At 41.9% G+C, this 144,179-nt stretch overlaps 1 protein-coding gene and 2 non-coding genes across 3 annotated transcripts; all 3 read left to right on the plus strand.

The window, feature by feature from the left end:
* The first annotated feature begins 11,538 nt into the window (after window positions 1-11,538).
* On the plus strand, window positions 11,539-103,538 carry LOC139411280 (cytoskeleton-associated protein 5-like). Its single transcript, XM_071157357.1, has 43 exons — window positions 11,539-11,655; window positions 13,890-13,990; window positions 14,190-14,380; window positions 14,811-15,017; window positions 15,259-15,430; window positions 16,216-16,449; window positions 22,017-22,130; window positions 22,218-22,322; window positions 22,467-22,556; window positions 23,172-23,336; window positions 26,266-26,394; window positions 27,181-27,321; window positions 27,990-28,088; window positions 28,271-28,381; window positions 40,095-40,187; window positions 40,500-40,685; window positions 42,413-42,507; window positions 42,610-42,667; window positions 42,915-43,040; window positions 43,311-43,444; window positions 43,757-43,931; window positions 44,340-44,453; window positions 44,549-44,677; window positions 44,908-45,102; window positions 55,761-55,893; window positions 56,234-56,322; window positions 57,183-57,302; window positions 58,673-58,822; window positions 62,576-62,779; window positions 63,407-63,542; window positions 76,889-77,082; window positions 81,017-81,192; window positions 81,438-81,629; window positions 82,132-82,252; window positions 82,447-82,626; window positions 87,179-87,366; window positions 88,554-88,629; window positions 97,883-98,071; window positions 99,742-99,849; window positions 99,991-100,065; window positions 100,298-100,460; window positions 100,554-100,660; window positions 103,030-103,538. Exons 2-43 carry the CDS (start codon window positions 13,934-13,936, stop codon window positions 103,255-103,257), a joined length of 5,949 nt encoding a protein of 1,982 aa, XP_071013458.1. The 5' UTR covers window positions 11,539-11,655; window positions 13,890-13,933; the 3' UTR covers window positions 103,258-103,538.
* LOC139412519 (small nucleolar RNA SNORD67) lies at window positions 58,916-59,020 on the plus strand. The gene has a single exon (XR_011634710.1). It is a non-coding gene; the product is annotated as a small nucleolar RNA SNORD67 (small nucleolar RNA).
* LOC139412518 (small nucleolar RNA SNORD67) lies at window positions 63,023-63,131 on the plus strand. Its single transcript, XR_011634709.1, has one exon. It is a non-coding gene; the product is annotated as a small nucleolar RNA SNORD67 (small nucleolar RNA).
* Window positions 103,539-144,179: the final 40,641 nt, after the last annotated feature.

Below are 144,179 nucleotides of genomic sequence, written 5' to 3' on the forward strand. Positions count from 1 at the left end.
TTTTTTATCTCACAGATTACAATGACATCTCTCCCCACAGGAATACATTGACTGCTCCTCTAAAGTCAACCTGAAGCCTATGTGGGTTATGAATGTCTTATGAAACTGTCTTCGATGACAATCCATCAGGCCACTATGAGGTTAACCTGTGTTGATTCTAAGCTTCTTGAAACAACCGGAAGTGGTTAAAATCACCCTAAAAGTGTTTTTCCATACACAACCAGCAGTTTGTGATAAATAGTGGATTCAACCCTGTGTAAATCGATCAGTTCTTAACGTAAACACTTAAAAATCAGGATTCTGTAAAGGCATACCCCAATCAGGATATCCGGAAGTGCCTTAAAGGGTGTCATAGTGGCTGTTTCGAAGGGTTAAAAAGGTCAGATCTTTTCAAAACTTCATATGTGTGATTAGGCAACCCTCATGAACTGTAAATCAGTCATGTCTCCCATAAAATTTCCAAGAAAAAATCACACACACAGCTAGGACAGAGGGACACAGTGTGGTGCGTAGAGACAGACAGTGCCTGCAATAGTTACCTTTGTTCGAGCTAAAAAAGAACCGTCAGGCCTAGAGTTCTGAAACTTTAGAAACCTGTTCTAAACCTCAGGTCGATAGTGCGTGGTGAGTTACTTGGCTCTAGAAGGTTCTCGGACCGAGAAACAGCCTCGTACATTTGCAATGACTTCAATTAATTTTGACCATTACGAAAATGACGACATTTAGAACAGTCCCAGAGTCACAAGACTAGGTGCATTGAAACCAGCTCGGCCCATAGAGACGGACCCCAACGTTTATGTCCGATAGCTCATTCAAGGACCCCGTAGCAAGGCATGGAAAAAAGTGGATTTTCAGCACCAATTAAGGTCTTGCTCGGGCACCGAAGGACCTATCGAGCCGAATCTCGGGATTCGGGGTTGCCTCACATAGGCCTACACATAATGTCAGAACTGGACCCACAGCTAGAACGTAACTATGTGTTTTACGTTTTTATTATGTTTTAAACTGAAGGCACTATGAATTATAGGCCTGCTCTGAAATATGTGATAAATGAGTTGGAAAAAGTGGGTTTGGTGTCAGATGGTATCAGTTTGGTGTCAGAATGACATCTAATTGACTGATGGACACTGACTTGCTAGTTGACTTTTGTACATTTGCGATATGTTTAAACGGAGAGGGACCATCACCAAAATGGCATTCTGAAATCAACACTAAAAATGGCATCACCATACTCTCCAGACTGTGCCGAGTTCAACGAGACGCCCCGCTTGACCATAGCTCGCTCTAAGTGAAGCAACAATGAAATAAAGCAGGCTCAAAATGAGGCCTGGCATTAAATTTCAGGGGCCTTTGGGGGACAGCGGCGGAACCGTTAGGTTTAGAAGGACATTTTGACCACAGGAATGTTCCTAAGGTCCTCCCGATCTGTGCAAGCCTAACCTTGACCGTGTGGCATTAACCCTTAACAGTAAAACAGGGGGTTTTGATCTCACAGATTACAATGACATCTCTCCCCATAGGAATACATTGCCTGCTCCCCTAAATTCAACCTAGAGCCTATGTGGGTTAATAATGCCTTATGAACCTGTCTTCAATGACAATCCATCAGGCCACTATGAGGTCTACCTGTGTCGATTCTAAGCTTCCTGTAGCAACCGGAAGTGTCTAAATTCACCCAAAATGTATTTTGATGTACATAACCTGCAAATGTGAAAATGACTGCATTCAACCCTGTGTAGATCAGTCAATTCTTAACAGAAAGTCTTTAAACTCAGGACTCTGTAAGAGTACGCCAAACAAGATATGTGTTTACTTATAGCTTCCTGTGCCGACCGGAAGTGCCTTTAATTGGGGTCACAGTGTCTGTTTCGAAGGGTTAAGAAGTTCAGATCTTTCCAAAACGTAATATGTGTGACTAGGTAACCCTCATGAACTGTAAATCAGTCATATCTCAGATGTCAAAGAAAAACCTCTCACACGCACACACAGCAAGGATGGAGTGGCAAAGTGCGGTGCTTAAAGACACACAGAGCCTGCAATGGCATTATCAAAATCTCTAGGCTGTGCCGAGTTCAACGAGATGCCCCGCTTGACCGTAGCTCGCTCGGTCTAGGCACAGCGACCATGAGAAAAAGTAGGCCCAAAATGAAGCCTGGCCCTAAACGTCATTTGCTTTTGGGTGACAGTGAGAGAACCATTAGGGTGAGAAGCACAATTCAACCTCAGGTACGTTCCTGAGGTCCTCTCGATCTGCGCAAGCCTAACCTTGACCGTGTGGCATTAACCCTTAGCAGTTAAAATAAGGTGTCTACATCAAACAGTTTTCAATTACGTCTCTCCCCATAGGAATACATTGCCTGCACCCCTAAATTCAACCTGAAGCCTATGTGGGTTATGAATGCCTTATGAACCTGTCTTCGATGACAATCCATCAGGCCACTATGAGGTCTACCTGTGTTGATTCTAAGCTTCCTGAAGCAACCGGAAGTGGTTAAAATCACCCTAAAAGTGTTTTTCCATACCCAACCTGCAGTTTGATAGAAATAGTGCATTCAACCCTGTGTAAATCAGTCAGTTCTTAACGTAAAGACTTAAAACTTCTGTAAAAGCATACCCCAATGAGGATATGTCTTTACTTTTAGCTTCCTGTGCCAACCATAATTGGTGTCACATGGGCTGTTTCGAAGGGTTAAAAACGTCAGATCTTTCCAACACTTCATATGTAGGATTAGGCAACCCTCATGAACTGTAAATCAGTCATGTCTCCCATAACATTTCCAAGAAAAACCAAATCACACACACACACAGCTTGGAAAGAGGGACACATTGGGGTGCGTAGAGACAGACAGTACCTGTCGGACCGAGAAACAGTGAATATATTAAATGTACAGGCTACAATGTGGGGATCTCATGCATAATATCTACATGTATATATGACTTGCATCCTTGGCACAAAGTTATATTATACTCTACTCAACCATTGGTTTCATTAATGTCATTCAGACTGTTTTGAAGTTGATACAACTGGCTATGATAGCTGATGTTCATAGCTAGGTTCTGAACTAATACTGTACATGTATATATTACCATGCATGAGATCCCCACATTGTTGTCTATACATTTAATATATTCACTGATTATGTACTCTACCTTGGCAAATAAATGTGCAGTTCAGGTATGAATGTCTTTGAGATTATTTTTCAGTCATATCCAATACCAGGAGTATCAAATTCCAGTCTTGGAATTATGCTGTGTCTGCATGTATGTATTACAATTACCAATTTGGTCCTGGGACATCAATGGTTACACATTGTAACTATGCAATTGGCTAGAAACATGATTTAACTAGTTTAAGGCTAATTTGTGATTTATATATACAGAAATATAATTTAAGAAACACTACACTACACTTCCTATGCATCATGTAAATACTCTAAAACACGTTCATCTCAATATCTAATTTCCTTCATATGCATTGATGTAAGGGGTGTGTAACTGGTGGCAGTAGAGTCAGACGCAGGAGAGCAGAACTAGGTAATAGCCGGACCAGTTTAATTTCAAAACCAACGGCATAAAGAAAATACCAACATGGGTACAAAACCCGACGCGCACTAGTAACCATGTGCACAAAGATATGGGGGGATGTCACGTTCTGACCTTTATTTCCTTTGTTTTGTCATTATTTAGTATGGTCAGGGCGTGAGTTGGGGTGGGCAGTCTATGTTTGTGGTATTTCTATGTTTCGGCCTAGTATGGTTCTCAATCAGAGGCAGGTGTCATTAGTTGTCTCTGATTGAGAATTATACTTAGGTAGCCTGGGTTTCACTGTGTGTTTGTGGGTGATTGTTCCTGTCTCTGTGTTTTGCACCAGATAGGTCTGTTTTTGGTTTTCCACGTTTATTGTTTTGTAGTGTTCGTGTTTATCTTTTTTTATTAAACATGAATCAATATAGCCACGCTGCGTTTTGGTCCGCCTCTCCTTCACTACAAGAAAACCGTTACAGGGGAACAGAAAGTTAAATATGCAACACTTAATGAGGGAAATGAGAACCAGGTGTGTAGGAAAACAAAACAAATGGAAAATGAAAGTGAATCGATGATGGCTAGAAGACCGGTGACGCCGAACGCCACCCGAACAAGGAGAGGAACCAACTTCGGTGGAAGTCGTGACAATTGATCTGATAAACACAGGATAGGTGTAGTATTTCATCAAATGAGACTTAATTTCAACTAGTAGAGAATGTAAAACTTTTTATTGAAAGAAGTTCAATAGTGTTATAAATATGCGCATTATAAATATCATAATTGTAATATATTATAAATGCAAGTTCAATCTTTACTTCAATGCACAGCTGTTGTGCATTATAAAAACGGGAAGAAAGAGGTGGCGAGAGAGGTGTAAAGGACAGAAAGGGAAAGAACAGAGCAGGGAAGGCAGAATATGATTAATGAGTCACAGTGCTACCCTAATATGATCTCAGTTCATCACAGTTACATAATAATGTCTCTCATCAGCCCGAAGGTTATCTTAAGAGCGGGTAAGGTGGTGATGACAGGACTGGGGGTTGGCACCCTCTCTTATATCAAAACATTCCTGCAGACGAGAGACATATGGAGAGAGAGAGCATGTTTAAGTCTTGTGTTTAAAAAAAATGTATAACACTGTCCGTCATCATAATCAGGAGGTGAAATGCAAAACTGACCTTGGATCATTAACTCTGGGACTACTGCATTTCTGTCTGTATTTCAATGTAAAGCATTTCTTTAATAATACTTCCTGTTGGCCTGACCAAGTGATCTCTCACCTCTGATCATGCTGTGCCCTCTATGTAGCCAGTTCAGATGCGGGAGGGATTCACTGACACAGCTGATAACCTAGAGGACTTAGGGAGAAGGGGAGAGAGGGATGAAGTGAAGGAGAGAGACTGTTATTGATTTTTAAAAAAGGTAGTTAAAAAGACAGTCTTCAACAGGAATCTGTGTGTGTGGCCTCACCTGGGTTCCAATCAAAGTGACTGGAGGGTACTTTATACTGAAATACATGCACAGACACACAAGGACAAACAATATAGCATAGTTATAGAAATAATGAAGTGTTTTACTATTCTCCATGGTTGGCCCTCTCGCCTATTCTTTGAAGGTGGAAGTAGCCACAGTTATACACAATAGCCTGCTTACTGCACAACACAATCCATCAATCAGATTGATACATGAGTGTGTAGGTGTGGGTTATAGGTGTGGGTTTTGTCTAATTGTTCAATTTTTTTCAATGTGGGTGACTTAAAATAGCCTGTTTTGTTTTTGTGCAGACACCCTTACCTAAACAGCACCCTCACCTGAGAAGTAGAAATCAAAAGGGAGAGAAACTGGGAATTGAATAACTGCAGTTGACATAGCTAAGTAAATCGAAGAATACTCTAATTGCAATGTGGATGGCTCTTAAAAAAGCCTTTGGTTGTGCATAGTGTAGTCTAAGGTGTTGCCAGGAAACAGCACCCTCTTCAAAGAAATAGGAGGTGAAGATCTCACGCACACGGATTGCCTCTCTTTCTGTGTTGTTGGACCCCATCCTTGACACATCCTGCTGAGCACCAGACTTTCTCCTCTGGCACACAGCGGCGAGGTGCAGATCCCCTCCTGTTCCTCATGTCCATCCTCAGGAAGTTATGCAGGACACAAGTAGCCTTCACACGCCTGGATTCCTCCAGGAGGCAGTCCCAGATGGCCCTGGTCACCCAACCTTGCAATGCCCTACACGGTAACAGTAGCCAATCGTTTTGAAAGAATCTCCAGTTACAAGGCATCTGTAGGAATATGGAAGATAGTGTCATTATTAGACTTTTACATCACCAGGTAATTGTGGATTGCTAAAGTATAATATCCCTTATAACAAATCATGATAACATTGGATTGATAGATGCATGTGCACACACATGCATGTGTCAATAACATAATCATATCAAGGATAGCATCACAAATGAATACATAAATACCACTTGAAGCTTGATGATGAGTTGATCATTTGAGTCAGCTGTGCAGTGTTAAGGCAAAAACAAAAATGTGCACCCCTTTGAGTCCCCAGGACTGAGGACCACTGCTCTTCATTGGGACCTCTTCATCTGTAGACAGGCTTTCATATCTCTCTTTATCTGAGGACAGAAAACCTCACAAGGAACAGACTTCATTATACTCAAATTACACGGGACTGAATATTATGTTACTATTGTCTCAGTCCTCACCTCTAGGGACTGGAACTACGCACAAGTTCCTGCCCTATCCAGAATAGCCTACTCTCTCACTTTGACAGTTGGAGCTGCTAACATTATCCTTTCCCCTCCTCTATGGCTGTTAGCTAGCTACCTACAAATGCATTTGGAGTTTGTTTTTTTACAGTGATAAATATATCAATATAGCTAGCTAATATGAAGTTAGTTAGCTGGTGATATTTAACTACTTAGCCAGATATCTATACAGTAGCCAACTAGCTAGCTCATTTAGCAGCTCATTTGAGTTAGCCTGCACTGTAGCTAGTTAGCTAATATCACTTAATTTCTTTACATTTTCAAAATGTATATACTTACTTGAATAGGTTCTCCCAGCCTTGTGGACGATTGGAAACAGGGCAGCAAAGTTAGTTTGTCACCAGAGTGTTTTAGAGCATATTACTATTTACCAATTTAATAACCAGGCCTAACGTAAACTCACCCCATTCCGTACAAATGTGCGTAACCGCAACATTCAAACGAGGCTACAAAGAAAACTAATGGGACTGTAGCGACTGTGTTGACTTAAAAATCGGGGGTGTGAACTAAGTTTCTATTCAAGCGTTGATCGACATGGTAATGGCTCTATAGTATTGGAGAAAAGTTGAAAAAATGGACCCTCCGTTACATCTTGACGTGTCGTCGTAACGTACAGCACGCATAAAGCAACTATTTCTGTCTTACAATCTCTCTCCACCAGGTGTAGCACTTCTCTCATCGTTTAAAAACAAGAAATGGACAGTGACGGGGGTAAGGGAGGATACCTAATCATTTTTTTCGTCATCATTGCATGCGATCATCATTCTCAAAGCCGCTGTTCACTTCTAAGATTACCTTAGCACCGCCCTAAAAACTTTGACACAAACCTTCAAAAATTCGACACAAACCTTCAAATAGGTATGTAATGACACATTATATAAACTCTTTATAGTGTTTTATTTACATTTTAGAGGCGATAAGGTGATAAGTTGGACAGATCGAGTGAAAAAAGCAATTTTCCCACACTACATCTGTCCTTCTCACTATCACACATTAGTTTAGCTTCCCCACCCGTCATTTTTAAAAAGACCCGATGGGGCTCATTGCCTGCTTGAATTATGCAGAAACGGGCAGTGTTTAGGTCATGTAATTGATTTTGTTGGAAAGGGGAGAAATTGTGCTTTACAATGGTATTGACATTACAGTTGATGTGGAAGTATTACGTTTTTGGGATGCTAAAATAAGGGCAATTGTACGGACCAAGGCGATGTACGAGTGTCACATAGAGTAGTCCAGAAGGCTATACTGGAAAACCTAACCTCTATCAAAATAAAAAGATGGCGGAGCCGCAAAAGTTTTTCTGTGCAAAGGTGTTTATTTACAAAGTGATTCCGGAACAAAAACAACAGTACTGCCATCAAACGTATACCTTATGGGACAGCTAAAAACAATGCTACCGCATCCACAGCTCAATCCAAAATGCTTCTCCATGAACTGAAAGAGATGCTCCTTTTGTAGGGCTAGCCCCTCCCCTCAGAACAATTAACACCAATTAATTAAGCAATTACCTCGTCAAACCTACATTTTCCATTAAATACAGAGGCGAACCTGACACCTCACCAGCTGTTACCTTAGCTCTACACAACTGATTCAAATGTTCAACTCATCATCAAACTTCAAGTGGTATTTATGTATTAATTTGTGATCTGGTAATGTAAAAGTCTAGTAGTGACATTATCTTCTATTGTTTGTCCTCATGTGTCTGTTTTTCAGCATAAAGTACTCTGTGGCCACCAGGTGAGACTACACACACACAGATTCCTGTTGAACACAGTCTCTTTAACTATTTTATTTTCTCAATAACAGTCTCTCTCCTTCACTTCATCCCTCTCCTCCTTCTCCCTAAATCCTCTAGGTTACATCAGCTGTGTTGGTGAACCCCTCCCGCATCTGAACTGGCTGACACAGAAGGCACAGCATGGTCATAGGTGAGAGTATTATTAAAGAGATGCTTTACATTGAAATACAGAGAGATTGTCATGACTTCCTCCGAAGTTGGCTCCCCTGCCTGTTCGGGCGGTGCTCGGCGGTCGTCGTCGCCATCCTACTAGCCGCTACCGATCCCTTTTTAGTTTGTCTGTTGGTTTTGTCTTATTAGTTTCACCTGTGTGTATTTTGGTTTAATTAGCTTCCCTATATGTAGTAGGTTGACCCGCCCTTGTTTTGTGCGGGATTGTCTTTTTGTTACGTGTGCGCATGTTTGGTCGTGGTGTATTTTCTTTTCTTTACTTGACACCCTATGGTTTTGGGTTGTCTAGTATAGTGTCCTGCGCCCTGTATTGTGTTTGGCTTATCATTTTGGTGTGCAAAAGTAAAGCACTTTACTCCGTTACTCTCTCTCTGTGTCTGATTCCTGCACCCACCTAGTCCCGCGTGACAGATGTCATAGTCCCAGAGTTAATGATCCAAGGTCAGTTTTGCATTTCACCTCCTGATGATTATGATGACTGACAATGTTAGAATAAAAAAAACAAAGCTTAATCCTGCTCTCTCTCTATCAATCTGTCTCTCGTCTGCAGGTATGTATTGTTGTGAAAGAGGACGCCAGTCCCATCATCGCCACCTCAACTGCTCTTAAGATAACCTTCGGGCCAACTGGGAGCCCAAGTTATAATATCTATAATGCATGGATTATGTATTTATAACACCCGGATAATGAACTTTCAATAAAGCATTTCACATTCTCCACTGGTTGAAATTAAGTATGTCATTGAAATACTACACCTAAACCTATTAGATATGCATAGGAAGTGTAGTGTTTTAGAGTTTTTTTCTGTATAATGAATTACAAATCATCCTTTACTTAAATCATGTTTCTAGTATATTGCATAGTTACAATGTGCAATCATTGATGTCCCAGGAGCAGGAGTGGTAAACACTGTTGAAGTGTATAATTGTTATACATACATGCAGACACAGCATCATTCAAATAATGGAGTTTGATACACCTGGTATTGGATATGACTGAAAAAGAATGTCTCACAGAGATTCATACCTGATCCGTACCTTTCTTTGCCAAGGAAGAGTATATGATCAATGAATATATTCAATGTACAGGCTACAATGTGGGGATCTCATGCGTGGTGTTAGGTTCTAATTTTCAGAGTAAATGACTCAACGGACACTAGAAAAGCTTAACCAAGTTTAATTTTACCCAAAGGATTGACAGCTTGATTCAGATAACACATGTTTCCACCACAAGTATATATACTCCAATTTAGACACTCCTCATCTACAATCCTTATATATTTTATGGTCTTACAGGAAGACGAAGTGATAGAGTAATAAACTGTTCTGTCTTAAGGTGACCTGACCTCAACCACCCTTGATGTCTATTCCAAAGCTCTCCACCCATATCACATTTTGCACTCCCGTGACTTCCTCCCGTCCACCCAGCACATTCCAAAGCCATCTGTCTCCTACAGATAACTATTAACTTCTGATGTAACAACCATTCTCTATCGCCCCTCAGATACTATAGTATTACTTCTGGTCTATCATGTCTCTAGTATAGAAATGTTCAAAGTTTAACCCAGAATCCAACAGTGGTAATAACTACAGTACATGTACAGTTGAAGTCTGAAGTTTACATACACCTTAGCCAAATACATTTAAACTCAGTTTTTCACAATTCATGACACTTAATCCTAGTAAAAATTCCCTTTCTTAGGTTAGTTAGGATCACCACTTTATTTTAAGAATGTGAAATGTCAGAATAATAGTAGAGAGAATGATTTATTTCAGCTTTTATTTCTTTCATCACATTCAAAGTGGATCAGAGGTTTACATACATTCAATTAGTATTTGGCAACAATGCCTTTCAATTATTTAACTTGGGTCAAATGTTTTGGGTAGCCTTCCACAAGCTTCCCACAATAAGTTGTGTGAATTGTGGCCCATTCCTCCTGACAGAGCTGGTGTAACTGAGTCAGGTTTGTAGGCCTCTTTGCTCTCACACGCTTTTTCAGTTCTGCCCACACATCTTCCATGGGATTGAGGTCAGGGCTTTGTGATGGCCACTCTAATACCTTGACTTTGTTATCCTTAAGCCATTTTTCCAAAACTTTGGAAGTATGCTTGGGATCATTGTCCATTTAGAAGACCTATTTGCAACCAAGCTTTAACTTGGTGACGCTGGGTACCTCTGTGTCCCGCGGTATAAGATCACAACTTTTAAAGGAGGAACCACTGTAGTATTGGGGAAAGTACTGGAATGTGTTGTAGGGGTGTCCATGGAGCTGGAGATCAGCAATGTCCTGTGCGAGAGAGGCAGGTTGAGGTTTCCAGGGTTAGAGTAGTGCATAAGTTGTCATATGCTGAGGCAGTGAAGAAAGTAGAGGAAGATGGGTTAAGGGGGAGGAGTGGTGAGAGTAATAGAGACATACCAGTATATTGGGATAGGCCAAAAAGTTATATAAGTTGCAGTAAGATTGGATTTTTAGCATTTGTAGCAATGTTTATCAATTGTACTGCAGGGATGGATCGGAAGTCTCAGAAAATTAAGGTTGGGGTGGCAGCTGCAGAGAGGTATTTGGGTGTGCGAGACTTGACATCAGAAGAGTTACTAGGTGATGGCATGAGGTAGAGTAAATACATTTAATTAGTGGAGTAGGGTGATGTTCATTTTATTTTATATAATTTTGAAATGAGTGAGTGTAGTGTTAGATGGTAAGGTATTTATTTTGTAAATTTTTATTTTTCAAGCAAAGTATACAGTGGGGAGAACAAGTATTTGATACACTGCCGATTTTGCAGGTTTTCCTACTTACAAAAACTGTAGAGGTCTGTATTTTTTATCATAGGTACACTTCAACTGTGAGAGACGGAATATACAACAAAAATCCAGAAAATCACATTGTATGATTTTTAATTAATTAATTTGCCTCTCACAGTTGAAGTGTACCTATGATAAAAATGACAGACCTCTACATGCTTTGTAAGTTGGAAAACCTGCAAAATCGGCAGTGTTTCAAATACTTGTTCTCCCCACTGTAAGGGAGTTGTACTCCAGCCTTAGGAGGTGGCGGTAATGCAACAAATTGGATGCCAACCGCCGTTAAATTTCATAGAAGAAGAAGTACACAGGGCAATAAATAACGTGAGCCAGTGGCACTGACCCGCATAAAAGCGCGTTTAAATCATCCAATAATCGAGCGCGTTTCACGTTTGCACTTTCACAACCAATCACGGGCAAGCTTTGTGAAACTGACATTTTCAAATGAGAGAATTTGTCTGCACTGTGGTGGGTGTTCAGACAGGGTAGCTGTCGTGCAGTAAAATAATACTTTTTTTTTCTCCCCCCATTGCCTTTAATTTCGCAAACGATTAGCTACATATTGCAGAGACGAGTGAGGTAAGATTGGCATTGCTTGAATTAACGTCCCTAGTGTTAGGTTTGTGTTTCATTATGCATTTTACTAGCCTGGTAAAGTCGAGCCGATAGGTTACGTTAGCTAACAGAAGCTAGGTTATAAGACCAGTAGCTGTGAAGTGTCGTAATGTTACGAAACACAACTTGCGAGCTAGCACTACTTCTGTCTAACGTTAGTAGGTTACCTAAGTTAATTAGTTCCATATCTAACGTAACGTTAACAACAGCACAGTTACCGTTGACTAAAGTTCTTAACGCCGGTGTTGTGCCGAAAATCTCCCCCCACCTGGTCAGAATCCCCCACCCTTTCGCGTTCTGTTTTTTTCTGTTTGGCCAATTGTTTCAAGTGTATGTGGCGGTACTAGCTTGTCTGGACCCCTCCGCGCAATCGGGGGCGCCCGGTGCCGCTGCCTATGTCGCCCGTACCTAAATCCAACACGGATTTTTGTATTAATCTATAAATAAATCTCTCTGCCAAAATTCGTCATCTCTCCCATTTCTTATTCGACTAGTATTTTTGAAAGTGTAAGGATAAATTCAGCCATAGTAGTTCTGAAATGTGTATTGCATGCTAACATTTTACTCCCTCTGTTTTAATATAAAACACACACATTAATTTCGGCTGCCTATCCTGACGAAGATTGTTCTATAGAACGTATTTGACTGTGTGCCAGGAAATTAGAGGGGGATAATTCTGTCAGGGGTTTCGGCACAACACCAAGGTCCTCTACTCTGACAATTATTCCACTGATGAATTACTAGATACGACCTCTGTTTACTCTTATCTAGTCAGCATTGTAAATTAGGCTATTTTTATTAAGCAGGGCAAACCGATTGGCAGTTTTTAGCAGGGCAAACCGGTTTTGGTGTTTTTTGCTATCAAAATTAATCAATCGCAGCACGTCTTGTAATCTCTTTTTGCCTGATCAAGTACAATGCCATTGGAAATTACTCTGAACATCCATTGCATTTGGAAAGTTTACAGACTCCTTTACTTTTTAAAAATGTTTACTTTACAGTCTTGTCCTAAAATTGATTAAATTGTTTCCCCACTTCAATCTAAACACACTATCCCATAATGACAAAGCAAAAACAGGTTCAGAAAATTTAGCAAATGTACTAAACTATTTTAAATGTAAATATTTAGACCCTTTACTCAATACTTTGTTAGTACATTTGACAGCAACTACAGCCTCAAGTCTTCTTGGGTATAACACTACATTCTTGGCACACCTGTATTTCGGCAGTTTCTCCCATTCTTCTCTGCAGTTACTTTCAACTTCTGTCAGGTTGGATGTGGAGCTTTGCTGCAAAACTATTTTTCAGCTCTCTCCAGAGATGTTTGATCGGGTTCAAGTCCGGCCTCTGGCTGGGCCACTCAAGAACATTCTGAGACTTATCCCGAAGCCAAGATAACACAGGAGTGGATGTGTTCTTAAAGTCATTGTCCTGTTAAAAGGTGAACCTTTGCCCCAGTCTGAGGTCCTGAGTGCTCTGGAGCAGGTTTTCATAAGGATCTCTTTACTTCGCTCCATTAATCTTTGCCTCTATCCTGACTAGTATTCCAGTCCCTGTCGCAGAAAAGGATGCATTACAATTTCTCTCATTCACTTTTGCTTGTAAATGTCCACACTCACTGAAAATTACTTTCGGTAGCTTATAACTATGCTTGTATTAATAGCTGGGTTTGCCGGTCTTTGCATTTTGTTTGTTAACATTTAGCTAAGTGTGTGGTTTTGTTATTTAAACACTTTTATTTTTTTAATATATTTTTTGCATTATGGTAATAAAAGGCCCTATGGGATTTTCCTTAGTGCCCCCCCCTTGTGTGATATGCTGTTAATACTGTAAATCCTGGGATGCGAGAAGGATGTTATGACAATGTGAAAAGCTGCATACCACCCAAGCCTACATTCAACATTAATTTACAATGGCATTGTACTTAATCAGGTAACTGCTGAATGTCTCCAAACATGTGATTTGACTTTGATATACCAGAAATCATCAAAACGGGTTTGCCCTGCCTACAACTGTTGGCCAGTGTTCGAATCTGGTCTGTTTTTGTCAAACGACAAAATGCATGCAAACTAGTATGATACGTCTTCATACTAGCTATGTCAGAGAAATTCATATTTCTGACTAACTATTCTAGCTAAGACCCTTACAATTATTTTTGTTGCAATGAATATGTGCAAGTGTTTTCTCCTTACCAACAGTATCAACTAGGTTATCATTTTGAAGTGAATCCACACAAATCATCATGGGAGACGACAGTGACTGGATGAAGTTACCAGTCGATCAGAAATGTGAACACAAGGTGACTCTCATCAGTTATTCTTCGGCATCTTCTGCTCCTTTATGGTCCCTTTTGTGATACAGGTTGAAGGTTGGATTTCAGTTGGTTGTGGGTAATGCACCATAAAAGCAAATTCAGAACATTAACTCGGCTTTATAGCTAACGTTACTCTAGCACCGTTCCACTTTTAACCCCTTATTGTCCCTATTTGCTGTCCCAGGTATGGAAAGCCAGGCTGAATGGGTATGAAGAGGCCCTGAAGCTCTTCCAGAGGATTGATGATACGAGTCCAGAATGGGCCAAGTACCAGGGAATCATCAAGAAGTTTGTGACGGACTCAAACTCAGTGGCCCAGCTCAAAGGACTGGAGGCTGTTCTGGCTTATGTAGAGAACGCACACGTGGCTTCTAGGTAAGGGGATGAAAAAATACGAAATATTATGTAGGACTAGATTATTATGAATTAATCGTACAGAAATATCACGTTAAACATCTCCAAAGCAATTGCCCTTCTATGGTGTGGGAAGCGCTGACTCGCTGCCTTTTTCTATTATCAAGACATCTGCTGGTTACTAACTGGTTTATCAGTCGACTAGAACTCATGACAAAAGAGCCTTCATGCATAGCCTTTATTTTTACCCATAAGACTAAGGGTAAAATGCCCCTTGGGACCAATATTCTACTCGGAGATGTTTTGTGGGTACGGCCCAGGGAGTTTTTCCTGACCAACTATGGCTATGTCCTGGATTATTTCCTTCTGGTCAGGTAGAACTCCTGGATCCTAGTTCTTGCGAAATAGATTGACTATTTTTGTTTTAACCTTATCTATTGTTGCTCTACAGGACGGTGGGTGAGGTGTTGTCAGGTGTGGTGTGTAAGGTATTCAACCAGCCTAAGGCGCGGGCCAAAGAGCTGGCCTCAGACATCTGCCTCATGTACATAGAGATTGAGAAAGCCGACATTGTACAGGAGGAGCTCATCAAAGGATTAGAGAACAAGAACCCTAAAGTAGTCGTCGCTTGTGTGGAGACCATACGCAGGGCACTCTGGTGAGACATAGCACTGGAGCAGTAGAGAGAATGTGTTCTTATCCTGGATAAGCACTAAATACTGGTACTTTTAAATACTGGTGATTGAGGAAACTTGACATGTTGGATCTTTTACCAAAGACTACACATGCCCAATTTTGGGATTAAGACATGCTCATGTTTTGCATGTACCACCTGCTTTGATTAAATGTAACGCAAAACAATAATGAAACTTCATTAATGTGCTTGTCTCCTTCCTTAGTGAATTTGGATCCAAGACTGTGACCCTAAAGCCCATAATTAAAGTGTTGCCAAAGCTCTTTGAGTCCAGAGAAAAGGCAGTCCGACATGAGGCCAAACTGCTGGCTGTGGAGGTCTACAGGTGGATCAGGGACTCACTACGACCTCCTCTTCAAAACATCAACTCTGTACAGGTGAGGGTTAAGGGTTGATCCAAACATGGTATTTCATCATTACCTGAATGTGAAGAGTGGCTCAGCGTTGTTGCTGTGCATTGGAAAGTCTTCCACGAAGATGTCTTTCAACAGTGTTTTGGACAGAATCTCCCAGGACATTTTTGCTATAGGACAGGGATTCCCAAACTCAGCCCTGGGGCCCCTCCTTGGGTGCATGTAATGTTTTTTTGCCCTAGCACTACACAGCTAATTAAAATAATCATAATCAGGTTGTTATAATGCTGCTGTGTGTGTATATGTGTGTAACCTGACCAATTTCACATATAAATGTAGTTATAGATCTGCCATTCTAATTGAAAGCAAGTCTAAGAAACGGTAGATCTGTTCTGTGCACTTTCTGTTTCCCGTTCTTAAGTATAGTTTTTGATTCCTACTTTCGGTATTTTATACCAGCTGAAAATACAATATTTTTGATTATAGAAAAGAGATTTCACAGCGGTTTAGATGGTACAATGATTCTCTACACAATGACTGCTTGTTTTGTCACAAACTGAAATTAGTATTTTAGCAACCAGGAAATAGCGGTGTGATTGATGCGTATTGCACTTTTTTTTTTTTAAATTAGTTTTTGTCTTGGTTACTCACTATGCTGGGGAATTGACTGTGCAAGGCCCTTTTGCTTTTGACAAACTTGATAATTCTTGTGGTTGGTGTCTTTATATAAGAGCCCTTTTTTGTAAACAAGCATACACCACAATGCCTGTGTATATGTAAGCCTATGTCTCTCTCCCGCATGTCCCCAGTTGAAGGAGCTGGAGGAGGAGTGGGTGAAGGTGCCGTCGTCGGCCCCCAGACAAAGTCGTTTCCTACGCTCCCAGCAGGACCTGAGGACCAAGTTCGAGGAACAGCAGGCCGTGGCAGGGTCCGACGGAGACTGTGAGGACGTAGCAGACTCTGCTCATCAGGTGGACCCCTATGAGCTTCAGGACCCAGTGGAGATACTCTCCAAACTGCCCAAAGACTTCTACGTGAAGATTGTAAGCACACACCTTACTGAGCATGGCCGTTAGTTGTGCGGTATCCAGATTCTCATATCGTCATACCGTCCTTCTCATCCTGGCATTTACGGTATTATCGGTTTAGTACACATGGGTGCGCCAATGCACCAATGCACACTAGAATATACACAGCAAAGTAATTTGCTAATACAATACCTTCATGTAAGCATTTTACATCACATCCAGCAGGTAAGAGATTTGAGGCTGCTATTTTCCATCTTTCATGAGTGCTAGAACTGGCTTTATTCATACGGCAGTGGATAACTCGACATAATTACCTCCTGAAGGTATGCTAGCCATTTACTTATATGAAGGTCATGTGGTGGCAACCAGCGCCGAACAAGTTTTTATTTATCCATTTTTTGGCAGCAGTCAACCCAGCCAGCCAAACTTTTCGCTCTTTCTCATTCAGCTGCATACCTGTATAATCGTTATGCAACAGCTTAATTGGTTCTAGTGGTACAATCATGTCAGAGAATATACAACACTTTCCTCCAACTCATAATCCTCAGGACAATCCCATAGCATATGTTTGTATATGTCAAGTGAATTTAGGATACATGGGTCACAGTATGGGCTTTATGCCTGTTTTGCATTAAATAATTTTGCTGATTAAAAAATAATGGAAAGATCTGTTTTAGGCTAAGGCTCTAACATAACAATGTGGAGAAAGTCAAGGGGTCTGAATACTTTCTGAAGGCTGTGTGTGTGTATACAGCAGAATGTCATCTGCATATACAGTGGTTCTTACTTTAGAAGTTTAGACTTTATGCCACAACCATTTTTGGTAGATGGTGGCAGATTGTGGTAAATTCTGTCATTGCACCACACTATCACAAGGGGGAGTTAGAACGCTGATCTATCGGTAGTCTAATCTGGCACAAATGAACTGTCTTGTGTTTTCAGTCAGAGTTCCTCTTCTCTGGCACTAATGCCCTGAGAGTACAATGGGGGCGTTACACTTGACACGGAATGACAGTCCAGCGAGGGTTTGTCAGCATAGAACTGTGACTCATTTATAGGGATATGATATGAGAGGAACATTTTAATCAGTATAGGACAAGCAATTATATTCTGATGTTGTGTTAAAGGCTTTGGCAACCAAATGAATAATGTTGGGGATACATAGGGAATGGACTTGAGTGTATGCCATTCGTAGAATCCATCGCAACAGGGTTAGCATAACACACAAACCATATCGATAAAATTATTTCCCAAACCAAATTTCTCCAAGTACACAAGTACTGCCTGTCAAAAGCCTTCTCAGCTTCTAGAGACAGCACACTGTCCTGCTGTTTTGTTTTAATGTATTACATGCATTAATCAACTGACATTGTCAACTGCAAGGTGGTGTTTCATACATCCTGACTGGTCCATTTGAATCAACTTATCCAAACACTTTTCCATCTGTAACGCCAATACAAGATATCGGATGATAATTTGCACAATCTTTGAGCTTTCCCTTTCTCTGGCAGTAGAGGGCTCCCGAAAGGCGCAGCGGTGTTAGACTATGCATCTCAGTGCAAGAGGCGTCCCTGGTTAGAATCCAGGCTGTATCAGAGCCGTCTGGTTGGGAGTCCCATAGGGCGACGCACAATTGGCACAGCGTTAGCCGGGGTAGGCCGTCATTGTAAATAATAATTTTCTCTTAACTGACTTTAAATAAATGGAGATTAATGCAGAGTTGGTATGCTCATGAAAATAACCCAAAAGAATTGTCAATGGCCGTCTCCAATATCGTTCCTAAAATGCCCCAAAAATGTATTAACACTTCAGGTGGAATGCCATTCGTCCCAAGTGACTTACCCTTTTTCTTTTTTTTTTCACCTTTCAGTGCTGACTCCAGTTCTACGAATGAGAGAGCTCGGCTCAGATCCGCAGATTGCTTCTCATACAATACAGACAAATCAAGATTATGTAAAAACTGCTTGCATTTGTCTAGCTCCAACTGGATAGAAGATTTATATAACTCCTTGTAAAAACACTGAAATGTTGCATTAATTTCCTGTGGAACAGAAAGTAAGCCTTTTGACAGGGATTGAATAGTCTATAGAAGTACAAGATTCACTTTGTTTAAATTAAGGCTAGAAGCCTGCTTGGCTTGCTCCCATTTAAAATAATAGTTCTACCTCTATGCATGAGCTCAGCTCTCCTCTTTTTAAATCATTCAGTTCATTTAACCACCTTCAAATCATTGACATTATTTGAATAATTCCTTTTCAGGATCTTTTCAAGTGATACATTTTTTTTCTCCAATAACTTGATTCTGTGATTCCTGGTTTTGAGGTGAGATGCCAAATATTATGTAGTCTCTGATAAACGCTTTAGTTAGCCGTCCATGTAAACCTTGGGTCCTCAACCGAGTCCTTGATTTTTTTTTATTTTTAAGAATTCAACTAATTTGGCTTGAAATTCAGCCACAAACGATTCGTTTTGAGGAAGGTTTGTATTAAAACGCAAATGTTTTATTCACAAAGCTCACATCCACTTGGGTAACTAGGAGATTATGATCTGAAAGAGTCGCAGGAAATATTTCTGTTGGCATGACGCACATACTTAGAGTACGCTTGAATAGAAAACTATACATTCTACAGTATGATTTTGTGATATGCAGGAAAAACATGCCCGCATTCTAAACTCGCCACTCATCAGCAATATTGAGATGTTCCGTCATTGCGTTCAACGCTAATGATGCTGATTGTTGGGCATGTGAAAACGTTTGCGTGGATCTATCAAGCTTGAGATTGAAAACTGCATTCATATCTGCCCTTATGACCAATTCGCACTCAGTGTTAACAATTCTTTGGTAAGCCCAGGGAAAAAGCTGTCCTCAAACAGCAGGTGCATAGATACACATGCTACTTTCTTGTCCTATATAGACATGCAAATGTAAGCTAAGCGGCCTGAAGTGTCCTTGCCAGTCTTTTTGTTAACTAAAGTTAACAACGAGGTGATAAACACTAATCACCCCAAAAGCTAGCAACATCAACCCCCTACTAATCACGGTCCAACTTCAACATGCCTCCATTTCAGTGTCGTTGAAACATTAGGTTGCCCGATTTGCTACAAATCCATGAGTTCAAACAGTGAACCATATTTTTTTTTTAAAATTCGGTACTAAATTATGAAATCCAATAATCAACCAGTTGAACCAGCCTCCAGCTCCGCCAGTGAGATAATATTAAGCCTAATCTCCAATCGTGAAAGAAAGCGTCCCACAATTTTTTGGGGTGCTGGTACTAGAAGTTCTTGTCCAAAACAAAAGTTGTGTCGTCAAATAAACGTTTGCTTCATCTTTACCTCCCAGTTGTTCCCGTTTCATGGGGGGTGTAGACCTGTCGCTGGGCTGGCTTTTCTGAAATTCCTGCCCCTCTTGCCGAGATGGAGAGCTGCTCACTGTTGAAAGTAAGTCACAGGGTGGCGGGATAGATCAGAAAAGAGGGTTTGCCCTGCAACGTATGTTTCTCCTGGCATTTTGGATGGGGGCATTCTGTCTTGCTTCACTCGCTCCTTGTAGAATAGCCTTGGTGTCTGAACCTTGAAGACCATGGTCTAGGGGTTGTCCTTTGCATTTTGGTTGCTGATCCTGTGGGCCATTTCCATTTGGATCAAAGTAGTACAAAATAATGGAATCCATTTGGGAAGGATTTCTTGAGGGAAAGCAGTTGCATCACCTCCCTCCCGGTCTGTAGCAATCCCCGTGACCATCATGTTATTATGTCTGTCTTGATCCTCAAGCAATGTTATTTTGTACCGCATCTTCTCAAGTTCCAAAGTGCAGAGGTTCACATCCCTTTTTAAGCCCCTTGCCTCGGTCTGAATGTGTTTCACCTTTTCTATTAGCGCTCAAACTGATCCCATGTGGGTGTCTAACTTTTCTTGCAAGGTAGCAACTTGTTCCCTCACTCCTTGAATTGCTGCACATGTACCCACCGCCTCCATCTGGTCTTGTTCAGCTAAAGCTAGCATCAGTGGGAACTTCAGTTTTCTGGCGTATAGTTGCCATTTTGGTGTGCAAACCCATGTTTCTTGACCCTAGACTTTTCCACTGACATTTAAACTAGAAAGTATAAGAAGTTGAAGTAACCCTGAATTAAATGAGGACTTGTCGGCAGGAGCCTCAGTCTTTTGACCTTTGCGTCTGTAGGTCATGTGAGCTGGTGTACACGCTGTTTGTGGAGTCTTGAGTTGCTAGGGCAACGGGCCTGCTTGCTCTGATTGTGGAAGATGGCGGAGGAGCAGATGGGCTGACAGGCAAAAAAAACACGGACATCAAAATGCAGAACTCATCCAAAGGGCTTTGACCTCTCAAACACGGCAGAAAGCCAACGCAATATGATGCCCCATCTAATTCAGCCACTTCGATAACTACCAAGTCAAACTTAGGTTGTTATTCTGCTTATCGTGCAGGGAATTTTTTTTTACTCTTATCTTGCTGCGTTTTGTAAACTCAGATCTAAAATGCTTCATGTAATTTGTCCTTGGCATCAGAATAATTTTGTGCTTGTTGCACTTTTCCACTCGAATAAGTATTTTCGGTGTAGCCAGTCTACTTTTCTCTCGTAAATGTTAAATTAACTTTAAGAAAAACATTAGGAAATGTAGCTGACTACATTCTTTCTATGATAAACAGATATGATGGCGACGCATTTGTTTTTGAAAAAAGACCTTGTGTGCTCATTTTACGTGTCTGCCGGCCAAATAGTTGTACTTCCGTTGTCATCTGATGAAAATTCAGCTATTTTTCTGCCTAATGTGTTGTGCTAATATATTTTCTGTGAAGGGGAAACTGTAGTTGCATGTCCCTGATCACTATTGATGCAAAAAAGCACTTGGCTACCAATGTAAAATGCGACCTCTGGTCTATTTATAGCTGGACTCACCTGCTCCTGCTTTCTCCCATTGTGCTATTTACAAACACACGTGATTGTAAGCTTCATAATGTGACTGGTGAAGTGAACGCAATCTGCTTCATTTAACATATTGCAAAATTTGACTGCAGGTATTTAAAGTATGTACAAAATATTACTTTTTAGTTCTCTTCAAATATTTTTGACTGTTGGAAAAACCATCCCGTGGCTATTTTACCTAATATTCCCAAGCCTCAATGGTCGTGTCCGGATTCCCATACTTGTGGCCTAAATAGTAGGGCAAAATGTTTGCCAGGATGTTGTACGCATTTTGGCTTTTCATCTAATATGAATTCACGCCATGCTCTTGAGGAACCAAATCTTATTTTGACAACCGCTGATAATCCGATAAAGGGATGGACTGTATCAAAATGAATGCAGGACACGCAATAGCGCATTTAGGTGACACATTTGCAGTATGGGTGAGCCTAGTATGTTATTTGTTGCATACTGCATAAATGTTTACTAAACAGTACATTGTAAATAATGTAGTAGCGAGACAGATTTTGGTCATGGCCTGTCTTTTATAATCAAATCTTACCTGCGCAAAGCTTACACAAACTAAAGCTGTGGAGCCGATACTCAATTTGTCATTGTTTATTGGGCCTGTGACTGAGTCTCCCTCTGTCACTGTAGGAGGCAAAGAAATGGCAGGAGAGGAAAGAGGCCCTGGAGGCCTTGGCGATGCTGGCTAAACACACCAAACTGGATAATGGCGACTATGGCGATGTGGTTCGAGCACTCAAAAGGGTAGGCAACTCTGAGTGAGTGAAGTTGCATTATGTATACAGTGTACTGACTACCCACTTAAACTCTCAATTGTTTGTCTATTTGTAGGTCATTGGTAAAGACACCAATGTCATTCTGGTGTCGCTCGCTGCAAAATGCCTGGCTGGATTGGCCTTCGGACTCAGGAAGAACTTTGGGACGTATGCAGGCAATGTAAGAGCTCCCTTTTAGATGGTTACTGAGAAACTAGAGATGCTTAAGATATTGCTTTACGGTGTAAGACTCTTCACCGGAAACGGTTTGCTAATCTCCAATTTTGACTGATTTGGTTATTTTAAAATGTTTCTTTTCCTCAAGGTGGTGCCAACTATTTTGGACAAATTTAAGGAGAAGAAACCTGCTGTGGTCCAGTCCCTGCAAGAGGCCATCGACGCAGTCTTCCTGACGGTGAGTAGGCAGATTATTCCAACTGATTATCCTTTTGGTTCATAGCTTACTATGCACTTTAAATCGGTCAATGCTGTGTGAGCCTGTGTTATTGAAGAATCTGAACCAGTATCTCTTGGGCCATAGATCTCAACACAAAGTATAGTTGACTGTTCATGTGAAATCTGTTTATGTAGCTGGTCTCTCCGGTCCTTTGTGTAGGCCTTGTGCTAATCAACAGTAATTGTTTTCTTTCTATAGTTGTCATTTGAGAAGCAGATGTATGCTTGTCTAGATGGTCAATGCATGTGATTCTCTGTGGGCATGCACACCTATTAATAATTTAATATTAATAAACAGCAAGGAAATAATAATTTCCTTCACTTAGAATTTACTCTAGCTTTTTAATGTGAATCGATGTTTAATTAGTCAAATGTAATTAAGACTCCATTAGAGGAGCAAATCCCACCTTGATCTATGTTAATTGGTAAGAGTTAAGCTATTTGCTTTTTGCATGGGTCTGAAGTTTCCAAGATAACCAAGATAACAGACAAGCCAGCATATATTTCATATCACTTTACCCACAAATTGTTGAAGGGTAAAACAAAAAAAGTGAAATAGTAAAACTCTCTTCAGACCACTCTCCAGAACCTGAGCGAGGACATGCTGGCTGTGATGGACAACAAGAACCCCTCCATCAAGCAGCAGGCCTCTCTGTTCCTGACCAGGAGTATCCGTCTTTCTACCCCTTCCACCCTGCCCAAGAGCCTGCTCAAACCCCTCTGTGCTGCCCTGCTCAAGGTTGGTCTCACCCATCCTGTAGGTCTCTAACTGTACATGTCCACTGGGGGAAAATAGTATGTGAACATGCACGAGTTAAATGTTCAGTTACATGTTCAGAGTTAAACTTCACAAATGTTCACAAAATTAAGGTTATTGGTTGGTCGGGTGAAGTATTATACACCCCCAACATAGGGCTGGGCAATATGGCCAAAATATAATATGTATTTTATGTTTTTGAATAATACAAGTTCTAAATTTGGTTTGAGGAGTTCGTGACCCTAGGGTGGCAACACATGCATTCAATGGTCTTTCTCCATTCTGATTGATTTATACTGTTTAATTCTACTTCAACCCAAAATAATTTATCAATTCCAACACTCATTTGAGAATTCCCACACTGCTATGTAGGGCTGCATGATATGGGTGAACAATCTAGGCCTTATTTTTAGCCAAACACTTCGGTGAACTGTTGGAATCATGGAAATAGAATGATTATTCTATAGTTAGAACATAGTATTGGGGACTTTGAATACAGTGTTTTGACATGCCAATGAAAAATGCCAGGGGGAAGTTATTGTAACAGGGTACGAACCTGTGTTTCCTAGGGGACCCTATAATCTTTGGCTACATTGAATGTTTTCTCTTAGCTACTTCATGTAGCTCACATATTCATGCTTTGCCTAATCCTCTTTGATTTTAGAAGATACTCTTGCACAAACATGCAGATTTAGGTCTACAGCATCGCTGAAGTTTAAAGCCTGTATAGCTAATAACAATTGCTCTGACTCATCTAGCTAATAAACGTACTAACTAGAAATTAGCATTAGCGGCTAACACAATTTAGGTCAAATTTGCTAAGAAAAGACATACTAGCAGTTTGCAAATGTAAGAAACACGAACTAATAGTGTAATTACTGACCACTAGTGGATTTATATTAAGAAGAAATGTGAAAAGCATTGTCAACAATGTTGCATGTTCTGCATTGACCATGCACTCTGAACGCAAGTCATGTTTGCGGAACAACAAATGCACTTCTTGAGGGGTGGGGCTAGGTCTGTGTGGAAAGAGACATGTTTAGAGTGAGCGGAGCGAGATGACTCAAGGAGCGATGTAAACTATAAAAATGGACGTTACGCCGTGTATCCCATTAAACAAACCAAACATTTAAATACCGTTATGGAAGGTAATAGACCCTATGATTTTTTTCACCGCCGATACCGATTATTTGAGGACCAAAAAAGCTGATACCGATTACTCGGTCAATTAAAAAAAAAAAAAATATATATATATATATATATATATATATATATATATATATATATATATATATATATATATATATAGTTGTACATTTTATATGTAATAGTGACAATTACAACAATACTGAATGAACACTTATTTTAACTTAATATAATACATCAATAAAATTAATTTAGCCTCAAATAAATAATGAAATCAATTTGGTTTAAATAATGCAGGAACAAGTGTTGGAGAAGAAAGTAAAAGTGCAATATGTGCCATGTAAGAAAGCTAACGTTTCAGTTCCTTGCTCAGAACATGAGAACATATGAAAGCTGGTGGTTCCCTTTAACATGAGTCTTCAATATTCCCAGGTAAGAGGTTTTAGGTTGTAGGAATTATAAGACTATTTCTCTCTATACCATTTGTATTTCATTAACCTTTGCCTATTGGATGTTCTTGTAGGCACTTTAGTATTGCCAGTGTAACAGTATAGCTTCCGTCCCTCTCCTCGCTCCCACCTCTGCTCGAACCAGGAACACATCGACAACAGCCACCACATTGAAGCAGCGTTACCCTTGCAGAGCAAGGGAAACAACCACTCCAAGTCTCAGAGCGAGTGACGTCACCGATTGAAATGCTATTAGTGTGCACCCCGCTAACTAGCTAGCCATTTCACATTGGTTGCACGAGCCTAATCTCGCGAGTTGATAGGCTTGAAGTCATAAACAGCGCGATGCTTGACGCACAACGAAGAGCTGCTGGCAAAACGCATGAAAGTGCTGTTTGAATGAATGCTTACGAGCTTGCTCCTGCCTACCACCGCTCAGTCAGACTGCTCTATCAAATCATAGACTTAGTTATAGCATAATAACACACAGAAATACGAGCCTTGGGTCAAGAAATTCTGGGAAATTAAGTGGCCCAAACTGTTACATATACACTGACTCTGCGTGCAATGAACGCAAGAGAAGTGACACAATTTCACCTGGTTAATATTGCCTGCTAACCTGGATTTATTTTAGCTAAATATGCAGGTTTAAAAATATGTACTTGTGTATTGATTTTAAGAAAGGCATTGATGTTTATGGTTAGGTACACATTGGAGCAACGACGGTCCTTTTTCAGAATACGCACCGTAGTAAGAGCTAGTAATATCATCATCCATGTGTAGTTAACTAGTGATTATGATTGTTTTTCTAAGATAAGTTCAATGCTAGCTAGCAACTTACCGTGGCTTCTTACTGCATTCACGTAACAGGCAGTCTCCTCGTTGAGTGCAATGAGAGGCAGGTGGTTAGAGCGTTGGAGTAGTTAACTGTAAGGTTGCAAGATTGAATCCCCGAGCTGACAAGGTAAAAATCTGTCATTCTGCCCCTGAATGAGGCAGTTGAACCACTGTTCCTAGGCCGTCATAGAAAATAAGAATGTGTTAACTGACTTGCCTAGTTAAATAAAGATTAAATAAAGGTGTTCAATTTTTAAAAATTTTTATTTGCCTAATCGGTGTCCAAAAATACCGATTTCTGATTGTTATAACTTGAAATCGGCCCTAATTAATCGACCTCTAGTTTAAACCCAATTCCGGTATATTGTAAAATACGGGATACTGCCCAGCCCTAACCCCACACTTATTTCTATAAATCCCCATTTGAAAATGGCTCTGTCTTGATGTTTGACATATTGTGGGTTGTTTCTTCATTGCAGCAAGTGAATGACCCTGCTCCAGAGGTGAGAGATGCTGCGATCATGGCTCTAGGCACGGCCATGAAGGTGGCGGGAGAGAAAGCGGTTAACCCCTTCCTAGCAGACCTCGACAAACTCAAGGTTGACAAGGTGAGGTGTGTGTGTGTGTGTGTGTGTGTGTGTGTACATGCGTACAGTTGAAGTCTGAAGTTTACGTACACCTTAGCCAAATACATTTATACTCAGTTTTCCACAATTCCTGACATTTAATCCACGTAAAAATACCCTGTTTTAGGCCAGTCAGGATCACCACTTTATTTTAAGAATGTGAAATGTCAGAATAATCGTAGTGAGAATTATTTATTTCAGCTTTTATTTCTCTTCATCACATTCCCAGTGGGTCAGAAGTTTACATACACGCAATTAGCATTTGGTAGCATTGCCTTTAAATTGTTTAACTTCGGTCAAACATTTTGGGTAGCCTTCCACAAGCTTCCCACAATAAGTTGGGTGAATTTTGGCCCATTCCTCCTGATAGAGCTGGTGTACCTGAGTCAGGTTTGTAGGCCTCCTTTAACTTCCTGACTTAAACAAGCAGGAATGCATGATCAATATATTCTGATTTGCACCCCAAAAATATAAAGCTTTGAATTAAATGACAAACTAGAATTTGCAGCTCGCACTGACGCAATCAATTAAAAAGAATTGTGTCCCAAGTGAAGGGACGCAAAATAATCACTTCGGAGCCCTGCTTTTGGTCAACTTCAAATAAAATAGCTGTTGCAGTGTTTTCAGAGCCAGTTTGTGAAAATGTGTGTATTGTTTACATAAATCAGAGTTCTTTGTTTTAGATATGTCATTGTTATTGACCTTGGGCCATCCTGTTGCTCAGATAATATCCAAGTGTGTTCTCTTAATGCTATTTTCCTCTCAAAGATTAAAGCGATTGCGTCCAATGTGGAGCTGGCAGGAGGAAAGAAGGGAGGAGGAGCAGAGAAAGGGAAACCTGGCACCAAGGCACAGTCTGAGGCCCCAGGCAAACCCGCAGGGGCCCCCCAAAATGCCCCTTTGTATAAGGTGAGACTGCATGACCTGGCTCTTATTGTATGTTTCGTGTCTCCTTAGTGGGTTTGCATGTCACGGTGCTCCTTGTCAGGTTTGTTGCACAAAATGTTTGAAGGTGTCTTTTTTAGAAGGGTTGAATTGAACTTGAATCATTTGGACAATATAAACTACAGTAGAGGAGCTTGTTTTTCACTCTAACCAATAGAGCTTGAAAATCAGTCAAATCCATGGGAAAGATGCTAGGAGGTATTTACATTGAAGCGTTATTGTGTGATCCACTAAACCAGTGACTACTTAGTACCCAGAGCCCCAGGGACAGTTCATTTTTTGCTAAGCACAGAGCTTCAATATAAGGCTGTGGTCAAAACCATGAAAGGTGGGGGGAGTTTAATGTTGAAGCTGGACCTATGGACAACCTGCTGGTGGTAATAGTGCAATGAATACAGTGTGGGATAATGTAATCTCTGTTGACTGTGGTCATCTATGCTGTTCTATTCCACAGCAGTGGCTCCTAAATGGTGGGTTGCAGCCAGTGTTTGGTCATTGCTCAAGGATGGATTGGTTTTCCTCTTTAAATTGCTCTCAATGTACTTTTTAAATGTTTCCCTAATGTGTTATTTCCTGTTTGTAAAAATACAATTGTCTGTTTATTCTAAAATCTGGGTTGATGTGTTGTCTAGGATGTTGGCGTTGCTAAGAAAGGGAAGCCTGGGGCAGAAGGTGGAGCCAAGAGTAAGAAGCCTGCTGAAACAAAAGAGATCGTGGAGACTGAGCTCTCGGTGAGTACTCCCATCTTACTGATTTTGAAGTATCAAATAGTCCTCAATAAATTACTCAATATTAAATAGATACAAGTTGCAAATGACAGCGCCCCCCCCTATGGTGCACTAATATTTAGCTCTGGAACAGGGTGCAATTTGAAACTGGGCTCTAGTCAAAAGTACGTATTGACTGTTCTTAGGTGGAGGTGTGTGATGAGCTGGCTGCAGCGGTGCTGCCTGCCTCCTGTGTAAAGATGCTGGACAGCTCCAACTGGAAGGAGAGGCTGGCCAGCATGGAGGAATTTTACCAGGTCGGCAGCATTTATGTTTTCAAGTTCTCTTTGTTTCTCCCTATACTCTGTTACAACATTTGTTCTTGCAGTGTAAGTCTATTGAGTAGCCTTGCCCAGCCTTGGCTTGTGTGAGTAGTAATGGCTCATAGGAGCATATCTCCTGTTTCTGTATTGTGAGGCAGCTAGACGTAAGCGTACACCTCCTTGACAGGACGCTAATCTATCACCCCCAATCCATCTCCTAAATACTGAGTGCCAGGCAGACTCATCAGATCTAGGGTTGAATATTTTCCAAATATTCCTTCTTGAGAATAAATCTTTCTCCCAGGTAACCCGGTATTTCCCACCCAGACTAGAAGTGTCATTTTAAAGCATATAAATATACAGAACAAACAATTTATCCCAGAAACCCTAGACCATTCCAATTTGCATACCGCCCCAACAGATCCACAGAGGATGCAATCTCTATTGATCTCCACTCTGCCCTTTCCCAGCTGGACAAAAGGAACACCTATGCGAGAATGCTATTCTTTGACTACAGCTCAGCATTCAACACCATAGTGCTCTTAGCTCATCACTAAACTAAGATCCGTGGGACTAAGCACCTCCCTCTGCAAATGGATCCTGGACTCCCTAACGGGCTGCCCCTAGGTGGTGAGGTTAGGTAGCAACACATCCGCCACGCTCATCCTCAACACGGGTGCATGCTCAGTCCCCTCCTGTACTCCCTGTTCACTCATGACTGCACGACTCCAACACCAAGTTTGCCGATGACATACGATGAGACAGCCTATAGGGAGGAGGTCTGAGACCTGGCCGTGTGGTGCCAGGACAACCTCTTCCTCAACGTGATCAAGACTAAGGAGATTGTGAACAAGAAAAAGAGGAGCGAGCACACCCCCATTTTCATCGACGGGGCTGCAGTGGAGCAGGTTGAGAGCTTCAAGTTCCTTGGTGTACACAACACCAACAAACTAACATGGTCTAAGCACACAAGACAGTCGTGAAGAGGGCACGACAAAGCCTATTTCCCCCCCAGGAGACTGAAAAGATTTGGCATGGGTCCTCAGATCCTCAAAAGGTTCTACAGCTGCGCTATCAAGAGCATCCTGACTGGTTGTTTCACTGCCTGGTATGGCAACTGCTCGTCCTCCGACACCAAGGCACTACAGAGTGTAGTACGTACGACCCAGTTCATCACTGGAACAAAGCTTCCTGCCACCCAGGACCTCTACACCAAGTGGTGTCAGAGGAAGGCCCTAATAGACTCCAGCCACCCTAGTCATAGACTGTTCTCTCTGCTACTGCAAGGCAAGTGGTACCGGAGCGCCACGTCTAGGTCCAAGAGGCTTCTAAACGGCTTCTACCCCCACGTTAAAAGACTCCTGAACATCTAATCAAATGGCTACCTAGACTATTTGCATTGCCCCCACCCCCCCTATTTTACACAGCTGCTACTGTTATCAATGCATATTCACTTTAACTCTACCTACATGTACACTACCGTTCAAAAGTTTGCCAACACTTCTCAAATGTCCTTGATTTTGAAAGAATCGTTTTGTCCATTAAAATAACATCAAATTGATCAGAAATACAGCTTAGACATTGTTAATGTTGTAAATGACTATTGTAGCTGGAAACTGCAGGTTTTTAAATTATTTTTAACCGTCACTCCTGTGTTCTAATGGCACGTTGTTAGCTAATCCAAGTTTAATCATTTTAAAAAGCTAATTGATCATTAGGAAACCCTTTTGCAATTATGTTAGCACAAATGAAAACGGCTGATTTAAAAAAATATATATATATATATACATACAATGGACCTTTTAGACTAGTTGAGCATCAGCATTTGTGGGTTCGATTGCAGGCTCAAAATGGACAGACACATTAACTAACTTCTGAAACTCGTCAGTCTATTCTTGTTCTTAGAAATGAAGGCTATTCCATGCAGGAAATTGCCAAGAAACAACGCTGTGTACTACTCCCTTCACAGAACAGCTCAAACTGGCTCTAACCAGAATGGAAAGAGGAATGGGAGGCCCATATGCACAACTGAGTAAGAGGACAAGTACATTAGTGTAGTAGTAGTGTATATATTACCTCAACTAACCGGTACCCCCTGTACAGTGGTTGGTCCTTTAAAAGTTGCAGCGTACTTCGGCTAAGCTTGCATGTTGCCGCAGAATTCTATTGCATGTTATTTAAGTGTGAGCCACTGGTACCAGTAATGCTAGTTTGACCACCCATAGGGCATCTTTTGAGAAGTATCTGATAGCCTTCAATAATGGCTGTACTAGAGGATGTGGGCACGTTGGAGATCGGGGTTCAATTCCCCAATGGGGAGGAAGGAGTAGGCTGTCCTTGTAAATAAATAAGATAAGTTTAATGCTAGCAAGCAACTTACCTTGGCTTCTTACTGCATTCGCGTAACAGGCAGTCTCCTCGTTGAGTGCAATGAGAGGCGGGTGGTTAGAGCGTTGGACTAGTTAACTGTAAGGTTGCAAGATTGGATCCCCCGAGCTGACAAGGTGAAAATATGTAATTCTGCCCCTGAACGAGGCAGTTAACCCACCGTTCCTAGGCCGTCATTGAAAATAAGAATGTGTTCTTAACTGACTTGTCTAGTTAAATAAAGGATAATGAAGATGTAAAAAAAAAAAAAAGCCAAATTTGTGCAAAAGTACCTATTTACGATTTGTTATGCAAACTTGAAATCGGCCCTAATTAATCGGCCATTCCGATTAATCGGTCGACCTCTAGCATAAACCTAAATTTTCTGATCAGTTAAATTGGCTATTGTGTGATAATTAGCTGGCTAATAAAGTCAGACAACTAACATTGGCTGTTACATCAGGTGAGTTAACGTTAGTAACCTAACCTATTTACTATAGTATTACGACTCCCTGCTGTTCCTCAAGTTCTAATGCGTTAGTTGCTTACTGGACCCTGGCAATCTGTGTGAAATGTTAACTAGCAACAAACTATCTGAACTGTTTTTCCTCTACAGTACCTCTACAATATGTGGTTAATGAATTAATGAATAAGAGAATTAGGTCAATGAGGTGTTGCTTGTTAAACAAGTGGATTCAGGGATCAAGTGTAGCTGGAGCTGGGCCTGGCTTAGACTTAAGCTGGATGCCACTATAGATAGGCTGGACACAATTTTTAACAATGCTTTTTTTCTGATAACTAGTTCATTGCATCTGCAGTGGAGCCCATTTTCATAATATTACCATATGTCCCAGCTGCTTGCTGTAATTTTGAAGTGATCACTACTAAACAGGCCTTATTTTAGGGTGTTTTTAACCCTGCCAGCTCCTATTACATCTCTGTTGACCACCGTGGCACCAACTCGACTTCCGAACGTTCTATTCCCAGCCCAGTGTAAAACGTCACAATACCTGCTTAGCTATTGTTGGCACTGAGACCTGCCCACGTTAAACTCAGAGGCTTACCTCAGGAAATGTATTAAAAGTTCACTGCTACTTTGTGAGCCAGTTCACTGTTCGCCTGGGTACATGTTGTTGTGACCCACAAGGTTAACGATGGCTGGCGCATAGCCATCAAACGGTAAACATTTTCTGATCATGGTTAACCATATTTTCTTTCAGCAAAAGGTGTAAACCTAAACAAAACGCGAGTCCCTGTTCTTTTTCAAGATGGTTCTTAAACAGTCAGACATTCTCTTTTACTAAGAAATAACCTATTTTTTGGGGCAAGTTGTTGATTCTAAATGGCTGCTGGGTAATTTGATATGCGTTGAAATCTGTTAAGTAGGAATCGAAATGAGCGAATGCTAGCAGGCTCATGAAGTTGCAAACGAAATGGATAGGTCTAGCTCCTTGATCAAGATCTGACACATTTGCTACCTCAGCTCATAAGTGTCACAAATGAGTTATGTAGTACCCACAAGGCCACAGGGAGGAGAAAGAGCTATAAACCCATACTGTTTCTTGCCTTAAAAACCCTAAACCTTGGTATAACCTATTTTAGCCTTAACCCTGACTTGTAACACAATGCACCTATAGCTGTAATGGTCACATTTTCTAAACCTAACTTTAACCCTGATTGGCATAAAATAGCATGCAACAAAAGACTATGTACCCTTTTTCTAAAATGGTCACATTACTTTACGTGTGTACTCAGACCCTGTCTTTTAAAATATCATTTGTAAAAATACAAATAATTTCAGATCTCTGTTATAAAGGGTTTCCCATGCTTGTTCAATGAAACAAACAATTAATGAACATGCACCCGTGGAACGGTTAAGACACTAACAGCTTACTATGGCAATTAAGGTCACAGTTATGAAAACTTAGGACACTACAGAGGCCTTTCTACTGACTCAACACAAAGAAAGATGCCCAGGGTCCATGCTCATCTGCATGAATGTGCCTGAGGAATGCTGCAAGGAGGCATGAGGACTGCAGATATGGCCAGGGAAATACATTGCAATGTCCGTAGTGTGAGACACCTAAGACAGCGCTACAGGGAGACAGGACGGACAGCTGATCATCCTCGCAGTGGCAGACCACGTGTAATACCTGCACAGGACCGGTACATCCGAACATCACACCTGTGGGACAGGTTGGCAACAACTGCTTGAGTTACACCAGGAACGCACAATCCCTCCATCAGTGCTCAGACTGTTTGCAATAGGCTGGACTGAGGGCTTGTAGTCCTGTTGTAAGGCAGGTCCTCACCAGACATCACCGGCAACAACATCGCCTATGGGCACAAACCTACCGTAGCCTAACCAGACAAGGACTGGCAAAACGTGCTCTTCACTGACGAGTTGCGGTTTTGTCTCACCAGGGGTGATGGTTGGATTCGTGTTTATCATCGAAGGAATGAGCGTTACACCGAGGCCTGTACTCTGGAGCGGGATCTATTTGGAGGTGGAGGGTCCGTCACGGTCTGGGGCGGTGTCGCTGCATCATCGGACTGAGCTTGTTGTCATTGCAGGCAATCTCAACGCTGTGCGTTACAGGGAAGACATCCTCCTCCCTGACATGACCCTCCAGCATGACAATGCCACCATGCACAGAACGAGCAGTATGGCTGATTTCCTGCAAGAAAAGAATGTCAGTGGTCTGCCATGGCCAGCGGCGAGCCCAGATCTCCCATTGAGCACATCTGGGACCCCAAGAAATGTCCGGGAACTTGCAGGTGCCTTGGTGGATGAGTGGGGCAATATCTCACAGCAAGAACTGGCAAACCTGGTGCGGTCCATGAGGAGATGCACTGCAGTACTTAATGCCGCTTTTGGCCACACCAGACACTGACAGCTCATTTTGATTTTGACCCCCCCCCCCCCCCCTTTGTTAAGGGAAACATTATTCCATTTCTGTTAGTCTCATGTCTTTTAAGCTTGTTCTGTTTGTCTCAGTTGTTGAATCTTGTTATGTTCCTACATATGTACAAATGTTAAGCTTGCTGAAAATAAATGCAGTTGACAGTGAGGACGTTTCTTTTTTTGCATATAGAGTGGGGCAAAAAAGTATTTAGTCAGCCACCAATTGTGCAAGTTCTCCCACTTAAAGATGAGAGGCCTGTAATTTTCATCATAGGTACACTTCAACTATGACAGACAATGAGGAAAAGAAAATCCAGAAAATCACATTGTAGGATTTTTAATTAATTTATTTGCAAATTATGGTGGAAAATAAGTATTTGGTCAATAACAAAAGTTTCTCAATACTTTGTTACATACCCTTTGTTGGCAATGACAGAGGTCAAACGTTTTCTGTAAGTCTTCACACGGTTTTCACACACTGTTGCTGGTATTTTGGCCCATTCCTTCATGCATATCTCCTCTAGAGCAGTGCTGTTTTGGGGCTGTTGCTGGGCAACCCGGACTTTCAACACCCTCCAAAGATTTTCTATGGGGTTGAGATCTGGAGACTGGCTAGGCCACTCCAGGACCTTGAAATGCTTCTTACGAAGCCACTCCTTCATTTCCCGGGCGGTGTGTTTGGGATCATTGTCATTCTGAAAGACACAGCCACGTTTCATCTTCAATGCCCTTGCTGATGGAAGGAGGTTTTCACTCAAAATCTCACGATACATGGCCCCATTCATTCTTTCCTTTACACGGATCAGTCGTCCTGGTCCCTTTGCAGAAAAACAGCCCCAAAGCATGATGTTTCCACCCCCATGCTTCACAGTAGATATGGTGTTCTTTGGATGCAACTCAGCATTCTTTGTCCTCCAAACACGACGAGTTGAGTTTTTACCAAAAAGTTATATTTTGGTTTCATCTGACCATATGACATTCTCCGAATCTTCTTCTGGATCATCCAAATGCTCTCTAGCAAACTTCAGATGGGCCTGGACATGTGTCCACCTGCTTAAGCCAGTACGTCTGGCACTGCAGGATTTGAGTCCCTGGCGGCGTAGTGTGTTACTGATGGTAGGCTTTGTTACTTTGGTCCCAGCTCTCTGCAGGTCCTTCACTATGTCCCCCCGTGTGGTTCTGAGATTTTTGCTCACTGTTCTTGTGATCATTTTGACCCCACAGGGTGAGATCTTTCGTGGAGCCCCAGATCGAGGGAGATTATCAGTGGTCTTGTATGTCTTCCATTTCCTAATAATTGCTCCCACAGTTAATTTCTTCAAACCAAGCTGCTCACCTATTGCAGATTCAGTCTTCCCAGCCTAGTGCAGGTCTACAATTTTGTTTCTGGTGTCCTTTGACAGCTCTTTGGTCTTGGACATAATGGAGTTTGGAGTGTGACTGTTTCAGGTTGTGGACAGGTGTATTTTATACTGATGACGAGTTCAAACAGGTGCCATTAATACAGGCAACGAGTGGAGGACAGAGGAGCCTCTTCTTTAAGAGGTCTGTGAGAGCCAGAAATCTTGCTTGTTTGTTTGTGACCAAATACTTATTTTCCTCCACAATTTGCAAATAAATTCATTAAAAATCCTACAATGTGATTTTCTGGATTTTTTTTCTTCTCATTTTGTCTGTCATAGTTGAAGTGTACCTATAATGAAAATTACAGAACTTGCACAATTGGTGGCTGACTAAATACTTTTTTGCCCCACTGTACATGCACACATACTGGTGAAGTGGGCAGTTTACATATATATATATATATCTCGTGTGATGCCGGTGTTTCTTTTGGGAGGGAATGCGGTAACCTCTAGTATACATATAATATGTAATCTTAACTCATATAACAGTAATAGAAAACAGACTGCCTCAACAGCCCACAAATAAATTACATCATGCAACCCTCGCAGTTAACAAACTTACCTCCATGTGCCCTTTGTTTGCACGAGAAGGCAGGGTGATCGCTGCCGCTGACAGCACAAGCTTTTGGCAGAGCTTGTGGAGCTGGCTACTTGTGCGAGAAGGCTAGATCATGGTTGATGAATTTGACAGTGAATGTAATAGGAAAATAAGTTTCTCGACCAGAGGTGACTGAATTAATGTTCAGGATTATTGATAGTAGTTGTTGGAATAGTAATAAAGTATCATTTCAAAACATGAGCATGAAAATTATGATCTTGAATCATAGTAATTTGATCATCTGTTAATGCTGTTTCGGTCCTTCTCTTGCATTTGCAGTGTGGAAAGGGACAGGAAAGTGTGCGTCTGGAGTTTTTCTGTGAGGGTTTGGGGAAGTTGTACATGCAGGGAGAACTGATCTTAAATGTCTTTTGTGGTCTTATGCTCCTATCTATTGGGTTGATTTTAGTTACTGCAGTTCATTTGTTTAAAAAAAAAATGGATCATACTATCAAACTTTATATACCTACGGTCACTGAATAAAGTGTATATACTTACTGAAATGGTAATTCCTCAAATGCTTAATATAACATATTTGCTAGTTCATTTAATCAATTACAATCAAAATAAAACATTTACAGCATAACAATTAAACTGATGGTCCATACGCATATACAAAAACACCATAGATTTAGTTCATTATTTAAAAAGCACTTTCTTTACGTATGTACCTTTATTTGAACCCCCCCCCCCCCATTAATCTGGATAATCTCTTTCTAATTATGTAAGGCTGGGCAGTGTATCTCGTTGTCATCGATCGCTAGAAACAAAAATAGTCCTAACCTACTTCCTCCTTATGCAGACGTATGTTTACTTTCTATACAAGTATTTTTTTTCAGTTTTGTCCTTAGAACAAATTGTAGTGGTACTATAAAAAGTATACACTTTTTTTGTGCCTTTTGGGCAAAATGGATTTCTAAGCATAATTCTCGTCAAAATTGGCTATGAGAACCGTTCGATTAATTTGCTTTGGGCTCGCGCTTGTGTTCCAGTTTAGCCAACGCTCTATTGCCATTTTTTCAGCCTTTGGTGAATTTGGACTCGTTCTATTGTCCAGCCTACTATAGAGTTGAAAGAAACACCACACACTTTACCCCTTTCTCAGTTTTTCAATACAGTGGATAAAAAAGGGTATGCCAGGTGTACTCTGCCTGAATGAGATTATGCCAACAAAGGGTATCATGTTCTGCTGACACATTGTAGAACAGATGTCCACAGGCAGAAAGTGTACAATGTAATAATGTGCAGTGTAGCCCAAATATTGTTTGTGTTAACTTGACAGTAACACGTGCGAGGGCATTATTAAATGTTTTACTCGGTGAATGTTATTTTTGCACACGTATCCTTGTGCACTTGCTTGATGTCTACTATAAAAAAGCAAAAATTTAATGCCTGTTTCATTCCGTTTCTACTTAAAGATTTTTTTCCCCCAAGTGCAATATTTAGATTGTGTGTTCACAAGCATTCTATTATAAAGGCTGTCATGACTAACTGCAATATTAGTGTATTTTTTTTTGTCATTTACAGTAAAGTCTAGGTAACAAATGACATTGGATTGCTTTCTTTACATTTTGTAGCTAGCTACGAGTTAGGTCCTTCTTTGTCCTGTATGAGAAATAAATATTCCAAACATACTTTTGGAAACTTGTGGGATGCTATAGATCCCAAGTGAATACAACCAATTATCAAAACTGTAAAAGAAATGACGCTGATGCAACAGATCAGGCTGTTTTAGCTTAAAATGTTGATAAACTATTTGGCTATTTCTTCAAATAAAGTGCAGCAATGCGAGCAAACACCATTCTCAAGGGACCGCCAATGTGGTTATGCATGTAATGCTTTGTCGTTTTTTGCCTTAATGCTTACAAGCTGGGCATCATTCTCAAGTGATAGGCTAATATTGTCACACATCAGACTTTTCTTGATTTTACTCTTTACATATACTAAATGTGTGAAATCAGTTTTCATTTAGAATGGACCATTTATCATGCCGCTGTCTCTGGGCAGGGGGGAAAATGCATGTCATCTATGCACTTAAATAGTGAATGAACGCTTTTCCCGTAGTTAATTTTCATGCCGGCCAGATATGCTTTTGTCCTGTTGTAAAGAGGAGCAATGTGCTTAATATTAGGCAAGTTCAGAAATAAATGTGGTAGGCCTAGCCTATAGAAATTTGATAAGATCCTCTTAAAAATAGAAGCCAACTAAAATATTTTCTCACTCAATTGCATAGCATATAGAAATGTTGCCTAACATTAGCTCTTGGGCTCTCATGAAGTGTTTTGATTATCGATAACGTGTGTTGTCAGTGATTAGAGGGACAATGGAGTGCTGACGACCAGGCAAGTTTGGTAGGCTACTAATGACCATCAGAGCTTGGAGAGCCTAGTTACCGTGACTAAACAGTCATGTGGAATTTGACTGTAGTCAGGAGTCTTGACTGCCGGTGTGGTAGTAATACAGTCACTGTAACATCAGCCCTAGGTGGTACCAGGTTGTGTCCCACTCCTCTTCAATGGCTGTGCGACGTTGCTGAATATTGGGAGGAACTGGAACACTCCGTCGATCCAGAGCATCCCAAACATTTTCATTGGGTGACATGTCTGGTGTGTATGCAGGCCATTAAAGAACTGGGCCACTTTCATCTTCCAGTAATTGGGTACAGAGCCTTGCGACATGGGGCCATGCATTATCATGCTGAAACATGAGGTGATGGCGGCGGATGAGTGGCACGACAATGGGCCTCAGGATCTCGTCACAGTATCTCTGTGCACTCAAATTGCCATCGATGTAATGCTGTTGTGTTTGTGGTCTGTAGCTTATGACTGCCCATACCATAACCCCACTGCCACCATGGAGCACTCTTCAAATGTTGACATCTGCGAAAGTGTACGCCATACACGTTGTCTGTGGTTGTGAGGTCAGCTGGAAGTACTGCCGAGTTCTTAAAACAACATTAAATGCTATGGCTCTGGTGGACATTCCTGCAGTCAGCATGCCAATTGCACACTAACTCAACCTAAGACATCTGTAGCATTGTGTTGTGACAAAACTGCATGTTTTAGTGTCTTTTTGTCCCCAGCACAAGGTGCACCTGTGTAATGATCATGCTGTTTAATCAGCCGATACTGCGGTGGAAAGTGGCAGAGTTACAGCTCTGTTTGTCAGACCAGGAGATTTTCCGAAAATTGTCTCCTCACAAAAACTTCTGTAGCTTCAACTGGTTTGGCCTACCACAATAGGGGAGATTCTCACACACACGATCGTGTACTGCGTTTTGCTCTACGACCCCCACAAGTGTCATGGGACTTGTATGAAGGTAGTTTTATGCCAACAAAAATAAGGGGTTAAATGTGTAAAATAAATAATACTTGGGCCTAGGACAGATGCATGAATAAATGGCAAAAAAGACACTAAGGAATATGGTTTTGAAGTCTGTCCTAGGCCCAATAAGTATATATTTTTTTCCCATTTCACTTCTTCTTTTTTTTTTTTTTTTGCCATTTTTGAATGTGCTATTTAATCTGTTTCTATGGGCTACAGTAGTAGAGGCCAAATTCAATATTTTATCCCAAAACATTTTTGGGATTTGTAGAGGGGTCCTAAAATACAAAATCAAATCGCTAAATGATCTATGGTATGACCTTAAAACAATTCCATATGTCAGCTTAACTGCATCTGCACAATCCAGAAATCGCTCCGCCATTTCCTGGTTGCATAGTTCATAATTCATAGTTCACCTAATTTAAGTATGTACAATGACTACACTATACTTGCTTGTTTTGTCAATCTAAACCGATGTGAAATATTGTATTTTCAGCTGTTTTGAAGCTGGTGTACAAAACCGAAAGTAAGACACACATTTGTACTGAAATAGCACACAGAACACATCTACCCCCTCTTAGACTTGTTTTAAATGAGTGACACATCTATAACTCACATCTATATGAATTTGGTAGCATAAGCAATGCTGCAGCAAATGTAGACCTACCTGTCACAATAGTACATTTTTTGATTGTCATGAGATGCATTGTGATTAATCATGCAAATAGAGAGAAGGCTATGGAAGCCAGCATAACATTTTAAGTTCCAATTCATGTCATGATGTTCATAATTCCCCATTTATCCTGGGAAATTAGTAGGTTTGGCTGGGAGATCTCAGTAACCCGGTTCCCGCTATTTAAACCATCTTTTTACAGTATTTGCTATGACTCTGGATTGAACTCCTAACCTTCTAATATCAGGGCGGACACTACCTAGAAGGCCACTGAGTTGGTACAAGAACAGCCCTTAGCCGTGGTGTACAGTATATTGGCCATATACCACAACCCTGCTGGTCTTAATGCTTAATTGAGAGCCACACCAGGCTTACACATTCAAAGACATCCTTTATAAGTGAATGCTAACCCCTCTGTTCTGACTTCTCCCCTTCAGGTTGCGGAGCAGATGGACATCGGTGCGATGCCATGTCAGGCTCTGGTCCGCATGCTGGCCAAGAAACCTGGCTGGAAGGAGACTAACTTCCAGGTACCTAACAAACCTACCCCACTCAACTGGGGGTTGTCCATAGACAGTAGATTTTTGCCTAAAGGTTTTGGATCTCTATAATCGTTTACCGTGCCTCTTGCCAATGCAAGATGATATTTAATGGTTTAGTAATTGGCTAGTGATAAGACCCACTGCAGGTGATCAAAACTATCTATTTTATAGTAGATTCACAATATCAACTGTCCAAACATGGCAACAGGACGATTTCACCTCCATACTGGATTTAAAATTAGTTTGTTCATGTGCGCTAAAACAGGCTACAAAATGTTCAGTCTTGTGACATGCTTCCAGGTGTTGCAGCTAAAGCTCCAGGTGGTGGCAGTGGTGGCCCAGAGGGGCAGGTTCTCTAAGACGTCTGCCTCTGTGGTGCTGGATGCCCTGGTGGAGAAGATGGGAGACGTCAAGTGTGGAGGGAAGGCCAAGGATGCCCTAACGGCCATAGGAGAGGCCTGCTCTCTCTCCTGGATTGCTGAACAGGTAATAGACTGGATATACTGAACATGGCCAGGGTCATGTTCATTAGGGAACACAACAAAAAACGTTTTAACTATAAAGGAAAATGAATGTATTGTCCAGGTCTGTGAATGCCAAGTAGTTTAACTGGAACCAATGGCTTGCTTCAATGTGCTTTTGTTTTGGTCAGTGATTATTTCAAGAAAGGAGGGAAGGATTCGGGTGAACAAACTGTTACCCACTGATGCAGTTTGTCGATTGTTTTTTCTCTCACTGATATTAACTGACACCATTGATTTATTTTGAACCAAACTGCAGACAAATCCACTAACCCCTCTGACCACTCCAGGTTAGAGGTAGACCGTTTCTGATTTTTTAAACACCGACACACATTATTGGAGGACCAAAAAAAGCCGAAACCGAGCAATCGGACAATAATAAAAAATAAAAAAATGTAATTATTTTTTTGTTTAAATATGTAATGACAATTACAACAATGCTGATTGAACAATGAACACTTATTTTAACGTAATACATAAATAAAATCTTTCTGGTGTCTAAATAATGAAACCTGTTCAATTTTGTTTAAATAATGTAAAAAGTGTTGGAGAAGAAAAAGTGCAATATGTGCCATGTAAAAATAGCCAACGTTTAAGTTCCTTGCTCAGAACACGAGAACATATGAAAGCTGGTGGTTCAGTATTCCTAGTTAAGAAGTTGTAGTTTTATAGGACTATTTCTCTATACATTTGTATTTCATATACTTTTGACTATTTGGTTTTATTATAGGCACTTTAGTATTGCCAGCCTAATCTTGGGAGTTGATGGGCTTGAACTCATAAACAGAGCTTTGCATCAAGCATTGCTTAGATCTGCTGGAAAATGCAGCAAGGTGCTGTTTGAATGAATGCTTTCGAGCCTGCTGCTGCTTATCACCGCTCAGACTGCTCTATCAAATCAGACTTAATTATAATAAACACACAGAAATTACAAGCCTTTTAATATGGTCAAATCCGAAAACAAAACCTTTATTCTTTCAGTTAAATATGGAACCTTTACGTATTTTATCAAACGGGTGGCATCCCTAAGTGTAAATATTGCTGTTACATTGCACAACTTTCAATGTTATGTCATAATTATGTGAAATTCTGGGTAATTACGGTCTTTGTTAGGAAGAAATGGTCTTCACACAGTTCGCAACGAGCCAGGCGGCCCAAACTGCTGCATATTACCCGGACTCTTCTTGCACAGAATGCAAGAGAAGTGACACAATTTCCCAAGTTAATATTGCCTGCTAACATGCATTCCTTAACTAAATATGCAGGTAAAAAATATATATACTTCGGTGTATTGCTTTTAAGAAAGGCATTGTTTATGGTTAGGTACGATTGTGCTTTTTTCGAATGTGCTTTTGTTAAATCCTCACCTGTTTGGTGACGTTGAAGTAGGCTGTGACTCAATAATAAATTAGCAGGCACCGCATTGATTATATGCAACGCAGGACAAGCTAGGTAACCTAGTAATATCAACCATGTTTAGTTAACTAGTGACTGTGGTGATTGTTTTTAATAAGTAAAGTTTAATGCTAGCTAGCAACTTACCTTGGCTCCTTGCAGCCACAAGCTGCACTTGTGTAACAGGTGGTCAGCCTGCCACGCAGTTTCCTCGTGGATTGCAATGTAATCCACGTCCAAAAAGTCTTATGAACTTGAAATCGGTCCTGCCGATTAATCGCTCGACCTCTACTCCAGGTTGTGTCATTGGCCTTTGCCCAGAAGAACCCGAAAAACCAAGCTGAGACACTGAACTGGCTGGCCAATGCCATGAAGGAATTTGGCTTCACAGGGTAAGTTATCACCCAGGTCTTATATTCCATTGGAGTGTTGTCAGTGTTTTCGTGTGTCATTCATGGTATTGAATTAATCAAGCATGTCCTCTCCTTTTCCAGAATCAATGTGAAAGCTTTTATCAACCATGTCAAGACTGCTTTGGGTGCCTCCAATCCTGTGAGTGTTACTGCTGATTTCTGTTTGTTGAGTCTGTCTTGCTTTATTTGTCTGCTGCTATTTGGAAGCAGTCAGTCAGTTTGTATGGATTATGGTTCAAAACATTTTTACTTTAACATTTCCTTAGATTTACATTTTTGGGTCCTTTATTCCTTGATCTTATAGAGCTCTGGTAGATGGATTGGTTCACAATTAAGGTATTTAAAAACGGTGAAACAAATGACTGCCTTTTTAACTTGTGTCGCAGGCTATACGAGCAGCAGCCATCTCTCTGCTGGGGGTGATGTACCTGTACATGGGCGCCTCACTGCGTATGTTCTTTGAGGACGAGAAGGCAGCACTGCTCGCTCAAATCGACGCAGAGTTTGAGAAGGTAGTATTCTAGTTGACACATCTTCATAAATATCTCTAGCTTACTTGACACTTGGAGTACCTGGTATGTTTTATCTATCCTTAAATGTATCTACCAAATAATGTGCCTTTCTATCACGTACTTTTGTTATTGTGAAATTGAATTATAGCCTCTTAAATGCCTAAAATATTTTCACACTAAATATTATCAGTGCAAGAATGCCAACTTGTTTATTTTACACTGTTTCCATATGGGCTCTGTGATTGATTAATCTTGGTTCTGCTGTGTCAGATGCAGGGCCAGACTCCTCCTGCCCCCACTAGAGGCGCCATCAAAAGGACAGGGGGGCAGGAGGAGGGAGAAGAGGCCAAGGAAGAAGGGGTTGCAGGTGACATCATGGACCTCCTGCCTCGCACTGACATCAGGTTAGCACATCGATGTACTAGAGCAGTACTTCCAACCTTAACCTCGGACCACCAAACCTTTTTTGTTTTAGCCCTAAACTTGCACACCCAATTTTAATTAGCCAAGGGGTTGATCATTCGTAGACTAATTGAATCAGGTGTGCCAGTTTAAGGCTGCAACAAAAATGTGTAACATCTGATGGTCCTTGATAAGAGGGTTGGGAAACACTGTACTAAAGAATTTCTCTATCTTTGCAATAGCTGCTTCTATGAGTGCGTGAGTAGCACCATTTATTATTAATAGCTCTTCTGATATGTTCTCTTTCTCTGTAGTGATAAGATCACAGAGGACATGGTGTCGAAGGTGGGCGATAAGAACTGGACTATCCGTAAGGAGGGTTTGAATGAGGTGGCTGCAGTTCTTTCTGAGGCCAAGTTCATCAAGCCCAGCTTGGGAGACCTGCCCATCACACTGAAGGGACGCCTCAGTGACTCCAACAAGATCCTGGTGAGTGTTACATCCTGAGTGTTTCTCTAGATGGGAGTGTTTAAATGGGTTTACATTGCAGAGATGCGGGACCACAACCGTACCGTCGCTTAGGCCTACATGTGAATTAGTTTAGAGCAGTCGGACCACATGTAGTTTCCCTTCTATCTGATTCTCCAGGAGAATCTTGTTGCACAATGTGCTGTGACTTTATGTTGGTGAGTGCTGCGGATGATCATTGATCTCAATTGCATGTCAATTGCATGTCAGAAATGTGTGGGGGGGACTACTGCTGGGAGTGTCATTTCCATGTCTCCAGAATTGACGTGAATTTAAAATACATAATCAGTGCTTCGTCATTATTGCCTTGACCGGGATCATCATGTGACCAGTTAAATGATTCTGCGCGTGTGCGTCTTTCTGTTTCAGGTCCAGCAGACCCTGTCGATCATGCAGCAGATGGCCACTGCCATGGGCCCTGCCCTCAAACAGCATGTCAAGACCCTGGGCATACCAGTCATCACTGTGCTGGGGGATATTAAGGTACACACATGTCACAAACACCCCTTCTCTCTATCACAGACTGAAACGCGCACACAAGTATGGTCAAACCCACACTTCTCATTGTCTTTCCCCAGAACACAGTTCGTGCTGCGGCCATGGCCACCCTGAACTCCTGGGTGGAGCAGACTGGTATGAAGGAGTGGCTGGAAGGAGAAGAGCTGTCTGAAGAGCTGAAGAGGGAGAATCCTTTCCTCAGACAGGAGGTGAGTGTGGGGGAAGGGGGTGGGTGTTATGGATAGGGTTTGTGATTTGAAGATTTTAGTACACATCGTGTCACTACAACAGCTGTTACATTTGTTGCCCTGTATTTCTTATTTGCAGCAGGTCATTTCAAAGGGAATGGTCAGAGGCGCCCTCTAAAACAGTCTGTTAAAAAAATTGGCCAAACTCTTGAGTGACACCTGATTCAATCTCCCGCTCCTTCCTTCCTCAGGTGCTTGGCTGGCTGGCAGTGCATCTGCCCACCATGCGCTCAGTGCCCTCCGATCTCATGCTGTGTGTGCCCCCCCTGTTCGGCTGCCTGGAGGACCGCAACGTTGACGTAAGGAAGCGAGCCCAGGATGTCCTGCCTGTCTTCATGATGCACCTGGGCTTCGACAAGATGAACAAGGCCACAGGCAAACTGAAGGTAGGGGACTAAGGAGAGCAACTGTGCATGTCTAGTTTTTAGTCTACTGTATGTACAGTGCATTTGGAAAGTATTCAGACCCCTTCACTTACTTTAAATTGAATAAATTGCTTTTTACACACACTACCCCATAATGAGAAAGCGAAAACAAGTTTTTAGACATTATTGCAAATAAAATAAATACCTTATCGAAATGGAGATCAGGTGCATCCTGTTTCCATTGATCATCAATGTTTTTACATCTTGATTGGAGTCCACCTGTGCTAAATTCAATTGATTGGACATGATTTGGAAAGGCACACCTTTCTATATAGTGTCCCACAGTTGACAGTGCATGTCAGAGCAAAAACCAAGCCATTAGGTCGAAGGAATTGTCTGTAGAGCTTCGAGACTGGATATTGTCAAGTCACATATCTGGGGGAGGGTAGCAAAAATGTCTGCAACATTGAATGTCCCCAAGAATACAGTGGCCTCCATTCTTAAATGGAAGACATTTGGAACAACCAAGACTCTTCATAGAGCTGGCTGCCTGACCAAACTGAGCAATCAGGGGGAGAAGGGCCTTGTCAGGGAGGTGACCAAGAACCCGATGGTCACTGACAGCTCCAGAGTTCCTCTGTGGAGATGGGAGAACATTCCAGAATGACAAACATCTCTGCAGCACTCCACCAACCAGGCCTTTATGATAGTGGCCAGACGGCAGCCACTCTTCAGTAAAAGGCACATGAGAGCCCGCTTGGCGTTTTCCAAAAGTCACCTAAAGACTCAGATCAATGGCAACGATCCTCTCGCCTGATGAATCCAAGATTGAACTCTTTGGCCTGAATGCCAAGAAACCTGACACCATCCCTACGGTGTTGCATGGTGGTGGCAGCATTGTGCTGTGGGGATGTTTTTCAGAAGCAGGGACTGGTAGACAAGTCTGGATCGAGGGAAATATGAAAGGAGCAACGTACGGAAGTCCTTGATGAAACCGTGCTCCAGAGCGCTCAGGACCTCAGATTGGGGCAAAGGTTCACCTTCCAACAGGACAACGACCCAAATCACACAGCCACGAGAACATAGGAGTGGCTTCGGGAAATGTCTCTGAATCTCGATTTGCCGAGCCAAAGCCCGGACTTGTACCTGCTCGAACATCTCTGGAGAGACCTGAAAATAGCCGTGCAGTGACGCTCCACGTCCAACCTGACACAGCTTGAGAGGCTCTGCAGAGAAGAATGGGAGAAACTCCCCAAATGCTACAAGTTTTTTCCTCACCTGTGTCATACCCAAGAAGACTTGAGGCTGTAATCGCTGCCGAAGGTGCTTCAAACAATGTGATATTTCAGGTATCAGTAAAATAACCTATTTTTGCTTTGTTATTATGGGGTATTGTGTGTAGATTGAGAGGGGGGGAAATCATTTAAGCAATTTTAGAATAAGGCTGTAATGTAAAAATGTGGGAAACATATTGCTTTCTGATAGCACTCTACGTGGATGTGCAATACTGACCATGGATTTTGGACAATTTCTTTGGGCTCTGACATATTTTAATTACATTCAGTTCTTCTCTCCATTGGTGTGATCTGCGTTATCACTTCCTGGTTAAGGAGATTGTCAGTACAGGGATACAAAGTATGGGATGTAATTTCCTGTCATGGTTTAGGTCCACTCAACCCCTTTAGAAGGCAGTGGAAATGCCAATAAATACAGATATTGTGAGTGATCACCTTCAACTCAACCTATGGTGAATCATTTTCTATCCTGTTGGGAGGGTTCTCTTCCAGGATGAAAATGCCCCCATCTACATGGCACGAGTGTTCACTGACTGGTTTGATGAGCACACAAATGATGTATACCATATACCATGGCAGTCTCACCAGATCTTAACACAATTGTACATTCTACAGCGGCACCTGAAACGGCGTAGGGCTGGGCAATATGCACACCATTAAGACGGCGCCGGAGAAAAAGGCTGACGTTTTAAGTGTTCCTATCCAATAGTTTTTTTTTCTTTTGCGTTGAACTTTTTCAAACTTATTTTGTACATAATGTTGCTTAAAATAACTTCTCGACATCAGAAGTGCGATCACTCAGCATGATCTGGCAGAATCCTCTTTTTCCTTTAACGAGCCCGATGTGAATGACATAGTTCTTTCCCGGGAACAGGCCCAGATCCCTGTCATTTGTGTGAAGAGAAGGTGGAGAACAAGGGGCCGCAGGGGATCAAATAAATCCCTACTGCCTTCCATTGCACGTTTGCTAGCGGTATCTTTGAAAAATAAATTTGATGACCCACACGGAATTTAAAACTGTAATATCTATGCTTCACTGAGTCATGGCTGAACGACGACACTATCAACATACAGCTGGATGGTTATATGATGCACCGGCATGATAGAACATCGGCGTCTGGTAAGACGAAGGGCAGCGCAGTAGTTATTTTTCAATATAACAGCTGGTGCACAATATCTAAGAAAGTCTCCTGTTATTGCTCAGCTGGGGTAGTATCATCAGCTGTAGACCACATGATCTACCTAGTTTTCATCTGTACTTTTCATTGCTGTCTACTAGAGGTCGACCGATTTTAATTAGGGCCGATTTCGAGTTTTCATAACAATCGGAAATCTGTATTTTTGGCCACCGATTTTGCAGTTTTTGATTGATTGATTTAACTAGGCAAGTCAGTTAACACATTCTTATTTTCAATGACGGCCTAGGAACGGTGGGCTAACTGCCTCGTTCAGGGGCAGAAAGACATATTTTCACCTTGTCAGCTTGGGGGATCCAATCTTGCAACTTTACAGTTAACTAGTCCAACGCAATAACGACCTGCCTCTCTCTCGTTGCACTCCACAAGGAGACTGCCTGTTACGCAAATGCAGTAAGCCAAGGTAAGTTGCTAGCTAGCATTAAACTTATGTTGTAAAAAAACTATCAATCATAATCACTGGTTAAATACACATGGTTGATATCACTAGATATTATCTAGCGTGTCCTGTGTTGCATATAATCTGACTGAGCATACAAGTATCTAAGTATCTGACTGAGCGGTGATAGGCAGAAGCAGGCGTGTGAACATTCATTCAAACAGCACTTTCGGGCATTTTGCCAGCAGCTCTTCGTTGTGCGTCAAGCATTGTGCTGTTTCTGACTTCAAGCCTATCAACTCTCGAGATGAGGCTGGTGTTACCGAAGTGAAATGGCTGGCTAGTTAGCGGGCGCGAATAGCATTTCAAACATCACTCGCTCTGAGCCTTCTAGTAGTTGTTCCCCTTGCTCTGCATGGGTAACGCTGCTGTTGTCGTTGTGTTGCTGGTTCGAGTTCCAGGGAGGAGCGAGGAGAGGGACGGAAGCTATACTGTTACACTGGCAATACTAAAGTGTCTATAAGAACATCCAATAGTCAAAGGTATATGAAATAGAAATGGTATAGAGAGAAATAGTCTTGTAATTCCTATAATAACTACAACCTAAAACGTCTTACCTGGGAATATTGAAGACAAATGTTAAAAGGAACCACCAGCTTTCATATGTTCTCATGTTCTGAGCAAGGAACTTAAACGTTAGCTTTTTTTACATAGCACATATTGCACTTTTACTTTCTTCTCCAACACTTTGTTTCTGCATTATTTAAACCAAATTGATTTAATTTTTTATTTGAGGCTAAATTGATTTTATTGATGTATTATATTAAGTTAAAATAAGTGTTAATTCAGTATTGGTGTAATTGTCATTATTACAAATAAATACAAATCGGCCGATTTTTAATCGGTATCGGCTTTTTTGGTCCTCCAATAATCGGTATCGGTGTTGAAAAATCCTAATCGGTCGACCTCTACTTTCTATTATACCACCATAGACTGAAGCAGGCACTAAGACCACACTCAATGAGCTATATTCCACCATAAGCAAACAGTAACGCTCACCCAGAGCCGGCGCTCCTAGTGGCCGGCGACTTAAATGCAGGAACTCAAATCTGGTTTAACTAATTTCTATCAGCATGTTAAATGTGCAACCAGAGGGCAAAAGAACTCTAGACCACCTTTACTCCACTCACAGAGAAGCATACAACGCTCTCCCTTTCCCTCCATTGGGTTAATCTGACAATTTTATGCTTCCGATTCCTGCTTACAAGCAAAAATTAAAACAGGAAACACCTGTGACTCAATCAATAAAAAAAAGTGGTCAGGTGAAGCAGATGCTAAGCTATAGGACTGTTTCGCTAGCACAGACTGGAATATGTTCCGGGATTCTTCCGATGCCGTTGAGGAGTACACCACATCAGTCATTGGCTTCATCAATAAGTGCATCGATGACGTCATCCCCACAGTGACCCGTATGTACATACCCCAACCAGAAGCCATGGATTACAGGCAAAATGTGCACTGAGCTAAAGGGTAGAGCTGCCGCTTTCAAGGAGCGGGACTCTAACCTCGAAGCTTATAAGAAATCCCGCTATGTCCTACGACCCATCAAACAGGTAACGTGTCAATACAGGACTTACATGCTGACCAGACCGGACACGTCGCGTGCGCGAGCATTTCAAAATAAATTTAGAAATCCATGTTATTCAATTATTGCACCCACACTGCTTGTGCGTGCCAACGAGTGTCTGCAATGCCAAGGGCTAAAATAGAACTCCTTTCTATTTCTGATGCAGATCGCGCTGAAAGTCCTGCCTCTCCCATCTCCTCATTGGTTTATAGAAGCAGGTACTCATGTGCCATCTCTTCATTGGTTATACCCACGTGGGTGACTGAGACTAACTGTTTTGCCGGTCGTCGTAGTATTACTATTAAAGTTTAGATGCCGATCACCATATAAGTTCAAAGATGAAAAGGCCTGGAAGGATGAGAGATGACTAGAAACGATTTGGATGTCCGTTTTATGTGTGGCTTAATTGTCGGGAGTAGAGGACCTTGTGCATTTCAGGTAAAATAACAACTCATTGTTTATATCCCAGGAAAAATTACCTAGCAACAGCAAGCTAGCTAAATAGGACAAATTAGCTAGCATGTGCAAGCTAACTAGCTAAATTGCCATACATGTTTTATGCTTTTCGACCTGTCCCCAAATTAATGTCATTGGTTCAGAGTTTGTTTTGATATTTTAACCTGCGTGTTGTGATCGCGTCTGGTGTTGGGGGACAAAATCATTTTATGCACGATAGCTCACAATGGCGCACGAGCGCAGGCGGTTTGGGTTCTGTGTAAGATGGAATCGTACTACACCGGCTCTGACGCTTGTGGGATGTGGCAGGGCTTGCAAACCATTATACTACAAAGGGAAGCACAGCCGAGAGCTGCCCAGTGACACAAGCCTACCAGACGAGCTAAATTAATTCTATGCTCGCTTCGAGGCAAATAACATTGAAATGTGCGTGAGGGCACCAGCTGTTCCGGTAGACTGTGATCACGCTCTCCACAGCCGACTTAAGACCTTCGAACAGGTCAACATTCACAGGGCTGCAGGGCCAGACGGATTACCAGGACGTGTACTGTGCGCATGGGCTGACCAAATGGCAAGTGTCTTCACTGACATTTTTAACCTCTCCCTATCCGAGTCTGTAATGCCAACATAGTTCCTGTGCCCAAGAACACGAAGGTAACCTGCCTAAATTTATTTTATATATATTTTTACCTTTATTTAACCAGGTACGCGAGTTGAGAACAAGTTCTCATTTACAACTGCGACCTGGTCAAGATAAAGAAAAGCAGTTCGACACACACAACACATTGTTACACATGGAATAAACAGTCAATAATATGGTAGAAAAAGTATTTATACAGTGTGTGCAAATTAGGTAAGATAAGGGATGTAAGGCAGTAAATGGGCCATGGTGGTGAAGTAATTACAATTTACCAATTAAACACTGGCGTGATAGATGTGCAGAAGATAAATGTGCAAGTAGAGATACTGGAGTGCAAAGGAGCAAGATAAATTAATATAGTATGGGGATGAGGTAGTTGGATGGGCTATGTGCAGTGATCTGTGAGCTGGTGCTTAAAGCTAGTAAGGGAGATGTCTCCAGCTTCAGTGATTTAAAAACAATATACAGTGCCTTGCGAAAGTATTCGGCCCCCTTGAACTTTGCGACCTTTTGCCACATTTCAGGCTTCAAACATAAAGATATAAAACTGTATTTTTTTGTGAAGAATCAACAACAAGCGGGACACAATCATGAAGTGGAACGACATTTATTGGATATTTCAAACTTTAACAAATCAAAAACTGAAAAATTGGGCGTGCAAAATTATTCAGCCCCTTTACTTTCAGTGCAGCAAACTCTCTCCAGAAGTTCAGTGAGGATCTCTGAATGATCCAATGTTGACCTAAATGACTAATGATGATAAATACAATCCACCTGTGTGTAATCAAGTCTCTGTATAAATGCACCTGCACTGTGATAGTCTCAGAGGTCCGTTAAAAGCGCAGAGAGCATCATGAAGAACAAGGAACACACCAGGCAGGTCCGAGATACTGTTGTGAAGAAGTTTAAAGCCGGATTTGGATACAAAAAGATTTCCCAAGCTTTAAACATCCCAAGGAGCACTGTGCAAGCGATAATATTGAAATGGAAGGAGTATCAGACCACTGCAAATCTACCAAGACCTGGCCGTCCCTCAACTTTCAGCTCATACAAGGAGAAGACTGATCAGAGATGCAGCCAAGAGGCCCATGATCACTCTGGATGAACTGCAGAGATCTACAGCTGAGGTGGGAGACTGTCCATAGGACAACAATCAGTCGTATATTGCACAAATCTGGCCTTTATGGAAGAGTGGCAAGAAGAAAGCCATTTCTTAAAGATATCCATAAAAAGTGTTGTTTAAAGTTTGCCACAAGCCACCTGGGAGACACACCAAACATGTGGAAGAAGGTGCTCTGGTCAGATGAAACCAAAATGGAACTTTTTGGCAACAATGCAAAACGTTATGTTTGGCGTAAAAGCAACACAGCTCATCACCCTGAACACACTGTCAAACATGGTGGTGGCAGCATCATGGTTTGGGCCTGCTTTTCTTCAGCAGGGACAGGGAAGATGGTTAAAATTGATGGGAAGATGGATGGAGCCAAATACAGGACCATTCTGGAAGAAAACCTGATGGAGTCTGCAAAAGACCTGAGACTGGGACGGAGATTTGTCTTCCAACAAGACAATGATCCAAAACATAAAGCAAAATCTACAATGGAATGGTTCAAAAATAAACATATCCAGGTGTTAGAATGGCCAAGTCAAAGTCCAGACCTGAATCCAATCGAGAATCTGTGGAAAGAACTGAAAACTGCTGTTCACAAATGCTCTCCATCCAACCTCACTGAGCTCGAGCTGTTTTCCAAGGAGGAATGGGAAAAAATTTCAGTCTCTCGATGTGCAAAACTGATAGACATACCCCAAGCGACTTACAGCTGTAATCGCAGCAAAAGGTGGCGCTACAAAGTATTAACTTAAGGGTGCTGAATAATTTTGCACGCCCAATTTTTCAGTTTTTGATTTGTTTAAAAAGTTTGAAATATCCAATAAATGTCGTTCCACTTCATGATTGTGTCCCACTTGTTGTTGATTCTTCACAAAAAAATACAGTTTTATATCTTTATTTTTGAAGCCTGAAATGTGGCAAAAGGTCGCAAAGTTCAAGGGGGCCGAATACTTTCGCAAGGCACTGTATATATAAAAAATTAATTGCAGTTCGTTCTAGTCATTGGCAGCAGAAAAGTGGAAGGAAAGGCGGAATTGGCTTTGGAGGTGACCAGTGAAATATATCTGCTGGAGCGTGTGCTACTTGTGGGTGCTGCTATGGTGACCAGTGAGCTTTGGTGACCAGTGAGCTGAGAAGGCGGGGCTTTACCTAGCATATACTTGTAGATGACCTGGAGCCAGTGGGTTTGGATACGAGTATGAAGCAATGGCCAGCCAATGAGAGCGTACAGGTCACAGTAGTGGGTAGTTTTGGGGGCTTTGTTGACAAAATGGATGGCACTGTGATAGACTGCATCCAATTTGTTGAGTAGCGTGTTGGAGGCTATTTTGTAAATGACATCGCCGAAGTCGAGGATTGGTAGGATGGTCAGTTTTACGCGGGTATGTTTGGCAGCATGAGTGAAGGATGCTTTGTGACGCGTAGCACTCACGTCTAGCCATGAAGTTCTTTGAAAGGCTGTTCATGGATCACAACACTATTATCCCAGAAACCCTAGACCATTCCAATTTGCATACCGCCCAAACAAATCCACAGATGATGCAATCTCTATTTCACTCCACTTTCCCAGCTGTACAAAAGGAACACCCGTGTGAGTGTTATTCATTGACTGCAGTTCAGCGTTCTACGTCATAGTGCCCTCAAAGCTCATCACTAAGCTAAGTACCCTGGGACTAAACACCTCCCTCTGCTACTGGATCCTGGACTTCCTGACGGGCCGCCCCCCAGGTGTTAAGGGTAAGTAACCCATCCGCAACGCTCATCCTTAAAACCCGTTCTGTACTCCCTGTTCACCCGTGACTGCACGGCCAGTCACGACTCCAACACTACCATGTTTGCCGATGACACAACAGTGGTAGGCCTGATCAACGACGAGACAGCTTATTGGGAAGATGTCAGACCTGGCCGTTTGGTGCCAGGACAACCTCTCCCTCAGTGTGATCAAGACAAAGGAGATGATCGTGGACTACAGGAAAAAGAGAACCGAGCACACCCCCATTCTCCTCGACAAGGCCATCCAGGACCTCTGTACCAGGTGGTGTCAGGAAGGCCCTAAAAATTGCCAAAGACTGCAGCCACCCTAGTTATATACTGGTCTCTCTGCTACCGCATGGCAAGTGGTACCAGAGCGCCACGTCTAGGTCCAAGCTGCTTCTAAACAGCTTCTACGCCCACGCCAAAAGACTCCTGAACATCTAATCAAATGACTACCCAGACTATTTGTTGCCTCCCCCCTCTTTTACACAGCTGCTACTCTATTATCTATGCATAGTTACTTAACTACCTACATGTACATATTACCTCGACTAACCGGTGCCCTCGCACATGGACTCTGTACCGGAACCCCCCTGCATATAGTCTTGCTATTTTAAATTTACTGCTGCTCTTTAATTTCTTGTTACTTTTTATTTCTTATTCATATTTTTAAATGTTTCACTGCATTTTTGGTTAGGGGCTCATAAGTAAGCATTTCACTATGCTCTACACTTGTGTTTGGCACGTGACAAAATTTGATATTTTGAATTAATGTTTTTACGCCATATTCCAAATGCTTGTATTGCAAGGATAATTTTTATGAGCGTTTTGTCTCCTTGTTCTCATGTTATATTTTCTACATTGTACAATAATAGTGAAGACATCAACTATGAAATGACACATGGAATCATGTAGTAACCAAATAAAAAATATTATTTGTATTTGAGGTTCTTCAAAGTAGCCACCCTTGACGACTGCTTTGCACACGCTGCAGTGGATAAGTTCATTAGTTACCAGCCTCAAATTGCAGCCCAAATAAGTGTTTCACAGGGCTCAAGTAAGACAGCTCTCAACATCAACTGTTCAGAGGAGACTGTGAATCAGGCCTTCATGGTCCAATTGCTCCAAATAAATTTCTACTAAAGGACACCAGTACGAAGAGGAGACTTGCTTGGGCCAAGAAACACGAGCAATGGACATTAGACCGGTGAACAGCTGTCCTTTGGTCTGAGTCCAAATGTGAGATTTTTGGTTCCAACTGCCGTGTCTTTAAGACTTAGTTAAGTGAACGGATGATCTCCGCACGTGTGGTTCCCACTGAAGCATGGCGGTGTGATGGTGTCGGTGCTTTGCTGGTGACATTGATTTATTTAGAATTCAAGACACACTTAACCAGCATGGCTACCGCACCATTCAGTAGCGATATGCCATCCCACCTGGTTTGCGCTTAGTCCCACTATCATTTGTTTTGGACAATGACCCAACACACCTCCAGGCTGCTATTTTACCAAGGCGTGATGAAGTGCTGTATCAGATGACCTGGCCTCTACGATCACCTGATCTCGACACAATTGAGATGGTTTGGGATGAGTTGAGTGAAGGAAAAGCAGCCAACAAGTGCTCAGCATATGTGGGAACTCCTTCAAGACTGTTGGAAAAGCATTCCAGGTGAAGCTGGTTGAGAGAATGCCAAGCTTTCATCAATGCAAAAGGTGGCTACTTTGAAGAATCTCAAATAAAATATATTTAGAGAAACATTTTTTTTTTTTGGTTACTACATGATTCAATGTGTTTGTAGTTTTGTTGTCTTCACTATTCTATGTCAAAAATAGTAAACAAAAAAAAAAATATATATATATATATATATATATATATATATATATAAAGGAACCCTTGAATTATACTGTATATTCTGAATCACATAAGTTGATTAAAATATAAATGATTTTTAGGCCATATCGCTCAGTCTTAAAACAGTGTTTTCCACCATCAACAAAACACCAAATTATGGAATTTCTCATGGAGATTGACACTTGTAGAATCTAAGCCAAGGCGCATTGAAGCTGTTCTGGTGGTTTGTGGTGGCACAACACCCTATCAAGACAGTGTTGGCGTTTCCTTTATTTTTTCAGTTACCTGTATCTTTAAAACCACTCCCAATATGCTTGCAATTAACATTGTCTTGAAGTTAATTGATGATTTAATACATTTCTTGTCTAGCCTGCCTCTAAGGACCAAGTGGTTGCCATGCTGGACAAGGCCAGGGATGTGATGCCTGCTAAATCAGCTGGTCCTGCTAAAGCTGCCCCCACCAAGCCTGTATCCAGCGTCCACCCGGCCAAAGCCCTTGCAGGTGGGTTCACTTACAGCACTAAAGGTATTATATAATCCAGGGAAGGGCAAAAGGCGGACGGAATGAGGTCGTGGTGAATTACGTGACTGTTACATTTCTTTATCCTGCCTTAGTGTTTCACTTTGAAGAACTAATGTGGCCCTTGATGTTGGCCATCCCTGAGCAATAAGTAGAAATGTATTAGCTTTCTTTCCTTCAATCCAGACCTCAAATACAGCTAACACTAAAAGCAAAACAACTCAACTTCTACTGACCCATAGGCATCTCTAACAAAATTGCAATTTTTTGTGCTATCAGCCTCTTCTTTAAATCCATGTTTCTCTCCCTCGCATCCCCTTAGCTTTGAGCAAAACCCAGGCTCCCATTGAAGAATATGCAGTTGCCGACCCAAAGAAAGCCAAGCCAGGGGCACTCCCGGCCAAAGGAAAGGTGAGTGAGTCAAAGCTGTTCTCGTGTTCACCATTTTAGGAGCGTCACCAATATCCATATTTGTGTTTCATGTACTGTACCTCATGTCTGAGTTTGATCATGGTGCTAGAACATGCCAAAGTTGCACTTTAATTATTCCTTGGATGGTGGCCACCTAGGCAGTGTGCTTGTTTTATATTGATCATAGAAGTATTAATCAACAATTTATTTTTGAAGAATCAGTCACTTAACACCGTGGTCATCCAGAATGGAGGGTTTTCTTAATTAGGGCAAGCTGTAGCAAATCTAGCATTTGTTGTACTACAAGTCCAGGTACTTTTTATCAGTTATGTTCCATTTCATGCCAAATGAACACGATCCTGGTGTTTTGTGTGGCTAGTGGAGGTCTCAGGAGTTGAACTCCACCCTAAACAGCAGCAGGAGCTCCAACGGGAGCATTAACACCAGTCTGGACAAGGAACCTAGTGCCAGTCAAGCTAAAGGCTCAGCCTGGGGGAGTAACTGTAAACAGCAGGTACCTCAGGCCTCTACCTGAAAGGAAATGCTCTTGAAAGGGTACTCGTACTATCTGCTACTGTTGATGACATGCATGTTTCTTTTCGAACGGGGACATGGTTTTCTTTTTATGGCACACACACTGCCATTAACGGAATCGTGCACAAATCTCCACCACGATCATCTCTCTTTCTCTAGGCACACAGTGTTACAACTTACACAACTGTGCTTATTTGGTGCGTTCGTGCCTATTAGTCAACTGTTCTTACGCCCCCCCCCCCCCAATTCCTTTAAGGGTCAGTTTCCAGACCCCCATCGCTCTGCTTTGATGCTCCTTTGAACCTATATCCCCCACCTCTCTCCAGGCTGCTGCTGGGAAGAAGCCCTTGGGTAAGGGTAAAGAAGAGGAGGACAAGTCTGGTCCCATCTTCACCATGGTGCCCAACGGCAAGGATCTACGTGTCAAAGATGAGAAGAGCTTGAAGGTGTGTATGTCATAGGGCTGTCCCCGACCTCAAAAAAGATCTTGGTCTTTTTGATCTTGGTCAGAGTCGCCTGTTCTTTCAACCAATCGATTTGGTCAATTCTTTAAAACATTTTTCAGATTCACACCCTGTGTTTTTAATAATAAACTATATGTACTGAGCTTGTTTGAAATAATTAAGACACAAATTACTCGAGGGAGCCAAAGCGAGATACAAGAATTCGCTCTGTCATTCACAGCTTGGTTAGCCAGGGCACCAAAACAGCAGAACTTGATCATCGTGCCCACTATGCTGTTTACTTTCTGCATCTACGTCATATCGCTGAGTGCCTTTAAATGAAAGTGAATGTTGTGCATTAATGTTAATACACTGTACAAAAATATAAACGCAACATGTAAAGTCTTGGTTTCATGAGCTTATTTCTTGCATTCCATTGCCAAGATAATCCATCGACCTGACGGGTGTGGCATTTCAAGAAGCTTATTAAACAGCACTATCATTTCACAGGTGCACCTTGTGCTGGGGGGGCAATAAAAAGCCACTCTAAAATGTGCAGTTGTCTCACAACATAATGCCACAGATATTTTAAGGGAATGTGCAATTGGCATGCTGACTGCAGGGATATCCAGTGGATTGAATGTTAATTTCTCTACGCCGCCGCCTCCGTTTTTAGAAAATTTGGTAGTGCGTCCAACCTGCCTCATAACCGCAGGCCACTTGTATGGCGTTGTGTGGGCGAGCGGTTTGCTGATGTCACCATTGTGAACTGAGTGCCCTGCGGTAGGGTTTTGTTATGGGCAGGCATAAACTGTGGTCAACTAACATCTAGGGCAATTTGAATGCGGAGATACCGTGACACGATCCAGAGCTACAGTGTGATGCCCTTTTTAAAAATATTTTTTAAGTGTCTGCTACCAGATGCATATCTATATTCCCAGTTGTGAAATCCATAGATTAGACCCTTCTGAATTAATTTGAATTGACGGATTTCCTTATGAACTTAACTCTGTAGAATCTTAATGTTTGTTTATTTTTGTTCAGTATAGTAAACCATACAATTCTGAAAACACATTTATAAAATAATATACTTATTAGATTTGCACCTTTGTTCTTACATAATATAACCATATACAATTTACAAATTTACAATTTCATCCCTGCGTCTTCTGCAATGGATTATTCAGTTGGCTGAGACAGGCGCAACTCAGAATGGTGTCGTGTGCCTAAAATAAATATTTCCAATGCCTGTCAATTAAATTGGGTCAGTCCTAGTGTGTGCGCATCTATGGGCAAAAGTGCTTGGTGGTGAATATTCAGACGTGTAGTTCACATTTGCCATTTGAGTGAAATCTACCCCCTGTGTGTTGTAGACGCTAAAGTGGAACTTTGGGTCTCCTCGTGATGAGTATGTGGAGCAGCTTAAAGTTCAGATGGCTCCCTGTGTGGCCAAGTGGCTTCAGGAGGAACTCTTCCACCATGACTTCCAGCACCACATCAAGGCCATCAACTCCATGATAGAGGTGAGACCATATGCATACATAGACTTCTAGTACCAACTCTGAGCTTTCACTGCCATAACAGGTGAGCTACATACTGACCCAGATATAGTAGAATTTGTGAGTGATGCGTTGCACCCTTAGTCAGGTGGCTGGTAGCAGGGGCACAGGTGTCCCGTACCTCTGGGGACACCAATGTGCACATGGGCTGTCTGGCACACACACACACACACACACACACCACCACCAAAACACACACAGACGTACTCCAGCATCATGATAAATCAATCAATGAGTGCAATTACATGCATTGTATGCTTGTAATATACCAGGGCACACTATGCATACAACAGTATCTGGACACCCCTTCAAATTAGTGGATTTGGCTATTTCAGCCACACTCTTTGCTGACGGGTGTATAAAATCAAGCACACAGCCATACAATCTCCAAACGTTGGCAGTAGAATGGCCAATACTGAAGAGCTCAGTGAATATCAATATGCCACTGTCATAGTATGCCACCTTTCCAACAAGTCAGTTTGTCAAATTTCTTCCGCAAAGTGGTAGGCCACACAAGCTCACAGAACGGGACCGCCGAGTGCTGAAGTGCATAAAATTGCCTGTCCAAACTGCCTCTGGAAGCAACGTCAGCACCAGAGCTGTTCCTCGGGAGCTTCATGGCCATGGGTTTCCATGGCCAAGCAACCGCACACAAGCCTAAGATCACCATGCGCAATGTCAAGCGTCGGCTGGAGTGGTGAATAGCTCGCCACTATTGTACTCTGGAGCAGTGGAAACACATTCTCTAGAGCGATGAATCACAATTCACTATCTGGCAGTCTGGACGAATCTGGTTTTGGCGGATGCCAGGAGAACGCTACCTGCCCGAATGCATAGTGGCAACTGTAAAGTTTGGTGGCGGAATAATGGTCTGGGGCTGTTTTTGTGGTTCGATCACCTTTGGATGTGTCTGGCCTCACTAATGCTCTTGTGGCTGAATGGAAGCAAGTCCCCGTAGCAATGTTTCAACATATAGTGGAAGACCTTCCCAGAAGAGTGGAGGCTGTTATAGCAGCAAAGCGGGGACCAACTCCATATTAATGCCTATGATTTTGGAATGGCATGTTCGACCAACAGGTGTCCACATACTTTTGGTCATGTGTATTTCGAAATGTCAGCGATCATTTTCAATATAACGTTTAAAAACAAATGTAGTGTAACGCCACTGCTTTTAACTATGTCGAATGTATAACTAAGACATCGAAGGTGTCAAATGATATGCCGCTCCAGCTTTTCTAGGGGCTAGATGTCAAGATCATGCTTCTTGGTTACAGCTGAGTATCATCTGCATTTTAATGGATGAGAGCTTCCTACTGCCTGAGCTATGTTGATGTCAATTGAGAAGAGTCTTGGGGTACTTTTTTGGGGGGTCAAGTTTAAGTTTAGAAGGTGTGGGATATGAGGAAATGTTGGACGGGCAAGGAGGCATGGCTGAGTCAAATGGGAATCCTGACTTAAAGAAGGGGTGATTAAAGAGCTCAGCCATGTGCTTGTCAGTAACAACCACATCAACATTAAGGAACATGGGCTGTGAGGAGGATAGTTTATTCTCCATGTCCTTAAAGTAACTCACTTTGGCCTTCCGGATAGCCTGAGTGCACTTATTTCTCATTTGCCTGAACGAGAGCCAGTCAGTTTGAGTATGTGTGTGCCGAGCCTTTCGCCAAATGCAATTCTTGAGGTGGAGTTACTCTGGAAGACCATGGTCGAACCAGGGGCTGAACCCATTTTTAATTCAAATGTTCTTTATTGGGGCATGTTAAAAATATCACTGAAGACTTCAAAGAAAGGTCCAAGATTTTTCAACAGAGGGGGTCAAGCTGATTCTATACCAATTTAGAGGCCAGGTCATGAAGGAAGGCTTGGTCATTACATTTTTTTAGCAAGCTTTTGACCAATCAGGACAGGTCATTTCACTGAGCAGCCATTACGAACACAGGCTGTAAAACAGGCTGTAAAAGCAGCTCATTATAGAAAACACGACTGATACGCATCAGGGTTATTTGTAAGGATAACATCCAGGAGAGTAGCCTTTTCTGGGTGTTTGGAGTTGTACCTTGTGGGATTGGTAATAATCTGAGAGATTTAGGACTTGGTCAGGTGGTTTAAGCATGTCCCAGTTTTGGTCACCAAGCAGGACAAATTCTGACTTAGTGTAAGGGGTCAGGAGAGAGTTTAGGTAATGACCAACACATCTGGATTGGAGCTGTGAACCCACATGAAGTGGGATGTTCGCTAAAAAAGACTGGTACCCAGACTAGACATTGAATCCCCTCCTGGATCAAGATCCCTGTTGCCGACATTATGTAACAAAATAAATATGTATTTGTCTTCTAAATAGCGCCCCTTGTGTCCACTTCCGGTAATACCATATTCCCAGGTATTTTACAGAAATGGTATGAAAATCTGGATACTGCCCAAACCCTAATGCACAGTAGAAATTTGATATTACATTTATGGTAGTAGGTAGATTATGCAACACTCATGTTGACACCTTACTCTGCTTGTCTTAATCAGAGTAAAGTCGATCTAAATTAGAATACCTGGTTTTCTGAGCACTCTTTCATATTATTAGGACATAAACCTTAAACGGCATTCCAGCTGTGTATTTGATCTGCACGTATGCTAGAACCAGCCGAGTGAGCCTCCCACTTTAGCACAAGTGAAGTTAGTTCGGAACAACTGAATGTATGCGTCTTAGAAGTACTTTTCACAATCTTTATGTCCAAACTCCGAATCAGACATTGGGGTAGAACGTTTCTTTTGATTTGATTATTTTCTGCATTCATCAGTGTGCCATCAGATAGCCTGATTTCAGTGTGTCCATGTAAGTACGATGATTAGGGTAATCTTTCTTCTTGCAAAGCATGTAAACTTTTTAATCAAATTATTCTTAATCTAACTATCCACAACCACATTTTGTGCTTGTCCATCTCACCTCATACACATCAAGTACGGTTACATCTCTGGCAATAAAAGCAGAATCCCATAGCTAGCCCGTTTATTTTTTTTATTTTTTACCCAATTTCATCGTATCCAATTGGTAGTTAGTCTTGTCTCATCGCTGCTACCCCCGTACGAATTCGGGAGAGGTGACGGTTGAGAGCCGTGCGTCCTACGAAACCCAACCAAGCCGCACTGTTTCTGGACACAATGCCCGTAAACCAGCCGTACCAATGTGTCGTAGGAAACACCGTACACCTGGCAACTATGTCAGTGTGCACTGCGCCCGGCCTGCAACAGGAATCGCTAGTGCGCAATGGGACAAGGACATCCCTGCCGGCCAAATCCTCCCCTAACCCGGACGACGCTGGGCCAATTGTGCACCACCCCATGGGCCTCCCAGTCGCGGCTGCTGCGACAGAGCCTGGACTCGAACCCAGAATCTCTAATGGCAGTGCCTTAGACTACTGTGCCACTCGGGAGGCATAGCTATCCCTTCTAATACTAAAATAATTTTATCCAAAGTGACTTACAGTAGTGAGAGCATACCTTTCATACTGGTCCCCTGTGGAATCTAACTCACCACCCTGGTACAAGTGCCATGCTTTACCAACTGAGCCGCACATGATTTCCATAGTACTTGATGAATAGTGGGAAATAACCAGTATAAACATCATGGTGAACCTACCTTCATTTTGGAAGCAATCCTACATGTATGAATGAATAAAGTTAACCCTCTACCTTTTCTCTCTCCTCTCATCATCCCTTGGGCAGTGTCTGGAGGAAGAACACGAGGCAACGGTGGCCTGCCTAGACCTGGTCCTGAAGTGGTACACGCTGCGCTTCTTTGACACAAACACCAGTGTGCTGATGAAGGCCCTGGAGTACCTGAAGCTCCTTTTCCTCAGCCTCAGCAAGCACAACTACCACCTCAGTGAACAGGAGGCCAACTCCTTCATCCCCTACCTCCTCCTCAAGGTCCGTCACTGGGGTATCAAGGCTACATCCCAAATTACACCCAATACCTATATAATTCACTACTTTTACCAGAGCCCTATGGGCCCTGGTCAAAAGTAATGCGCTACAAGGCGAATAGGGTGGCGTTTGAGACTGATAACTTTTTCACGCTGAGCAGTACTGTGCTGGCCTGTGTATAGATCTGTTATATACTATAAGGGGTTGTTTATTCGCTACCAACATATGTAATTAGCTGTGGTGGGGTGTGAGCGTGATAAATTGCACTGTATCGTGGCGCTGGTTGCAGTGGCACAGGCGTCTCGTCCCGCACTTCGCTGGGGACACCATGTCCACAGGGGCCATCTGACTCACCCCCGCCACCACCCCCAAAAATATTTCAAGTTAATCAACTCTAATCTGACAAGTATTCCTACAATTGGGCGGCACACAATTGGCCCAGTGTCGTCCGGGTTTGGCCGGTGTAGACTGTCATTGTAAATAAGAATTTGTTCTTAACTGACTTGCCTAGTTAAGTAGGAGAGGAGGAAACGGTCACAGATTGCAGTTGAACTGCCCTGACTGGTCTTCAACTCTAACCCTCTTGAGTGTTTACTTATTTGTTTGCTCTGTTGCCCCCCTCCCCTTCAGGTGGGGGAGTCTAAAGATGTGGTTAGGAAGGACGTGCGAGCCATCATGGGCATGCTCTGTAAGGTCTACCCTGCCAGCAGGATGTTCCCTTTTCTCATGGAGGGAACCAAATCCAAGAACTCCAAACAGAGAGCCGGTGAGAAGACATAATACTCTGGGCATCGAATGAGAGCATTACCCCTTGTATTAGAATGTTTCTCTAGCTTTATCTGTATTTTGGTCTTGTAAGTCTTTCTAAAATGTATTAAGACACACTGGGTTAATCTGGCTTAAACCACTGGGTTAAACTTTACGGAACTTCTTTGGGCATGCGCAGTTTTATTTCCGGTTACAGGTTGTGATTGAATATCTTTAGTACCTTGCACATCATTCCGCATGCGTTCATGACCTAATTGATTGCGTCTAACAACTGGCCTGGTGGCTCACTGTGGGGAGGGTGGCTAATGGCTGCAGAATATTTTTGCAGCTTGAATCGCAAATTAGTTTTTTTTTTTTTTTACTTTCTGATGTATACTGAACAAAAATAAATGAAATATGCAACAATTTCAAATATTTTAGTGAGTTACAATTCATATTGCAGGCGAAAACCTGAGGGAAATCCAATCAGGAAATGCCTCTTATTTTGAAACCTCTCTGTTCCTATGCATGCCTATCCATTTAAAGGGATATCAACCAGATTCATTTTTTATGGTTTCCCTAAGGTGTCAACAGTCTTTAGACATAGTTTCAGGCTTTTATTTTGAATAATGAGCGTGAAAGATCACATTGCGTAAGTGGATAGGTGGGGGGGCTCAGAAAAAGTTTTGCGCTACAGAGTAACGTGGCCATTTTTCCACCCGGTGTTACTGAAAAACCTACACACCCAGTTGATATATTATATATTATCGAATATATATTTTAAAAACAACCTGAGGATTGATTATAAAAAAACGTTTGACATGTTTCTGTGGATATTATTTGGAATATACGTCTGCGTTGTCGTGACCGCTCTTTCCTGTGGATTTCTGAACATAACGCGACAAACAAACGGAGGTATTTATGGTTTAAAATAAACTTTATGGAACAAAGGTAACATTTGTTGTGTAGCTGGGAGTCTCGTGAGTGAAAACACAATTTGATTGCTTTTCTGATTTTCGTGACCTAGCTACTTAATGCTTAGTGTACATAATGTTATACTCTGCTATCGATAAATTTACACAAACGCTTGGATTGCTTTTGCTGTAAAGCATCATTTCAAAATCTGAGACGACAGGTGGATTAACAAAAGGCTAAGCTGTGTTTTGCAATATTGCGCTTGTGATTTCATGAATATTAATATTCTTTAGAAATATTATTTGACTGTGGCGCTATGCTATTCAGCGGTTGCAAATGATGACAAATGACAAATGATCCCTTTAACGGGATGGGTAGCGTCAAGAAGTTAACCCACTCTTCCTAGGCCATCATTGAAAATAAGAATTTGTTCTTAACTGACTTGCTTATTTTAACTTAATATAATACATCAATAAAATCAATTTAGCCTCAAGTAGATAATGAAACATGTTCAATTTGGTTTAAATAATGCAAAAACAAAGTGTTGGAGAAGAACGTAAAAGTGCAATATGTGCTATGTAAAGAAAGCTAACGTCTCATGTTCTGAATAAGGAACTGAAAACATATGAAAGCTGGTGGTTCCTTTTAACATGAGTCTTCAATATTCCCAGGTAAGACGTTTTAGGTTGTAGTTATTATAGGACTATTTCCCTCTATACCATTTGTATTTCATTAACCTTTGACTATTGGATGTTCTTGTAGGCACTTTAGTATTGCCAGTGTAACAGTATAGCTTCCGTCCCTCTCCTCGCTCCTCCCTGGGCTCGAACCAGCAACACAACGACAACAGCCACCACATCGAAGCAGCGTTACCCATACAGAGCAAGGGAAACAACCACCGCAAGGCTCAGAGCGTTGTTTGAAACGCTATTAGCGCGCGCTAACTAGCCAGCCATTTCACTTCGGTCACACCAGCCTCATCTCCAGAGTTGATAGGTTTGAAGTCATAAACAGCGCAATGCTTGACGCACAACGAAGAGCTGCTGGCAAAACGCATGAAAGTGCTGTTTGAATTAATGTTTAAGCGCCTGCTTCTGCCTACCACCGCTCAGTCAGATACTTGTATGCTTGTATGCTCAGTCAGATTATATGCAACACAGGACACGCTAGATAATATCTAGTAATATCATCAACCATGTGTAGTTAACTAGTGATTATGATTTATTGTTTTTTATAAGATAAGTTTAATACTAGCTAGCAACTTACCTTGGCTTACTGCATTTGCGTAACAGGCAGTCCTTGTGGAGTACAACGAGAGAGGGGCAGGTCGTTATTGCGTTGGCCTAGTTAACTGTAAAGTTTCAAGATTGAATTTCCCGAGCTGACAAGGTGAAAATATGTCTTTCTGCCCCTGAACGAGGCAGTTAACCCACCGTTCCTAGGCCGTCATAGAAAATAAGAATGTGTTCTTAACTGACTTGCCTAGTTAAAGTTGCGACGAGCAAACCCGTATCCGGGAGCGTAATCATAGCCTCAAATGCATTAGCATAACGCAACGGACATAAATACCCCTATAAACTTTTCCTATTCATGAAAATTGCAAATTAAATAAATATATTCAAACACAAGCTTAGTCTTTTGTTAACAACACTCATCTCAGATTTTCAAAATATGCGTTACAGCCAACGCTAGACAAGCATTTGTAAGTTTATCATGGCATAATGCTATGCTAGGCTCTGCTGGCAGCAGGCAACATTTTCACGAAAATAAGAAAAGCAACCAAATTAAATAATTTACCTTTGAAGAACTTCGGATGCTTTCACTCAGGAGACTCCCAGTTAGATAGCAAATGTTCCTTTTTTCCAAAAATATTATTTTTGTAGGCGAAAAAGCTCCCGTTTCTTCACCATGCTTGGCTGAGAACTATAACGGCAAACTTTTTTTCAAAATTAGCTACATAATATCGACAGAAACACGGCAAACGTTGTTTAGGATCCATCCTCAAGGTGTTTTTAACAAATATGCAATAAAATATCCGTCGAGGCAGTTGGTTTCTCATAAGAAGTGATTGGAAAAATGGCTACCTCAGTATTTTACGCTAGATTTTCTGCGGGAGACACCATGTGACCACATGCCATATGGTCCCTTACAGCCATTATTCAAGGGAAATGCCTAAAGACGTCACAATGCTGTAGACACCTTGGGGAAAACGTAAGCTCATTCGTAGCTCATTCACAGCCAGGTAAGGAGTCATTGGCATGAGGTGGTTTCAAAAAATGCTGCACTTCCTGGTTGGATTTTTATCTGGGTTTCGCCTGTAACATCAGTTTTGTGGCACTCATAGACAATATCTTTAAAGTTTTGGAAGCTTTCTTTCCAAAGCTGCCAATTATATGCATGGTCGAGCATCTTTTTTTGACAAAATATCTTGTTTATAACGGGAACGTTTTTCATCCAAAAATTAAAATCGCGCCCCCTAAATCCAACTGGTTAAATAAAGATTAAATAAAGGTGTAAAATAAAAAATAAATAAATAAAACGCCGCCCAAAAATACCGATTTCCGATTGTTATGAAAACTTGAAATCGGCCCTAATTAATCGGTCGACCTCTACTTACAATGGGCCTCAGGATCTCATGGTATCTCTGTGCATTCAAATTTCCATGTATAAAAAGTGCAATTGTGTTGTCTGTAGTTTATGCGCTGACAGACATGGCAGCTTTGCTTCTAGCTTCTAAGCAGTATTTTGTTTTTGTTTTATTACATTACTAGCCCAGGAAATGTTTTGTTATTACATACAGACGGAAAGATCTTTTGGAGATCAGTGGTGGTAACTCACCAGCATTACAACCAGGAATATGACTTTCCTTAATTGGATCCTTTGTTCGTACCCCCCGAGGCAATTGAAATTATACCAGAGGTTGCTCCAAGACGAAATCTGTGGAGAAGAGGTATTCGGAGTTGACTTCTAGTCTGACTCGAGGCATGCACACACATCCACCGCTTCCGAGTATATTACTCGCTAATGTTCAGTCTCTGCACAATAAAGTAGATGAGCTCAGGGCGAGGATCTCCTTCCAGAGAGACATCAGGGATTGTAACATACTCTTTCACTGAAACATGGCTCTCTCAGGATATACTGTCCACGTCCATAGAGCCAGCTGAGTTCTCAGTACATTGCGCAGAAAGGTAAAATAAACTCTCCAGGAAGAAGAAAGGCGGTGGTGTATGTTTAATGATTAACTACTCGTGGTGTGATTGTGATAACATACAGAAACTCAAGTCCTTTTGTTCACCCGACATAGAATACCTCACAATGAAATGCCGACCGTAATACCTCCCAAGAGAATTATCTTCGGTTATAGTCAGCCGTGTATATTCCCTCAAGCTGATACCACGACGTCCCTCAAGGAACTACACTGTACTTTGTGCAAACTGGAAACCACATAACCCGAGGCCGCATTTATTGTAGCTGGGGATTTTAAACAAAGCAAATTTGCAAAAAGCGCTATCGCTTTCTACCAACACATTGACTAGTACTTGCTCCGGGTTGACCTACAAGGCCCTCTGCTCCTCCTTTGGCAAGTCAGATCATGACTCTGTTTTGCTGCTGTCATTCTAAAGGCAGAAACTCAAAAAGGAAGTACTCGTGCTAAGGTCTATTAACCAGTTGCACTTAGCCATCACGGATCCGGGATCGTGAATACAGACTCAAGCTCATTACCATAACGCAACGTTAACTATTCATGAAAATCGCAAATGAAATAAATATGCTAGCTCTCAAGCTTAGCCTTTTGTTAACAACACTGTCATCTCAGATTTTCAAAATATGCTTCTCAACCATAGGAAAACAATAATTTGTGTAACAGTAGCTAGCTAGCGTAGCATTTAACGTTAGCATTAGCATTCAGCAGGCTTCATTTTCACAAAAACCAGAAAAGCATTCAAATAAAATCATTTACCTTTGAAGAACTTCAGATGTTTTCAATGAGGAGACTCTGTTAGATAGCAAATGTTCAGTTTTTCCTGAAAGATTATTTGTTTAGGAGAAATCGCTCCGTTTGGTGCATCACGTTTGGCTACCAAAAAAACCCGAAAATCCAGTCATCCAAACGCCAAACTTTTTCCCAAATTAACTCCATAATATCGACTGAAACATGGCAAACGTTGTTTAGAACCAATCCTCAAGGTGTTTTTCACATATCTCTTCGATGATATATCGTTCGTGGAAGTGTGCTTTCTGTCCTGAATCCCAGGAGAAAATGACCGCAACTGAAGATTACGCACCAATTTAGACAAAGGACACTGGGCGGACCCCTGGAAAATGTAGTCTCTTATGGCCAATCTTCCAATGATATGCCTACAAATACGTCACAATGCTGCAGACATCTTGAAGAAACGACAGAAAGCGCAGGCTCGTTCCTGGTGCATTCACAGCCATATAAGGAGACATTGTAAAACAGAGCTTCAGAAATTCTGCTCATTTCCTGTTTGACGTTTCATCTTGGTTTTGCCTGTAGCATGAGTTCTGTGGCACTCACAGATAATATCTTTGCAGTTTTGGAAACGTCAGACTGTTTTCTTTCCAAAGCTGTCAATTATATGCATAGTCGAGCATCTTTTCGTGACAAAATATTGCGCTTAAAACGCATGTTTTTTTATCCAATAATGAAATAGCGCCCCCATAGACTCAACAGGTTAAATGCTGGCTTGACCAATTGGAATCCATGCTTACTTTGATCACTTGGACTGCGTTATGTTCCGAGCGTCCTCGTCAATAACATTGACGTTTACACGGACATGGTGATAGAGTATATCAGGAAGTGTTGGTGGTGATGTTCCCACTGTGGCTAACACCTACCCAACCAGAAAATGTGGATAGATGGCGGCATTCACGCAAAATTGACAGCGTGAACCACCGCATTTTTCCATGGCAAGGTGACTGGGAATATGGTTAAATAGTGTGTTTTTTGCCTTGAGGAATCACAGGCAAAATGTCAGTACAGAGACAGTGGAGTCGCAATTCAGCGGCTCAGACACGAGACGGACTACAAAGGGAAAACAAGCCACGTCGCGGACACCGTTTTGCTCCCGGACAAGCTGAACACCTTCCTCCGTTTTAAGGATAACACAGTGCCACCAACGTGGCCGGTTTTCTGTGGTTCTTTGTGGCTGACGTGAGTAAGACATCACAAGGCTGCCGGCCCAGACTGCATCCCTAGCCGCGTCCTCAGAGCATGGACAGACCAGCTGGCTGGAGTATTCACGGATATATTCAATCTCTCCCTATCCAAGTCTGCTGTCCCCACTTGCTTCAAGATGTTAACCATTGTTCCCTAGACCCACTTCAGTTTGCATACCGCCCCAATAGATCCACAGACGATGCAATCGCCATCGCACTGCACACTGTCTGATCCCAATCTGACCAAGAGGAATACCTATCGAAGATTGCACTCTAGTCAATGAACAGCAGTCTTCAACACCATTCATACACTCCAAGCTTATTAAGCTCGGGGCCCTGGGTGCTGAACCCTGCCCTGTGCAAATGGGTCCTGAACTTCTCGACGGGGCCGCCCCCAAGTAGTGAAGGTAGGAAACAACAGCACCAATTCACTGATCCTCAACACGGGCCCCACAAGGGTGTGTGCTCAGCCCCCTCCTTTACTCCCTGTTCACCCATGACTTCATGGCCATGCACACCTCCAACTTGCTTGCTAACGTTGTGTATGATCTGTGTAGTAATATTCTAATCAGAAAGCCATTTGCATTGCTAATTACAGCCTAATGTTAGCTGGCTAACATTGAACCTAGTTTCTTAGCTTTAGCTACCTCCAGATTCATACTACAGCTATGACCGTTTGTATTGGTAGTATATGAGTTGGGATTATGCCGGTTTATTATTTACATGTCTAAACAAGACTCCACTTTGGCCGGATTATTACATGACCCATCAAATTAGCCACGTGTGTCAGGTGATTACGACCTATTATATTTCATGAACATGTGTACATGTCTAGACAATAATGACCCATCCACTTAGCTAGATGCGCTTATAGCATTTCCTTGCCATCACCCACCAGTTTAAACAAGTGTGTTGGTAAGCCTCATCTAATAATTATAAATATTTATGTAACCACTTGACTGTACTGTTAACATCCTTCTGTATCCTGTGCATTTGACAACCTTGGTATAGCAAATTCAAGGAGACTTGCTTTCATTCAGCTACAGGAGCATTAGTGAGGTTGGGCAATTAGGCCTGGCTCGCAGTCGTCGTTGTAATTCATCCCAAAGCTGTTCGATGGGGTTGAGATCAGAGCTCTGTGCAGGCCAGTGAAGTTCTTCCACACCGATCTCGACAAACCATTTCTGTAAATACTTTGCTTTGCATTGTGGCACTGTCATGCTGAAACAGGGAAGGGCCTTCACCAAACTGTTGGCACAAAGTTGGAAAGAAACTGAATCGTCTAGAATGTCATTACATGCGGTAGCTTTAAGATTTCCCTTCACTGGAACTAAGGGGCCTAGGCTGAACCATGAAAAACAGGCACAGACATTCCTTCTCCACCGAACTTTACAGTTGGCACTATGCATTCGAAGGTAGCGATTTCTCTGGCATCCACCAACCCCAGTGTTTGTCGGACTGCCAGATGGTGATTCATCACTCCAGAGTGCGCACTTCCACTGCTCCAGAGTCCAATGGTGGCTAGCTTTACACCACTCCAGCCGACGAAGATTGTTATTTTAGGCTTGTGCGGCTGCTTGGCCATGGAAACCCATTTCATGAAGCTCCTGACAAACAGTTTGTGTGCTCAAGTTGCTTCCAGGGGCAGATTGGAAGTCAGTAGTCAGTGTTGCAACCGAGGACAGACTATCTAAGTGCTTCAGCACTCGGCGGTCCCGTTCTGTGAGCTTGTGTGGCCTACTACTTCGCGACTGAGCCGTTGTTGCTCCTAGATGTTTCCACTATCGATGATGGTCTGCTGCTGGAAAAACATATGGTTTTGCATCCTGTGCTGTATTGTGGATAAGGAGTTAACTGTTTAACCAAACAGAGGGTGTTATTTAATGGAAGCCTCCAACATAATCTAGGTAGAATCAGGAATTCTCCAGGGCAGCTGTCTAGGCCCATTGAAGTAATCTTCACTTGCAATTTGCCGCTGGCTTTGAGTAAAGCAAGTGTCTAGTTATGTGGATGACTCAACACTATGCACTTCAGCTACTACAGCGACTGAAATGACTGCAACACTTAACTATTGTATTTGGGACAAATTCGACAAACCCTAAATCTTGTAATACATAATTTGGAAATTGAGCAAGTTGAGATGACTGTCATGGTCAAAACCTATTGATTCAACAGTAGCTAAGATGGGGTTACTCATCAGGTAGGGACTTAAGAAAATTGCATTTAACTCAGAATAGGGCAGCACGGCTGGCCCTTGGATGTACACAGAGAGCAAGCATTTATAATATGCATGGCAATCTCTCCTGGTTCAGTGGAGGAGATTGACTTCATTACTAGTATTTGTGAGGTATTGAAATGTTGAATGCACTGAGCTGTCTGTTTAAACGACTAGCACACAGCTCAGACTCCCATGCATACCCCACAAAACATGCCACCAGAGCTTTCTTCACAGTCCCTGTCCAACAGACAATGGGAGGCACACAGTTCTACATAGAGCTATGACTGCATGGAACTCTATTCCACATCCGGTAACTGATGCAAGCAGTATAATCAGATTTTTTTTAAACGGATAAAAATGCACTTTATGGAACAGCGGGGACTGAAGCAACACAGACACACATACACATGGATTGTGTTGTAGATATGTGGTAGTGGAGTAGGGGCCTGATGGCAAACACTTTGTTGTGAAATGTCTTTTTTTTTTATTATTGTATAACTGCTTTAATTTTTCCTACCCTCAGGAAGGTAGCAGCTAATTGATATCCTTATAAATACAAAAACACTTACAGTTGACCGGTGCAACTCTAGCTGGGCTGAAATTTGACCAAGTGACTTGTTGGAAAGGTGTCCTATGAAGGTGCCACATTGAAAGTCACTGAGCTCTTCAGCAAGGCCATTCTACTTCCGCGGTTTGTCTATGAAGATTGCATGGTTGTGCTCAATTTTATTCACCTGTGAGCAACAGGTGTGGCTGAAATAGACAAATCCACTAATTTGAAGGTTTGTCCACGTACTTGTGTATGCTTTGGGGGTGTATGATATTTGTGAGTCAAGTTTCTCACTCAACATTATTCATTCAACTATCAGTAATCATTGTAGTGTTCACAATGTAGAAGTGTTTAGAAACATTCTGTTCTTATTTACAGTAAGTGACTCCAAAAATGACAATTTGTATTGTGTACAAAATCTGAAACACAACAAAATCAAACAGCAAATGCATCCAACAAGTTTGTTTCACAAGCTTGTGTGCTAGGAATATGGGACCAAATACTATACCTTTGACTACTTTAATACACACATTTGTCTTAATACTTGTGCTCCCAAAGAATGGGGGGACTGGTATCAGAAGTCCACTAACTTCGTATTAATTTGTATCATTTCACGGTTCACCAAACCCATGGTTTGGTACAGTACGTATTGTGATTTTGGGGTCACGTTTCAGTTACAGTACAGCGGGAAAAGGACATGCCAACAGTTACTCTAGTTAATTTCTGTTTTATTTGGCTAAAAACACCAAATTAAAAAGCATCCTATTTGTGGCCTAAGTCCAGTTTCTGTGACGACATTCACAATGTTCCTGGCATTGTCTGTTGTGACGGATAATGTTGGGCCTTCTAAGTAGAAATCAAAAAATGTGGATCCGTTCCAAAACGGACCTTGGGCTTTCCTCCTCGAACAAATATGCATTTTTCAATATAGAGACCCATTCCAAATGGCCCAGAGGACAACCATTTCCATATACATATGGTCGGATCAGAGTGAGGGAAGCAGTTGGAAGACCATTTGTATGCTATTTTTTTATTGATCATTTTTGTTGTTGGTATTTTACCCTTTTTCTCCCCAATTTCGTGATATCCAATTGCAATCCAAAAACAATCTGGTCATCACTCTGGAGAGGCAAAGCTCGAGTCATGTGTCCTTTGAAACATGACCTGGCAAACCGCGCTCCTTAACGCACGCCCGCTTAACTAGGAAGCCAGCCACCGATGTGTCGGAGGAAACACTGTTCAACTAACGACCGGAGTCAGCCTGCAAGCACCCGGCCTCACGAGGCAATGGTATACAACGCAGCGTAGACGTAGCCTATAGGTCTAGTGTCTTATTTTATTTTTATATATATATTGTGTTGATTCGGGTTCAGTGCGGGCCGACGTCCCTGTACCGACCCAGATCGGTATGAATGCTGTACGTGTACAGGCATATTTCAAATCCAAAATGCTAGAGTATAGACAAAAAAATGTGTCACTGCCCCAATAATTATGCAGGGCACCGTATATTACATAGACAGTACAAGTCAAAAGTTTGGACACCTACTCAATCAAGGGTTTTTCTTTATTTTTACTATTTTCTATAATATGAAAACATCAACTATAAAATAACACATGGAATCATGTAGTAACCAATAGTGGTAAACCCAAAATATATTTATGATTCTTCAAAGTAGCCACCCTTTGCCTTGACAGCTTTGCACATTCTTGGAATTCTCTCAAAGCAGCTTCATGAGGAATGCTTTTCCAACAGTCTTGAAGGAGTTTCCACATATGCTGAGCACTTGGCTGCTTTTTGTTAACTGCGGTCCAACTCATCCCAAACCATTTAAATTGGGTTGAGGCAGAGTGATTGTGGAGGTCAGGTCATCTGATGCAGCACTCATCACTCTTGGTCAAATAGCCTTTACATAGCCTGGAGGTGTGTGTTGGGCCATTGTCCTGTTGAAAAACAAATGATAGTCCCAATAAGCGCAAACCAGATGGCATGGTGTGTCGCTGCAGAATGCTGTGGTAGCCATGCTGGTTAAGTGTGCCTTGAATTCTAAATAAGTCAGTGTCACCAACAAAGCACCATCTCACCACCTCCGCATGCGTGATCATCTGTTCACCTACTCTGCGTCTCACAAAGACACAGCGGTTGTAACAAACTCTCCTTTGGACTCATCAGAACAAAGGACAGATTTCCATTGCTTGTGTTTCTTGGCCCAAGCAAGTCTCTTCTTATTGTTGTCTTTTAGTAGTGGTTTCTTTGCAGCAATTTGACCATGAAGGCCTGCTTCACACAGGTTCCTCTGAACTGTCGATGTCTGTTATTTGAACTCTGAATAATTTATTTGTGCTGCTATTTCTGAGGCTGGTAACTCCTAATGAGTTTATCCTCTCCAGCTGAGGTAACTCTGGGTTTTCCCTTCCTGTGGCGGTCCTCATGAGAGTCAGTTTCATCATAGAGCATGATGGTTATTTCAACTGCACTTGAAGAAACTTTAAAAGTTCTTGAAATGTTCCGATTGACTGACCTTGTCTTAAAGTAATGATGGACTGTTTTCTCTTTGCTTATTTGAGCTCTTCTGGCCAAAACATGGACTTGGTCTTTAACCAAATAGGGATATATTCTGTATACCACCCCTACTTTGTCACAACACAACTGATTGGCTCAAATGCATTAAGAACGAAATAAATTACCCAAATTAACTTAAGTTAATATGCATTGTTATGATTTAAAATGCAAACATTTTATACAGTTTCTGACTTAACTATACAAGTAACTCAAATGCTACTCCGTTTGCTGCAAGGACTTAACAAATAGTTTCGTTGGTGGAGTTTAAACACTTGATCGATGTATGTGATTGTCTTTACGACAGCTGTTAGTCAAGACTTTCATGTTTTTAGCTTATGTAATTGTTGTACTGTTTTGTTTAATGTTAGTGTATGTATGTTTTGTCTGAAACGTTGTTCCCTCTGCTGCTATTGGACCATGTCTCTCTTGGAAAATGTTCTCAATGAGAAAAACCTGTATTTTTAAAAAGGCACACTTGTTAATTTACATTTATTCCAGGTGACTACATCATGCAGCTGGTTGAGAGAATGCCTATAGTGTGCAACGCTGTAATCAAGGCAAAGGGTGGCTACTACCAAATAATCTCAAATATATAAAATATTTGGTTACAACATGATCCCATCTGTTATTTCAGTGTTGATGTCTTCACTATTCTATGATGTAGAAAACAGTTAAAAAAAAAAAAAAAAAACCTTGCATGAGTAGGTGTCAACTTTTCACTGGTACTGTACATTAAAATGTTTAATATGCACTGTTAAGATTTACTTCGTTATGTATGCGTTATTTGAGGACCAGCAGTAGGACTTTCATTTCCCCAACTTTATTTTACCCAGGAGTGGGAATCAAACCTATACTTGATGTATCTAAATATTTACAATGCATGGTGAAATATATATGTATTTACACTTTGTATAATCATCCTACGTCCTTCTCTGTAAAATTACTCTGCTGTGATTGTAACTGGAAGAATTTGGCATTTTGTTAAGGATTCAAAGACTTGCCTTGAATTTTGTTCATGATGCATGCAAATACATTTTGTCCAGCCCTCATTTTCAGACCTGTGTAAACAAGCTAAACTTTGAATATGGAGGTTTAGCCATCTCTGTTGCGCAAGTGGGTGTACATTAAGGATTGGTTGGTGCACTATTTCTCCCCAGAAATGTGCACGTGTGACTCGTAGTAGCAAGGCTGCTACTTGTTTTCCTATGGGAAAAGCTCACAGTTGCTGCCTTACAAAAGGTATAAGCAGAGGGTTTACCCGGAGTTTGAAACTAGGGTCTCACCTTCATTTCAGTAAGTTGTTTCCATTTCTGCTATTGTCTTGTTTAGTAGACCTATGTTAATTGATCAGTTATTGTTATGTTCTCTTGCTATAGCTGTATGTCATTAGTAAGCTGCTAATAGGCTTGGGTGGTATCCAGATTGTCATACCTTCTTACAGATGTCTTACTGGGATTTTCGGTATACTAGCACTGAACACAATGGGGGTGCTGTTTTCCAAGCTAACAAGTGCATGTAGAATGCTAACGACCGCATTGTGAACATTTTATACAGTTTCTGACTTAACTATACAAGAAACTCAAATGCTACTCCGTTTGCTGCATGGACATAACAAATAGCCAGCAAGGCTATTGATCCTGGAAGGGATTCTCTACTGTCACCAAGCGAATGCTTCATTTTTGGAAGAAGCTACCACTTAGCTAGATGGCTAACTAGCTACTAAATTAGTGTTCTGTATACTCTCTGGGGGGACACCCATGTGACTCAGTCTTAAACAGGGATGTTTTTTGTCATACTATTAAAAATGACTTTAAATGCCTTAACCTACCCCAGGACTACATACCACAATGTTCATATTCAAAGGCAATGTTGGCTCATTTTATTACAAAGATTGTGTTCTCTATCAATCTAACTCCCTGGAATTGTCTCTCCCGTCCTCAGAGTGCTTGGAGGAGCTGGGTTGTCTCATTGGATTTTACGGCATGTCTGTCTGCCAGCCAACTGCCGCCAAGTCCCTGAAAGAGATTGCTGTACACATTGGAGACCGAGACACGTCCGTCCGCAACACAGCCCTCAATACCGTGGTGACGGTCTACAACGTCTGCGGCGAGCAAGTCTACAAACTCATCGGCCATGTAGGTTTCACTCCGCAGTCTCACTCTTAAACTACACCCACATTACGAGTTAGTCTATGGATGTGAGACAACACAAACATACACATTGTCACTTCCAGCAACAGATCACGTCTATAAACGGCATAAGAGTTGCGCTAGTTCTGTATGTACACGGGCCATCTGACCCGCCATCCACCATCCGATAGACTTGTCATGTTCGTGCAATGGTGTTAAAGATAAGGCCCGTGGCCACAAGTCGTTTCAATGCAGCATGTTGGTGGTTTGAGTAAAATAAATAAACAAATGTAGGTTCATCATCTATTTTCTGTCCTGCTTGCTAACGATCACCAAAATGAAAGCTAGACATTCAGGGAGCATAAAATTCCAAGAACGATGGATAGAGGATTCTTTTTGGCAACTTGACGGTGAGGAAATGTAAGCAATTTTGAAGTCCTTGCTTTGAAAATAACAGCACTCCTCCAACCTGACTTAACTGTCTCTCCCTTGTATGTGCTAACAATTACATGCCAACATTGTTAACGCTGTCCATTTTATGTTCTTGTGTTCATATTTTGTATTCCGATGAAACTGCTTGCTATTCAAATTAGGGGTGTGAATGTCAAAATGAAATCGGCATCCTTAACGTGAAGAAAATTCCCTAATGGAAAAACAATATACAGTTGAAGTCGGAAGTTTACATACACTGAACCCTCTTGTTTTTGAACCACTCCACAAATTTCTGGTTAACAAACTATAGTTTTGGCAAGTCAAACTCAAAAAAATGCTGCTCTTTGCTTGACATCATGGGAAAACCAAAGGAAATCAGCCAAGACCTCAGAAAAATAATTGTAGACCTCCAAGTCTGGTTCATCCTTGGGAGCAATTTCCAAAAGCCTGAAGGTACCACGTTCATCTGTACAAACAATAGTACGCAAGTATAAACACCATGGGACCACGCAGCCATCATACCTTCAGGATGGAAACGCGTTCTGTCTCCTTGAGATGAATGTACTTTGGTGCGAAAAGTGCAAATCAATCCCAGAAGAACAGCAAAGGATCTTGTGAAGATGCTGGAAAAAACGGGTACAAAAGTATCTATATCCACAGTAAAAATGAGTCCTATATCCACATAACCTGAAAGGCCGCTCAGCAAGGAAGAAGCCACTGCTCCAAAACCGCCATAAAAAAGCCAGACTACGGTTTGCAACTGCACATGGGGACGAAGATCGTACTTTTTGGAGAAATGTCCTCTGGTCTGTTGAAACAAAAATTCAACTGTTGGTCCATAATGACCATCATTATGTTTGGAGGAAAAAGGGGGAGGCTTGCAAGCCGAAGAACATCATCCCAACTGCGAAGCACGTGGGTGGCAGCATCATGTTGTGGGGGTGCTTTGCTGCTGGAGGGACTGGTGTACTTCACAAAATAGATGGCATCATGAGGAAAGGAAAATTGTGGATATATTGAAGCAACATCTCAAGATATCAGTCAGGAAGTTAAAGCTTGGTTGCAAATGGGTTTCCAAATGGACAATGACCCCAAGCATACTTCCAAGTTGTGGCAAAATGGCTTAAGGGCAACAAAGTCGAGGTATTAGTGGCCATCACAAAGCCCTGACCTCAATCCCATAAACTTTGTGGGCAGAACTGAAAAAGCGTGGGTGAGCAAGGAGACTTACAAACCTGACTCAGTTAAACCAGCTCTGTCAGGAGGAATGGGCCAAAAATTCACCCAACTTATTGTGGGAAGTTTGTGGAAAGCTACCCAAAATGTCCTAAGTCAAACAATTTAAAGGCAATGCTACCAAATACTAATTGAGTGTATGTAAACCTCTGACCCACTGGGAATGTGATGAAAGAAATAAAAGCTGAAATAAATCATTCTCTTTTTTTAGATTTCACATTCTTAAAATAAAGTGGTGATCCTAACTGACCGAAGACCGGGAATTTTTACATGGATTAAATGTCAGGAATTGTGAAAAACTTTAATGTATTTGGCTAAGGTGTATGTAAACTTCTGACTTCAACTGTATATATAAGAAAATTCTGTTAAAATCAGTGCAACTGGGCTTGCCTGTGCTTTCTCTTCTGTGTGAGTTCAGGCTGTTGTATGTAAAATATCTTATCCTATTCATTGTTGATAAGCCTTCCTTTACTGAAGTTGCGGGACATTCCAAGCCAAGAAATTGTTAATACAGCATTCAATTGCGAGACAGCTTTTGATTGTTTATTTAAATGAGCCCAGTGCAGGCTTCTGCCTGGTGGCTAAACTGCCTCCACATTGCCCTTGCCCTCACTATGAAAGATGCAAGTGTTCTGTGTTAGAAGTACTAATCATTTTTCTCTTGTTCCAAAAATACTGATTCTTAGTTGATTCCCAGCAGATGTTTTCTTTATACTAAATGTGTTAAGTCACAGTATTGAACTAACTTTAAAGTACTTTATTTAGGAGAGAGTGGTCTGTGCGCAAGCAGCTCAATTATTTGATTGACAATTCTGGTTGCCTAGTGATGTACGTTACTGTCGCTTTTGAAGCGGGACTTTGTCGTCATTTAAAAAGCAGCAGTGTACCCTTGCAGACAAACATGCCATAGCCAAGGCACTTTCAAGGGTATATGATTGCGGTAGATTTAATTGCCTAGCCCTGGTGGTCATATACGAAATGGGACCATTCTGCTTTATGAATTGACATGGAATTTTATGGCGGTTTAACCTCTTGATCCTACTTGAGACACAGACGTCTCAACTAGGCACCTGGAAATGCAAATGCGCTACGCTAAATGCTAAATGTACTCGTTAAAACTCAAACGTTCATTAAAATACACATGCAGGGTATTGAATTAAAGCTACACTCGTTGTGAATCTAGCCAACAAGTCAGATTTTTAAAATGCTTTTCGGCGAAAGCATGAGAAGCTATTATCTGATAGCATGCAACACCCCAATATACCTGAAGGGGACGTAAACAAAATAATTTGCGTAGCCGGCGCTACACAAAAACGCAGAAATAAAATATAAAACATTCATTACCTTTGATGATATTCTTTGTTGGCACTCCTATATGTTCCATAAACATCACAATTGGGTATTTTTCCCGATTAAATCCGTCCATGTATGCCCAAAATATCCATTTGTATAGCCTGTCTGGTTCAGGAAAAAAGCTCTCTTCCAACACGCAACGTCATTTTTTTAAAATTATATAAGTTGCCTATGTTCTTTGACAAAACACTTCAACCTACTTTTGTAACCCAACTTTAGGTATTTGTAAACGTTAATAAGCGATCAAATTGATCACTGGGTGATCTGTATTCAATAGCAGCTACTCAAGAAAACAATGTCCATTTTTCAATCTTCCAAAATCGATTGAGGTAGGCTGGATGGAATCACGGAACTATTGGTAATGTCTCAAAGGATTTTTGTCAATGAAAATGACGTTTTTGGCGACATCGTGTGGAAGCTGTAGGAATTGCATTCGTGGCACTATTTAATTTGGTGTCCTTTAAACAATACATGCAAGTGGCGCATGGATATTTTTTTAAGTTTTCAGTGACCAGTTTTTCTTGCACTTTTTGATGAAACACACGCTCTGTTATAGTCACAGCCGTGATTTAACCAGTTTTAGAAACTTCAGAGTGTTTTCTATCCACACATACTAATCATATGCATATACTATATTCCTGGCATGAGTAGCAGGACGCTGAAATGTTGTGCGATTTTTTTTTTTTACAGAATGTTCGAAAAAGGAGGGGGTAGACTTAAACCTCACGCAAAGTTGTCCATTGGTCACATCTCTAATTCAAATTATGTGCTTACAAGTGTTGGTGTCATATCCTAAGTGTTTCTGGGGATCGGTTGATGTAGGGCTCTGCACAGAGTTGTGATTTGTCAATGTTTCTGCGCAGTCCAACTGCTGTGTAGCCATTTTCGATCAGTCCGACTGCGCTTCGTCCTCCTTTAGCTGTCGGAGAAGGACATGAGCATGTTGGAGGAGAGGATCAAACGCTCAGCGAAGAAAACCCTAGCCTCCACAGCCCCTACCCCCAAACAGGGGGAAGAGAAGGCTCTGCTCACTCACCCCAATGCCAGCCTCCCACAGAAGCCCTCCAACAGAGCGCAACCCCCTATAAAACTAAGGTATGCAACCTTCCCCTCAATTAATCTGTACCGAGAATACATTACTTGTATCTCGAGCTGTATTCTCTTCACCCACCTTTTCACTTATGTTTTTTACTACCTTATTTGACTGTGTTCCTTTGACATTGAAATATTTTCACAAAAAGATGAAAGCTTTGTGGGTTAATTTAAGTAATACTGGCACAGACGTGATTTCAAATGTTTCGCTTTTTTTGTCTGCCCTTATGTTCTTCTCCCCCTTCCAGTCAGATCCGTCTGAATGCTCTGGGCCAGTCCCAGCAGGCTGAGCCCTCCCATGTTTGCCCTGTTGGGGAGTTCCATCTGGACCTGGATCTGCTGGAGCAGCTGGAGAGTGACCAAACGTCTGTTGTGCTGCCTGATCTGGTTAAACACAAACTAGGGGACTTGCTAGACCCTGTTATCATCCCAGAGCCCAAGTAAGAGTTTACTACACACCCCTTTGTCAGTTAGCTGCCTGACCTGGTGCATCAAACAGTTACACTATATATACAAAAGTATGTGGGCAGTATGTGACCTTTAAATGAGTGGATAAGGCTTTCAGCCTGTGTCCAACCTCACTAATGCTCCTGTGGCTGAATGTAAGCAAGTCCCAGCAGAAATGTTCCAACATCTAGTGGAAAGCCTTCCCAGAAGAGTGAAGGCTATTATAGCAGCAAAGAGGGGACCAACTCCATATTAATGCCCATGATTTTGGAATGAGATGTTAAATGAGCAGGTGTCTACATACTCTTGATAATGTAGTGTTGGTAATGTATCTCATAACTCAGGTCTGAGTTGACAAACGCTGCAACTCAGCAAGCAACTCTTGCCCAACTAAGTTACATACGCTCTCACCCATTCACCCACTACATGTCAGAGCCCAAGCACTGCACTACACTTGTCGTCCTGTGCCTCTGTGACGGTGTCCTTCCTCCACAGGCTTCGCCCAGTTCCCACCCACTTTGATGAGCTGCACGCAGGTCCCTCCTCCACCATCAACCTGGTTATCTCCCAGGTGGCCTCTGGTGATATTAACACTAGCATGAAGGCCCTTGCACAGGTACACACACACAATCTTTCTGCTACAAATCCAAAGGTTTAGTTTATTTGTGTACACATATGTGCTATTGTGTGTGCGTGTGCCTGGATGCGGCTATACACACATGAATGCACCCACATGCTCACCCATATCTCTTCTTTCTCTCACCCTCACTTAGTTGTATTTCAATTACCTTCTCTCCTCTCCCCCTGTAGATAGACGAGGTGCTTCGTCAGGAAAGCATTGCGGAGGTGATGGTTGGTCACACAGATCAGTTCCTCATTGCTACCTCCCTCCAGCTCCGTCTGGCCCACAGCACACACATGGCTGACACACGCCTTCCCAGGGAGGACATCTTCAAACTCTACAGCTGTGCCATTGGAAACATGCTTACAGTGAGTATGGGACGAAAGGTGTGTGTGTTAGGGCTGTCATAAAATAAATAAATGAATTATGTTAATAGCATGATTTGCTGTAATTGAGAAATTTTAAATTGAGATTGTTCATATTTGGCCCTAATTGAAGCCGTTTCAATGAACCTTTCTGCCGTTCCGCTAGCGACCCACCTCGACAACATCTGGTGAAATTGCAGAGCACCAAATTCAAATTACAGAAATATAAATATTTAACATTCATGAAAATACAGGTGTCATACATCAGAAAAAAAGCTTAACTTTTTGTTAATCCAGCCTCTGTCAGATTTCAAAAGGGCTTTACTGCAAAAGCACACCGTGCGATTATCTGAGTACAGCGCCCCACATATTTCAACCAGGCAGGTGCGCCACGAAAGTCAGAAATAGCGATAAAATAAAATGCCTTACCTTTTGAAGATCTTCTGTTGGCACTCCAAAAGGTCACAGCTACATCACAAATGGTCCTTTTGTTTGATAAAGTCCTTTATATCCCCAAAAACTCAGTTTAGCTGGCGCACTTCATTCAACAATCCACCGGTTTCCCTCCAAAATGAATCGCAAACGTTACAATAAACTTCTCCAAACAAGTCAAACAACGTTTATAATCAAACCTTAGGTACCCTAATATGTAAATAAATGGTACCATGTAACACGGAGAATCGTTGTCTTTCACGGCGATAAAGACAGTGTTTTCTATCCAAATCTACCAATTATATGCATATCCTAGCTTCTGGGCCTGAGAAACAGGCAGTTTACTTTGGGCATCCTTTTCAACCAGACGTCAAAATACTGCCCCCTAGCCCAAAGGGGTTAAACAAATATTTTATTGAGTTGTAGGTACAATATACTTTTGTGTGTATATATATATATATATATATATATATATATATATATATATATATATATATATATATATATATATATATATATATATAGCGTATGTGGAAACATCTTCAAATGGGTGAATTTGGCTATTTCAGCCACACTTGTTGGTGTATAATAGCATGGCTGTGTGCGCTATCTCCATAGTTGAACTTTGGCAGTAGAATGGCTTTACTGAAGCGCTCAGTGACTCAAGATGGCATCGCCATTAGATGCCACCATTCCATCAAGTCAGTTCATAAAATTTCTGCCCTGCTAGAGCGGAACCAGTCAATTAAGTGCTGTTATTGTGAAGTGGAAACGTCTAGGAGCAACAACTGCTCAGCCGCAAAGTGGTAGGCCACACAAGCTCACAGAACGGGACTGTCATGTGCTGAAGAGCGTAGGGCATAAAATCTGTCCTCAGTTGCAACACTCAGTACAGAATTCCAAACCGCCGCTGGAAGCAACGTCTGCACAAGAACTGTTCGTCGACAGCTGCATACAAGCCTATGATCACCATGGGCAATGACAAGCGTCGGCTGGAGTGTTGTAAAGCTTGCCGCCATTGGACTGTGGAGCAGTGGAAACGCGTTCTCTGGAGTGATGAATCACGCTTCACCATCTGGCAATCCAATGGATGACTCTGGGTTTGGCGGATGCCGTGACAACGCTACCTGCCCGACTGCATCGTACCAAATATAAAGTTTGGTGGACAAATAATTGTCTGGGGCTATTTTTACATGGTTCTTGCTAGGCCCTTTAATTCCAGTGAAGTGAAATCCTAATGTTACAGCATACAATGACATTCTAGATTCTGTGCTTCCAACTTTGTGGCAACAGTTTGGGGAAGGCCCTTCCCTGTTTCAGCATGAAAATGCACAAAGTGAGGGCCATATAGAAATGGTTTGTCAGGGCCTCCCGAGTGGTGCAGCGGTCTTAGGCAGTGCTTGAGGCAGCGCTACACATCCAGGTACGATCATGGGCTGTGGCGCAGCCGGCTGCGACCGGGAGACCATGAGGCAGCGCACAATTTGGCTCACCGTCGTCCGGGTTAGGGGAGGGTTTGGCTGGCATCGTGCTCTAGCGACTCCTGTGGCGGGCCGGGCACTTGCCAGTTTTACTGCGTTTCCTCTGACACATTGATGCGTCTGGCTCCCGGGTTAAGCGAGCTGTCTCAAGAAGCAGTGCTGCTTGGCAGGGTCTTGTTTCGGACGACGCGTGGCTCTCGAACTTCACTTCTGTATGGGAGTTGCAGCAATGGTACAAGAATATAACTACCAATTTGGATGTCACGAAAACAGTAAAATAATTGTCACTCAGTGTGGGATAACTTGACTGACCTGCAGAGCCCTAACCTCAATGACTTACAATGCTGACTGCGAGCCAGGTCTAATCGCCCAACTTCAGTCCCTGACCTCAATAAAGCTCTCGTGGCTGAATGGAAGCAAGGTCAGTCAGTCAGCAATGTTCTAACATCTAGTGGAAAGCCTTCCCAGAAGAGTGGCGGCTATTATAGCTGCAAAGAGGGGACCAACTCCAAATTAATGTCCATGCTTTTGGAATGAGATGTTCGAGCAGGTGTCCACATATCTTTGGTAATGTATTTTTATTATAGGTGAAGAAAACAAAATAAACTGTATTCTAAGACATCTCAGCCAGGTCTGATAGAAAATGTAATACAGCTATTATAGGTTATCCATTTTCTTCAACTTGTACTAATTAGAAGCTGCTACTGTCCTCCAATTGGAATCATTTGCCTAAAAGGTTGGAGTTAGAGGAGGCCTCTCCGTCTCGTTACGTGGTAGGGGAGCTCTGATTTTGCATTTTGGGGGGGATTAGGGATTTACTGAAGCCTTGCATCACTACAAGGGTCCTGGCTGCTCCCATTTATCCAGCCTTCACACGTCCACATCAGTTAGGCACACCCCATGTTTGCTTGCTATCCTGCTGTGCATTGTTGACCTAAGATAACTGAAGAGCACACTGAGTTGGAGCACTAATACCATTTTTGTAAAGCACGGTGGTGGCAGCATTTTGTAAGTAGGAAACACTGCCGATTTTGCAGGTTATCAAATACTTGTTCCCCCCACTGTAGATGGCTAGATCAATTATATTATGAAGGCTATACAACCTGTCTGTAATGGATATTGCCATTGCACAAGCAGGACCTTCCCTTCACATGGAGCATTGGAGCAAAAACAGCCAGTGTTTGTGTGGTGTCGGCTAATCTTTAGTTGCTGCCATATCGTAGCCACTAGCCAGTGATCCTGAAAAATGAACAAGCCTAGTGCTTAGCCAATGGTTGCAATGATGATAAAAAAGACATTAAACTTCATGTCTGTCTCTCTTGTTTTAGATCCTTCCTAGATGGCTGCATGTAACTCCCCACTTGAGTTCTGCGTTGTGGCAAAGAACTGTTAACAGGCCCAACTAACTGCTATTTCACTTCTCAATGAGTAGGCTACCTAGCTGTTCCACCTCTGGGCAGCCAAACATGTATCCGGAACAATAAGCAGTCTGATAATGGGCGAGTTCGTTTTGCATAGCCTTGTGCACTATTATTCACTATGTAATTTGTCAACTACTGCTTTAGACTGTGTACTATTTGATTATCTCCATAATATGCTGCCATATCGTAGTGAGTTGCTGAAAAGAGAACGAGCCAATGCTCTCAAATGATGAAAGTAACATTACATTGCTATTTTGACTGCTTGTTTGATATGCTTGCCTAAATATCTGCATATAACTCAGCAGCTAAAAAGACTGTCTGTGTCGTGCTTATGTTTGCAATACTCAGGGGTTAAAGTTCTCCGTCACTGCGATGGCTTTCCGTCATGGATTCAGGTGGTTGTTTTTGAGACCAGTGTAGATCCGCAATGAAAATCTCAAGGGTGGGGGCTGGTTTGAGGCATGTTCTACGAATTGTATTCCCAACTCCGACAGCGACGTGTAGCCTACTGTAGCTGCTGGCAAAGTCATTCAAAACTTATGCAACTTTCCAGTTCCATTGTTGCAATGTTATTAAAACAAAATCAGACAACCCTATAGTAGAATAGTTAACCTACATACCTAGTCGGCTTGTGTGTTTCATTCAAGTTGCGAGAGCCATAGGTAGGGAAACATTTATTCTGACAAGCAATCAGGGGAAGTGATTCTTAATGAAATCATGAGAACTTAAAAGCTGTTTTGGATTTTGTTAGTGGGGGGTCAGTTTTCCATTGCCGACTTATTTATTTACTCTAATTGTGCGAGTGGCATTGTTTTACAAATTCAGTTAGAACTGGAGTTTCAAGCATGGTTTAGACTTAGATATTGTAGTTAAGTGAGCAGTAGTTATGTAAAAAAATATATATATATATAAAATAAAAACTGCAGCCAGTGTTTCTCAATACATTTTTATTAAACTGTAACATAGTTGTAGCTATTTAATTAAATAATTTCCCATTCCTGTTTTTATTTTTGTTCATATTTAAGATTCGGTCTGTTTTAGATCTTTCATATAGACTTATGTGATAGAGATTGTAGTTGAATAAATTGGGCTTTGTTCAGCCACACATGAATACACTGCATTTTAAGGTGATTGAGAGTAAGACAAAAACAACATATTTGCACATTATTTCCGTCAGGGTCTACTTATAATAATAGTGTACATTATACCATCTCTCCCTAGTTGTTTGGTGTGGCGCGGCTGGCAAGGGAAGCCTCCATGGGGGTGCTTAAGGACCTTGTCCAGGGTCTGGTGACAGTTCTGCTGGACCCCCGGATAGAGGAGAGCCAGGAGGGACAGCAGCTCATCCGCTCTGTTAACATGCTGCTGAGACGACTCTTCGAGACCTCAGACCAGACCAACATACTCAGGTGTGTGTCGGGAGGAGAATTCTACTGGTTTTGAAATTAAAATAGTGAAACATTAAATGTTTCCTTTTTTTAGATAACTATACTAAATATATTAACGTCACCAAATAACTGATTAAAACACTGTTTTGCAGTGAAGCTCTACAGTAGCCTCAACAGCACCCTCTAGGGTAGCACCATGGTGTAGCCGCAGGACAACTTGTGTCTGTCCTCTGGGTACATTGACTTCAATACAAAACCTAGGCGGCTCATGGTTCTCACCCCCTTCCATCGACTTAGTGATTTTATAATGACTTCCGGGAAAAACTTAAGACAAGCAGCAGAACTTATCTAATGCAGCTAATTTGTCCGACTCAACAACCTGACTCATAAATTATATTTGTTAGCTATTAAACACTGCAACTTCCAGGTCAAGATAAGCTTCTGGTTTTATTAATTTATTGTTACCAGGGCCGGCCGGTGTAACTGCTTGCTGTACACTACTGCATGATTGTACACATGGATTGGATTGTGGGTTTACTAACGCGGTTTAAATCTAGTTTGTTGACTAAGATTAATATGGTGACAATGTAGGCTGGTTAGCCACTATGGTATGAAGGCTTGGCTTGGATAGGTTTTTGCGCCTGCTCACAGGCTGTTGTGTTGTGCACTGAAGACCAAGGGAGAAGGTGAGAAGAGGAAAGCGCATAGATGCAAGACGTAAAGTGATGCTGTATTTGGCTGCTATGGAAGTGAACTGTGTGTGCGGGTGATCACGGGTGTATTCATTCCGCCGATTCAGTTGCTAAACGGAAGGAAACAAAAACGTGGTGGGACCGACCTGAATTTGTCCAATAGAACGTGTATTTGCAACTGTTGGGAATAATGATTACACCTCAGATCAGCTAGATGCAGGCTTGTGTGCAAGGCGGTATTGCATGTGTCATTGTCAGTCACCTTAACTACTTACATTTCTCTCGACCTGTGCACCTACGTTATAACACATCCAATGTGCTGTAATAGAAATAAGGCCATGCCCCCCCCCCCCCCCCCCTGTGTGGTTTACTGCACACTGGATAAAACGGACCTGTAACAATCAAATTGTATTAGTGTATTCACTTGTAGGATGCAGAATTGAAGAAGACTGATCAGATGGTCTTCTAGCAGTTACTGTTATGTTTATTAATGTGCTGTCACCTCTTTCTCTCCAGTGCTCTTCTGGTGCTACTGCAGGACAGCCTCCTGTCCTCTGCTGGCTCCCCAAAATTCTCTGAACTCATCATGAAGGTAGAACTGTGTGTGTTCCAATTTGTGAAAAACATACAGTTTAAGTCGGAAGTTTACATGCACCTTAGCCAAATACATTTAAACTCCGTTTTCACAATTCCTGACATTTAAGCCGAGTAAAAAGTCCCTGTCTTAGGTCAGTTAGGGTCACCACTTTGTTTTAAGAATGTGAAATGTCAGAATAATCATAGAGAATGATTTATTTCAGCTTTTCTTTCATCACATTCCCAGTGGGTCAGAAGTTTACCTACACAATTAGTTTTTGGTAGCGCTGCCTTTAAATTGTTTGACTTGGGTCAAACGTTTCGGGCGGCCTTCCACAAGCTTCCCACAATAAGTTGCGTGAATTTTGGCCCATTCCTCCTGACAGAGCTGGTGTAACTGAGTCAGGTTTGTAGGCCTCCTTGCTCGCACACACTTTTTCAGTTCTGCCCACAAATGGTTTTTGATGACCACTCCAGTACCTTGACTTTGTTGTCCTTAAGCCATTTTGCCACAACTTTGGAAGTATGCTTGGGGTCATTGTCCATTTGGAAGACCCAATTGCGACCAAGCTTTAACTTCCTGACTGATGTCTTGATATTGCTTCAATATATCCACATAATTTTCCTACCTCATGATGCCATCTATTTTGAACTGCCGCACCACAACATGATGCTGCCACCACCGTGCTTCACAGTTGGGATGGTGTTCTTCTGCTTGCAAGCCTCCCCCTTTTTCCTCCAAACATAATGCTGGTCATTATGGCCTAACAGTTGTATTTTTGTTTCATCAGACCAGGGGACATTTCTTGAAAAAGTACGATCTTTAGCCCATGTGCAGTTACAAACCGTGGCTTTTTTTATGGTGGTTTTGGAGCAGTGGCTTCTTCCTTGCTGAGCGGCCTTTCAGGTTATTTGGATATACACTGCTCAAAAAAATAAAGGGAACACTAAAATAACACATCCTAGATCTGAATGAATGAAATATTCTTCTTAAATACTTTTTTCTTTACATAGTTGATTGTGCTGACAACAAAATCACACAAAAATGATCAATGGAAATAAAATTTATCAACCCATGAGGTCTGGATTTGGAGTCACACTCAAAATTAAAGTGGAAAACCTCACTACAGGCTGATCCAACTTTGATGTAATGTCCTTAAAACAAGTCAAAATGAGGCTCAGTAGTGTGTGTGGCCTCCACGTGCCTGTATGACCTCCCTACAATGCCTGGGCATGCTCCTGGTAAGGTGGCGGATGGTCTCCTGAGGGATCTCCTCCCAGACCTGGACTAAAGCATCTGCCAACTCCTGGACAGTCTGTGGCGCAAAGTGGCGTTGGTGGATGGAGCGAGACATGATGTCCCAGATGTGCTCAATTGGATTCAGGTCTGGTGAACGGGCGGGCCAGTCCATAGCCTCAATGCCTTCCTCTTGTAGGAACTGCTGACACACTCCAGCCACATGAGGTCTAGCATTGTCTTGCATTAGGAGGAACCCAGGGCCAACCGCACCAGCATATGGTCTCACAAGGGGTCTGGGGATCTCATCTCGGTACCTAATGGCAGTCAGGCTACCTCTGGCGAGCACATGGAGGGCTGTGCGGCCCCCGAAAGAAATGCCACCCCACACCATGACTGACCCACCGCCAAACCGGTCATGCTGGAGGATGTTGCAGGCAGCAGAACGTTCTCCACGGCGTATCCAGACTGTCACGTGTGCTCAGTGTGAACCTGCTTTCATCTGTGAAGAGCACAGGGCGCCAGTGGGGAATTTACCAATCTTGGTGTTCTCTGGCAAATGAAAAACGTCCTGCACGGTGTTGGGCTGTAAGCACAACCCCCACCTGTGGACGTCGGGCCCTCATACCACCCTCATGGAGTCTGTTTCTGACCGTTTGAGCAGACACATGCACATTTGTGGCCTGCTGGAGGTCATTTTGCAGGGCTCTGGCAGTGCTCCTCCTGCTCCTCTTTGCACAAAGGCGGAGGTAGCCGTCCTGCTGCTGGGTTGTTGCCCTCCTACGGCCTCCTCCACGTCTCCTGATGTACTGGCCTGTCTCCTGGTAGCGCCTCCATGCTCAGGACACTACGCTGACAGACGCAGCTAACCGCAGCTTCTTGCCACAGCTCGCATTGATGTGCCATCCTGGATGAGCTGCACTACCTGAGCCACTTGTGTGGGTTGTAGACTCCGTCTCATGCTACCACTAGAGTGAAAGCACTGCCAGCATTCAAACGTGACCAAAACATCAGCCAGGAAGCATAGGAACTGAGAAGTGGTCTGTGGTCCCCACCTGCATAACCACTCCTTTATTGGGGGTGTCTTGCTAATTGCCTATAATTTCCACCTGTTGTCTATTCCATTTGCACAACAGCATGTGAAATTTATTGTCAATCAGTCTTGCTTCCTAAGTGGACAGTTTGATTTCACAGAAGTGTGATTGACTTGGAGTTACATTGTGTTGTTTAAGTGTTCCCTTTTATTTTTTTGAGCAGTGTAGATACTTTTGTACCCGTTTCTTCCAGCATCTTCACAAGGTCCTTTGCTGTTCTGGGATTGATTTGCACTTTAAGCACCAAAGTACATTCATCTCTAGGAGACAGAACGCATCTCCTTCCTGAGCGGTATGCCGGCTGTGTGGTCCCATGGTGTTTATACTTGCGTACTATTTTTTGTACAGATGAACGTGGTACCTTCAGGCGTTTAGAAATTGCTCCCTCGGATGAACCAGACTTGTGGAGGTCTACAATTATTTTTGAGGTCTTGACTGATTTCTTTTGATTTTCCTATGATGTCAAGCAAAGAGGCACTGCGTTTGAAGGTAGGCCTTGAAATACACATCCAATTGACTCAAATGATGTCAATTAGCCTATTAGAAGCTTCTGAAGACGTGACAATTTTCTGGAATTTTCCAAGCTCTTTAAAGGCACAGTCAACTAAGTGTATGTAAACTTCTGACCCGCTGGAATTGTGATGAAATAAACAATTCTGTAAACAATTGTTGGAAAAGTTACTTGTGTCATGAACAAAGTAGATGTCCTAACTGACTTGCCAAAACTATACTTTAACAAGTCATTTGTGGAGTGGTTGAAATACAAGTTTTAATGACTCCAACGTAAGTAAGTGTATGTAATCTTCCAACTTCAACTGTACCTATTTGTCAACTTTATATTGCTTCCTTTTTCTCCACTGTCCTGTTTATTTTTTATTTTTTTAGTTGTCATGTGGACTAGTTCATTGAAATGCCTTTCTTGCTCTTTCCCAACAATGTGGTAATCACATTTCAGTACTTTTATAAAAAATAGTCTGGTAGAACAAAAACACACAAGAAATAACAATACGAGCACAAAGTAAGCTAAATACAGGGTCAGTGCCAATACAATATTTTCAATGTGCAGGCATACTGGAGTGGTAGGGTAGATATGTATAGGTGTAAAGTGACTAGGCATCAGGGTATACACTGTACAAAACATTATGAACACCTGCTCTTTCCTTGACATCGACTGACAAAGTGAATCCAGGTGAAAGCTATGATCCCTTATTGATGTCACCTGTTAAATCCACTTCAATCATTGAAGATTAAGGGAAGGAGACAGGTTTAAGAAAGATTTTTAACCCTTGAGACAATTGAGCCATGGATTGTGTGTGTGCCATTCAGAGGGTGAATGGGCAAGACAAAATATTTAAGTACCTTTGAACGGGGTGTGGTAGTAGGTTCCAGGTGCACTGGTTTGTATTTATTATGCCAAGGTAGCAGCTACTCTTCCTGGGGTCCTACAATATTAAGGTAGTTACACATTTTTTTTAAACCTAATACTTTCATAACAGAATTCACAACACATTAAGTGTGCCCCCTCAGGCCTGTGCTCCACTACCACATATCTACAACACAAAATCGATGTCTGTGGCGCAGCGGCCTAAGGCACTGCATCTCAGCGCAAGAGGCGTCACTACAGTCCCTGGTTCGAATCCAAGCTGTTTCACATCCGACCGTGATTGGGAGTCGCATATGGCAGCGCAGAATTGGCCCAGCGTCTTCTGGGGTAGGCCGTCATTGTAAATAAGAATTTGTTCTTAACTGACTTGCCTAGTTAAATAAAGGTTTGTATATTCACTAAGCAAAAAAAGAAACGGCTCTTTTTCAGGACCCTGTCTTTCAAAGATAATTCGTAAAAATCCAAATAACTTCACAGATCGTCGTTGTAAAGGGTTTCCAATGCCTGTTCAATGAACCATAAACAATTAATGAACATGCACCTGTGGAACGGCCGTTAAGACACTAACAGCTTAGACAGTAGGCAATTAAGGTCACAGTTATGAAAACTTAGGACACCAAAGAGGCCTTTCTACTGACTCTGGAAAAAACCCAAAAGAAAGATGCCCAGGATCTATCTTCGTGAACATGCCTTAGGCATGCTGCAAGGAGGCATGAGAACTGCGAAGGTGGCCAGGGCAATAAATTGCAATGTCCGTAGTGCGAGACGCCTAAGGCAGCGCTACAGGGAAACAGGATGGACCGCTGATCATCCTCGCAGTGGCAGACCACGTAACACCTGCACAGGACCGGTACATCCGAACATCACCCCTGCGGGACAGGTGCAGGATTGCAACAACTGCCCGAGTTACACCAGGAACGCACAATCCATCTATCAGTGCTCAGACTGTCCACAATAGGCTGGACTGAGGGCTTGTAGGCCTGTTGTAAAGGCAGGTCCTCACCAGACATCACCGGCAACATTGCGTATGGGCACAAACTCGCCATCGCTGGACCAGACAGGACTGGCAAAAAGTGCTCTTCATTGACGAGTCGCATTTTTATCTCACCGGGGTGGTCAGATTCGCGTTTATCATCGAAGGAATGAGCGTTACACCAAGGCCTGTACTCTGGAGCGGGATTGATTTGGAGGTGAAGGGTCCGTCATAGTCTGGGGCATTGTGTCACGGCATCATCAGACTGAGCTTGTTGTCATTGCAGGCAATCTCAACGCTGTGCGTTACAGGGAAGACATCCTCCTCCCTCATGTGGTACCCTTCCTGCAGGCTCATCCTGACATGACCCTCCAGCATGACTCCACCAGCCATACTGCTCGTTCTGTGTGTGATTTCTTGCAAGACAGGAATGACAGTGTTCTGCCATGGCCAGCGAAGAGCCCGGATCTCAATCCCATTGCGCATGTCTGGGACCTGTTGGATCGGCGGGTGAGGGCTAGGGCCATTCCCCCCTCCCCCAGAAATGTTTGGGAACTTGCAAGTGCCTTGGTGGAAGAGTGGGGTAACATCTCACAGCAAGAACTGGCAAATAGGGTTTAGTCCATGAGAAGGAGATACACTGCAGTACTTAGTACAGCTGGTGGCCACATCAGATACTGACTTACTTTTGACCCCCCCCTCCCCATTATTCAATTTCTGTTAGTCACATATCTGTGGATCTTGTTCAATCTTGTTATGGTCATACAAATATTTACACATGTTAATTTTGTTGAAAATAAACGCAGTTGACAGTGAGGATGTTTTTTTTTTTGTTGCTGAGTTTATATATTTTTTGTGTGTATGCACTTATGTTTGTTGCTTCACAGTCCCCGCTTTTCCATAAGGTTTATTTTTTACATCTGTTTCTACTGCTTGCATCAGTTATCTGATGTGGAATAGAGTTTCATGTAGTCATGGCTCTGTCGTACTGTGTACCTCCCCCCATAGTCTGTTCTGGACTTGGACTGTGAAAAGAGCTCTGGTGGCATGTCTTGTGGGCTCTGCATGGGTGTCTGAGCTGTGTGCTAGTCATTTAAACACACAGCTCGGTGCTTTTTAAGTGTTTCAATACCTCTCACAAATATAACTAGTGATCAAGTCTATCTCTCCACTTTTAGCCAGGAGAGATTGACATGCATATTATTGATAGCTTTCTGTGTACATCCAAGGGCCAGCTCTGCTATCCTGTTCTAAGCCAATTGCAATTTTCCTAAGCCTCTCTTTGTGGCACCTGACCACATGACTGAACAGTAGTCAAGGTGCCACAAAACTAGGGCCTGTAGGACCTGCCTTGTTGTTAGTACTGTTAAGGTAGAGCAGCAGTTTATTATGGACAGACTTTTCGCCATCTTAGTTACTGTTGTATCAATGGTTTGACCATGACCGTTTACAATCCAGGGTTACTCCAAGCAAGCAGTTTATTCACCTCAACGTGCTCATTTTCCACATTATTCATTACAATATTTAGTTTAAGTCTAGGGGTTTGTGAATGATTTATCTCAAATACAATCCCTTTTAGTTTTGGAAATATTTAGGACTAACTTATTCCTTGCCACACATTCTGAAACTAAGTGCAGATCTATGTAGTGTTGCAGTCATTTCAGTTGCTGTAGTAGCTGACTCGTATAGTGTTGAGTCATCTGCATACATGGTCACAATGGCTTTACTCAAAGCCAGTGGCATGTCGTTAATAAAGATTGAAAAAAGTAATCTTCCTGGATTGTTGGAGAGGCTTATTAAAGAACACCCTCTGTTTAATCGTCAATATAACAGGCTGACTACACCGCTCGTGTCGCGTGCGCGAGCGTTGAAATTGAGTAATCTATTCAATTATTGCACCCACACTGCTCGCGCGTGCCAACGAGCGTCTGCGTTGCCAAGGGCTAAAATAGTCAGTTCTATTTGTGACTCAGATCGCGCTGCAAGTCCAGCCTCTCCCATCTCCTCATTGGTTTAAAGTAGATACCCACGGGCCATCTCCTCATTGGTTATACCCACGTTGGTGACTGAAATACAAACGAGGTCAGTGGCGGTAATGCACCTAATTTATGAAAGTTGCCAATCGCAATATAAAGTCTGGAGAAAAAAGGCCTGGAAGGAGGAGAGATGACTAGAAACTATTTGGTTGACCTTTTTGTGTGGATTAATTGGTGAAGTGGAGGACCTTGTGCATTTCAGGTAAAATAACAACTCGTTGTTTATATCCCAGGACAAATTAGCTAGTGCTAGTAAGTGCAAACTAGCTAACTAAATTGCCATAAATGTTTAATGCTTTTTGACCTGTCCCCAAATTAATGTAATTGGGTGTTTGTTTTGATATTTTAACCTGCGTGTCGTGATCGCGTTTGGTGTGGGGGGGACAAAATAAATGTATGCACGATGGCGCACGCGCGAGCAGCCGGTTTGGGTTCGTAAAGCCAACACAAGTTTTTCCAGCAGCAGACGATTCTGGATAATGTCAAAAGCTGCACTGAAGTCTAACAAAACAGCCCCCACAATATTTTTATTAATTTCTCTCAACCAATCAGTCATTTGTGTAAGTGCTCTGCTTGTTGATTGTCCATCCCAATAAGCGTGATGAAAGTCTGTCAATTTGTTTACTGTAAAATATCATTGTATCTGGTCAAACACATTTTTTCCCATAACTTTACCAAGGGTTAGTAACAATCTGATTGGTCGGCTATTTGAGCCAGTAAAGGGGATTTACTATTAGGTAGCGTAGTGACTTGTGCTTCCCTCCTGGCTTGAGGGGGCACTTTCTAGTTGGCTTAAATTGAAGATATGGCAAATAGGAGTGGCAATTTTTTCCTCAGTAATTTTCCATCCAAGTTGTCAACCTGGTGGCTTGTCATTGTTGATAGACAATCATTTCTTCACCTCTATCACACTCACTTTATGGAATTCAAAATTACGGTTCTTGTCTTTTCATAATTTGGTCTGATATACTTGAATGTGTAATGTCAGCGTTTGTTGCTGCCATGCAGAATTTTGCTAATCTTGCCAATGAAAAAAAAATAATAATAATAGTTTACAATATCAGTCTGTTTTGTAATGAAGGAGCCTTCTGATTTAATGGAGCTGAGTTTGCCTTTTTTCCCAAAATGTAAGTTCTTTGTTTCATAGGGTAGTTTATTATTTATATAAAGTTTAATCACGAGTTCTCCATTTTCAGTATGTTTGCTAATGGGATGTGCAGCCAGACTTATTTACCGTTCCTTTTGCCTCATCCCTCTCAACCATAACATTTTTAAATCCCCGTGGACTTAAGTTTTTAGTCGTTTTCTTAATGGGTGCATTCTTATTAGTAACTTTTTTGCTAGGTATTGTCTAAGTGAGTTTCAGTGATGGTCAGAATATCAATAGCATTTATTACTAGCAAGTTATTGATTTCATGAACCTTGTTTCTTAAGCTATATGTGTTCACGTGGGCTATTTTGAGAACTTTTCATGGATGCTTGCTTGTTTTCATTGCTTTACTGGGAAGCTTAGCAGAAGTAGATATTCTCATGTTATTTATGTTAGTGGAAGGTGACTTGCCCTTCCTACTAGGGCACATGATTGTAGACGCATGATTGCTCCATACAATAGCTGTAGGATCAGCAGAGGCATTTAGGGAAGTTAGAGGGACATAAATTAGGTTACTTACATCGTCTACCAATGCCCCTGGTATAATACATTTGCTAAATCATTGATGACTCAGCGACACAATGGTAGGGATTAATGCAGCCTTAATGCTGTGAAAGGATCCATGAACCAAAATAATTTGGGTGGATCCCATCCTTCTAAAAGTTGCACCCATTTGAGCTGCAATTGTCACAGCCAATTGTGAAGAGAATCCTGCTAAAGCGTTCAATTCCACGATATAGGACAATCAGCTCTCAGGTTTGAGTGTTAAGAATTGCAATGCAGCTGGGTTTTATCACGCTTAACGATTTCCATGTATCAAGAATGGTCCACCCACCCAAAAGACGTCCAGCCAACTTAACTGTGGGAAGCTTTGTTGTCAACATGGGCCAGCATCGCTGTGGAATGCTTTCGACCCCTTGCAGAGTCCATGCCATGACAAATTGAGGCTTTTCTGAGGACGAAAGGGAGGGGTTGCGCAAAGCTAAATTCAATATTCGGAAGGTGTTCTTAATGTTTTTTATACTCAGTGTATGTTCGAGTAGCAGCAGCATAGATTGTGTGTAAGCAAATTACGTGTTTTTTTTTTGCTATTTAGCAGTCTTATGACTTGGGTATAGAAGCTGTTCAGGGGTCTGTTGGTGTTAGACTTGATTCTCCAGTACCGCTTGCTTTGCGGAAGTTGGGAGAACAGGCTGGCTGGAGTTTTTAACAATTTTCTGGGCCTTCCTTTCACACTGCCTGAGAGGTCCTGGATGGCAGGGAGCTCAGTCTCAGTGATGTGCTTGGGTGTCTGCACCACCAAGTACATCACTGAGTTCGAGCTCCATGCCATCAAGGACCTGTGTATGATTTTGTGTATGTAATCTAAACCCCTCTCTCTCTCTGTGTGTGTAGTGTCTATGGCGTATGATCAAGTTCCTACCAGACACCATAAGCAGTCTTACTCTGGACAAGATCCTGCTGGATGTGCACAACTTCATGAAGCTCTTCCCCAAAGACCGCCTGCGGAAGCTCAAGACTGACATGCCCCACCGCACGCTCCAAACTCTGCTACACACACTCTGCCGCCTGGCAGGGCCCACGGTTGGCACACACACTATTAGATTCCCCTTTGCATCCTCATACTTTTGTGTTTATATAGTGTATGTGGGTTCGTCTATTTCAGCCACACCTGTTGCTTAAAGGTGTATAAAATCTAGCGCACAGCCATGCAATCTCCATAGACAACCATTGGCAGCAGAATGGCCTTACTGAAGAGCTCAGTGACTTTCAATGTGGCACCGTCATAGAATGCCACCTTTCCAACAAATCAGTTCATCAAATTTCTGCCCAGCTAGAGCTGCCCTGGTCAACTAAGTGCTGCTGTTGTGAAGTGGAAACGTCTAGGTGCAACAACGGCTCAACCGCAAAGTGGCGGTCCACTCAAGCTCACAGAACAGGGACGCTGTAGTGGTAAAAATTGTCTGTCCTCGGTTGCAACACTCACTACAGAGTTCCAAACTCCCTCTGGGAAAAACGTCAGCATAAGAACTGTTCTTTGGGAGCTTCATGAAATGGGTTTCCATGGCCAAGTAGCCGCACACAGCCAAGCGCCGGCTGGAGTGGTGTGAAGGTCACCACCACTGGTCTGTGGAGCAGTGGAAACACATTCTCTGGCGTGATGAATCGTGCTTCACTATCTATCTGGCAGTCTGACAAACTAAAGTTTGATGGAGGAATAATGGTCTGGGGTTGTTTTTCATGGTTCGGGCTAGGCCCCTTAGTTCCAGTGAAGGGAAATCTTCACGCTACAGCACATTGACAGTCTAGACGAGTCTGTGCGTCCAACTTTGTGGCAACAGTTTGGGGAAGGCACTTTCCTGTTTCAGCATGAGAATGCCTCTGTGCACAAAGCAAGGTCCATACAGAAATGGTTTGTCAAGATCAGTGTCAGAGTTTGACTTCCCAGAATAGTGGAGGCTGTTATAGCAGCAAAGGGGGGACCAACTCCATATTAAAGCCCATGATTTCAGAATGATATGTTCGAGCACATACTTTTGGACATGTACAGTAATTTGCTTATTTAAACACCATTGGATTCTCCTTTTGGATCCTCATAATTTGCTTATTTAAAATTTCTCTGCCTTACACCCTAACCGCAATTTAAAGTGTACATGTTATTCATTGCATGTACATTGCTTGCACGTGTCAGCAACCACCTGTTGCAAAACACTGAAATATATCTTGGTGCTATTTGAGACACTCGGAGCACTGCAAGTCCCGCTTGTCCCATCTACTCATTGGTGTTCACGTGGATGCTTGCAAGATGAACGAGGAGATTAATCAAAGATGACTAACTAGGTTTCCCTTATGTGGCTTAATTGTTTGTAGAATTTTGACTCAGTCATACAAAAACAAAGGACCAAAAGGCATTTCAGGTAAAATAACACCACAATGTTTCTCCCAGGACACAAACTAGCTAAATGTCCATTTTAATGTTTCATGCGTGTTTCCACCTGCCCCCAAATTAATATAATTGATTCACAGTTATTTTAACCTGTCATTATCGTAGATGGACAAAATAAACATAAACGTGATGGTGCACATGCAGACAGTTTACTCAGGTTGTTGGCCTTCGTGATTGCCCAATTATGTCATGATTACATGGGTGTTCATGGACTTGGCGCGATACCTTTACAAAAATTTGATTTCAACATTTATCCCAATAGTTTTGATGTTTGTTTGTGTTGAATGTTTGTCTTTTCCATGAACAGATCCTGGATCACCTGTCACTGATTGAGGACAAGACTGAGTCTGAATTAGAGGCTCATCTGAAGAGGGTTGTCAAGTCTCCCAAGACAGACACAGAGACTGCACACATGGTACACTCCTACACATCTAGTTTGTTCACGGGCTCTCTTTCCCTCATGACAGATGGTTTTACATTTCCATCAAGGACACTCTGAATGCTGCTTGTTCCTGAGTATATAGCCTCATATCTTCTATTTGTCGTCTCTTAAAAGGTTCCCAAATCAAAGGATGCAGAGGTGTTGGGGGAGATCTTCAAAAAGATCTCTTCCAAGGAGAACAGCAAAGAGGTGAGGTTCAGATTCCCATGTAATTACTGTCAGACAATCTAACCCAATGGCAAACTAGCCAAGAACGTTATCTACAAAATATAGGCCTTAGGTTAGGGGTGATTGGTTTGGCATCAGCCGTGTGTGTGTGTGTGAGAGCGGGACTTCCTACCCAGTTTTATTGGTCTGTGTTTTTCTATGCTCTGCCATAGTGTTTCCCTGACAGCATGACTCTCTTTAATTGTGTATGTAGGGTGTGTCTAAGCTGTGGGAGTTTAAGCAGAGACACCCTGAGGTGGACCTTGCCTCCCACCTGAAGAAGCTCCCACAGACATTTCAGACCTTTGTAGAGCATAGCCTGAACACACTCTGCACAGAGAGAGGAGACAAGGCCAGGACACCATACCCCACCACAGGTACACACAACAGAGAGGGTAGGCATAGAGGATATAGCCCCTCACCACAGGTCCACACACAACCTGTTCTAACCTATTATTTATCCTCATTAGGTGTGGGTCTGGAGCCTACTCCTGGCAGAGACGAGCTCAGACCCTCAGTCTACCAGGAGCGACTCAAGATACTCCGACAGCTGCATGGCCTGGAGAACAACAACAAGGTACAGTATTTGCAAGAAGGGATGCAAATTCCGGTAAATTTTGCTGCTGACTAACCGACCCCCATTAACCTGTGAATTCTTTAGTGTAATATGGGGAGGGGGGGGGTTCTAAACTGCATATGGAATTATTTTAAGATGGTTGTACTATGGATCATTTAGCAATTTGAGTTTTGAATTGTAAGACCCCTTTAGGTATAAAAAAAAAACATTTGATGGAATATTGGTTTCAGCCTTTACTACTTAAAGCCCATAGAAATAATTTGAATAACACATTTGTAAATGGCCAAATATATTACTAATCAATTAAATAATAAGAAACAAGGTTTTGGAGTGTCTCTCCTAAATCTAGGATATATATATTTTTTAAACTCAGGAAATGTATATTTTTACACATTTGACCCCCTTTTTTGGGTAGTCATACTTAATTATTATTTTTAACTGTTATCGGTTATGTTCATACTAGTCCCGTGACACTTGTAGGAGTTGTAGATCAAAACTGAGAACACCATGTTTGTGAGAATCTCCCCTTTCCAAATTGGTCATAAGTTTTAGCTCAAACCGTTCGGACGCGACAGAAGTTTTTGCAATAAGACTTTTGCAAGAATACTTTTTTGGGATGTTTCATGGTCTGACAAACACCGCTCTAGCTCGGTCATTTTTTTTATTTTATTCAATCAACTCTAGTGGGTTAACAACCAAATAGTAAAATTACATGACCCTCAGAAAATACAAATGCGTGCGTACAAGGCACTGCCATTTTTCATTAAGAGCTGAAACTTGACAAAATCAATATCACAGTCAAGAAGCTATTATTGAACATTCAACTACTCAAATGAAATGGCCAATGTAAAACATTTTAAATTGCTCGCTTACAGTAGTAGGTTATCCCATAGAACTTTAGCCTATTGCCAAATTGTACATAATCAGCTTTTCCAACTGGATAAAATATTGTAGCATAAAACAAATGAATGTAACGGGGGTTGAGTTGTTATTTTCAGTTGTCTGTCTGATACCCCACCGTATTGCCTTTGCACTGATATGCTGACTAGAGGGTGCCCCCCTGTGGTTCCATTTTAATTTTAACCATGCCAGATAAGCTACTCAGTTCATAAAACAGTGCAATTTGCTTGATATTACGAGTTGAGAAATAAATATAGTCACAATGGAACGGGATCCCACTTTTTAAATGATAACCATCAACTGTTTTCACACTAGATTGCATTTAGAAATGTTGCACAAGGACCAGGCTTAAAGGAATGCATTTTGCTGCTCCACGCAGCTGAGGAGCTGCGAGCTCTCGCTGCCTACAGGTGATGTTCCAGTTAAATAATGCTCTGTATGCGGTGGGTGTTTGATAATTAGGATTTATAGCGAATTAACACTCTTATTTAATTTGACTACATTATTCAAAGTCACCTATCTGACAAACATGATCGATTACATGTATTCAGATGGTTTACAGTCAACAATTAACATCCCTATTTGCAAGCAACATCTGACCAATTGGTGACAGATTTTCATGTGAATAATCTATAATCCTTAAAGAAAATATCAGCATTTTCCCATCAAATGGATTTGTTGCAGATAAAAATCAGTGATGTTAGTGCACACAATGTACTTTTTTACTTAAGTTTTCAAGTACAGACTAAAAAATTTGAAGTTCAATGCATTTCCATCCCATTTTCAACTCTACCGATTAAAAAAATAAATAAACGTTTAAAGAAAAAAGAAAAAATTGTTACAAACTGTTGCGTTAAATAGCACGTGCCTACTCTGGTCTTGGCACCTGTGTTCTACCCAACGGGTAGTGTGGGTGGGCTGTGCGGATTGGCTAGTCAACATGAGATTATGGATAAGAGTGAGAATTTTATTTGTCAAGCATCGATCATGTCACCAAAATAAGACCCTCGATTTATTGGAAAGCAGCATCAAGCTCATCACTGAACTTTCACCACCCTGTGAAATGTATTTAATCATCATTTATTTAATCCTTAGCTTAATTTTAACTGCATGGTTTTCTGAGTCGTAGTGGGTGGACCATATCATCGTGTGACTCCAAATGTACCTCGATATGGTTATTTTATCAATATTTGCACATAAAGGCATTTCCACTGCCATTTCCCGCATAATACATTTTACTGACACACAGACCATGACGAACAAATACTGTCTTTTTTTAATATATTTTTTATACAAACTGCCTGTTTCCGCCCCATCTGTGATTTTATTAAAATTGTATGTACAATATCACTTCACTCACATGAACTGTGGATGGAAATGTGGTTACTAAAACATTTTCTGTTCTAGTAGTTTGTTGCTGTTATTGTAAATAGTGAGTGGATTTCTCTCCTATTCCCCCTCTCGTGTAGCCTCAGCAGAGGGAGGGTGAGGACGAGCGCGCCGCTCTTCTCTCCAAGCCCCCTGTGGCCCCCTCTATGGATGTGCTTCAGAGCAAGATGTCCCAGATCCTCCACAACCGCCAATCACAAGACCAGCGCCGCCCACAGAGCCCCACCCGGCCCGCTGACTCTGGCTCCACAGGCAACCTAGCTGACCTCATGAAGAGACTACAGAAGATCAAGGGCAACCAACAATAAACTAGCCTGAGTGCCAGTCTGTTTCTGCTCTTGCCAACTCCTTATGAAATTGTCATGCCAAACATCAAGTTTGGCTTGACAATGACAAAATAGTTCAATAAGGGTGCAATCATGATGTCTGCTCTCTTAAGGGATGCTGGTGGCGTAAAGGACAAATGCACAAATGGAGTGTTTGAGAGGTGTATGCAATCCGTCATTGCCAATGAAGGTGAGGTGTGTGGTGAATGTTTGTATGGATTATGTTTTGTGTTTTATAAATAAAGTTTGACAAATATCTTGAATTGTTCTTCATGGTCAAGGCTGAAAAAGGTAGGGGTGAAGGTCCAACCGAGTGACCGTTTACATTTTTTACTCCTTGTAGCAAGAGATCTTACATTTTCAGCCGTATTTGACCACATTCTTATAGTTCTTTAAGCCCTATCAGTGGGCAATTCCAAAATAATTCTGTGCGAAGGAATAATTATATAAATGTATACATTTTTGTTGTGAAAGGATCAACTTGGGCAATGGATAAATTATCAGCCTTTACGCAATAGTGGTGTTTGTGTATCAGTCAGGGTTTTGCTATACAGTAAGTACATTTTGGTGGTGTGCCCCTGCCCAGTAGTGATGGGAAGTTCGGCTTGTTTTACTGACTCATTCAGTCAAAAGAACAAGTCTTTAGGCTCATTTAATTAGAGTCCATAATGCGCAATGAACTGAACTTCAAATAATGTTCAAGCCTCTCGTTCACCAGAAGGGGCTTATTGGAGCAGCCGTTTGTGACACTTGTAAAGTGTGCTTTAAGACGTTTTGCTTGGCATGTAAATAAGGTCTAGTGGCTGCAACCGGACCAGATTGTACACTGAAAAATATAAATGCAACGTGAAGTGTTGGTTTCATGAGCTGAAATAAAAGATCCTAGAAATGTTCCATATGCACTAAAAGCTTATTTCTTAGATGTTGTGGATAAATGTTTACATCCCAGTTAGTGAGCCATGATAATCCATCCACCTGACAGGAGTGGCATATCAATAAACTGATTAAACGGCATGATCCTTACAGATACACTTTGTGCTGGGCACAAAATTCCACTAAAATGTGCAGTTTTGTCACAACACAATGCCACATGTTCCAAGTTGGGAGAACGTGCCATTGGCATACTGACTGCAGGAATGACAACCAGGGCCCTGTTTCAGAAAGCGGGTTTAGTGAAAACTCAGCTGACTCAGAGTTGAAGGGAACTCTGTGTTTTTGGTTTCGCAAAACCAGTTCAGCTTAACTCTGAGTCGGTTACTATGGCAACATATTCCGTGAAACTAACCTGCTCGCTGGCAGATTTTCAACTAACGCAGAGTTTCTACTCTTTAGCTATAGGCTGCAGACTGAAGGTGTCAGACATGGCGTGTCCTTTTCTTGAAGAGCCAGTTGATATTGAAGCACGAAATCACCGTCAGGAGAGAGTGATCAGACCCCGCTTGGATGTTTTATTCCCTTAATTATCTGTTTGAGCGTTTCTGTTTTTCTGCACAATCGAGTCATTCATCTGAACAATATTCTCAGCCCTCATAACGTTCATATGACACATCGTGGACATGCTCTCAATTCGGGAACAAATTCATTGTTGCACTTTTTTGGCCAGCGGGAGTTTATATAACATCGGTGACGCTAAGCATATTTCCAAGGCAACCGTCTGTTGGACTGTCAGAAAAATGACTCTAACACTGAAACATTTACTGTACATTTTTGTGGTGTTCCCAAGTCGGACAGACCCACAACAATTCCAGGTATCAGCCTAAGCAATCATTTATTTAGTATGAAGATTTGAGACTTGAAGCACTAATCAGTTAATTGTATATATTTTAGGGTTTCCAGGTGTGATTGGCTGCATAGATGGCACTCATACTCCTGTCATAGCTCCTTCAGTAAATGGAGCATTAATGTGCAGGTAGGCCTAAATAGTAGCCTTTAGCATTCCAAATGAAAGATACTAAACAATACAGCTAATTACTGTTCTGCACTGAAGATCTGTGTGATGTGATGCAGTCCACATCAGCAACATGGAAGCAATGTGGCCTGGGTCTGCATGACTCGCAAGTTTTTCGTGAGTGTACAGAGAGCTAGATTTGCCTGTGGTGAGTTTAAATAGCTATCCTATTATAATCAATTTTGTTTCCTGCTATTGCAACTCAAACTTTACACTGTATTATCATAGTTTGATGGTTACCTGCTCAGTGACCGGGTACCCCTGCCAACCCTATTTGCTGACCCCTGATCCTGAGCCCGGCCCGCAGCAACATAACTTGGCTCACTGCAGAACACAAGCCAGGGTAGCGATGACCATTGGGATGCTCAAAGCTCGGTTCCAGTGCCTTCGTAGGCTCAAGGTCACCCCAGAAAGGGCATGTGACATTGGTATGTGTGGTTCTCCACAACATTCCCACAATTGGAGAACAATGTCCTACTCAACCAGTGAATGATCCTGACCACCCCGCTGACGCACGAGATGGAAGAGCAGTCAGAGACTATGCTACCGTCATTTCTGATTGACCCATCACCTCCCCAGTGTAAAATAGACTGCCTTGCTTTTTAGGAAGTCGTCCTCATTTCCTGCAAGTATACACATGCAGTACAGTAGTTAATATTTATGTTCAAAAAAGTAAAATCATCCACCTGTGGGCACCTCACCCACCTTTTTAACTGCTGTTCCAGCAGTTCTATTTTTATCTTTTGCATCTGCAGCCTTGTGGTCAATTTCTAAATATCATTTTTCAATTTATTTATCCAAGTACACCTTGTACAGCTGTTTCACGTGGAACTATAGAAACACAGTGCCAGGTCTACTTAATTTCATCAAGTCATGGGCCGATGCTGAACAACATCCTACTGAGGTATGTTGTGCTGTGGAGGTGGGTGGACCCTCTTCCTGATTTGTAATTTCCAGCATTGCTCTGTTAGAAAAAGGTGCAAGTTTTATTATGGTACAACACTATCATCAACTGTTAGATGTTATTTTTAAGGTGTAAACCTCAATAGGACTCGATCTTCCCTCTGTGGCAGCTGACAAGGTGTCTTCATCCTCCTGTAATGAAAATTAACAATTTGTGTGTTCTACTCTAACCCATTATGAAAAATCTGGAGTATTAAGTGTACTTACAACTGCATGGAGGTCTATTATGGCAGGTTCCACCAGACAGATTACACCATCAGTAACTGGTAGATAAAGATTAGACAGATAAATGTATAACTTTACCCAGAAAGTGCCCCACCTAATTTGAATTTGGTTTTTACAAGTGTGAAGGCCTCATTTTTAAACATATATAACTGAGTCACCTTCAAATAATGTCTGAAGGACAACCTAAGAATCTGAAAAAGTAACGGCAGTCAATTACAAAGAATTGTACCGCTACAAGAAAAATCAGTGCGCTAAGTTGTGTCAAAGATGGATGGGTGGGCGTCACTGAGGTAACACTGGCAAAAGGATGAATGTACATATACAGTGGCTTGAGAAAGTATTCGCCCCCTTGGCATTTTAACCTATTTTGTTCCCTTACAACCTGGAATTAAAATTGATTTTTGGGGGGTTTATAATTTGATTTACACAACATGCCTACCACTTTGAAGATGCAAAATATATTTTATTGTGAAACAAACATGAAAGGCAAAGAACTTGAGCGTGCACATCTATTCACCTCCCCAAAGTCGATACTTTGTAGAGCCACCTTTTGCAGCAATTATAGCTGCAAGTCTCTTGGGGTATGTCTCTTTAAGCTTGGCACATCTAGCCACTGGGATTTTTGCCTATTCTTCAAGGTGAAACTGCTCCAGCTTCTTCAAGTTGGATGGGTTCCGCTGTTGTACAGCAATCTAAGTCATACCACATATTCTCAGTTGGATTAAGGTCTGGGCTTTGACAAGGCCATTCCAAGACATTTAAATGTTTCCTCTTAAACCACTCAAGTGTTGCTTTAGCAGAATGTTTAGGGTCATTGTCCTGCTGGAAGGCGAACCTCCGTCCCAGTCTAAAATCTCTGGAAGACAAACTGGTTTCCCTCAATTTTCCTGTATTTAGCGCCATCCTTCAATTCTGAACCGGTTTCCCAGTCCCTGCAGATGAAAAACATCCCCACAGCATGATGCTGCCACCACCATGCTTCACTGTGGGGATGATGTTCTCGGGGTGTTGGGTTACGCCAGACATAGCGTTTTCCTTGATGGCCAAAATGCTCTATTTTAGTCTCATCTGACCAGAGTTCCTTATTCCATATGTTTGGGGAGTCTCCCACATGCCTTTTGGTAAATACAAAACGTGTTGGCTTATTTTTTCCTTGAAGCAATGGCCTTTTTCTGGCCACTCTTGCGCTTCTTCCAGAGATGCCTTCAGCAATAGGTCGCCCACTGTTTTGACTGAGGGCCATCTCTTCAGCCTCTGTGAGTGGTGGTGGACCCCCCCCCCCCCCCCCCCCCCCCTTCTGTTTTTCAGCCCTCAGCCTTTTTTCTATTGGCTATAATGGAGGTCAAATTTGATATCCAGTAAGCACACATTTCTAGACTCACACACTATTAAACACTGGCGGTGTTGGGATGGCTGAAAATTGTACTTTTTGTGCTTGTGAAATTTTCTAAGCACAAAAAGGGAAATTTTTCTAAGTACTTAAATATATCACATGTTGAATGTAACCACGGAATGCTGTTTAATTTGGTAGGGTAGGCTAAACAACATCACCATTGCTGGTAATGAAATCATACCTTACCTGTTTGGAGTATATTTAATCTTCAGTTGCTGCCGAGTACATTTTGTGCCTGTAGGTCGCACCTGCATAAATATTAAAACGCTCATACACATACATGTTGAATAAGTGGAACACTCAAACTTTTCTTTTTTTCAATTAATACTCACGCATTGACTCGGTCAGCAAGTTAATGCCACGCCAGCTCACATTTTTTGCTGCTGGCACAGTATTGCTTTTTTTCTTAAATATATACTCATTCTGCATACACATTCTTTAATATTTCTAACTGCACTGGGGAGAAGTAGTAGTTTCGAGCCCTTTTTCTGCTGTTGCCATGATGAATCATGTTATCTGCGTTCCATTGAGGGGTTTTTATCTCCTCATGCACGTGCTTTTAAAACTTTGGTTTTAGAAGTGGGGGGGACATTATCCGACTGAAAATAAATAAGAAAAATAAACGCTCCAAACAGCCTACCTGAAAGCTTGGAGGCGTCCGCGTGGTACTAAAGCACACCGTTGCCTCATTTTGTATCACATCCCAATGATAAAACTGGGGGGGGGGACAAAAATGCTACTTCAGAATGTGGGGGTGGACATGGGACATGTGAAAGTTGTGCCACTGGTTTCTATTAATCTCCTTTAGTAGTAGTCGGTGTCTAGTCTTCTTCTGTGGACTTTATATGTTGGTTGGCAACCAACTTTAAGGTGCATTACCACCACCAACAGGACTGGAGTGTGGACCTCAGTACATCTTTCAATCACCCTCGTAACCCTCCTAAAAACCAATGAGGAGATGGGAGAGGCAGGACTTGTAGCGTGTCATGCGTCAAAAATAGGAGCAATTTGTATTTTAACGCCTGGCTAGTCAGACTCTTGTGGATGTACGAGCAGTTCAGATTAAATGATTGAATAACATGTATGTGTACATTTATTTTGCAGCGTGAGTGGTGTGGTCTGCTTGTTAGGTGAGAGAGTCTAACATAGCAGGTGTAAAATAAATGCCTGAGCATTGTTTTTCTGTTCCTGAGCATAGAAAAAAGCTGCCTGGAGGTTTTATTCTGCACTGTTCAACCACTCCAGTAAATGTGGAGGAGGAGTTAAGATGGAGTGTTGCCTTAACGTCCAAAAGCCTCAGTCGGGTCACAGGCTCTCTTTCAATTTCCCCTGAGAACTGGATACATCTGGTTAAGATTGACCCCCCTGAAGGTGGGTGAGAGATGACAGGGTTCTGGGTGATAGCTGTTTTTGATCTTGTTATAATAAGTTCAGAGTTTTGGATGGATTGACTAGTGCATGTTGGAGTGAACTTCAAAGTGTGTACGTTACTGTAGGGCTTCCCTACAACTTTCTGTGTATAATGAAAATATGTGATGCAGAAAATCCCTGTTGCCAGGCGAATTTCCTCTGTTGCGATGTCGCTCTAAGGCTCTTCTGCTAGCTTGCTAGTCCCGGCCTGCTGGCTGTCTGCATCGCCGTGTCTCCAGCCAGCCTAACTACTCACTGGACTCCTATGACCACTCGACTACACATGCCTCTCCCTAATGTCAATATGCCTTGTCCATTGCTGTTCTGGTTAGTGATTGTCTAACTTCACTGTAGAGCCTCTAGCCCTGCTCAAGATGGCTTAGCCAACCCGTTAGTTCCACCTCCCTCACATGCAGTGACATCAGCTGGTTGAAATGTTTCTAGAGATAATCTCTCTCATCACACAATGCCTAGGTTTTCCTCCAATGTATTCACATCCTGACATACCTTTGTCTGTACATTATGCATTGAATCTATTCTATTGCGCCCAGTAACCTGCTCCTTTTACTCTTTGTGCCGAACGTACTAGACGACCAGTTCTTATAGCCTTTAGCCATACCCTTATCCTACTTGTCCTCTGTTCCTCTGGTGATGTAGAGGTTAATCCAGGCCCTGCAGTGCATAGCTCCACTCCTATTCCCCGGGTGCTCTCATTTGTTGACTTCTGTAACCATAAAAGCCTTGGTTTCATGCATGTTAACATTAGAAGCCTCCTCCCTAAGTTTGTTTTATTCACTGTTTAGCACACTCTGCCAACCCGGATGTCCTCACCAGGTCTGAATTCTGGCTTAGGAAGACAACCAAAAACCCTGACATTTCCATCCCTAACTATAAGATTTTCCGACAAGATAGAACTGCCAAAAGGGGCGGAGTTGCAGAGTTCTGTCTTACTATCCAGATCTGTACCCAAACAATTCCACCTTTCCAGAAACAAGTCTCTCACTGTTGCCGCTTGCTATAGACCTCCCTCTGCCCCCAGTTGTGCCCGTGAATTGATTGCCCCCATCTATCTTCAGAGCTCATGCTGCTAGGTGTCCTAAACTGGGACATGCTTAACACCCCAGTCATCCTACAATCTAAGCTTGATGCCTTCAATCTCACACAAATGATCAATGAACCTACCAGGTACAACCCGAAATCCGTAAACACGGGCACCCTCATAGATATAATCCTAATCAACTTGCCCTCCAAATACACCTCTGCTGTTTTCAACAAGGATCTCAGCGATCACTGCCTCATTGCCTGCGTGCTTAATGGGTCTGCTGTCAAATGACCACCCCTCATTACTGTCAAACGCTGCCTAAAACACTTCAGCGAGCAGGCCATTCTAATCGACCTGGTTCGGGTATCCTGGAAGGATATTGACCTCATCCCGCCAGTAGAGGATGCCTGGTGCTCTTTAAAAGTGCTTTCCTCACCATCTTAAACAAGCATGCCCCATTCAAAAATGTAGAACTAATAACAGATATAGCCCTTGGTTCACCCCAGACTTGACTGCCCTTGACCAGCACAAAAACATCCTGTGGCGTTCTGCATTAGCATTGAATAGCCCCCGCGATATGCAACTTTTCAGTGAAGTCGGGAACCAATACACAGTCAGTTAGGAAAGCTAAGGCTAGCTTTTTCAAACAGAAATTTGCTTCCTGTAGCACTAATTCCAAAACGTTTTGGGACACTAAAGTCCATGGAGAATAAGAGCACCACCTCCCAGCTGCCCACTTCACTGAGGCTAGGAAACACTGTCACCACCTATTTCAATAAGCATTTTTCTACGGCTTGCTATGCTTTCCACCTGGCTACCCCCACCGGGCCAACAGCTCTGCAGCAACTTACTTCTCAGAGTTCAGTATGAAAAATCGGAGGGCCTGTTGTCCGGTCCTCTGGCAGTCTCTATGGGGGTGCCACAGGGTTCAATTCTCAGGCCGACTCTTTTCTCTGCATATTTCGATGATGTCGCTCTTGTGGCTGGTGATTTTCTGATCCACCTCTAGGCAGACGACACCATTCTGTATACATCTGGCCCTTCTTTGGACAGTGTTAACCCTCATGCTTGAGTTCCAAATTTCTCTATCAGTCGCCCCTGCTTGAATTTTTTTATGCACATGATGTAGGAACATTCTCTTCATTCCAGAATGGGATGGTTACGCAACGATACATTTAATTTGCGCTGCCTTCAAACCAAGGCACGCAGCCTGTTTTTATTTATAGGCTGTTTTCAATTTGTCAATTTCAAATGATTTTCTAGCAAGTTTTTTATTCTCTAATAACATTTTGAAATCAGGTGTGATCCGCCTTATTCATTTACATAAAACTAGTCATTTTTACTTTTGCGGACCAATTAATTTTTTGGACCTTTCTGACCCGGACAAAATTCCCCAAACACTTCCCAATTGTTAGTGCAGTTCAAGTCTGCAGACATTTGCTCATCTCCTGTCCTGCACACACGTGTTCACATTTTCCGTCTGTTGCCTGCATCAGTCATAGTTGTTTTCGTTACCAATAATAACTTTGGAGATGTGTGCGATTCTATCAAAGTAAGTGCCTTATTACGTTAAAATACTTTCTGCATGTCGTGTTATATAGTTTCTACTGTAGCATAACATTGTTGTGTATATTCATTATAACTGCAGACACGAGAGGTAATGCTACTCATTTCATAACCTTTATGGTGTCATACCCAATGCTTAGGTAGCTAGTTACATTCTTCTATTAGCTCTGGAAAACGATGCTAGTTGCGTCAGAGAAGTATTAGCATGTGTTGTATTTTGAAGCTACCCTGGCCTTATGACTCCCAAGTGGCACAGCGTCTCAGTGCTAAAGACGTCACTACAGACACCCATGTTCAAATCCAGACTGCGTTTCTATCAAAGTAAGTGCCTTATTACGTTATAGTTTCTGTATGTCGTGTTATACCGTTTCTACTGTAGCTCACTGTGTATGGAGCATAATATATTTGTGTATATTCCTTATAACCGCGGGCACGCGAGGTAACGTTCCTAATTTCCTAACCTTTATGGTGTTATATTCAAATGTGCTTATGTAGCTAGTTACATTCTTCTATTAGCTCTGTAAAACAATGCTAGTTGCGTTAAAGAAGTATTGGCTTGTTGCATTTTGAAGCTACCCTGGATTTTTTTTTAAATATCTTCTTATACCACTTGGTTGTTTTCTGAGTGCATTCCACAAAGCTGTTTATCATGTCCGCCTTATCCACTGCCCCCATTTTGAGGTTATAGTCAAGCATGCAGTCTGGTTTGATTTTTCTCTCTCCCGTCAGGTGGTCCACCTTATCTGTGGCCGACATAGTTGCTGTGTGGACAGTGAAGAGGACATGGACATGCATATCCTTGGTCTTGAAACAAGCTGCAAAATACTTTAAAACTGAAGGAGAGGGTATCACTTGAGTTTAAAGCTCTGATAGAGGGAAATGTTGACCATTGTGATTGTTTTTATTGTATTGTGTTGTGTTTAATGCACACACTGACTGCTTCCTGCTGACCTCTTGCCAGATCACCCTCGAAAAAGAGGTTTATAACACCAAAGATATTTTCCTGGTTAAATAAAAAAAACACACACACCACCACCAACACTCCCATGCATGCACAAACACTTACATGCACACACACACACACAACACCACCACAATATTGGATGTGTGGAAATGCCTTTAGTGATGTTGTATTGAATAGTGGAGAGCCGTGGTAGTACTCAGAGCTGTATTAATCTTCCCTGTTCTCCTCTGCCATGCTCTAGAGTACAGTCATGATGGATGACCTTCTATTCCTTGTGTGTTACACTCACACATTCCCTTGCATCTACACACACACACACACCACCACCACCACCACGTTGGTTGCCCATTAATAACTTATCCTTATAAATGGACCTAGTCGAGAACCAGGCTTCCCTAATATGAGAAAGCCTAGGGAAATTCATGGCAGAAATATAGCAAAATAGGGGTGGAGACCTAGTATTAATCTTTTTATAGTCTTTGGTGAGAATGGCCGGGAAATCGCTGATTAAAACCACATCAAAATATGTTGTTGTATGTCTAAGAAAAAAAGGTACTACAACCAAAAAGGTTTCTTCATCTGTCTTCATAGGAGAACCATTTTTGGTTCCAGGTAGATCCCTCTCCACAGAAATGTTGACCATTTTTAATGTATAGAATTGCGTTCTTGTGTTCAATGTACTCGCTGACTGCTTCCTGCTGACCTCTTGCCAGATCCCCCTCGAAAAAAGAGGTTTATAACCCCAAGGGTCTTTTCCTGGTTAAATAAGGGTTCTCCTATGGGGACAACCTCAGAACTCCTTTGGAGTGTGGAGCACACTTCTGGCAAAACATAATTATGTTTTTCCTCCAGGTTTTCTGCAATGTTGAAAACTAGCATACGGAACAACTCCGCAAAATGTGTCTTTCCCGGTCTGAAAACAGTGACAAACATAATACATAGCACCAACGGGAATGTGGGGGAGGGTTCTTGAAATGTAACATCTAATCAAAATATTTCTGCTGGGAGCCAGCGGACCATTCAAACCAATTTTGCAATACAAAATTACACATCCCTTGGAGGTCTGGAGGACAACAATGTGATTTTGGAGGTATGACAATGAGAGACTAGGACCAGTCGAATCCAGTAATGGAAACTTGCCCAACCTTATCCCCTAGAGATTGCGCAAGAGCATTATAACGTCATTATTGCTTGAAGTGTGACCCAATTTCTTTCTTCATCCTCCCTTTCATTCTCCTCCTCTTCTGTTGTCACCCAAATCCAGATGAAGTGTAGCTGAGCATATGGTGCTTTATCTGACTTTTCATCACAGGTTATCTAATCAGACTCAGCCACCTGCCTGTCACAGCCGCTCTGTCTGAGAGTGGGAAGGAATCAACAGACTGGAGGAGGGAGAGAGGAAGGAGAGAGAGAGAGAGAGAGAGAAAAGTAAAATACAGAAGGGAGAATGGGAGTCGGGAGGGAGACAGGAGTAAGGGAAGTGAGAGAGAAGATGAGAAGGGAGGTCAAGGAATGGAGACAATTGTGAGACAAAAGGATAGGGAAGGGGGAAAAATGAGAGGAAAAAGAGAGGGAGATCGGAAGAGAAGGAGACATGAAAGAGATGGTAGTGGGATGGGAGAGATAGGAGAAGCAAGGGAGGAGGGAGAACAGAGGAGAGGGAGATGGGAAGAGAAGGAGACATTCGAGAAAGACCGTAGTGAGATGGCAGACAGGGAGGGTGATATGGGAAACTGGAGGAAGATGGGATTCAGAAGGGAGACGGGCGCAAATCAAAGTGGGATCGTTCTTTGTGGGAAGAGCATGCATCGGACATCATAGAGGAATCACTTGACTTTTGGCTGGCAGCCAACACACATGCATCTAAGACACACTGGGTCGCACTCTGACAATCAGAGAGGGGGCAGAATACTGTGGGCTGACTGCACAGAGGTGCCATGGAAGAAGGTTCTCCATGGGGGAGCAGTGTGTGTGTTGAGGGGAAGGGGGTATCCAAGCTCCATTAGCCAGGTATAGACATTGAGTTATCAGATCTTCCCATCCCTGCTCTATTTTGGTGCACCTCTCAAACAGCTACAAATATTTACGCATTCACATAGCAAATCTACTCTTGAGCTGGGCTCGGGAATGGAATAAGTATTGAACAACTGAGCTTCAAATCAAATTGTATTGGTCACATACACATGGTTAGCAGATGTTAAATATATGGATGGGCCATGACCGACCGGCATAGACAGGATGCAATAGATGGTATAAAATACAGTATATACATCTGGGATGAGTAGTGCAAGACATGTAAACATCAGTATTGTGCATCTGTAGAAGTGTGTCAGAATTTTAGGTGACAAGCCACATTTCTTCAGCCTCCTGAGGTTGAAGAGGTGCTGTTCCGCCTTCTTCACCACACTGTCTGTGTGGGTGAACCATTACTTTAAACACACTATGTTTGTCTATTGTTGTGACTTTGATGACCAATTTATGCAGAAATCCAGGTAATTCCAAAGGGTTCACATACTTTTTCTTGCCACTGTACGTATCATTTAGCTATTTGATTTTAAGTTTTAGGACCGCTTTAGGAATAAAAAAAAATGCATAAAGAAATTATTTTATGAAATATTGATTTTGGCCATTACTACTAAAGCCCATAGAAACGCATTGAATAACACATGCATAAATGGCTAAAAGGACAGTAAAAAAAAAATCTATAGACACAAGGTTCTGAATTGTCTGTCCTAAATATATGAGATATAAAAAAAACGCAGGAAATATATATATTTAACCCCTTTTTTTGGGGTAGGCTCAAAACTACCTTCATATCTCCTTTTGTTAAGAAAAACTGTACTAGTTACCTTCAAACATGTCCCGTGACACTTGTGTGGGTCGTAGAGAAAAACAGAGAACATCGTGTTCATGAGAGTCTCCCCTTCGTGAGAGTGGTCATGACAGTTTGTAGGTCAAACCATTCGGACGCTACAGACATTTACATGAGAAGACGGATTTTCGTGATGACTCATGGTCTGACAAACATCACTCTAGCTCTGCCGTCTTTAACCACAGAGTGAAACAGGTACACAACACAGACAAAAAAGCTATGAATGAATGACTTTAGTCCAAGCAGGGAGTGAAATAGATGTACAGTACCAGTCAAAAGTTTGGACGTGTCTACTCATTCCAGAATACATCAAAGCTATGGAATACATATACAATACAACACATATGGAATCATATAGTAACCAAAAAAGTGTTAAACAAATCAGAATATGTTTTACATGGGAGATTCTTCAAAGTAGCCACCCTTTGCCTTTGACAGCTTTGCACACTCTTGGCATTCTCTCAACCAGCTTAACCTGGAATGCTTTTCCAACAGTCTTGAATGAGTTCCCACATATGCTGAGCATTTGTCTGCTTTTTCTTCACTCTACGGTCCAACTCTTCCCAAAACATCTCAATTAGGTTGGGTGTTTGTGGAGGCCAGGTCATCTGATGCTGCACTCCATCACGCTCCTTGGTGTCAGGACGTTGTTATCGTTAATGTGAGGACATACTATTCATCAAATAATTAGCTGTTTATAATTACGTGATTAAATTAATCATGTAACCATTAACTCAGTAAGGGGCACCACGGGAAAAGTTTGTTTAATGATTTACCATTTCCTGACTTAACTCAAAGAATATCAGAATATCGATTTCATAGCAGTCACTAATTAATTATTTTCATCAGTCTCATTCCGAGCGACGCATAATTGGTAAATCTGCACAAACCCAGGTCTCACTAAATCATTCCGTACCACACAAATTGAGTTATGTTATCATTTAGCTTGTTAGTAAATAAATAATTAAGACACATAAACAAACACACACACAGTCTAGGCTAATAATTAGGACTTAATACAATGGCAACAGGCCCCTAGCGGACCAACACAATATGACACGTGCTACACAAGATGGTGATTTAAAGAAAGAGAGAGATAAAGTGCACGAGAGAAAAGCACACTTGGATACATTTGTAAACAATTCTTTGTTTAGCCCTAACACCTTGCCCCGAACTGCCGCTCTTATGGGTCAGAATTATAATGAATGTATTTAAGAATTGAAGGTCTCCGTTGGGTATCTCTTCGTGGACTAAGTTCCGCTTAGTTGGATAGGTTTGGCTGACACCCTTTTCTTTCAATGGCCGTGTCTCCTTTGTTACCGGGTGTAAGTCTCTGATTGTCCACACAATGTCACAATGTCCTTCATCTTGGTTGTCTGTTTCCTTGCACTCGTTCTGTGAGAGTAGTCTTCTTATGAGGCTAATCAGCCGCGTCGACTCTCCCAGCTTGGGTAGGAAGGCCGTGTAGACAACCAATGATTTGAAGAGAATAACCGGTTGGACCTCCTTGAATTCACCTTCTTAGAAACATACATTTTCTTTGTCTTCAACCTCGTGTTGCGTTTTTGAGGTCATGACTAGTCGTAAACCTCGGCTGCAGCGCATGGTAAACTAAGTCTGCATGTAAATTCTTAAATCACATGTTTTATACCTTCGGGTCACAAAGGGGTGTTTCCGTCTTTATGACATGTTATCTGGGTTCCCTGGGGTGTAGCTCGTTACAAGACAAGGTATTAGAACTTACTATGATCTCGTTTAGACAACTATAATCACAGTTAATCGTTACAAAAACATTATCTTTAATCTGGATATTTTCTATACAACGCATAGTATATTAACATCATGTACATATTATGAAAACTCTTCAAGTTACAATGTTTTAGTTATAATGTCATCATTTAACTTTTAATAACATAACGAAAATTACATTAATTTTCATATTCCATGTATCATTGTTACTACCGTTTTCGCTGATGATATATAATGTCCCAATGTCCATTTATTGCATGTTACAGTTCTAAGGTAGATTCTCCATAAGGCACACACATTCCAGTCTCTCACATTAGAGACTAGGAAGGATTTGGGCTGCTGCCTTATGATTTACAATGGGTGTGAGGTCATAAACCCCTCCACCCCATCAATCCCTCTATACCTCTTCGCCACTGCGGGAGGGAGGGATATCTCTATAGAACCGCGATCCATTGTAACCTGATCCTCACAGGCCAGTCATGACATTGGTCAAATAGCCCTTACATAGCCTGGAGGTGTGTTTTGGGTCATTGTCCTGTTGAAATTACAGGACAAATTACAGTCCCACTAAGTGCCTGGTGACTCCCCAGGAGAGTCACCAGGGTGTCAACAAAACAAAGGAGCTGATCGAGGACTTCAGGAAACACCCCCCTATATACAGTGCCTTGCGAAAGTATTCGGCCCCCTTGAACTTTGCGACCTTTTGCCACATTTCAGGCTTCAAACATAAAGATACAAAACTGTATTTTTTTGTGAAGAATCAACAACAAGTGGGACACAATCATGAAGTGGAATGACATTTATTGGATATTTCAAACTTTTTTAACAAATCAAAAACTGAAAAATTGGGCGTGCAAAATTATTCAGCCCCCTTAAGTTAATACTTTGTAGCGCCACCTTTTGCTGCGATTACAGCTGTAAGTCGCTTGGGGTATGTCTCTATCAGTTTTGCACATCGAGAGACTGACATTTTTTCCCATTCCTCCTTGCAAAACAGCTCGAGCTCAGTGAGGTTGGATGGAGAGCATTTGTGAACAGCAGTTTTCAGTTCTTTCCACAGATTCTCGATTGGATTCAGGTCTGGACTTTGACTTGGCCATTCTAACACCTGGATATGTTTATTATTGAACCATTCCATTGTAGATTTTGCTTTATGTTTTGGATCATTGTCTTGTTGGAAGACAAATCTCCGTCCCAGTCTCAAGTCTTTTGCAGACTCCATCAGGTTTTCTTCCAGAATGGTCCTGTATTTGGCTCCATCCATCTTCCCATAAATTTGAACCATCTTCCCTGTCCCTGCTGAAGAAAAGCAGGCCCAAACCATGATGCTGCCACCACCATGTTTGACAGTGGGGATGGTGTGAGCTGTGTTGCTTTTACGCCAAACATAACGTTTTGCATTGCTGCCAAAAAGTTCAATTTTGGTTTCATCTGACCAGAGCACCTTCTTCCACATGTTTGGTGTGTCTCCCAGGTGGCTTGTGGCAAACTTTAAACAACACTTTTTATGGATATCTTTAAGAAATGGCTTTCTTCTTGCCACTCTTCCATAAAGGCAAGATTTGTGCAATATACGACTGATTGTTGTCCTATGGACAGAGTCTCCCACCTCAGCTGTAGATCTCTGCAGTTCATCCAGAGTGATCATGGGCCTCTTGGCTGCATCTCTGATCAGTCTTCTCCTTGTATGAGCTGAGAGTTTAGAGGGACGGCCAGGTCTTGGTAGATTTGCAGTGGTCTGATACTCCTTCCATTTCAATATTATCGCTTGCACAGTGCTCCTTGGGATGTTTAAAGCTTGGGAAATATTTTTGTATCCAAATCCGGCTTTAAACTTCTTCACAACAGTATCTCGGACCTGCCTGGTGTGTTCCTTGTTCTTCATGATGCTCTCTGCGCTTTTAACGGACCTCCGAGACTACCACAGTGCAGGTGCATTTATACGGAGACTTGATTACACACAGGTGGTTTGTATTTATCATCATTAGTCATTTAGGTCAACATTGGATCATTCAGAGATCCTCACTGAACTTCTGGAGAGAGTTTGCTGCACTGAAAGTAAAGGGGCTGAATAATTTTGCACGCCCAATTTTTCAGTTTTTGATTTGTTAAAAAAGTTTTAAATATCCAACAAATTTCGTTCCACTTCATGATTGTGTCCCACTTGTTGTTGATTCTTCACAAAAAAATACAGTTTTATATCTTTAATTTGAAGCCTGAAATGTGGCAAAAGGTCGCAAAGTTCAAGGGGGCCGAATACTTTCGCAAGGCACTGTATATATTGAAGGGTCAGCAGTGGAGAAGGTGGAAAGTTTTAAGTTCTTGGGCGTACACATTACAGACAAACTGAAATGGTCCACCCACACAGACAGTGTGGATTTCTGTATTTCTGCATAAATTGGTCATCAAAGTCACAACAATAGAAAACATAGTATGCTTAAAGTAATGGTTCACCCACACAGACAGTGTGGTGAAGATGGCGTAAACAGCACCTCTTCAACCTCAGGAGGATGAAGAAATGTGGCTTGTCACCCAAAACCCTGACAAACTTTTCCAGATGCAAAATCGAGAGCATCCTGTCGTGTTTTATCACCGCCTGGTACGGCAACTGCACCGCCATCAATCGCATGGCTCTCCAGAGGGTGGTGCGTTCTGCCCAACGCATCACCGGGGGCAAACTACCTCCCCTCCATGACACCTACAACACCCGATGTCACAGGAAGGTCAAAAAGATCATAAAGAACAACAACCACCTGAGCCACTGCTTGTTCACACCTCTATCATCCAAAAGGTGAGGTCAGTACAGGTGCATCAAAGCTGAGACTGAGAGATTGAGAAACAGCTTCTACAGTGCCTTGCGAAAGTATTCGGCCCCCTTGAACTTTGCGACCTTTTGCCACATTTCAGGCTTCAAACATAAAGATATAAAACTGTATTTTTTTGTGAAGAATCAACAACAAGTGGGACACAATCATGAAGTGGAACGACATTTATTGGATATTTCAAACCTTTTTAACAAATCAAAAACTGAAAAATTGGGCGTGCAAAATTATTCAGCCCCTTTACTTTCAGTGCAGCAAACTCTCTCCAGAAGTTCAGTGAGGATCTCTGAATGATCCAATGTTGACCTAAATGACTAATGATGATAAATACAATCCACCTGTGTGTAATCAAGTCTCCGTATAAATGCACCTGCACTGTGATAGTCTCAGAGGTCCGTTAAAAGCGCAGAGAGCATCATGAAGAACAAGGAACACACCAGGCAGGTCCGAGATACTGTTGTGAAGAAGTTTAAAGCCGGATTTGGATACAAAAAGATTTCCCAAGCTTTAAACATCCCAAGGAGCACTGTGCAAGCGATAATATTGAAATGGAAGGAGTATCAGACCACTGCAAATCTACCAAGACCTGGCCGTCCCTCTAAACTTTCAGCTCATACAAGGAGAAGACTGATCAGAGATGCAGCCAAGAGGCCCATGATCACTCTGGATGAACTGCAGAGATCTACAGCTGAGGTGGGAGACTCTGTCCATAGGACAACAATCAGTCGTATATTGCACAAATCTGGCCTTTATGGAAGAGTGGCAAGAAGAAAGCCATTTCTTAAAGATATCCATAAAAAGTGTTTAAAGTTTGCCACAAGCCACCTGGGAGACAGGTGGCTTGTGGAAGAAGGTGCTCTGGTCAGATGAAACCAAAATTGAACTTTTTGGCAACAATGCAAAACGTTATGTTTGGCGTAAAAGCAACACAGCTAAACACACCATCCCCACTGTCAAACATGGTGGTGGCAGCATCATGGTTTGGGCCTGCTTTTCTTCAGCAGGGACAGGGAAGATGGTTAAAATTGATGGGAAGATGGATGGAGCCAAATATAGGACCATTCTGGAAGAACCTGATGGAGTCTGCAAAAGACCTGAGACTGGGACGGAGATTTGTCTTCCAACAAGACAATGATCCAAAACATAAAGCAAAATCTACAATGGAATGGTTCAAAAATAAACATATCCAGGTGTTAGAATGGCCAAGACAAAGTCCAGACCTGAATCCAATCGAGAATCTGTGGAAAGAACTGAAAACTGCTGTTCACAAATGCTCTCCATCCAACCTCACTGAGCTCGAGCTGTTTTGCAAGGAGGAATGGGAAAAAATGTCAGTCTCTCGATGTGCAAAACTGATAGAGACATACCCCAAGCGACTTACAGCTGTAATCGCAGCAAAAGGTGGCGCTACAAAGTATTAACTTAAGGGGGCTGAATAATTTTGCACGCCCAATTTTTCAGCTTTTGATTTGTTAAAAAAGTTTGAAATATCCAAAAAATGTCGTTCCACTTCATGATTATGTCCCACTTGTTGTTGATTCTTCACAAAAAAAATACAGTTTTATATCTTTATGTTTGAAGCCTGAAATGTGGCAAAAGGTTGCAAAGTTCAAGGGGGCCGAATACTTTCGCAAGGCACTGTATCTCTAGGCCATCAGAATGCTAAATAGCAATCACTAACTCAGAGGGACTGCTGCCCACATTAAGAGCCGATCACTGGACACTTTAGTAAATGGATCACTAGTCACTTTTAACAATGGCACTTTAAATAATGCCACTTTAATAATGTTTACATATCTTAGTACCCATATCACATGTACAGTGGGGCAAAAAAGTATTTAGTCAGCCACCAATTGTGCAAGTTCCCCCACTTAAAAAGATGAGAGAGACCTGTAATTTTCATCATAGGTACACTTCAACTATGACAGACAAAATGAGAAAACAAAATCCAGAAAATCACATTGTAGGATTTTTATGAATTTATTTGCAAATTACGTGACAGGTGACAGGTCACCTGGCACTAATGTGATCTTAAAACACATCTTTTTAGCTTTGCTTTTCCTTAGAGTGCTTTTTAGTGGTTCAGTTTGTGTCATTCTTTAGTTTATCTTATGTTTGTTCCTCTGTCCAGTGTCTGTGTTCTTTTGCCCATCTTAATCTTTTCTTTTTATTGGCCAGTCTAAGATATGGCTTTTTCTTTGCAACTCTGCCTAAAAGGCCAGTATCCTGGAGTCACCTCTTCACTGTTGACGTTGAGACTGGTGTTTTGCGGGTACTATTTAATGAAACTGCCAGTTGAGGATTTGTGAGGCGTCTGTTTCTCAAACTAGACACTCTAATGTACTTGTCCTCTTGCTCAGTTGTGCACCGGGGCCTCCCACTCCTCTTTCTATTCTGGTTAGAGACAGTTTGCTCTGTTCTGTGAAGGGAGTAGTACACAGCGTTGTGCGAGATCTTCAGTTTCTTGGCAATTTCTCGAATGGAATAACCTTAATTTATCAGAACAAGAATATACTGACCAGTTTCAGAGTAAAGTTATTTGTTTCTGGCCATTTTGAGACTGTAATCGAACCCACAAATGCTGGTGCTATGCTAACACAAAAGGGTTTAGCTAACACAACGTGCCATTGGAACACAGGAGTGATTGTTGCTGATAATGGGCCTCTGTACGCCTTTGTAGATTTTCCATAATGAGGATATTCCTGCTACAATAGTAAAACATTAACAATGTCTACACTGTATTTCTGATCAATTTGATGTTATTTTAATGGACGAAAAAAATAGCTTTTCTTTCAAAAACAAGGACATTTCTAAGTGACCCCAAACTTTTGAAAAGTATTGTATATAAAAAATGATTTGATATAATATGGAATTTGGCCTTTACTACTATAGCCTCCCTTTTCCATTGTGGGGTCATGTTAGTTTGTAGCTCAAACGGTTCAGACGCTACAGACAGAAGTTGGCACATTAGCATAGCCAACTTCAGACGAGTCCTGTGACACTTGTGGGGGTTTTAGAGCAAAACGGAGAACACCATTGTGTTCGTGAGAGTCTCTCCTTTCCATAGACTGATAGCTTTGTTGTAATAGTTTGGTTGCAGAGTGGCCAAAACGTTCGGACCCTACAGACGTTTTCGTGAGAAGACCACTTTTCGAGATATCTCGTGGTCTGACAAACACTGTTTTAGCTCGGCCACATTATATCTCTAGACGATTTTGATGGGGATTTTTGTATTATGTGCGTCAATAGACTCGTAATATGATATATTGATTTAGTTGATGGTTTACTATGGTATTTTTCAAAAAATGAGAGGGCTACTCACACAGTGTAGGGACTTGATATCTATCTACTCACACAGTGCTAGACTTGATATCCTCAGAGGCTTGACTTCAGGACATGACAGGTTCATCATGGATGGAGGGTGTTGGAGAAGAGCTCAACTCTTCTGCTGAGGGCAGGACAGGATTTGACTGGGAACACACAAAAAAGTACACAACACAGTTAGACAAAAGAGCTATGAATTAATGACTTCAGTCCAAGCAAGGAGTAAATCTCCTTTATGTGTAGTAATGTGAATTTCACTGACTGTTCATACAGTAATGAAATAAAATTGACAGGGCTATGCACAGCTCTTGGAGAGGAAACATTCAATTCTCCAGTGCATGAGGGCATATGGGACATGGCTTCAGGTCATGTTAGGAGAGAGTTGACACTGGTAGTAGAGTGGTCATCTGTTACTGTAATTTAATTATGCCAATGTGCTTTCATCAATTGAAAACCCTTAATCTATTTTATGAGAATTTATAATATTCTTGTTTGCATAAAATAGACGCAGACCAGTCTTTCAATAATAGGTAACATAATTTATTCTCGGAGCGCGCTCACACTTAACCACGAGCAACAGTTTATATACAGATCATGACATCATTTCATTGCTTTAACAGAATCCCCTCCTCTCGACCGGGACAAAGTGAGGTGAAAAGTTCATTCTAACTTACTAACACACTCCCAGGTAACTTTTGACCCCTCAACACTATCAATCACCACTGAGGTGACAGTTCTAATTAACAGAAAACTTAGGAATGCACTCACTGTCTTATCTAAAAACCCCAGAGCTAAGTTTCTATAGGGTCAACCATAGGCTAACGACCTTATGTGTTTACACAGTCCCCAACCCATTTGTTTCTTCCTAGTTGGAATGGTGTTCATTAACTTTAATTACTCCTTGTCCGTGTCACACAATCCCTTCTTATGAACTCATATTGTTCATCAGATATAATAAAACAGAGTATAAGTTTTACTTAGTTACAGTTCCATTTAAAATGATTTGTTCAGTCATTTAATCATAATTTTCCCAACATCATCACCTCTTAATCAGGGAACATGATGGGTCTTAGCTGTGAAAACAGAAATAGCAGATGCATGGATTTACACATTAATCTGAACTGAAAATGTAATCTAGTCTACATACAGTAATGAAGAGGGCTTTTCAATTCTTCTTTTTTGCTTATGTTCTGATTGAGTGGGGGGGGGGGGGGGGCAAGACCCCCTTTGTGTAACGGGGTGAGTGACTGGTTGCCGGGAAGTCAGGCGCAGGAGAGCAGAGATGGGTGATAACAGGAGAACTTTAATATATACCCTGGCCCAAAGGCACAGGCGAGGCAGCACAAAGCACAACCACGGTAAAATGTACCGGATTAAACAAAACAAACAATCCTAGGTTTGAAACACACCTAGCGCAGGCCAGCCTGAAGCGTAACACTCTACACAAAGAACAATTCCACACAGACATGGGGGAAACAGGGGGTAATATACATTTAGTCTGATGAGGGAATGTGAACCAGGTGTGCGGGAAAACAAGACAAAACAAGTGGAAAATAAAAGGTGGAGCGGCGATGGCTAGAAGACCGGTGACGTCGACCGCCGAACGCCACCTGAACAAGGAGAGGGACCGACTTCGTCGGAAGTTGTAACAGTTTGATAAACTTTTTTTGGGAAATCCTTTTGTCCAGGTGGGAAAGGGCAGTGTGGAGTGCGATTGCGTCATCTGTGGATCTGTTGGGCCGGTATGAGAATTGGAGTGGGTCTAAGGTATCCGAGATGATGGTGTTGATGTGAGCCATGACCAGCCTTTCAAAGCACTTCAAGGCTACCAACGTGAGTGGTACAGTGCGCTAATCATTTAGGCAGGTTACCTTCGCTTCCTTGGGCACAGGGACTATGGTGGTCTGCTTGAAACATGTAAGTATTACAGACAAGACAGAAGTTGAAAATGTCAGTGAAGACACTTGCCAGTTGGTCCGCGCATGCTTTAAGTACACATCCTGGTAATCCGTCTGGCACCACGGCTTTGTGAATGTTGACCTGTTTAAAGGTCTTGCCCACATCGGCTACGGAGAGCGTGATCACACAGTCGTCCGAAACAGCTGGTGCTCTCATGCATGCTTCTGTGTTGCTTGCCTCAAAGTGAGCATTTAGCTTGTCTGGTAGGCTCGCGAACACTGGGGAGCTCGCGGCTTGGTTTCCCTTTGTAGTCCAATAGTTTTCAAGCCCTGCCACATCCGATGAACATCAGAGCCGGTGTAGTAGGATTCAATCTTAATCCTGTATTGACGCTTTGATGGTTTTTCTGAGAACATAGCAGGATTTCTTACAAGCGTCCGGATTAGTGTCTCACTCCTTGAAAGCAACAGCTCTAGCCTTTAGCTTGATGCGGATGTTGCCTGTAATCCATATCTTCTGGTTGTGATATGTACGTACGGTCACTGTGGGGTCGACTTCGTCGATGCACTTATTGATGAAGCCGGTGACTGAGGTGGTATACTCCTCAATGCCATTGAATCCCGGAACATATTCCAGCATGTGCTTGCAAAACAGTCCTTTAGTGTAGCATCCACATCATCTGACCACTTCTGTTTTGAGTGAGTCACTGGTACTTCCTGTTTTAGTTTTTGCTTGTGAGGCAGGAATCAGGAGGATATAATTATGGTCAGATTTGCCAAATGGAGGGCGGGGGAGAGCTTTGTATGCATCTCTGTGTGTGGGGTAAAGGTGGTCTTTTGTTTTTTTCCCTCTTGTTGCTCATGTGACATGCTGGTAGAAATGAGGTTAAAAGGATTTAAGTTTGCCTGCATTAAAGTCCCTGGCTACTAGGAGCACCGCTTCTGGATGAACTTTTTCTTGTTTGCTTATGGTCTTATACAGCTCGTTGAGTGCGGTTTTAGTGCCAGCATCAGTTTGTGGTGGTAAATAGACGGCTACGAATAATAAAGATTTGAACTCTCTTGGTAGTGTGGTCTATAGCTTATCATGAGGTACTCTACCTCAGGCGAGCAATACCTCGAGACTTCTTTAATATTAGACATCACGCACCAGCTATCATTGACAAAACGACCCCCCCCCCCCCCCCGCCCTCCGTGTTACCAGACGTAGCTTCTCTGTCCTGCCGATGCGCAATAAACCCAGCCAGCTCTATATTATCCGTGTCATCATTCAGCCACAACTGAAGTTTTTAATATCCCGTTGGTAGGATAGTCTTAATCGTAGATCATCCATTTTATTTTCCAATGACTGCATGTTGGGCAATAGAATGTATGGTAGTGGAGGTTTTCTCACTCACCTATGAATTCTTAGAAGGTAGCCCGACCTCCACCCCCTTTTTCTCTGTCTTTACTTCATGCAAATGACGAGGATTTGGGCTTGTTCTCGAGAAGGCAGTATATCCTTCACGTCAGACTCGTTGAAGAAAAATCATTGTCCAGTTCAAGGTGAGTAATTGCTGATCAGATGTCCAGAAGCTCTTTTCGGTCATAAGAGACTGTAGCGGCAACATTATGTACAAAATAAGTCAAAAAATAAGTTACAGACGAAGCGAAAAAACTAACAAAATAGCACAGCTGGTTAGAAGCCTGCAAAACGGCAGCCATCACTTCCGGCGCCATTATACCATCAATATTTCCACACACATACAGTATGCTGCTACTCTGTTTATTATATATTCTGATTCCCTCACTTTTACCCCTACCCACATGTACAGTGGCTCGCGAAAGTGTTCACCCCCTTGGCATTTTTCCTATTTTGTTTCCTTACAACCTGGAATTACAAAATATATTTTGGGGGTTTGTATCATTTGATTTACACAACATGCCTACCACTTTGAAAATGCTAAATATTTTTTATTGTGAAACAAACAAGAAATAAGACAAAAAAACAGAACTTGAGCGTGCATAACTATTCACCCCCCCAAAGTCAATACTTTGTAGAGCCACCTTTTGCAGCAATTACAGCTGCAAGTCTCTTGGGGTATGTCTCTATAAGCTTGACACATCTAGCCACTGGGATTTTTGCCCATTCTTCAAGGCAAACTGCTCCAGCTCCTTCAAGTTGGATGGGTTCCACTGGTGTACAGCAATCTTAAAGTCATACCACAGATTCTCAATTGGATTGAGGTCTGGGCTTTGACTAGGCCATTCCAATATGGATTTGAAACATTTATGTACATATAAGTGTCTTATATTTGCTGAAAGCTTAAATTCTTGTTAATCTAATTGCACTGTCCGATTTACAGAAGCTATTACAGTGAAAACATCCCATGCGCCATCGTTGAGTGATCCACTCGTTCAACATGCAGAGAAAGGAATCCGAAAATCTACCCCTAAAATTTGTTTCAAGAAGTCAAAATACATTTCTATTTACTCCTCAGACACCGTAAATGTAATCAAACTATAAGATTTCTTACAAAAAGAAGCATGTTCAATAGGAAACCGATTTTAGCAGGTGTGTAAAATCTTCAGGGCGCACGCATTCACACATTTCCAAGACTGTGTCCTTCTTCTAAAACTCATATTTATTATTAATTTTTCATGTTCCAAGTCTGAAACCTTGAACATAGATTGCTGACACCATGTGGAAGCCATAGGAATTGCATACAGGGAGCTAATTTTCAAAATTAACTTTTACTTGCATTTCTAAGAGGATGGTCTCTCTCTCCAAAAAAATAATTATTTGGATTTTCTCCTACCATATCTATTGTGTTATATTCTCCTACATTATTTCAAAACTTCTACAAACTTCAAAGGGTTTTCTTTATAAGTGTACCAATTATATGCATATCCTGGCTTCAGGGCCTGAGCTACTGGCAGTTTACTTTGGGCACATCATTCAGACAGGAAGTGGAGAAAAAGGGGCCTAGCCCTAAGAAGTTTGAATTACAGGTTGTAATGCAACTAAATAGTAAAAACACCAAAGGGGATGAATACTTTTGCAAGGCACTGTACATACTCTATTACCTCAATTACCCCGTACCCTGCACATTGACTTGGTATTGGTACTTTTTTATTGTGTTACTATTACCTTTTTATATAGCAAATATTTGGCATTTTTGGGACTGGTAAGTAAGCATTTCACTGTAAAGTCTACACCTGTTGTATTTGGCACATGACCATTATTTGATGATTTAAATTTTTTACCCAATTTCAAACATTTTGAGTAATATAATATATTTTAGGGAAAAATTATTAAACACCAACAAAACAACTATTAACACATCTCAGTGCAGACTCCACACTACAGCGTGTGACATCTATAATAATACATTATTTTGACCAACAGGTGCCGCTAGTGTACCATGTCTTGATCAAAGCCTTGAGTAATGGACCTATTTCCCACACAATTGGCTGGAAAGCTTCCAAGCTTCATTTCACCATCATTATTTTGCAACCCTGCCTGCAAATCATATTATGCTGGCTTGCAAAGTGATGCTTAGATTCAATTGGAATCCAGACAGATATAGGATATCTAAGAGTTGGAATTTGTATTAACTTGCAATCTGCATTCATAACGACTACCAGAACATTGTGAGGACAACCATTGCAGCAACGGGTGCGGGAAAAAAAAATAACTAATTGTATTATTATAGAAAAATGTATGCAATTTATCCTTGAGTAGCATAACATTAATCAATCAATTACAGATATTAAAAACAATCCTAAAAAAATATAATAATGATGGGTGGGAACATTTGAATCTCCACCGAGTAAAATTGACACAATCACACTCTCAACACTGGTTGTTAAAACTTCTTATGGCTGAGATCCCGCTAACAGGATCGATATGACAACAGCCATTGAAAGTGCAGGGCGCCAAATTCAAAACAACAGAAATCCCATAATTAAAATTCCTCAAATATAGAAGTATTTCACACCATTTTAAAGATACACTTCTTGTTAATCCCACCACAGTGTCCGATTTCAAATAGGCTTTACAGCGAAAGCACCACAAACGATTATGTTAGGTCAGAGTCAAGTCACAGAAAAACCCGGCCATTTTTCCAGCCAAGGAGAGGAGTCACAAAAAGCAGAAACAGAGATAAATTAATCACTAACCTTTGATTATCTTCATCAGATGACACTCATAGGACTTCATGTTACACAATACATGTATGTTTTGTTCGATAAAGTTCATATTTATATTAAAAAATCTCAGTATACATTGCCGCGTTATGTTCAGTAGTTCCAAAAACATCCGGTGATTTTGCAGAGAGCCACATCAATTTACAGAAATACTCATAATAAATGTTGATGAAAATACAAGCGTTATGCATGGAACTTTAGATACACTTCTCCTTAATGCAACCCCTGTGTCAGATTTCAAAAAGCTTTACGGAAAAAGCAAACCATGCAAACCAGCCAAAAAGATATCAGCCATATTGTGCAGTCAACAGAAGTCAGAAATAACATTATAAATATTCACTTACCTTTGATGATCTTCATAAGAATGCACTCCCAGGAATCCCAGTTCCACAATAAATGTTTGTTTTGTTTGATAATGTCCATTATTTATGTCCAAATAGCTACTTTTGTTAGCGCGTTTTGTAAACAAATCCAAACTCACAAAGTGCGTTCACTAGGAGCAGACGAAATGTCAAAAAGTTCCGTTACAGTCCGTAGAAACATGTCAAACGATGTATAGAATCAATCTTTAGGATGTTTTTTAACATAAATCTTCAATAATGTTCCAACCGGAGAATTCCTTTGTCTTCAGAAATGCAATGGAACGCGAGCTAACTCTCACATGAACGAGCGTCACGAGCTTGTGGCACTCTGCCAGACCACTGACCAGCCCCTCCTTTACAGTAGAAGCCTCAAACAAAGTTCTAAAGACTGTTGACATCTAGTGGAAGCCTTAGGAAGTGCAACATGACCAATATCCCACTGTATCTTCAATAGGGAATGAGTTGAAAAACGACCAACCTCAGATTTCCCACTTCCTGGTTGGATTTTTTCTCAGGTTTTTGCCTGCCGTATTAGTTTTGTTATACTCACAGACATCATTCAAACCGTTTTAGGAACTTCAGAGTGTTTTCTATCCAAATATACGAATGATATGCATATATTAGCAACTGGGACTGAGTAGCAGGAGGTTTACTCTGGGCACCTTACTCATCCAAGCTACTCAGTACTGCCCCCAGCCATAAGAAGTTAAAACCCACTCTGAGGTTCTTTTACACAATGAGTGTTAATTTAACACCTAAAAATGTGCTGTGCGTGAAAAGTAGTGCACCTAACCTAAGATCTGGGGCTTTTTTTTGATTGGGCTTCTTGTCAATATTTAAATCACCCAGAAAATATACCCCTCTGTTGATATCACATACATTATCAAGCATTTCACACATTATCCAGATACTGACTGTTAGCACTTGGTGGTATATAGCAGCTTCCCACAAGAATGGGCATTAGGTGAGGCGGATGAACCTGTAGCCATATTACTTCTTTCACACCATGATCTGTTTCACCTGTCTTTGTGATTGTCTCCACCCCCTTCCAGGTGTCGCCCATCTTCCCCATTATCCCCTGTCTATTTATACCTGTGTTCACTGTTTGTCTGTTGCCAGTTCGTTTTGTTCGTAAAACCTACCAGCGTTTGTTTCCCTGCTTCTGCCTGTTTCTTGCTCCTGCTTTCTAGTCCTTCCTGTTTTGACCGTTCTGCCTGCCCTGACCCTGAGACTGCCTGCTGTTCTGGACCCTTTACCCCTTCTCTGGATTATTGACCCCTACCTGCCTTGACCTGTCGTTTGCCTGCCCCTGTAATACAATTGTGTTACTTCAACACAGTCTGCATCTGGGTCTTACCTAAATGTGATAACTTCAACAGTATTTAACATGAGGTCCTCTCTAATCTTTACAGGAATGTGGTTCTGAATATAAACAGTGACACCTCCACCACTGCCATTTCTGTCTTTTCTTTAAATGTTATAACCTTGTATGTCTACCACTTTATCATCAAATATGTTATCTAAGTGAGTTTCAGAGGAAGTCAGAATATGAATGTCATCTGTTACTAGCAAGTTATTAACATGGGTCATTGCTTGTTTTCATTGCTTTACGGGGAAGCTTATTAGAAGTAGATATTCTAATGTTGGTGCAGGGTGAGCTGCACTTCCTACTAGGGCACACCACCTCAGTGCTAACAGCATAAATCTGGTTCATAGGCACATGATTGCTGCATACAATAGCTGTAGGATCAGCAGAGTTATTCAGGGCAGTTAGAGGGACATAAATTAGGTTACTTACATTGTGTCTCCCAAGCCCCTGGTATAATGTACATTTGCTAAAGCATTATGACGACTCAGCGACACAATGGTAGGGATTAACTGAGGTGGGCTTGGGTCATTGATAAGTCATTGTCTCAATGCAGCATGATAATGCTGTCAAAGAATCCATGAACCCAAATGATTTGGGTGGATTCCATACTCCTTATAGAATGTGTTTTTTTTCTAGAAAGTATCAATATTTTCAACAAATTTAGCTGCAACAATCATGTTGCCAGTTGTGAAGAGAAAGAATCCTGTTAAAGCATTCAATGCCCCGATTTGCAAAGGATATGATGTATCTTTTATTAGTGTCTAGCAGGTCTCTGACAGAGGGAGAAGCACCCCCTCGATCCAGATCAGGGATGGAAGGTTGCAGACGTCGACTTCGAAATTGTAGGAGGCACAACTTCCGAAGACACAGGAAGCCCCAGTGGCGAAGGTGCAGGAAGATCAGGTTCCAGTGCCGCGAAACTATTAGTTCTTTGTGTCCGCTCCGGGCCTTTGTTGGGAGTGTAGACTACGGAAGGCCTCTGTCTTCGGCTTCCAATGCTTGAGACATGCAACCATTGTTGGTTGCCATGGTCCTCTTGCTGTGCTCCTTCGACTCCACTATCAGATAGGGGAGAAGAGGCAGGAGATGGCTCCCCTGGCGAAAGAACTTCGGACAGCACCGTCCAGTCAGATAACGTCAAACAACAATGTGGAGATGCATCCAAAAAGCGCGAACGCCGTCCAGGCACCAGCGTAGAAAAGGTAAACATTCCATTCTGCATTTCCCCCAGTTTCTCACGTAGGCTGGCGACATGCGTCATCACGGAAGCCACCTCAAGCCTATATTCCTCGGCAAGCAAACAATTTCTGCATTGGAACTGTGAGTGATCCAGTTTGTCCCGAAACGAAGCGTAGTAGCTACAGTGAGCTCCATCGTAAAACTCATCTTCAACTAACTTCATTAGCAGCTTAGCTAGGTAGTGCTCCCCGTCCCTGGTAAGGTGATGCAAAATACTTGATTAAGAGCTCTATTCAATCAGATCTGTTTCAGCCGACATCTGCATAGAGGTTGTTTTAGCGGTGTCAGAGGTGGAACCGCTTTAGAGCTGTTAAATCCACAAGTGGCTCCTTGCATTATACCTAAAGCGGACATTACCTTTGGCTGAACAGAGTTCCACTAAGAGAAATCCTATGCAGCCTTGTTTACAAGTTCGAACACTAGAATGTGAGATGTACACCTCGGTTAGGATGATAGAAATCCTCATTATTTTTCAATTTAAGCATATTTATTTCTATATAGCCTACACTTTCTCATTCTGAACTTCTAACATGAGTGGGGCGGGTTTGGCTTTGTGTCAATGATCGCAAGAGCAGCTGCTCATCGATTTGACATCTCCAAGGAAGTTTCAAGTTATCTTTACTCATTGTGTATTTATTATTACTTTTATTACGGCATGTTTTACTTTTTATTTATCTCTGCATTGATGGGAAGTAAGTAAGCATTGCACTGTTAGTCTACACCTGTTGTTTAAAAAAGCAAGTGACAAATCAAATTTGATTTCTCAGTTGCCAATAGTTTTGGTGTCATAAGGCAATCATACTGTTTAATATATTTATGAATCAATGGGTAAATATCAACAATTTAAGTGACAATTGAACAACATCCAGATTGTAGATTTAAAGTTTGTCTATCGTTCATTCAACTTGTTTCAACACCTTTCAAATCCACAGTGTGACTGGAGTAACTACAGGACAAATGCCTGCATACATTTCAGCTGCCACTAATAATACTGTATTAGCAACACATAAGTGGTTTCTAGCAACATTAAAATGACATGGGCTTTTACATGATATAAAATAAAGTGTGGAATGCAGCTGCCAGGGCATGTGGAAATTAGACTGTACTATTTAATATGCTGTCACCTCACACGGGCTTAAATCCCCCAGAGAGGATGTTACACTATTTTCAGCTTTTCTCTCTAACGTGTTACACCTGGCACAGGGACACATTTGTTGTTCCTGTTGTCTGGGCTTAAGATACTGAGGAGGTGATCTTCTAGTACTGGCTTCTGAGTGTGTATGTGGGGGGTGGGAGCAGGGGTTTAAAATGTAGTGAATAGAACAGGTGAGATCTATTGTATACCAGTAGTTGTCGTGCTGTACTAATTGTGTGAAGATAAAGCATGCATTGCCAGGTGTTTTCCCCCTGTTCACCAGCAAACCCATCCACAACCATAAACGGTAGATACTGTGCTTGGTCATGACTGTTTATGGTAAACTGAGAATAAAGAAAGAGAAAGGAGAATGTCTGTTTTGAATTTCTCTAAGGTTACATGATTTCCTCTTTCTTCATTATTTTACTCTCATAGCCTTGCTCAGGAGTACTCTCATCTAATCCTTGAGATCCGCATGTAGCACCGGTTTCCATCTTTTCCCTCTAATCAGTAAATAATTCAAGCCTGTGTCACCAGGTCAGTGAACTCTGGTCAATCAATGACATCAATTCATAGTTCAAATCAAATTTTATTGGTTGCGTACACATACAGCAAAGGTGGACACCTGCTCGTTGAACATCTCATTCCAAAATCATGGCCATTAATATGGAGTTGGTCCCACCTTTGCTGCTATAACAGCCTCCAGACTTCAGAGAAGGCTTTCCACTAGATGTTGGAACATTGCTGCTGGGACTTCCATTCAGCGACAAGAGCATTAGTGAGGTCGGGCACTGATGTTGGCTGATTAGGCCTGGCTCGCAGTCGGTGTTCCAATTCATCCCAAAGACGTTTGATGGGGTGGAGGTCAGGGCTCTGTGCAGGCCAGTCAAGTTCTTCAACACCGATCTCGACAAACCATTTCTGTATGGACTTCGCTTTGTGCATGGGGACATTGTCATGCTGAAACATAAAAGGGCCTTCTCCAAACTGTTGACACAAAGTTTGGAAGCACAGAATCATCTACAATGTCATTGTATGCTGTACCATTAAGATTTCCCTTCACTGGAACTAAGGGGGCCGCGCCCGAATCATGAAAAACAGCCCCAGACCATTATTCCCCCTCCCCCAAACTTTACAGCTGTCTCTGTGCATTGGGGCAGGTAGCGTTCACCTGGCATCCACCAAACCTAGATTCATCCAACGGACTGCCATATGCTGCTCGGCCATAGAAACCCATTTTATGAAGCTCCACTGGAGGGTATCCTTATGTTTCTAGTGTCCAAGTGAACCTGATTTGGAATTATTGGGTTAACCTGGTTTAGGACTATTTAGGTTCCTCTATGGAACTGTGTCGGTTCCTCAGGTCTCTTGTCTTGTTTTGTTTTGGGTTGTGCACTTGCTTTGTTCTAAGTACTTGCTTTGTTGTTTCCTGTGAGTACTTCAGTAAACAATCTGGATTTACCCTCACCTCTGCCTGCTGTGTTTCTCTGCGCCTGCGTCCGAGTTTGTACCAGAGTTATTGTCACACGTTGTTGCTCCTAGAAGTATCAACTTCACAATAACAGCACTTACAGTTGACCGGAGAAGCTCTAGCAGGGCAGAAATTTTACGAACTGACTTGTTGGGAAGGTGGCATCCTATGACGATGCCACTTTGAAAGTCACTGAGCTCTTCAGTAAGGCCATTCTACTGCCAGTGTTTGTCTATGGAGATTTCATGGCTGTGTGTTCGATTTTATACAGGCTGAACTAGCCAAATCCACTAATTTGTCTACATACTTTTGTATATATAGTGTATTTTGCAGATATTACAGCTGGTGCATCGAAATGCTTATGTTCCTATCTCCAACAGTGCAGTAATACCTAACAATACACACAAATCCCAAAGAAAATGTTAGAAAAAGCAATGTCTGATTCTGGACTATAAATATACACTACCGTTCAAAAGATTGGGGTCACTAAGAAATATCCTTGTTTTTGAAAGAAAAGCACATATTTTGTCCATTAAAATAACAAAAAATTGATCAGAAATATAGTGTAGACATTGTTAATGTTGTGAATGACTATTGTAGCTGGAAACAAGAACAAGAATAGACTGATGAGTTTCAGAAGAAAGTTATGTTTCTAGCCATTTTGAGCCTGTAATCGAACCCACAAATGTTGATGCTCCAGATACTCAACTAGTCTGAAGAAGGACAGTTTTATTGGTTCTTTAATCAGGACAACAGTTTTCAGCTGTGCTAACAGAATTGCAAAAGGGTTTTCTAATGATCAATTTAGCCTTTTAGCTAACACAACGTGCCATTGGAACACATGAATGATGGTTGCTGATAATGGGCCTCTGTACGCCTATGTAGATATTCCATTAAAAATCCGCTGTTTCCAGTTACAATATTAAACATTAACAATGTCTACACTGTATTTCTGATCAATTTGATGTTATTTTAATGGACAAAAAATGTGCTTTTATTGCATGACATAATTATTTTATTTTTTACCCCTTTTTTCCCCAATTTTGTGGTATCCAATTGTTTAGTAGCTACTATCTTGTCTCATCGCTTACAACTCCCATACGGGCTCGGGAGAGACGAAGGTTGAAAGTCATGTGTTTTCTGATACACAACCCAACCAAGCCGCACTGCTTCTTAACACAGCGCCATCCAACCCGGAAGCCAGCCGCACCAATGTGTCGGAGGAAACACTGTGCAACCTTGGTTTGTGCGCACTGCGCCCGGCCCGCCACAGGAGTCGCTGGTGCGCGATGAGACAAGGATTTCCCTACCGGCCAAACCCTCCCAAACCCGGACGACGCTAGGCCAATTGTGCGTCGCCCCATGGACCTCCCGATCGAGGCCGGTTACGACAGAGCCTGGGCGCGAACCCAGAGTCTCTGGTGGCAGAGCTGCCCTTAGCCACTGCGCCACCCGGGAGGCCCTGACATAAGAATTTGATCACCTACCAACCAGTAAGAATTCCGGCTCTCACAGACCTGTTAGTTTTTCTTTAAGAAGCCCTCCTGTTCTCCACTCATTACCTGTATTAACTGCACCTGTTTGAACTCGTTACCTGTATAAAAGACACCTGTCCACACACTCAATCAAACAGACTCCAACCTCTCCACAATGGCCAAGACCAGAGAGCTGTGTAAGGACATCAGGGTTACAATTGTAGACCTGCACAAGGCTGGGATGGGCTACAGGACAATAGGCAAGCAGCTTGGTGAGAAGGCAACAACTGTTGGCTCAATTATTAGAAAATGGATGACGGTCAATCACCCTCGGTCTGGGGCTCCACGCAAGTTCTCACCTCGTGGGGCATCAATGATCACGAGGAAGGTGAGGGATCAGCCCAGAACTACACGGCAGGACCTGGTCAATGACCTGAAGAGAGCTGGGACCACAGTCTCAAAGAAAACCATTAGTAATACACTACGCCGTCATGGATTAAAATCCTGCAGCGCACGCAAGGTCCCCCTGCTCAAGCCAGCGCATGTCCCGTCTGAAGTTTGCCAATGACCATCTGGATGATCCAGAGGAGGAATGGGAGAAGGTCATGTAGTCTGATGAGACAAAAATAGAGCTTTTTCGTCTAAACTCCACTCGCCGTGTTTGGAGGAAGAAGAAGGATGAGTACAACCCCAAGAACACCATCCCAACCGTGAAGCATGGAGGTGGAAACATCCTTCTTTTGGGGATGCTTTTCTACAAAGGGGACAGGACGACTGCATCTTATTCAGGGGAGGATGGATGGGGCCATGTATCACGAGATCTTGGCCAACAACCTCCTTCAGTAAGAATACAGTAAGAGCATTGAAGATGGGTCGTGGCTGGGTCTTCCAGCATGACAATGACCCGAAACACACAGCCAAGGCAACTAAGGAGTGGCTCCGTAAGAAGCATCTCAAGGTCCTGGAGTGGCCTAGCCAGTCTCCAGACCTGAACCCAATAGAAAATCTTTGGAGGGAGCTGAAAGTCCGTATTGCCCAGCGACAGCCCCGAAACCTGAAGGATCTGAAGAAGGTCTGTATGGAGGAGTGGGCCAAAATCCCTGCTGCAGTGTGTGAAAACCTGGTCAAGAACTACGTATGATCTCTGTAATTGCAAACAAAGGTTTCCGTACCAAACATTAAGTTCTGCTTTTCTGATGTATCAAATACTTATGACATGCAATAAAATGCAAATTAATTACTTAAAAATCATACAATGTGATTTTCTGGATTTTTGTTTTAGATTCCGTCTCTCACAGTTGAAGTGTACCTATGATAAAAAATTACAGACCTCTACATGCTTTGTAAGTAGGAAAACCTGCAAAATCGACAGTGTATGAAATACTTGTTCTCCCCACTGTATATGATGGTGCATATAGACATTATGGACAGAATATGAATAGAAAACGTGTGTACAGCAGTAGTTATAAAAGATGAGCCTGACTAGAATACAGTATATGCATATGAATTGGGTAAAACAGTATGTAAACATTATTAAAGTGATGAGTGTTCAATAACTATGTACCATAGGGCATTCGAAGGTGTAGGGTTGAGTACCGGGTGTTAGTCACCTTCTAACAGTGACTAAGGTTTAGGGCAGGATACTGGATGGAGGCTGGCTAGTCGAGACTCTTTTAACATTCTGAAGCTGTTTTTCAGTCCCTCGGTCCCAGCTTTGATGCACCTGTACTGACCTCACCTTCTGGATGGTAGCGGGGTGAACAGGCCGTAGCTCGGGTGGCTGAGGTCCTTGATGATCTTCTTGGCCTTCCTGTGACACCAGGTGCTATAGATGTCCTGGAAGGCTGGCAGTGTGCCCCCAGTGATGCATTGGGCATTTTAAGGGCTGGATTGTCCCCATTTGGAAAGTCATTTTTTTTACAGGGGTAAAGCTCAGCGCAAAATCCCATGTTCTATCATTATACTAGGACATACTGTACTTATTAATCCAGAGCCCCAACTTTGAATAGCCGAGGGCCTAGTTCATATATCACCAAAAAGGGGTGAGTATTAACCTTTGATCTTCAACCAGCACTGGTTCTTCACTAGTTCTTTACGTCAGGAGCCATCTTCTCCATCAATAGAGAATGATCTGTCTGAAAAAAGGCAATGCATCTATAATCCTTTTATTACTGGCCTTTTCAGCAGCCACTTTTTCTATCTGCCACCACTATCGTCAACTAACTTTCTCAACTATGACTGAATGGCCCCTGTAGGGATTGAATCCACAGTTGAATTGTCACCACATTCGTTCCTTGGGCATTTGCAGATGAATTTCATCAGCGAGTGCAAAGATCAATTTCAGATTACTATAGACTGGGAATGTGTGTTGGTTATGTAAGTGACATAGAGAGTGGAGTACACAAGTTTAGCTTCTGATGTTTGGCTTAGTATTTTCCTGACAAAGGGTTGCATTTCACACAGTTTTGTTAAATTGTTAACATTTTTTCTATGATGTTTCATCTATTTGACTTGCTCTTTAAACTTGTTGGCATTTGCTTGATGTAAATGCTGTACATAGCCAGGAGTGTTTGTGCATGTATGTATTCTGTAGAAGAAAATACCAACACCTATCCTATCAAGGATTCTTTTCAAAAGAAAACGTCTTGGAAAATATAGATTTTCTATCCTTCTACCACTGGAGGCAATTAACCAGAGAGACACAGGTGCGTTGGTATGTACAGTATGTGTGTGCATGTAGAAGTGAATTGATACACTGTGGTCTGAGGCATGTGTACGGAATGAAGAGGACCAGAATATTAATGTGAGCTTGGGCCCTTGACATGGAGTCCTTGAGTGTGGTTCCTTGTAAACAATACAAAAATAAAAACTTTGAATGCATCCTTTGTAACGGCCAGTGATTCATACTGAACAAAAATATAAATGTAACAATTTCAATGATTTTACTTACAGTTCATATAAGAAAATCAGTCAATTGAAATACATTCATAAGGCCCTAATCTATGGATTTCACATGACTGGGAATACAGATCTGTTGGTCACAGATACCTTAAAAAAAAGTAGTGGATCAGAAAACCAATCAGTATCTGGCGTGACCACCAGACATCCCCTTCGCATAGAGCTGATCAGGCTGTTGAATGTGGCTGGTGGAATATTCTCCCACTCCTCTTCAATGGCTGTGCGAAGTTGCTTGATATTGGCTGGAACTGGAATACGCTGTCGAACATGTCAATCTAGAGCATCCCAAACGTGCTCAACGGGTGACATGTCTGGTGAGTATGCAGGCCATGGAAGAACTGGGACGTTTTCAGCTTCTCCAGGAATTGTGAACAGATTGTCGCAACATGCGGCCGAGCATTATCATGCTGAAACATGAGGTGATGGCGGCGGACCTCGTCACGGTATCTCTGTGCATTCAAATTGTGTTTGTTGTCCATAGCTTCTACCTGCCCATACCATAGCCCCACTGACACCATGGGGCACTCAGCTCACAACGGTGACATCAGCAAACCGCTCGCCCACACAACGCCATACGTGTGGTCTGCGATTGTGAGGCCGTTTGGACGTACTGCCATATTCTCTAAAGTGGCATTGGAGGTGGCTTATGGTAGAGAAATGAACATTCAATTATCTGGCAACAGCTCTGGTGGATATTCCTACAGTTAGCATGCCAATTGTTCGTTCCCATAAAACTTCTGTGGCATTGTGTTGTGTGACAAAGCTGCACATTTTAGAGTGGACTTTCATTGTCCTCAGCACAGGGTGCTTATGTGTAATGATCATGCTGTTTAATTAGCTTCTTGATATGCCACACCTGTCAGATAGATGATTATCTTGGCGAAATGCTCACTAACATGGATGTAAACACATTTCTGCACAAAATATGAGAGAAATTATATTTTTGTACATATTTTATTTCAGCTCATGAAACATGTTGCATTTATATTTTTGTTCAGTGTAGATCAAGTTAGATCAAACAAACTTAATTAAAGGCCAACTGCCCCTTAGAACCAACTTCTCTGGTTTTAAACTGCCTATGTGACATCGATATGAGTGAGAAACATTCATTAGTGTCAAAATTGACTAGACAGTGTAAATAGGATCATTTTGGTCATAAAGTCATAACTTTTGTGAGTTCATCACAACTTACTGGAGGGTATGGATTACGTTCATGCCCGATTGCCTGGTGCCCACTATTAAGAGAAAAACAGATGTGCTGATTGCGCTCTGTAAGCTGTACACTCTCTATCGAATCATAGCAGCCCAGAACCTCCAGACAGTGAGACAGACCTGCCCAAGACTTGTTTACACAAGACAACACGTTGCCAATGTTATGTTGAAATTACCCAGGGCTCTGAGCCCTTTATGGAGTGGCCACTTGCTGATGTGTTTGATAATGTAAATCACTCGAGTCCGCCACTTTTTTGGGCAAAATGAGAATTAAGACGATTAGAGCTCAATTGTATCCCAACTGCAACTTGTCAATATTACAAAACCCATTCGTGACCTCTTTTGTATCATGATTCCCAATGAAACACTGTCAGACAGATGCACACTCTGGTAATAGATATTGATAAAGTAGAAAAAACTAAACTGCACTGAAGCACATACATCGGCACACGCCATTGACCTGATAAGCTGATTGTGGCCTGGCTGCTCAATGTGCCTGCTAATTACTACTTGCTAGCTTCATTGACATATACAGAGTTGGTGATTTTGGCACTGATAAACAGTGTGTAGCTTGTGTGATATTTACGATAGTTTGACTGCTTGCAGATTATAAAGTTGTAGGCATGTTATTGTTCTCATAAATCAGTCCTGAGCTCGCAGCCAGACTTTCCCAACTCGATAGACTATACAAGGTGTTGGAAACGTTTGTTGCTCAATTGCTATCAAGGGACATCATGTGTGCCATTAAAATATTCCCCACACCAGTACACCACTGCCACCAGCCTGTACTAAACATGATGGGTCCATGGACTCATGCTGCTTACTCCAAATCATGACTCTGCCATCAGCATGACGCAACAAGAAGCGGGATTCGTCAGACTAGGCAATGTTTTTCCAATCCTCAATTGTCCAGGGTTGGTGATCCTGTGGCCACAGGAGCTGCTTCTTCTGTTTTTATCTGATAGTAGTGGAACTCGGTGTGGTTGTCTGCTGCAATAGCCCATCTGTAACAAGGATCGACGAGATGTGCATTCTGAGATGTTGTTTTGTACACCACTGTTGTACTGCGTGTCTGTTTGTGGCCTGCCTATTAGCTTGTACAATTCTTGCCATTCTCCTTCAACCTATTTCATCACAGGACTGCCACTGACTGGATGTTTTTTGTTTGTCACACCATTCTCAGTAAACCCTAGACTCAGTTGTGCGCGAAAAGCCCAGCATGGTGGCCGTTTCTGACATACCGTTTCGTGCCACTCTCAAGGTTGCTTGGGACACTCGTTTTGCCCATACTAACTGAATGCCTTGACGTCTGTCTGCCTGCTTTATTTGGTATTTTATTAGGATCCCCATTAGCTGTTGCAAAAGCAGCAGCTACTCTTCCTGGGGTCCACAAAAAACACGAGACATAATACAGAACATCAATAAACAAGAACAGCTCAAGGACAGAACTACATAAAAACATTTTTAAAAGGCACACGTAGCCTACATATCAATGCATACACACAAACTATCTAGGTCAAATGGGGGAGAGGCGCTGTGCTACGAGGTGTTGCTTTATCTGTTTTTTGAAACCAGGTTTGCTGTTTATTTGAGATGAAAGGAAGTTCCATGCAATAATGGCTCTATATAATACTGTACGCTTTCTTGAACTTGTTCTGGATTTGGGGACTGTGAAAAGACCCCTGGTGGAATGTCTGGTGGGATAAGTGTGTGTGTCAGAGCTGTGTGTAAGTTTTCAACACAATATTTCTTGTAAAAATAAGAAATGATGCAGTCAGTCTCTTCTCAACTCTTAGCCAAGAGAGACTGGCATGTGATAGGGTTGCGTCAATCGAATCTGGTATCGGGATAAGTACGACATTGAGTCACCATATTGTATACTATGTACTTTTTATTAGCTAAGCAATAAGTTGTACATGCAATTTTCGTATATACGGGCTCTCTGTCACACTTCGCAAGGAAAACAGAGAACTGACTTGTTCCTGACAGTTATTATTATATACTCTGATAGGAGTTCCTACCTTTCCCCATCTTTACAACCATTGAATCTATATGTTTTGACCATGACAGTTTACAATCTAAGGTAACACCAAGTAATTTAGTCTCCTCAACTTGTTCAACAGCCAAAGCATTCATTACCAGATTCAGCTAAGGTCTAGAACTTAACCTCTCTGCGCACCGAACCTGTTAGCGGGATAAAATTCGACAACATACGGTGATCGCTACATAAATAGTCATTAAACATTCATGAAAATACAAGTGTCTCACATGTTTCGAAAGCCTAGAATCTTGCTAATCCAACTGCGTTGTCAGATTTAAAAAAGGATTTACTGTGAAAGAATACGATGCAATTATCTGAGGATACAGTCCCCCCCCCCCAAAAAAACGATTTCAACCAGCACAGGCGTAACAAAATCACAAACTGCAATAAAATAAATAGTTTACCTTTGACGATCATCCTCTGTTTGCAATCCCAATGCTCATTGTTACACAATGAATGGTCTTTTGTTTGATCATATCAATTTTTATAGCCTAACACGAAACATTTTGTTAACCGCTTGTGTCGTGAATTCCGTCTCATTCCATTTTCGACGACACATTCGATGTAAATACACACACACACTAAATGCTACTTTTCCAGTCATGTTTGGTTTCACTGCAATCAACTGGTTTGTTTGTAACACAACCAAACCTGATAGGTCATTTCGCGGGACGTATTGACTGAAAGAAACCGATCTGAAGACAACAAGTAATGACATCATTGTGCACCAATGATATGACCGCTGTTTCGTTGATTGACTGTATTTTAACCCAATGGCCACTGATCGTCTTGAAATCTAGCTGGGTAGATAGCCAATGAGCTGAGGTAAATGGCAATATGTAATGTTAATGTGTTGGAAGACCAACCCATGTAGTAAACTCCGGCGTAAAGAGGGGCATTCACCATTGAAGTTTCATACCTGAAGGAGCAACGCATGTTACGCACAGCGTTGTTTGGCAAAGCGCATCTTTAGCTGTTTATATATCAATCAGTAAGGCGACTAAGTCAGGGAAAGCTAAGTCTAGATATACAGATGTACACACCATTTTAGAATAAACTGATCGGGAAAGTGAGACAGAGATTGTTGGAGGATGATTCATTTAGCAATTCCCAAGTGGAGAAATATTTTTTGAACGGAGAGGACATCGTTTTGGACTGGTAAGTTCTTCTCATGCTAATGCCGTTGTCTGAAATTAATAATATAAAATATTATTTGTGATTACATTTTTTTAGTAGCAATATATAAAAATGTAATGTAATGAAATGTGAGATGCGTGT

This window comes from Oncorhynchus clarkii, chromosome 6 (genome assembly GCF_045791955.1).
Source record: "Oncorhynchus clarkii lewisi isolate Uvic-CL-2024 chromosome 6, UVic_Ocla_1.0, whole genome shotgun sequence".
In the NCBI taxonomy this organism is placed as follows: domain Eukaryota; kingdom Metazoa; phylum Chordata; class Actinopteri; order Salmoniformes; family Salmonidae; genus Oncorhynchus; species Oncorhynchus clarkii.

Bases quoted from the DNA above. Each gene is read 5' to 3' on its own strand.
- LOC139411280 (XM_071157357.1), top strand. From the start codon at position 13,934: ATGGGAGACGACAGTGACTGGATGAAGTTACCAGTCGATCAGAAATGT. The intron at 27,322-27,989 runs GTGAGACTGCAT...TGTGTTGTCTAG, and splicing joins AAAATGCCCCTTTGTATAAG to GATGTTGGCGTTGCTAAGAA. The intron at 28,089-28,270 runs GTGAGTACTCCC...GACTGTTCTTAG, and splicing joins TCGTGGAGACTGAGCTCTCG to GTGGAGGTGTGTGATGAGCT.